At 34.0% G+C, this 143,243-nt stretch overlaps 1 protein-coding gene and 36 non-coding genes across 37 annotated transcripts; all 37 read left to right on the forward strand.

Annotated features, from left to right (window-relative positions):
* The first annotated feature begins 4,074 nt into the window (after window positions 1-4,074).
* Window positions 4,075-8,175, forward strand: LOC132098090 (uncharacterized). The gene is made up of 2 exons (XM_059504217.1): window positions 4,075-4,918; window positions 8,110-8,175. Exon 1 carries the CDS (start codon window positions 4,265-4,267, stop codon window positions 4,913-4,915), a length of 651 nt encoding a protein of 216 aa, XP_059360200.1. The 5' UTR covers window positions 4,075-4,264; the 3' UTR covers window positions 4,916-4,918; window positions 8,110-8,175.
* Window positions 8,176-10,077: 1,902 nt separating this feature from the next.
* On the forward strand, window positions 10,078-10,196 carry LOC132112595 (5S ribosomal RNA). The gene has a single exon (XR_009424995.1). It is a non-coding gene; the product is annotated as a 5S ribosomal RNA (ribosomal RNA).
* Window positions 10,197-12,348: 2,152 nt separating this feature from the next.
* Window positions 12,349-12,467, forward strand: LOC132112602 (5S ribosomal RNA). Its single transcript, XR_009424996.1, has one exon. It is a non-coding gene; the product is annotated as a 5S ribosomal RNA (ribosomal RNA).
* A 2,156-nt stretch (window positions 12,468-14,623) lies between these two features.
* LOC132112607 (5S ribosomal RNA) lies at window positions 14,624-14,742 on the forward strand. Its single transcript, XR_009424997.1, has one exon. It is a non-coding gene; the product is annotated as a 5S ribosomal RNA (ribosomal RNA).
* A 2,161-nt stretch (window positions 14,743-16,903) lies between these two features.
* On the forward strand, window positions 16,904-17,022 carry LOC132112408 (5S ribosomal RNA). The gene has a single exon (XR_009424945.1). It is a non-coding gene; the product is annotated as a 5S ribosomal RNA (ribosomal RNA).
* Window positions 17,023-19,174: 2,152 nt separating this feature from the next.
* LOC132112358 (5S ribosomal RNA) lies at window positions 19,175-19,293 on the forward strand. Its single transcript, XR_009424929.1, has one exon. It is a non-coding gene; the product is annotated as a 5S ribosomal RNA (ribosomal RNA).
* Window positions 19,294-21,449: 2,156 nt separating this feature from the next.
* Window positions 21,450-21,568, forward strand: LOC132112612 (5S ribosomal RNA). The gene has a single exon (XR_009424998.1). It is a non-coding gene; the product is annotated as a 5S ribosomal RNA (ribosomal RNA).
* Window positions 21,569-23,723: 2,155 nt separating this feature from the next.
* Window positions 23,724-23,842, forward strand: LOC132112614 (5S ribosomal RNA). Its single transcript, XR_009425001.1, has one exon. It is a non-coding gene; the product is annotated as a 5S ribosomal RNA (ribosomal RNA).
* A 2,156-nt stretch (window positions 23,843-25,998) lies between these two features.
* LOC132112619 (5S ribosomal RNA) lies at window positions 25,999-26,117 on the forward strand. Its single transcript, XR_009425002.1, has one exon. It is a non-coding gene; the product is annotated as a 5S ribosomal RNA (ribosomal RNA).
* Window positions 26,118-28,278: 2,161 nt separating this feature from the next.
* Window positions 28,279-28,397, forward strand: LOC132112363 (5S ribosomal RNA). The gene has a single exon (XR_009424930.1). It is a non-coding gene; the product is annotated as a 5S ribosomal RNA (ribosomal RNA).
* A 2,156-nt stretch (window positions 28,398-30,553) lies between these two features.
* LOC132112625 (5S ribosomal RNA) lies at window positions 30,554-30,672 on the forward strand. Its single transcript, XR_009425003.1, has one exon. It is a non-coding gene; the product is annotated as a 5S ribosomal RNA (ribosomal RNA).
* A 2,155-nt stretch (window positions 30,673-32,827) lies between these two features.
* On the forward strand, window positions 32,828-32,946 carry LOC132112629 (5S ribosomal RNA). The gene has a single exon (XR_009425004.1). It is a non-coding gene; the product is annotated as a 5S ribosomal RNA (ribosomal RNA).
* A 2,156-nt stretch (window positions 32,947-35,102) lies between these two features.
* LOC132112633 (5S ribosomal RNA) lies at window positions 35,103-35,221 on the forward strand. Its single transcript, XR_009425005.1, has one exon. It is a non-coding gene; the product is annotated as a 5S ribosomal RNA (ribosomal RNA).
* A 2,161-nt stretch (window positions 35,222-37,382) lies between these two features.
* On the forward strand, window positions 37,383-37,501 carry LOC132112390 (5S ribosomal RNA). Its single transcript, XR_009424940.1, has one exon. It is a non-coding gene; the product is annotated as a 5S ribosomal RNA (ribosomal RNA).
* A 2,146-nt stretch (window positions 37,502-39,647) lies between these two features.
* LOC132112640 (5S ribosomal RNA) lies at window positions 39,648-39,766 on the forward strand. Its single transcript, XR_009425006.1, has one exon. It is a non-coding gene; the product is annotated as a 5S ribosomal RNA (ribosomal RNA).
* Window positions 39,767-41,921: 2,155 nt separating this feature from the next.
* LOC132112651 (5S ribosomal RNA) lies at window positions 41,922-42,040 on the forward strand. The gene has a single exon (XR_009425008.1). It is a non-coding gene; the product is annotated as a 5S ribosomal RNA (ribosomal RNA).
* A 2,155-nt stretch (window positions 42,041-44,195) lies between these two features.
* On the forward strand, window positions 44,196-44,314 carry LOC132112655 (5S ribosomal RNA). The gene has a single exon (XR_009425009.1). It is a non-coding gene; the product is annotated as a 5S ribosomal RNA (ribosomal RNA).
* Window positions 44,315-46,476: 2,162 nt separating this feature from the next.
* On the forward strand, window positions 46,477-46,595 carry LOC132112657 (5S ribosomal RNA). Its single transcript, XR_009425010.1, has one exon. It is a non-coding gene; the product is annotated as a 5S ribosomal RNA (ribosomal RNA).
* Window positions 46,596-48,747: 2,152 nt separating this feature from the next.
* LOC132112397 (5S ribosomal RNA) lies at window positions 48,748-48,866 on the forward strand. The gene has a single exon (XR_009424942.1). It is a non-coding gene; the product is annotated as a 5S ribosomal RNA (ribosomal RNA).
* A 2,161-nt stretch (window positions 48,867-51,027) lies between these two features.
* On the forward strand, window positions 51,028-51,146 carry LOC132112664 (5S ribosomal RNA). Its single transcript, XR_009425011.1, has one exon. It is a non-coding gene; the product is annotated as a 5S ribosomal RNA (ribosomal RNA).
* A 2,161-nt stretch (window positions 51,147-53,307) lies between these two features.
* On the forward strand, window positions 53,308-53,426 carry LOC132112670 (5S ribosomal RNA). Its single transcript, XR_009425014.1, has one exon. It is a non-coding gene; the product is annotated as a 5S ribosomal RNA (ribosomal RNA).
* A 2,156-nt stretch (window positions 53,427-55,582) lies between these two features.
* Window positions 55,583-55,701, forward strand: LOC132112677 (5S ribosomal RNA). Its single transcript, XR_009425015.1, has one exon. It is a non-coding gene; the product is annotated as a 5S ribosomal RNA (ribosomal RNA).
* A 2,162-nt stretch (window positions 55,702-57,863) lies between these two features.
* On the forward strand, window positions 57,864-57,982 carry LOC132112682 (5S ribosomal RNA). Its single transcript, XR_009425017.1, has one exon. It is a non-coding gene; the product is annotated as a 5S ribosomal RNA (ribosomal RNA).
* Window positions 57,983-60,145: 2,163 nt separating this feature from the next.
* On the forward strand, window positions 60,146-60,264 carry LOC132112687 (5S ribosomal RNA). Its single transcript, XR_009425018.1, has one exon. It is a non-coding gene; the product is annotated as a 5S ribosomal RNA (ribosomal RNA).
* Window positions 60,265-62,426: 2,162 nt separating this feature from the next.
* LOC132112691 (5S ribosomal RNA) lies at window positions 62,427-62,545 on the forward strand. The gene has a single exon (XR_009425019.1). It is a non-coding gene; the product is annotated as a 5S ribosomal RNA (ribosomal RNA).
* A 2,162-nt stretch (window positions 62,546-64,707) lies between these two features.
* On the forward strand, window positions 64,708-64,826 carry LOC132112696 (5S ribosomal RNA). The gene has a single exon (XR_009425020.1). It is a non-coding gene; the product is annotated as a 5S ribosomal RNA (ribosomal RNA).
* Window positions 64,827-66,989: 2,163 nt separating this feature from the next.
* LOC132112708 (5S ribosomal RNA) lies at window positions 66,990-67,108 on the forward strand. The gene has a single exon (XR_009425022.1). It is a non-coding gene; the product is annotated as a 5S ribosomal RNA (ribosomal RNA).
* Window positions 67,109-69,270: 2,162 nt separating this feature from the next.
* LOC132112372 (5S ribosomal RNA) lies at window positions 69,271-69,389 on the forward strand. Its single transcript, XR_009424935.1, has one exon. It is a non-coding gene; the product is annotated as a 5S ribosomal RNA (ribosomal RNA).
* Window positions 69,390-71,549: 2,160 nt separating this feature from the next.
* On the forward strand, window positions 71,550-71,668 carry LOC132112709 (5S ribosomal RNA). Its single transcript, XR_009425023.1, has one exon. It is a non-coding gene; the product is annotated as a 5S ribosomal RNA (ribosomal RNA).
* A 2,160-nt stretch (window positions 71,669-73,828) lies between these two features.
* LOC132112710 (5S ribosomal RNA) lies at window positions 73,829-73,947 on the forward strand. The gene has a single exon (XR_009425024.1). It is a non-coding gene; the product is annotated as a 5S ribosomal RNA (ribosomal RNA).
* A 2,164-nt stretch (window positions 73,948-76,111) lies between these two features.
* LOC132112711 (5S ribosomal RNA) lies at window positions 76,112-76,230 on the forward strand. The gene has a single exon (XR_009425025.1). It is a non-coding gene; the product is annotated as a 5S ribosomal RNA (ribosomal RNA).
* A 9,469-nt stretch (window positions 76,231-85,699) lies between these two features.
* On the forward strand, window positions 85,700-85,818 carry LOC132112717 (5S ribosomal RNA). The gene has a single exon (XR_009425026.1). It is a non-coding gene; the product is annotated as a 5S ribosomal RNA (ribosomal RNA).
* Window positions 85,819-95,298: 9,480 nt separating this feature from the next.
* Window positions 95,299-95,417, forward strand: LOC132112723 (5S ribosomal RNA). Its single transcript, XR_009425027.1, has one exon. It is a non-coding gene; the product is annotated as a 5S ribosomal RNA (ribosomal RNA).
* A 9,480-nt stretch (window positions 95,418-104,897) lies between these two features.
* On the forward strand, window positions 104,898-105,016 carry LOC132112727 (5S ribosomal RNA). Its single transcript, XR_009425028.1, has one exon. It is a non-coding gene; the product is annotated as a 5S ribosomal RNA (ribosomal RNA).
* A 9,480-nt stretch (window positions 105,017-114,496) lies between these two features.
* On the forward strand, window positions 114,497-114,615 carry LOC132112732 (5S ribosomal RNA). Its single transcript, XR_009425029.1, has one exon. It is a non-coding gene; the product is annotated as a 5S ribosomal RNA (ribosomal RNA).
* A 17,254-nt stretch (window positions 114,616-131,869) lies between these two features.
* Window positions 131,870-131,988, forward strand: LOC132112352 (5S ribosomal RNA). Its single transcript, XR_009424928.1, has one exon. It is a non-coding gene; the product is annotated as a 5S ribosomal RNA (ribosomal RNA).
* A 9,472-nt stretch (window positions 131,989-141,460) lies between these two features.
* On the forward strand, window positions 141,461-141,579 carry LOC132112736 (5S ribosomal RNA). The gene has a single exon (XR_009425030.1). It is a non-coding gene; the product is annotated as a 5S ribosomal RNA (ribosomal RNA).
* Window positions 141,580-143,243: the final 1,664 nt, after the last annotated feature.

The raw sequence follows: 143,243 nt of genomic DNA on the forward strand, positions 1-143,243 counted from the left end.
AGAAGCTAAAAAAATAGAAAATAATCCTGATTATGGTGAAGAGGGCTTTATGAGGTTAAAAACAGAATTAGAAGAGTATGAAAAGGAAAAAAGCAAGGGAATAATAATAAGAAGCAGAGCTAAGTATGCTTTGGAGGGGGAGAGAAGTACAAAGTTTTTCCTCAATTTAGAAAATAAAAAGCAGAGGAGAAATCAGATCTTAGAGCTGGAAAATAAAAAAGGCGACAAAATAAATGATTTTGTGGGGATAATAGAAGAAGTGGAGAATTTTTATAGAGAGTTATTTAAGAGGGAGGGTGTAAAACAAGAGTGTGTGAATGAAGTCTTGAGTACTGTTAATGTGAAGCTAGACGAGGACGAGAAGAATATGTGCGAAAGAGATATAAGTATTGAAGAAATAAAGGATGCAATAAACCAGACAAAAAAGAATAAAAGTCCTGGCTCAGATGGCTTAACCCATGAGTTTTACAAGACGTTTATAGTGACCTTAGCGCCAATACTGTTAAAAGTGTATAAAGGCATGGAGGAGAGAAAGGAAATGCCGGCATCTATGGGCTTAGGTATTATAACCATACTATATAAAAATAAAGGGAATCCATTGAAGTTGGAAAATTATAGGCCTTTGAGTCGGTTAAATTCAGATTATAAAATTTTAACAAAAATTATGGCTTATAGAATTAAACAGGTAGTAGGGAGTATTGTGTCGCCAAGCCAAGCGTACAGCATAGTGGGGAGAGATATTGTGGATACCATCTGTACAATAAGGGACGTTGTTGAAAATATGGGAAAAGACAGGGAGGGGGGATTGGTTTTATCTGTGGATTTGAATAAAGCCTTTGATAGGGTGGAGCACAGTTTTATTGAGCAGACAATGGCAAGATATGGATTTGGAGATAGAATAAGAAAATGGATAAAATTACTATATGACAATGCTAGAAGCTGTGTTAAAATCAATGGGGTATTAACTGATCCCTTCCCATTAGAAAGGTCTGTCAGACGAGGGTGCCCACTATCTGCATTGTTATATTCAATAACAGCGGAACCGCTAGCATCTCTGATAAAACATGATAACGAAATAAGAGGTATTCCAATTCCGTATGGGGGAGTAAGTGTAATCCACCAGTACGCAGACGACACAACTTTTACTATCAGGGATATAGAGAGTGTCAAGAGAATAAGAATGCAGATGGGAATATACGGAAAAGCTTCGGGTGCAAAAATAAATGCTGATAAGTCGGAAATAATGAGTGTAGGTGGAGTAGAGATAGAAGGGTTAGATGTGCCGTTTAAAATAGTGAAAGATCATTTAAAAATATTAGGAGTGAATATAGGAGTAAATATGAAGGAGGCTAGAGATGCCACATGGACTGGAGTTTTAAACAAAATCAAACAAGTATTAAATTTCTGGAGGCAAAGAGAATTAAGATTAAGAGGAAAGGTAGTTGTGGTTAATTCATTAATTCTTACTAAATGCAACTATGTGATGGGAGCAATTAGTTTACCAGACTGGGTATTGAACGAAATAAAAGAGATTATGAATACTTTTGTGTGGGGAGGTAAAGGAATCAAAATTTCAACAAAAACATTGATAGCAGATTATGAGGAAGGGGGTTTGAGGTTGGTAGATTTAGAGGTTAAGAGGAAGGCAATAAGAGTTAAAACAATAAAAAAGTATTTATGTGACAAAGCAGAGTATGGGTGGAAGGGATATATGAAAACGTATTTAAATGAAGGGGGAGGATGTGGTGAGGAAGGATTGTTTATGGCGTTTAAAAAACCTATGACTGGGAAAATGCCAGAGTTTTATCAGGAAGTGTTTAGTGCTTGGGCTGAGTTTTTAGTTAATGTTAATTATGATTGTGATAATATAAATCAAGTGCTTAACCAGCCATTATTTCTGAACCCAAAAATAAAGAGGAGAGAGAAAACTCTTTATAATAAATTGTTTATGAGAGCGGGAGTTAGAAAAGTGAAAGATATGGCATATGAGTATGTTGAAGGTTTTTTGCCAAATAGGGCTATATATGATTGTGTGGTGGGATGGGATGATGAAATTGAAATATCTAAAGTGGACTGTGAATGTGAAAATATCAAAACGAGCCTACCAGAAGGATGGGCACAAAGGATTGAGAGAGAGACTGTGAAAGTAGGAGATTGGGGATTTCCTGAAATGTATGTTTTGGACAAAGAAGGGGGAAAAGTTTTTTTCCATGAATTGAATGTTAAAACAATTTACAAGATGATGGTGAAAAAGGAAATCAAAACACCTGCATCTGAGGAGGTATGGCCAAGAGTATTCCCTGGAATAAATGTAAAGATGATTTGGAAGAACTTAAATGTGAAATACAATGGACTGGACTGTGAAAACCTGGACTTCAAATTAAGGCATAACAGAATATATACGAAGGTGGTGATTCATCAAATGAACAGAAATGTAAATCGAGAGTGTGATGTTTGTGAGACAGAGCCAGAAACATTGATGCACATTTTTTTTGAATGTAAAGGGCTGGAAGCATTTCATGCTGCAGTAAAAGTGTTAGTGGAAAAAGGAATGGGGATAGATGTGGCAGGGGAGGAATGGAAAAAGTTGTTTTTGTTTGGGATAAGCATGAATAGAAAGGATAGTAAAGTGAATTTATGGAACATGGTTTTAAGTAATGCAAGATATGCGATATGGGTAAGGAGGAACATGGCATATTATGATAGGAAAAAAGTGGATGTAATGGCAATGTTCAAAATGATTTTTAGGAAAAATGTGTATTTGATGTGGAAATATTTGCCTAATGAAGAATTCGAAAGAGCGTTTGTGGAAGGGAGTGAGTTGATTAGAATAGAAGGGGAAAAAGGGTTGTGTATAAAATGTTGAAAAAAACAAAAGAGTTATGAGTTGGGTAAGTTTTGTTGTTTTGGCCTGGCTCTGTGGGTAATCTTTGTTTTGTTTTATGTTTATTTTGAATGATGTATTTGTGGACCGATTATATAGCTTAAGTGCTAGATGCCTTGGTTGAAATATGATTCACGTTTGAAGATTTAAGGATGTGAAACTGAATTAGTTTCTCTTGTAAATATAATTATGTTCTTTTTGATAATAAAAAAAAAAAAAAAAAAAAGCACGCCCGATCTCGTCCGATCTCGGAAGCTAAGCAGGGTCGGGCCTGGTTAGTACTTGGATGGGAGACCGCCTGGGAATACCAGGTGCTGTAAGCTTTTGCTTTTCCTTCAGCTAACACGCTTGTCCAAGGCTCAGCTTTCATTCTAGTTCCTTTACACTTTTAAACGGATTTGCTGCTGCTTCTTTTTTCTGTGTTTTCGCCCACTCTGTGCCATCCTTCTGCTTGCGGTGTGACAAAGGACAGCTCAGCCTTGTCATTCTTCATTTCTCCTGCAGGAGGCGATAGACAGGCCTTTTCTCTGTCTCTACTACAAACTCTTGAGCGCCGCGTGCTCTTTTGGAAATGACACTCCTCTCTTCAGCTTGAGACGGAGCTTCCCAAATTTGATTGTCATCCGAGCCCCTTGGTGGTAAACTACACAGGAGATGTACCCTCTTAGATTTAAAGTTAATTTTTCAATAACTTAACAAAAAACACATTCTCATGTTCATTTTTCACTGATGTTGGTGTGTGATCAAATGATTTGCAAGTAAACAAATGAGACATTTCAGCTATTTTGGTACTTTTTCAGTACTTGGAACAGGACAAGAGTTTTTTATCATCTAAAAAAAAAAAATTCATTAAACTCATCAGCAAATATTGTTTCCTTGTAGGAAAATATAGGCATGCCCTTTCTGTTTTAAAATCACTACATTCACCCCAAATTACCTGCACTCAAAGTGCATCACCACAGTGTTTTATTTTGTTTTATTTTATTTTATCTTAATTGGTTTGGTTTTATTTTAACCTTATGACATTTCTGATTTTACATTTCAAAAATAGGCCCCCATTGACTTCAGCAGCTAACTGCGCTAACATTGCTAATACTCTATTCACACACATTACCACTGCTGTACTCACTGTTACTTGCTTTAATGGCGGATGAATGTCTCCACTCTGTGCAGCTCGAGCTCGAGGCCGTGGGAAAGCAGATTCGCGACCTGGAGGTGAGGCAGGCCCAGCTGAGAGAGCGGAGAACCGCGCTGGAATCATCCCGGGCTGACGCTCACAAGTCCGGGGTAAGTATACAGCGATCTGTTAACAGTCCCACCACGTCTACTCCGTGTGTTTCTCTGCACAGGCCTGGTGCACCCAGGACGCGATCTTCCCAGATGTCCTTCACTGCGACGCCGGGACACCACGGACCCTGGGTGCATCCACAGCGGAGGACGCGAGCCGGGTCCCGGGCGACGACTTCTCCCCCTCCTGCCTTCGACATCTCCATCCGGAACCGTTTCGCTCCCCTCCGCGAGACAGGACGCGACGCTGTGATCATCGGAGACTCCATCGTCCGACACGTAAGTGCTACGTTAGCCGAAGGTAAAGTGCACACTCATTGTTTGCCTGGTGCTCGTGTTCTCGATGTTTCTGCGCAGATACCCGCGATCCTGAAGGTCGACGAGAGCCCCAGAGCGGTCGTGCTTCACGCCGGGGTTAACGACACCACGCTGCGGCAGACGGAGACGCTGAAGAGGGACTTCAGCAGCCTGATCGAGACGGTTCGCAGCACGACGCCCGCGGCGACGATCGTCGTGTCAGGACCACTGCCCACGTATCGACGAGGACACGAAAGGTTCAGTAGACTTTTTGCTTTAAATGAATGGTTGTTGTCATGGTGTAAAGAACAGAAACTGCTATTTGTTAATAACTGGAATCTTTTCTGGGAGCGTCCTAGGCTGTTTCGCGCTGATGGATTACACCCCAGCAGAATCGGAGCGGAGCTGCTCTCTGACAACATCTCCAGGACACTTCGCTCCATGTGACTAGTAAGACAATTCTCTAATAACTATTATGATGAGTTTTGTTCCACCCGCTTAAATGATAAAAGTACTTGTGCTGTAAAAACTATTAAGACTGTGTCTGTTCCCCGGATAGTGAGGTCAAAATATAATGTAGGATCTAGAAAAAATCTTATCGTAATTAAACCAGAAAAATGTAAAGTAAATGAACAAAAACAATTTTTAAAGTTTGGGCTCATAAATATTAGATCACTCACACCCAAAGCAGTTATTGTAAATGAAATGATCACAGAAAATAGTTTTGATGTACTCTGCTTGACTGAAACCTGGCTAAAACCAAATGATTATTTTGGTCTAAATGAGTCTACTCCACCAAACTACTGTTATAAGCATGAGCCCCGTCAGACTGGTCGTGGAGGAGGTGTTGCAACAATATATAGTGATATTCTCAATGTTACCCAGAAAACAGGATACAGGTTTAACTCTTTTGAAATACTTCTGCTAAATGTTACACTGTCAGACAAAAGAAATCTAATGTATCTCTTGCTCTGGCTACTGTGTATAGACCACCAGGGCCGTATACAGAATTCCTAAAAGAATTTGCAGATTTCCTCTCAGACCTTCTAGTTACAGTTGATAAGGCGCTAATCATGGGAGATTTTAATATTCACGTTGATAATGCAAATGATACATTAGGACTTGCGTTTACTGACCTAATAAACTCCTTTGGAGTCAAGCAAAATGTCACCGGGCCCACTCATCGTTTTAATCATACACTAGATCTAATTATATCGCATGGAATCGATCTTACTGCTATAGATATTGTACCCCAATGTGATGATATTACAGACCATTTCCTTGTATCGTGCATGCTGCGTATAACTGATATTAACTATATGTCTCAGCGTTACCGTCTGGGCAGAACTATTGTTCCAGCCACCAAAGACAGATTCGCAAATAACCTGCCTGATCTATCTCAACTGCTATTTGTACCCAAAAATACACATGAATTAGACGAAATTACTGACAACATGGGCACTATTTTCTCTAATACATTAGAAGCTGTTGCCCCCATCAAATTGAAAAAGGTTAGAGAAAAACGTACTGTGCCATGGTATAACAGTAATACTCACTCTCTCAAGAAAGTAACTCGTAGTCTTGAACGCAAATGGAGAAAAACTAACTTGGAAGTTTTTAAAATTGCATGGAAAAACAGTATGTCCAGGTATAGACAGGCTCTAAAAACTGCTAGGGCAGAGCATATCCACAAACTCATTGAAAATAACCAAAACAATCCAAGGTTTTTATTTAGCACAGTGGCTAAATTAACAAATTACCAGACGCCACCTGATTCAAATATTCCACCAACGTTAAATAGTAATGACTTTATGAATTTCTTCACTGATAAAATAGATAACATTAGAAAAACAATAGCGAATGTAGATTCTACAGCGTCTAACACTTCAGTTTCATCCATCGCACCCAAAGATAAACTGCAGTGCTTTACAAATATAGGACAGGAAGAGCTAAATAAACTTATCACTGTATCTAAACCAACAACATGTTTATTAGATCCTGTACCCACTAAATTACTAAAAGAGCTGTTACCTGTAGCCGAAGAACCGCTTCTCAATATCATTAACTCGTCGTTATCTTTAGGTCACGTCCCAAAACCATTCAAGCTGGCGGTTATCAAGCCTCTTATTAAGAAACCAAAACTAGATCCTAGTGTACTGGCAAATTATAGGCCTATTTCAAATCTTCCATTTATGTCTAAAATTTTAGAAAAAGTTGTGTCTGCTCAATTGAGCACCTTCCTGCATAAAAATGATCTGTATGAAGAATTTCAGTCAGGTTTTAGGCCCCACCATAGCACAGAAACTGCACTTGTTAAAATTACAAATGACCTGCTTCTTGCGTCAGATCAAGGCTGCATCTCATTTCTAGTCTTACTTGATCTTAGTGCTGCGTTCGACACCATAGATCATGACATACTCATAGATCGATTACAAAACTATACAGGTATTCAAGGGCAGGCTCTAAGATGGTTTAGATCCTACCTGTCCGATCGCTACCATTTTGTTTACTTAAATGGGGTGTCATCTCATTTATCATCAGTAAAATATGGAGTGCCACAAGGATCCGTCCTAGGTCCCCTTCTATTTTCAATATACATGTTGCCCCTTGGTAATATTATTAGAAAATATGGAATAAGCTTCCACTGTTATGCTGATGATACTCAGCTATATATTTCAACGAGACCAGATGAAACTTCCCAATTATCTAAGCTAACAGAGTGTGTTAAAAATGTAAAAGATTGGATGACAAATAATTTTCTCCAATTAAATTCGGATAAGACAGAGATATTAATTATTGGACCAAAAAACACCACACAGAATCTTGTAGATTACAATCTGCAACTAGACGGATGTACTGTTACTTCCTCTACAGTCAGAAATCTGGGTGTTATATTAGACAGCAATTTGTCTTTTGAAAATCATATTTCCAATGTTACAAAAACTGCATTCTTCCATCTTAGAAACATTGCCAAGCTACGAAACATGTTATCTGTTTCTGATGCAGAAAAGCTAGTTCATGCATTCATGACCTCTAGACTGGACTATTGTAATGCACTTCTAGGTGGTTGTCCTGCTTCGTCAATAAACAAGCTACAGGTAGTCCAAAATGCAGCAGCTAGAGTCCTTACCAGGTCAAGAAAATATGATCATATTACCCCAATTTTACAGTCTCTGCACTGGCTACCTATTAAGTTCCGTATCTGTTACAAATTATCATTACTTACCTATAAGGCCCTAAATGGTTTAGCTCCTGCGTACCTAACTAGCCTTCTACCACGCTACAACCCATCACGCACCCTAAGGTCACAAAACGCTGGACTTTTGGTAGTTCCTAGGATAGCAAAGTCCACTAAAGGAGGTAGAGCTTTTTCACATTTGGCTCCCAAACTCTGGAATAGCCTTCCTGATAATGTTCGGGGTTCAGACACACTCTCTCTGTTTAAATCTAGATTAAAAATGCATCTCTATCGCCAAACATCGAATAATGTATCTCTTAAATTGTGAGTGTAGTTGCATCTGCATTTTTATTCTTTAGCTTGGGTTAAATTAATTTTACTTTGTTGGATCAGCAGCTATGCTAATGATGTCTCTATCTTGTTTCTATGTTTTGCCAAGGGATTTACATCCCGTGGTAACTAGGATTTACACAAGCTCCAGTCTGGATCCAGAACACCTGAGAAGAGATGATGCTGACCCTCAGAGGACCCCAGATGATCCTAACCTTGAATCAACAAACAGAACTAACAAATATTGCTACATGTGTGACTGCATCATATAATTACTATTAATTAATAATATTGATAGTTCATCATCTAGCTGACTACGTCTTGTATTATTATTATTATTTTTATTTTTCTAAAATCCTGTCAAACGTGCACAAACTACTAGCTACTACTAAATATTGTAGAAACATAATTTTCTGTAAAGTTGCTTTGTAACGATTTGTATTGTAAAAAGCGCTATACAAATAAACTTGAATTGAATTGAATTGAAAGTTTCATTGTAGGAAAATATAGGCATGCCCTTTCTGTTTTAAAATCACTACATTCACCCCAAATTACCTGCACTCAAAGTGCATCACCACAGTGTTTTATTTTATTTTATTTTATTTTAATTGGTTTGGTTTTATTTTAACCTTATGACATTTCTGATTTTACATTTCGAAAATAGGCCCCCATTGACTTCCACTCAAAGTGACTCAACGCAATATTGATTGTATTTATTGATATTAATTTTATTAATTCATTTAAACATTTTGTTTTAATTTAATTTAAGTTAACCAGGTTTGAAATTTCTGTTTTTAAATCACCAAATTCACCCCAAATTACATTCAATTTGAAGTGCCTAACCGCAGTATTTGTTTACTTTTATTTTTTATTTGGTTCGGTTTGGTTTTATTTGAACCAGATGACATTTCTGATGATAAAGTTAAAATAAAAAAATAAAAAAATTCATTAAACTCGTCAGCAAATATTGTTTCATTGTAGGAAAATATAGGCATGCCCTTTCTGTTTTAAAATCACTAAATTCAACCCAAATTACCTGCACTCAAAGTGCATCACCACAATATTTTATTTTATTTTATTTTATTTTAATTGGTTTGGTTTTACTTTAACCAGATGACATTTCTGATTTTAAATTTCAAAAATAGGCCCCCATTGACTTCCAAGTGACTCAACGCAATATTGATTGTATTTATTGATATTCATTTTATTAATTCATTTCAACATTTTTTTTTTATTTTATTTAAGTTAACCAGGTTTGAAATATCTGTTTTAAAATCACCAAATTCACCCCAAATTACATTCATTTTAAAGTGCCTAACCGCAATATTTGTTTACTTTTAGTTTTTAGTTTTTATTTGGTTCGGTTTGTTTTTATTTGAACCAGATGACATTTCTGATGATAAAGTTAAAATTAAAAAATAAAAATAAAAATCATTAAACTCGTCAGCAAATATTGTTTCATTGTAGGAAAATATAGGCATGCCCTTTCTGTTTTAAAATCACTACATTCACCCCAAATTACCTGCACTCAAAGTGCATCACCCCAATGTTTTATTTTATTTTATTTCATTTTAATTGGTTTGGTTTTATTTTAACCTTATGACATTTCTGATTTTAAATTTAAAAAATAGGCCCCCATTTACTTCCACTCAAAGTGCCTCAACGCAATATTGATTGTATTTATTTATATGAATTTTATTAATTCATTTAAACATTTTGTTTTAATTGAATGTAACCAGGTTAGAAATTTCCCGTTTTTAAATCAACAAAATCACCCCAAATTACATTCAGTTTAAAGTAAGCCAATATTTGTTTACTTTTATTTAATTCAATTTTAACCAGAAGACATTTGTGATTTTAAAGTTGAGAAACAGGCCCCCATTACTTCCACACAAAGTGCGTCACCGCGACATTGATTTTTGTGAATGTATTTATGTATTAAAATGCATATTTTTTATTGTTACTTATTTCTTTCCCTTAATTTAATTCATATCTAAAAAAGAGAGAAGACTTTTCCACTTTTTTAAATGGAAAAGGGTCTGTTTCTCTTTCGCCAGCCTGTGTGTCTTCTTTAAATAGCTCGCTCTTGACTGTTGTACTCGCTTACGGCCATACCACCCTGAGCACGCCCGATCTCGTCCGATCTCGGAAGCTAAGCAGGGTCGGGCCTGGTTAGTACTTGGATGGGAGACCGCCTGGGAATACCAGGTGCTGTAAGCTTTTGCTTTTCCTTCAGCTAACACGCTTGTCCAAGGCTCAGCTTTCATTCTAGTTCCTTTACACTTTTAAACGGATTTGCTGCTGCTTCTTTTTTCTGTGTTTTCGCTTTCTCTGTGCCCTCTTTCTGCTTGCGGTGTGACAAAGGACAGCTCAGCCTCGTCATTCTTCATTTCTCCTGCAGGAGGCGATAGACAGGCCTTTTCTCTGTCTCTACTACAAACTCTTGAGCGCCGCGTGCTCTTTTGGAAATGACACTCCTCTCTTCAGCTTGAGACGGAGCTTCCCAAATTTGATTGTCATCCGAGCCCCTTAGTGGTAAACTACACAGGAGATGTACCCTCTTAGATTTAAAGTTAATTTTTCAATAACTTAACAAAAAACACATTCTCATGTTCATTTTTCACTGATGTTGGTGTGTGATCAAATGATTTGCAAGTAAACAAATGAGACATTTCAGCTATTTTGGTACTTTTTCAGTACTTGGAACAGGACAAGAGTTTTTTATCATCTCAAAAAAAAAAAAAATCATTAAACTCATCAGCAAATATTGTTTCATTGTAGGAAAATATAGGCATGCCCTTTCTGTTTTAAAATCACTACATTCACCCCAAATTACCTGCACTCAAAGTGCATCACCACAGTGTTTTATTTTATTTTAATTGGTTTGGTTTTATTTTAACCTTATGACATTTCTGATTTTACATTTCGAAAATAGGCCCCCATTGACTTCCACTCAAAGTGACTCAACGCAATATTGATTGTATTTATTGATATTAATTTTATTAATTCATTTAAACATTTTGTTTTAATTTAATTTAAGTTAACCAGGTTTGAAATTTCTGTTTTTAAATCACCAAATTCACCCCAAATTACATTCAATTTGAAGTGCCTAACCGCAGTATTTGTTTACTTTTATTTTTTATTTGGTTCGGTTTGGTTTTATTTGAACCAGATGACATTTCTGATGATAAAGTTAAAATAAAAAAATAAAAAAATTCATTAAACTCGTCAGCAAATATTGTTTCATTGTAGGAAAATATAGGCATGCCCTTTCTGTTTTAAAATCACTAAATTCAACCCAAATTACCTGCACTCAAAGTGCATCACCACAATATTTTATTTTATTTTATTTTATTTTAATTGGTTTGGTTTTACTTTAACCAGATGACATTTCTGATTTTAAATTTCAAAAATAGGCCCCCATTGACTTCCAAGTGACTCAACGCAATATTGATTGTATTTATTGATATTCATTTTATTAATTCATTTCAACATTTTTTTTTTATTTTATTTAAGTTAACCAGGTTTGAAATATCTGTTTTAAAATCACCAAATTCACCCCAAATTACATTCATTTTAAAGTGCCTAACCGCAATATTTGTTTACTTTTATTTTTTAGTTTTTATTTGGTTCGGTTTGTTTTTATTTGAACCAGATGACATTTCTGATGATAAAGTTAAAATTAAAAAATAAAAATAAAAATCATTAAACTCGTCAGCAAATATTGTTTCATTGTAGGAAAATATAGGCATGCCCTTTCTGTTTTAAAGTCACTACATTCACCCCAAATTACCTGCACTCAAAGTGCATCACCCCAATGTTTTATTTTATTTTATTTCATTTTAATTGGTTTGGTTTTATTTTAACCTTATGACATTTCTGATTTTAAATTTAAAAAATAGGCCCCCATTTACTTCCACTCAAAGTGCCTCAACGCAATATTGATTGTATTTATTGATATTCATTTTATTAATTCATTTAAACATTTTGTTTTAATTGAATTTAACCAGGTTAGAAATTTCCCGTTTTTAAATCAACAAAATCACCCCAAATTACATTCAGTTTAAAGTAAGCCAATATTTGTTTACTTTTATTTAATTCAATTTTAACCAGAAGACATTTGTGATTTTAAAGTTGAGAAACAGGCCCCCATTACTTCCACACAAAGTGCGTCACCGCGACATTGATTTTTGTGAATGTATTTATGTATTAAAATGCATATTTTTTACTGTTACTTATTTCTTTCCCTTAATTTAATTCATATCTAAAAAAGAGAGAAGACTTTTCCACTTTTTTGAGTGGAAAAGGGTCTGTTTCTCTTTCGCCAGCCTGTGTGTCTTCTTTAAATAGCTCGCTCTTGACTGTTGTACTCGCTTACGGCCATACCACCCTGAGCACGCCCGATCTCGTCCGATCTCGGAAGCTAAGCAGGGTCGGGCCTGGTTAGTACTTGGATGGGAGACCGCCTGGGAATACCAGGTGCTGTAAGCTTTTGCTTTTCCTTCAGCTAACACGCTTGTCCAAGGCTCAGCTTTCATTCTAGTTCCTTTACACTTTTAAACGGATTTGCTGCTGCTTCTTTTTTCTGTGTTTTCGCTTTCTCTGTGCCCTCTTTCTGCTTGCGGTGTGACAAAGGACAGCTCAGCCTCGTCATTCTTCATTTCTCCTGCAGGAGGCGATAGACAGGCCTTTTCTCTGTCTCTACTACAAACTCTTGAGCGCCGCGTGCTCTTTTGGAAATGACACTCCTCTCTTCAGCTTGAGACGGAGCTTCCCAAATTTGATTGTCATCCGAGCCCCTTAGTGGTAAACTACACAGGAGATGTACCCTCTTAGATTTAAAGTTAATTTTTCAATAACTTAACAAAAAACACATTCTCATGTTCATTTTTCACTGATGTTGGTGTGTGATCAAATGATTTGCAAGTAAACAAATGAGACATTTCAGCTATTTTGGTACTTTTTCAGTACTTGGAACAGGACAAGAGTTTTTTATCATCTCAAAAAAAAAAAAAATCATTAAACTCATCAGCAAATATTGTTTCATTGTAGGAAAATATAGGCATGCCCTTTCTGTTTTAAAATCACTACATTCACCCCAAATTACCTGCACTCAAAGTGCATCACCACAGTGTTTTATTTTATTTTATTTTATTTTAATTGGTTTGGTTTTATTTTAACCTTATGACATTTCTGATTTTACATTTCGAAAATAGGCCCCCATTGACTTCCACTCAAAGTGACTCAACGCAATATTGATTGTATTTATTGATATTAATTTTATTAATTCATTTAAACATTTTGTTTTAATTTAATTTAAGTTAACCAGGTTTGAAATTTCTGTTTTTAAATCACCAAATTCACCCCAAATTACATTCAATTTGAAGTGCCTAACCGCAGTATTTGTTTACTTTTATTTTTTATTTGGTTCGGTTTGGTTTTATTTGAACCAGATGACATTTCTGATGATAAAGTTAAAATAAAAAAATAAAAAAATTCATTAAACTCGTCAGCAAATATTGTTTCATTGTAGGAAAATATAGGCATGCCCTTTCTGTTTTAAAATCACTAAATTCAACCCAAATTACCTGCACTCAAAGTGCATCACCACAATATTTTATTTTATTTTATTTTATTTTAATTGGTTTGGTTTTACTTTAACCAGATGACATTTCTGATTTTAAATTTCAAAAATAGGCCCCCATTGACTTCCAAGTGACTCAACGCAATATTGATTGTATTTATTGATATTCATTTTATTAATTCATTTCAACATTTTTTTTTAATTTTATTTAAGTTAACCAGGTTTGAAATATCTGTTTTAAAATCACCAAATTCACCCCAAATTACATTCATTTTAAAGTGCCTAACCGCAATATTTGTTTACTTTTATTTTTTAGTTTTTATTTGGTTCGGTTTGTTTTTATTTGAACCAGATGACATTTCTGATGATAAAGTTAAAATTAAAAAATAAAAATCATTAAACTCGTCAGCAAATATTGTTTCATTGTAGGAAAATATAGGCATGCCCTTTCTGTTTTAAAATCACTACATTCACCCCAAATTACCTGCACTCAAAGTGCATCACCCCAATGTTTTATTTTATTTTATTTCATTTTAATTGGTTTGGTTTTATTTTAACCTTATGACATTTCTGATTTTAAATTTAAAAAATAGGCCCCCATTTACTTCCACTCAAAGTGCCTCAACGCAATATTGATTGTATTTATTGATATGAATTTTATTAATTCATTTAAACATTTTGTTTTAATTGAATTTAACCAGGTTAGAAATTTCCCGTTTTTTAATCAACAAAATCACCCCAAATTACATTCAGTTTAAAGTAAGCCAATATTTGTTTACTTTTATTTAATTCAATTTTAACCAGAAGACATTTGTGATTTTAAAGTTGAGAAACAGGCCCCGATTACTTCCACACAAAGTGCGTCACCGCGACATTGATTTTTGTGAATGTATTTATTTATTAAAATGCATATTTTTTATTGTTACTTATTTCTTTCCCTTAATTTAATTCATATCTAAAAAAGAGAGAAGACTTTTCCACTTTTTTGAGTGGAAAAGGGTCTGTTTCTCTTTCGCCAGCCTGTGTGTCTTCTTTAAATAGCTCGCTCTTGACTGTTGTACTCGCTTACGGCCATACCACCCTGAGCACGCCCGATCTCGTCCGATCTCGGAAGCTAAGCAGGGTCGGGCCTGGTTAGTACTTGGATGGGAGACCGCCTGGGAATACCAGGTGCTGTAAGCTTTTGCTTTTCCTTCAGCTAACACGCCTGTCCAAGGCTCAGCTTTCATTCTAGTTCCTTTACACTTTTAAACGGATTTGCTGCTGCTTCTTTTTTCTGTGTTTTCGCTTTCTCTGTGCCCTCTTTCTGCTTGCGGTGTGACAAAGGACAGCTCAGCCTCGTCATTCTTCATTTCTCCTGCAGGAGGCGATAGACAGGCCTTTTCTCTGTCTCTACTACAAACTCTTGAGCGCCGCGTGCTCTTTTGGAAATGACACTCCTCTCTTCAGCTTGAGACGGAGCTTCCCAAATTTGATTGTCATCCGAGCCCCTTAGTGGTAAACTACACAGGAGATGTACCCTCTTAGATTTAAAGTTAATTTTTCAATAACTTAACAAAAAACACATTCTCATGTTCATTTTTCACTGATGTTGGTGTGTGATCAAATGATTTGCAAGTAAACAAATGAGACATTTCAGCTATTTTGGTACTTTTTCAGTACTTGGAACAGGACAAGAGTTTTTTATCATCTCAAAAAAAAAAAAATCATTAAACTCATCAGCAAATATTGTTTCATTGTAGGAAAATATAGGCATGCCCTTTCTGTTTTAAAATCACTACATTCACCCCAAATTACCTGCACTCAAAGTGCATCACCACAGTGTTTTATTTTATTTTATTTTATTTTAATTGGTTTGGTTTTATTTTAACCTTATGACATTTCTGATTTTACATTTCGAAAATAGGCCCCCATTGACTTCCACTCAAAGTGACTCAACGCAATATTGATTGTATTTATTGATATTAATTTTATTAATTCATTTAAACATTTTGTTTTAATTTAATTTAAGTTAACCAGGTTTGAAATTTCTGTTTTTAAATCACCAAATTCACCCCAAATTACATTCAATTTGAAGTGCCTAACCGCAGTATTTGTTTACTTTTATTTTTTATTTGGTTCGGTTTGGTTTTATTTGAACCAGATGACATTTCTGATGATAAAGTTAAAATAAAAAAATAAAAAAATTCATTAAACTCGTCAGCAAATATTGTTTCATTGTAGGAAAATATAGGCATGCCCTTTCTGTTTTAAAATCACTAAATTCAACCCAAATTACCTGCACTCAAAGTGCATCACCACAATATTTTATTTTATTTTATTTTATTTTAATTGGTTTGGTTTTACTTTAACCAGATGACATTTCTGATTTTAAATTTCAAAAATAGGCCCCCATTGACTTCCAAGTGACTCAACGCAATATTGATTGTATTTATTGATATTCATTTTATTAATTCATTTCAACATTTTTTTTTTATTTTATTTAAGTTAACCAGGTTTGAAATATCTGTTTTAAAATCACCAAATTCACCCCAAATTACATTCATTTTAAAGTGCCTAACCGCAATATTTGTTTACTTTTATTTTTTAGTTTTTATTTGGTTCGGTTTGTTTTTATTTGAACCAGATGACATTTCTGATGATAAAGTTAAAATTAAAAAATAAAAATAAAAATCATTAAACTCGTCAGCAAATATTGTTTCATTGTAGGAAAATATAGGCATGCCCTTTCTGTTTTAAAATCACTACATTCACCCCAAATTACCTGCACTCAAAGTGCATCACCCCAATGTTTTATTTTATTTTATTTCATTTTAATTGGTTTGGTTTTATTTTAACCTTATGACATTTCTGATTTTAAATTTAAAAAATAGGCCCCCATTTACTTCCACTCAAAGTGCCTCAACGCAATATTGATTGTATTTATTTATATGAATTTTATTAATTCATTTAAACATTTTGTTTTAATTGAATGTAACCAGGTTAGAAATTTCCCGTTTTTAAATCAACAAAATCACCCCAAATTACATTCAGTTTAAAGTAAGCCAATATTTGTTTACTTTTATTTAATTCAATTTTAACCAGAAGACATTTGTGATTTTAAAGTTGAGAAACAGGCCCCCATTACTTCCACACAAAGTGCGTCACCGCGACATTGATTTTTGTGAATGTATTTATGTATTAAAATGCATATTTTTTATTGTTACTTATTTCTTTCCCTTAATTTAATTCATATCTAAAAAAGAGAGAAGACTTTTCCACTTTTTTAAATGGAAAAGGGTCTGTTTCTCTTTCGCCAGCCTGTGTGTCTTCTTTAAATAGCTCGCTCTTGACTGTTGTACTCGCTTACGGCCATACCACCCTGAGCACGCCCGATCTCGTCCGATCTCGGAAGCTAAGCAAGGTCGGGCCTGGTTAGTACTTGGATGGGAGACCGCCTGGGAATACCAGGCGCTGTAAGCTTTTGCTTTTCCTTCAGCTAACACGCTTGTCCAAGGCTCAGCTTTCATTCTAGTTCCTTTACACTTTTAAACGGATTTGCTGCTGCTTCTTTTTTCTGTGTTTTCGCTTTCTCTGTGCCCTCTTTCTGCTTGCGTTGTGACAAAGGACAGCTCAGCCTCGTCATTCTTCATTTCTCCTGCAGGAGGCGATAGACAGGCCTTTTCTCTGTCTCTACTACAAACTCTTGAGCGCCGCGTGCTCTTTTGGAAATGACACTCCTCTCTTCAGCTTGAGACGGAGCTTCCCAAATTTGATTGTCATCCGAGCCCCTTAGTGGTAAACTACACAGGAGATGTACCCTCTTAGATTTAAAGTTAATTTTTCAATAACTTAACAAAAAACACATTCTCATGTTCATTTTTCACTGATGTTGGTGTGTGATCAAATGATTTGCAAGTAAACAAATGAGACATTTCAGCTATTTTGGTACTTTTTCAGTACTTGGAACAGGACAAGAGTTTTTTATCATCTCAAAAAAAAAAAAAATCATTAAACTCATCAGCAAATATTGTTTCATTGTAGGAAAATATAGGCATGCCCTTTCTGTTTTAAAATCACTACATTCACCCCAAATTACCTGCACTCAAAGTGCATCACCACAGTGTTTTATTTTATTTTAATTGGTTTGGTTTTATTTTAACCTTATGACATTTCTGATTTTACATTTCGAAAATAGGCCCCCATTGACTTCCACTCAAAGTGACTCAACGCAATATTGATTGTATTTATTGATATTAATTTTATTAATTCATTTAAACATTTTGTTTTAATTTAATTTAAGTTAACCAGGTTTGAAATTTCTGTTTTTAAATCACCAAATTCACCCCAAATTACATTCAATTTGAAGTGCCTAACCGCAGTATTTGTTTACTTTTATTTTTTATTTGGTTCGGTTTGGTTTTATTTGAACCAGATGACATTTCTGATGATAAAGTTAAAATAAAAAAATAAAAAAATTCATTAAACTCGTCAGCAAATATTGTTTCATTGTAGGAAAATATAGGCATGCCCTTTCTGTTTTAAAATCACTAAATTCAACCCAAATTACCTGCACTCAAAGTGCATCACCACAATATTTTATTTTATTTTATTTTATTTTAATTGGTTTGGTTTTACTTTAACCAGATGACATTTCTGATTTTAAATTTCAAAAATAGGCCCCCATTGACTTCCAAGTGACTCAACGCAATATTGATTGTATTTATTGATATTCATTTTATTAATTCATTTCAACATTTTTTTTTTATTTTATTTAAGTTAACCAGGTTTGAAATATCTGTTTTAAAATCACCAAATTCACCCCAAATTACATTCATTTTAAAGTGCCTAACCGCAATATTTGTTTACTTTTATTTTTTAGTTTTTATTTGGTTCGGTTTGTTTTTATTTGAACCAGATGACATTTCTGATGATAAAGTTAAAATTAAAAAATAAAAATAAAAATCATTAAACTCGTCAGCAAATATTGTTTCATTGTAGGAAAATATAGGCATGCCCTTTCTGTTTTAAAGTCACTACATTCACCCCAAATTACCTGCACTCAAAGTGCATCACCCCAATGTTTTATTTTATTTTATTTCATTTTAATTGGTTTGGTTTTATTTTAACCTTATGACATTTCTGATTTTAAATTTAAAAAATAGGCCCCCATTTACTTCCACTCAAAGTGCCTCAACGCAATATTGATTGTATTTATTGATATTCATTTTATTAATTCATTTAAACATTTTGTTTTAATTGAATTTAACCAGGTTAGAAATTTCCCGTTTTTAAATCAACAAAATCACCCCAAATTACATTCAGTTTAAAGTAAGCCAATATTTGTTTACTTTTATTTAATTCAATTTTAACCAGAAGACATTTGTGATTTTAAAGTTGAGAAACAGGCCCCCATTACTTCCACACAAAGTGCGTCACCGCGACATTGATTTTTGTGAATGTATTTATGTATTAAAATGCATATTTTTTACTGTTACTTATTTCTTTCCCTTAATTTAATTCATATCTAAAAAAGAGAGAAGACTTTTCCACTTTTTTGAGTGGAAAAGGGTCTGTTTCTCTTTCGCCAGCCTGTGTGTCTTCTTTAAATAGCTCGCTCTTGACTGTTGTACTCGCTTACGGCTATACCACCCTGAGCACGCCCGATCTCGTCCGATCTCGGAAGCTAAGCAGGGTCGGGCCTGGTTAGTACTTGGATGGGAGACCGCCTGGGAATACCAGGTGCTGTAAGCTTTTGCTTTTCCTTCAGCTAACACGCTTGTCCAAGGCTCAGCTTTCATTCTAGTTCCTTTACACTTTTAAACGGATTTGCTGCTGCTTCTTTTTTCTGTGTTTTCGCTTTCTCTGTGCCCTCTTTCTGCTTGCGGTGTGACAAAGGACAGCTCAGCCTCGTCATTCTTCATTTCTCCTGCAGGAGGCGATAGACAGGCCTTTTCTCTGTCTCTACTACAAACTCTTGAGCGCCGCGTGCTCTTTTGGAAATGACACTCCTCTCTTCAGCTTGAGACGGAGCTTCCCAAATTTGATTGTCATCCGAGCCCCTTAGTGGTAAACTACACAGGAGATGTACCCTCTTAGATTTAAAGTTAATTTTTCAATAACTTAACAAAAAACACATTCTCATGTTCATTTTTCACTGATGTTGGTGTGTGATCAAATGATTTGCAAGTAAACAAATGAGACATTTCAGCTATTTTGGTACTTTTTCAGTACTTGGAACAGGACAAGAGTTTTTTATCATCTCAAAAAAAAAAAAAATCATTAAACTCATCAGCAAATATTGTTTCATTGTAGGAAAATATAGGCATGCCCTTTCTGTTTTAAAATCACTACATTCACCCCAAATTACCTGCACTCAAAGTGCATCACCACAGTGTTTTATTTTATTTTATTTTATTTTAATTGGTTTGGTTTTATTTTAACCTTATGACATTTCTGATTTTACATTTCGAAAATAGGCCCCCATTGACTTCCACTCAAAGTGACTCAACGCAATATTGATTGTATTTATTGATATTAATTTTATTAATTCATTTAAACATTTTGTTTTAATTTAATTTAAGTTAACCAGGTTTGAAATTTCTGTTTTTAAATCACCAAATTCACCCCAAATTACATTCAATTTGAAGTGCCTAACCGCAGTATTTGTTTACTTTTATTTTTTATTTGGTTCGGTTTGGTTTTATTTGAACCAGATGACATTTCTGATGATAAAGTTAAAATAAAAAAATAAAAAAATTCATTAAACTCGTCAGCAAATATTGTTTCATTGTAGGAAAATATAGGCATGCCCTTTCTGTTTTAAAATCACTAAATTCAACCCAAATTACCTGCACTCAAAGTGCATCACCACAATATTTTATTTTATTTTATTTTATTTTAATTGGTTTGGTTTTACTTTAACCAGATGACATTTCTGATTTTAAATTTCAAAAATAGGCCCCCATTGACTTCCAAGTGACTCAACGCAATATTGATTGTATTTATTGATATTCATTTTATTAATTCATTTCAACATTTTTTTTTAATTTTATTTAAGTTAACCAGGTTTGAAATATCTGTTTTAAAATCACCAAATTCACCCCAAATTACATTCATTTTAAAGTGCCTAACCGCAATATTTGTTTACTTTTATTTTTTAGTTTTTATTTGGTTCGGTTTGTTTTTATTTGAACCAGATGACATTTCTGATGATAAAGTTAAAATTAAAAAATAAAAATCATTAAACTCGTCAGCAAATATTGTTTCATTGTAGGAAAATATAGGCATGCCCTTTCTGTTTTAAAATCACTACATTCACCCCAAATTACCTGCACTCAAAGTGCATCACCCCAATGTTTTATTTTATTTTATTTCATTTTAATTGGTTTGGTTTTATTTTAACCTTATGACATTTCTGATTTTAAATTTAAAAAATAGGCCCCCATTTACTTCCACTCAAAGTGCCTCAACGCAATATTGATTGTATTTATTGATATGAATTTTATTAATTCATTTAAACATTTTGTTTTAATTGAATTTAACCAGGTTAGAAATTTCCCGTTTTTTAATCAACAAAATCACCCCAAATTACATTCAGTTTAAAGTAAGCCAATATTTGTTTACTTTTATTTAATTCAATTTTAACCAGAAGACATTTGTGATTTTAAAGTTGAGAAACAGGCCCCGATTACTTCCACACAAAGTGCGTCACCGCGACATTGATTTTTGTGAATGTATTTATTTATTAAAATGCATATTTTTTATTGTTACTTATTTCTTTCCCTTAATTTAATTCATATCTAAAAAAGAGAGAAGACTTTTCCACTTTTTTGAGTGGAAAAGGGTCTGTTTCTCTTTCGCCAGCCTGTGTGTCTTCTTTAAATAGCTCGCTCTTGACTGTTGTACTCGCTTACGGCCATACCACCCTGAGCACGCCCGATCTCGTCCGATCTCGGAAGCTAAGCAGGGTCGGGCCTGGTTAGTACTTGGATGGGAGACCGCCTGGGAATACCAGGTGCTGTAAGCTTTTGCTTTTCCTTCAGCTAACACGCCTGTCCAAGGCTCAGCTTTCATTCTAGTTCCTTTACACTTTTAAACGGATTTGCTGCTGCTTCTTTTTTCTGTGTTTTCGCTTTCTCTGTGCCCTCTTTCTGCTTGCGGTGTGACAAAGGACAGCTCAGCCTCGTCATTCTTCATTTCTCCTGCAGGAGGCGATAGACAGGCCTTTTCTCTGTCTCTACTACAAACTCTTGAGCGCCGCGTGCTCTTTTGGAAATGACACTCCTCTCTTCAGCTTGAGACGGAGCTTCCCAAATTTGATTGTCATCCGAGCCCCTTAGTGGTAAACTACACAGGAGATGTACCCTCTTAGATTTAAAGTTAATTTTTCAATAACTTAACAAAAAACACATTCTCATGTTCATTTTTCACTGATGTTGGTGTGTGATCAAATGATTTGCAAGTAAACAAATGAGACATTTCAGCTATTTTGGTACTTTTTCAGTACTTGGAACAGGACAAGAGTTTTTTATCATCTCAAAAAAAAAAAAATCATTAAACTCATCAGCAAATATTGTTTCATTGTAGGAAAATATAGGCATGCCCTTTCTGTTTTAAAATCACTACATTCACCCCAAATTACCTGCACTCAAAGTGCATCACCACAGTGTTTTATTTTATTTTATTTTATTTTAATTGGTTTGGTTTTATTTTAACCTTATGACATTTCTGATTTTACATTTCGAAAATAGGCCCCCATTGACTTCCACTCAAAGTGACTCAACGCAATATTGATTGTATTTATTGATATTAATTTTATTAATTCATTTAAACATTTTGTTTTAATTTAATTTAAGTTAACCAGGTTTGAAATTTCTGTTTTTAAATCACCAAATTCACCCCAAATTACATTCAATTTGAAGTGCCTAACCGCAGTATTTGTTTACTTTTATTTTTTATTTGGTTCGGTTTGGTTTTATTTGAACCAGATGACATTTCTGATGATAAAGTTAAAATAAAAAAATAAAAAAATTCATTAAACTCGTCAGCAAATATTGTTTCATTGTAGGAAAATATAGGCATGCCCTTTCTGTTTTAAAATCACTAAATTCAACCCAAATTACCTGCACTCAAAGTGCATCACCACAATATTTTATTTTATTTTATTTTATTTTAATTGGTTTGGTTTTACTTTAACCAGATGACATTTCTGATTTTAAATTTCAAAAATAGGCCCCCATTGACTTCCAAGTGACTCAACGCAATATTGATTGTATTTATTGATATTCATTTTATTAATTCATTTCAACATTTTTTTTTTATTTTATTTAAGTTAACCAGGTTTGAAATATCTGTTTTAAAATCACCAAATTCACCCCAAATTACATTCATTTTAAAGTGCCTAACCGCAATATTTGTTTACTTTTATTTTTTAGTTTTTATTTGGTTCGGTTTGTTTTTATTTGAACCAGATGACATTTCTGATGATAAAGTTAAAATTAAAAAATAAAAATCATTAAACTCGTCAGCAAATATTGTTTCATTGTAGGAAAATATAGGCATGCCCTTTCTGTTTTAAAATCACTACATTCACCCCAAATTACCTGCACTCAAAGTGCATCACCCCAATGTTTTATTTTATTTTATTTCATTTTAATTGGTTTGGTTTTATTTTAACCTTATGACATTTCTGATTTTAAATTTAAAAAATAGGCCCCCATTTACTTCCACTCAAAGTGCCTCAACGCAATATTGATTGTATTTATTGATATGAATTTTATTAATTCATTTAAACATTTTGTTTTAATTGAATTTAACCAGGTTAGAAATTTCCCGTTTTTTAATCAACAAAATCACCCCAAATTACATTCAGTTTAAAGTAAGCCAATATTTGTTTACTTTTATTTAATTCAATTTTAACCAGAAGACATTTGTGATTTTAAAGTTGAGAAACAGGCCCCGATTACTTCCACACAAAGTGCGTCACCGCGACATTGATTTTTGTGAATGTATTTATTTATTAAAATGCATATTTTTTATTGTTACTTATTTCTTTCCCTTAATTTAATTCATATCTAAAAAAGAGAGAAGACTTTTCCACTTTTTTGAGTGGAAAAGGGTCTGTTTCTCTTTCGCCAGCCTGTGTGTCTTCTTTAAATAGCTCGCTCTTGACTGTTGTACTCGCTTACGGCCATACCACCCTGAGCACGCCCGATCTCGTCCGATCTCGGAAGCTAAGCAGGGTCGGGCCTGGTTAGTACTTGGATGGGAGACCGCCTGGGAATACCAGGTGCTGTAAGCTTTTGCTTTTCCTTCAGCTAACACGCCTGTCCAAGGCTCAGCTTTCATTCTAGTTCCTTTACACTTTTAAACGGATTTGCTGCTGCTTCTTTTTTCTGTGTTTTCGCTTTCTCTGTGCCCTCTTTCTGCTTGCGGTGTGACAAAGGACAGCTCAGCCTCGTCATTCTTCATTTCTCCTGCAGGAGGCGATAGACAGGCCTTTTCTCTGTCTCTACTACAAACTCTTGAGCGCCGCGTGCTCTTTTGGAAATGACACTCCTCTCTTCAGCTTGAGACGGAGCTTCCCAAATTTGATTGTCATCCGAGCCCCTTAGTGGTAAACTACACAGGAGATGTACCCTCTTAGATTTAAAGTTAATTTTTCAATAACTTAACAAAAAACACATTCTCATGTTCATTTTTCACTGATGTTGGTGTGTGATCAAATGATTTGCAAGTAAACAAATGAGACATTTCAGCTATTTTGGTACTTTTTCAGTACTTGGAACAGGACAAGAGTTTTTTATCATCTCAAAAAAAAAAAAAATCATTAAACTCATCAGCAAATATTGTTTCATTGTAGGAAAATATAGGCATGCCCTTTCTGTTTTAAAATCACTACATTCACCCCAAATTACCTGCACTCAAAGTGCATCACCACAGTGTTTTATTTTATTTTATTTTATTTTAATTGGTTTGGTTTTATTTTAACCTTATGACATTTCTGATTTTACATTTCGAAAATAGGCCCCCATTGACTTCCACTCAAAGTGACTCAACGCAATATTGATTGTATTTATTGATATTAATTTTATTAATTCATTTAAACATTTTGTTTTAATTTAATTTAAGTTAACCAGGTTTGAAATTTCTGTTTTTAAATCACCAAATTCACCCCAAATTACATTCAATTTGAAGTGCCTAACCGCAGTATTTGTTTACTTTTATTTTTTATTTGGTTCGGTTTGGTTTTATTTGAACCAGATGACATTTCTGATGATAAAGTTAAAATAAAAAAATAAAAAAATTCATTAAACTCGTCAGCAAATATTGTTTCATTGTAGGAAAATATAGGCATGCCCTTTCTGTTTTAAAATCACTAAATTCAACCCAAATTACCTGCACTCAAAGTGCATCACCACAATATTTTATTTTATTTTATTTTATTTTAATTGGTTTGGTTTTACTTTAACCAGATGACATTTCTGATTTTAAATTTCAAAAATAGGCCCCCATTGACTTCCAAGTGACTCAACGCAATATTGATTGTATTTATTGATATTCATTTTATTAATTCATTTCAACATTTTTTTTTAATTTTATTTAAGTTAACCAGGTTTGAAATATCTGTTTTAAAATCACCAAATTCACCCCAAATTACATTCATTTTAAAGTGCCTAACCGCAATATTTGTTTACTTTTATTTTTTAGTTTTTATTTGGTTCGGTTTGTTTTTATTTGAACCAGATGACATTTCTGATGATAAAGTTAAAATTAAAAAATAAAAATCATTAAACTCGTCAGCAAATATTGTTTCATTGTAGGAAAATATAGGCATGCCCTTTCTGTTTTAAAATCACTACATTCACCCCAAATTACCTGCACTCAAAGTGCATCACCCCAATGTTTTATTTTATTTTATTTCATTTTAATTGGTTTGGTTTTATTTTAACCTTATGACATTTCTGATTTTAAATTTAAAAAATAGGCCCCCATTTACTTCCACTCAAAGTGCCTCAACGCAATATTGATTGTATTTATTGATATGAATTTTATTAATTCATTTAAACATTTTGTTTTAATTGAATTTAACCAGGTTAGAAATTTCCCGTTTTTTAATCAACAAAATCACCCCAAATTACATTCAGTTTAAAGTAAGCCAATATTTGTTTACTTTTATTTAATTCAATTTTAACCAGAAGACATTTGTGATTTTAAAGTTGAGAAACAGGCCCCGATTACTTCCACACAAAGTGCGTCACCGCGACATTGATTTTTGTGAATGTATTTATTTATTAAAATGCATATTTTTTATTGTTACTTATTTCTTTCCCTTAATTTAATTCATATCTAAAAAAGAGAGAAGACTTTTCCACTTTTTTGAGTGGAAAAGGGTCTGTTTCTCTTTCGCCAGCCTGTGTGTCTTCTTTAAATAGCTCGCTCTTGACTGTTGTACTCGCTTACGGCCATACCACCCTGAGCACGCCCGATCTCGTCCGATCTCGGAAGCTAAGCAGGGTCGGGCCTGGTTAGTACTTGGATGGGAGACCGCCTGGGAATACCAGGTGCTGTAAGCTTTTGCTTTTCCTTCAGCTAACACGCCTGTCCAAGGCTCAGCTTTCATTCTAGTTCCTTTACACTTTTAAACGGATTTGCTGCTGCTTCTTTTTTCTGTGTTTTCGCTTTCTCTGTGCCCTCTTTCTGCTTGCGGTGTGACAAAGGACAGCTCAGCCTCGTCATTCTTCATTTCTCCTGCAGGAGGCGATAGACAGGCCTTTTCTCTGTCTCTACTACAAACTCTTGAGCGCCGCGTGCTCTTTTGGAAATGACACTCCTCTCTTCAGCTTGAGACGGAGCTTCCCAAATTTGATTGTCATCCGAGCCCCTTAGTGGTAAACTACACAGGAGATGTACCCTCTTAGATTTAAAGTTAATTTTTCAATAACTTAACAAAAAACACATTCTCATGTTCATTTTTCACTGATGTTGGTGTGTGATCAAATGATTTGCAAGTAAACAAATGAGACATTTCAGCTATTTTGGTACTTTTTCAGTACTTGGAACAGGACAAGAGTTTTTTATCATCTCAAAAAAAAAAAAATCATTAAACTCATCAGCAAATATTGTTTCATTGTAGGAAAATATAGGCATGCCCTTTCTGTTTTAAAATCACTACATTCACCCCAAATTACCTGCACTCAAAGTGCATCACCACAGTGTTTTATTTTATTTTATTTTATTTTAATTGGTTTGGTTTTATTTTAACCTTATGACATTTCTGATTTTACATTTCGAAAATAGGCCCCCATTGACTTCCACTCAAAGTGACTCAACGCAATATTGATTGTATTTATTGATATTAATTTTATTAATTCATTTAAACATTTTGTTTTAATTTAATTTAAGTTAACCAGGTTTGAAATTTCTGTTTTTAAATCACCAAATTCACCCCAAATTACATTCAATTTGAAGTGCCTAACCGCAGTATTTGTTTACTTTTATTTTTTATTTGGTTCGGTTTGGTTTTATTTGAACCAGATGACATTTCTGATGATAAAGTTAAAATAAAAAAATAAAAAAATTCATTAAACTCGTCAGCAAATATTGTTTCATTGTAGGAAAATATAGGCATGCCCTTTCTGTTTTAAAATCACTAAATTCAACCCAAATTACCTGCACTCAAAGTGCATCACCACAATATTTTATTTTATTTTATTTTATTTTAATTGGTTTGGTTTTACTTTAACCAGATGACATTTCTGATTTTAAATTTCAAAAATAGGCCCCCATTGACTTCCAAGTGACTCAACGCAATATTGATTGTATTTATTGATATTCATTTTATTAATTCATTTCAACATTTTTTTTTTATTTTATTTAAGTTAACCAGGTTTGAAATATCTGTTTTAAAATCACCAAATTCACCCCAAATTACATTCATTTTAAAGTGCCTAACCGCAATATTTGTTTACTTTTATTTTTTAGTTTTTATTTGGTTCGGTTTGTTTTTATTTGAACCAGATGACATTTCTGATGATAAAGTTAAAATTAAAAAATAAAAATAAAAATCATTAAACTCGTCAGCAAATATTGTTTCATTGTAGGAAAATATAGGCATGCCCTTTCTGTTTTAAAGTCACTACATTCACCCCAAATTACCTGCACTCAAAGTGCATCACCCCAATGTTTTATTTTATTTTATTTCATTTTAATTGGTTTGGTTTTATTTTAACCTTATGACATTTCTGATTTTAAATTTAAAAAATAGGCCCCCATTTACTTCCACTCAAAGTGCCTCAACGCAATATTGATTGTATTTATTGATATTCATTTTATTAATTCATTTAAACATTTTGTTTTAATTGAATTTAACCAGGTTAGAAATTTCCCGTTTTTAAATCAACAAAATCACCCCAAATTACATTCAGTTTAAAGTAAGCCAATATTTGTTTACTTTTATTTAATTCAATTTTAACCAGAAGACATTTGTGATTTTAAAGTTGAGAAACAGGCCCCCATTACTTCCACACAAAGTGCGTCACCGCGACATTGATTTTTGTGAATGTATTTATGTATTAAAATGCATATTTTTTACTGTTACTTATTTCTTTCCCTTAATTTAATTCATATCTAAAAAAGAGAGAAGACTTTTCCACTTTTTTGAGTGGAAAAGGGTCTGTTTCTCTTTCGCCAGCCTGTGTGTCTTCTTTAAATAGCTCGCTCTTGACTGTTGTACTCGCTTACGGCTATACCACCCTGAGCACGCCCGATCTCGTCCGATCTCGGAAGCTAAGCAGGGTCGGGCCTGGTTAGTACTTGGATGGGAGACCGCCTGGGAATACCAGGTGCTGTAAGCTTTTGCTTTTCCTTCAGCTAACACGCTTGTCCAAGGCTCAGCTTTCATTCTAGTTCCTTTACACTTTTAAACGGATTTGCTGCTGCTTCTTTTTTCTGTGTTTTCGCTTTCTCTGTGCCCTCTTTCTGCTTGCGGTGTGACAAAGGACAGCTCAGCCTCGTCATTCTTCATTTCTCCTGCAGGAGGCGATAGACAGGCCTTTTCTCTGTCTCTACTACAAACTCTTGAGCGCCGCGTGCTCTTTTGGAAATGACACTCCTCTCTTCAGCTTGAGACGGAGCTTCCCAAATTTGATTGTCATCCGAGCCCCTTAGTGGTAAACTACACAGGAGATGTACCCTCTTAGATTTAAAGTTAATTTTTCAATAACTTAACAAAAAACACATTCTCATGTTCATTTTTCACTGATGTTGGTGTGTGATCAAATGATTTGCAAGTAAACAAATGAGACATTTCAGCTATTTTGGTACTTTTTCAGTACTTGGAACAGGACAAGAGTTTTTTATCATCTCAAAAAAAAAAAAAATCATTAAACTCATCAGCAAATATTGTTTCATTGTAGGAAAATATAGGCATGCCCTTTCTGTTTTAAAATCACTACATTCACCCCAAATTACCTGCACTCAAAGTGCATCACCACAGTGTTTTATTTTATTTTATTTTATTTTAATTGGTTTGGTTTTATTTTAACCTTATGACATTTCTGATTTTACATTTCGAAAATAGGCCCCCATTGACTTCCACTCAAAGTGACTCAACGCAATATTGATTGTATTTATTGATATTAATTTTATTAATTCATTTAAACATTTTGTTTTAATTTAATTTAAGTTAACCAGGTTTGAAATTTCTGTTTTTAAATCACCAAATTCACCCCAAATTACATTCAATTTGAAGTGCCTAACCGCAGTATTTGTTTACTTTTATTTTTTATTTGGTTCGGTTTGGTTTTATTTGAACCAGATGACATTTCTGATGATAAAGTTAAAATAAAAAAATAAAAAAATTCATTAAACTCGTCAGCAAATATTGTTTCATTGTAGGAAAATATAGGCATGCCCTTTCTGTTTTAAAATCACTAAATTCAACCCAAATTACCTGCACTCAAAGTGCATCACCACAATATTTTATTTTATTTTATTTTATTTTAATTGGTTTGGTTTTACTTTAACCAGATGACATTTCTGATTTTAAATTTCAAAAATAGGCCCCCATTGACTTCCAAGTGACTCAACGCAATATTGATTGTATTTATTGATATTCATTTTATTAATTCATTTCAACATTTTTTTTTAATTTTATTTAAGTTAACCAGGTTTGAAATATCTGTTTTAAAATCACCAAATTCACCCCAAATTACATTCATTTTAAAGTGCCTAACCGCAATATTTGTTTACTTTTATTTTTTAGTTTTTATTTGGTTCGGTTTGTTTTTATTTGAACCAGATGACATTTCTGATGATAAAGTTAAAATTAAAAAATAAAAATCATTAAACTCGTCAGCAAATATTGTTTCATTGTAGGAAAATATAGGCATGCCCTTTCTGTTTTAAAATCACTACATTCACCCCAAATTACCTGCACTCAAAGTGCATCACCCCAATGTTTTATTTTATTTTATTTCATTTTAATTGGTTTGGTTTTATTTTAACCTTATGACATTTCTGATTTTAAATTTAAAAAATAGGCCCCCATTTACTTCCACTCAAAGTGCCTCAACGCAATATTGATTGTATTTATTGATATGAATTTTATTAATTCATTTAAACATTTTGTTTTAATTGAATTTAACCAGGTTAGAAATTTCCCGTTTTTTAATCAACAAAATCACCCCAAATTACATTCAGTTTAAAGTAAGCCAATATTTGTTTACTTTTATTTAATTCAATTTTAACCAGAAGACATTTGTGATTTTAAAGTTGAGAAACAGGCCCCGATTACTTCCACACAAAGTGCGTCACCGCGACATTGATTTTTGTGAATGTATTTATTTATTAAAATGCATATTTTTTATTGTTACTTATTTCTTTCCCTTAATTTAATTCATATCTAAAAAAGAGAGAAGACTTTTCCACTTTTTTGAGTGGAAAAGGGTCTGTTTCTCTTTCGCCAGCCTGTGTGTCTTCTTTAAATAGCTCGCTCTTGACTGTTGTACTCGCTTACGGCCATACCACCCTGAGCACGCCCGATCTCGTCCGATCTCGGAAGCTAAGCAGGGTCGGGCCTGGTTAGTACTTGGATGGGAGACCGCCTGGGAATACCAGGTGCTGTAAGCTTTTGCTTTTCCTTCAGCTAACACGCCTGTCCAAGGCTCAGCTTTCATTCTAGTTCCTTTACACTTTTAAACGGATTTGCTGCTGCTTCTTTTTTCTGTGTTTTCGCTTTCTCTGTGCCCTCTTTCTGCTTGCGGTGTGACAAAGGACAGCTCAGCCTCGTCATTCTTCATTTCTCCTGCAGGAGGCGATAGACAGGCCTTTTCTCTGTCTCTACTACAAACTCTTGAGCGCCGCGTGCTCTTTTGGAAATGACACTCCTCTCTTCAGCTTGAGACGGAGCTTCCCAAATTTGATTGTCATCCGAGCCCCTTAGTGGTAAACTACACAGGAGATGTACCCTCTTAGATTTAAAGTTAATTTTTCAATAACTTAACAAAAAACACATTCTCATGTTCATTTTTCACTGATGTTGGTGTGTGATCAAATGATTTGCAAGTAAACAAATGAGACATTTCAGCTATTTTGGTACTTTTTCAGTACTTGGAACAGGACAAGAGTTTTTTATCATCTCAAAAAAAAAAAAATCATTAAACTCATCAGCAAATATTGTTTCATTGTAGGAAAATATAGGCATGCCCTTTCTGTTTTAAAATCACTACATTCACCCCAAATTACCTGCACTCAAAGTGCATCACCACAGTGTTTTATTTTATTTTATTTTATTTTAATTGGTTTGGTTTTATTTTAACCTTATGACATTTCTGATTTTACATTTCGAAAATAGGCCCCCATTGACTTCCACTCAAAGTGACTCAACGCAATATTGATTGTATTTATTGATATTAATTTTATTAATTCATTTAAACATTTTGTTTTAATTTAATTTAAGTTAACCAGGTTTGAAATTTCTGTTTTTAAATCACCAAATTCACCCCAAATTACATTCAATTTGAAGTGCCTAACCGCAGTATTTGTTTACTTTTATTTTTTATTTGGTTCGGTTTGGTTTTATTTGAACCAGATGACATTTCTGATGATAAAGTTAAAATAAAAAAATAAAAAAATTCATTAAACTCGTCAGCAAATATTGTTTCATTGTAGGAAAATATAGGCATGCCCTTTCTGTTTTAAAATCACTAAATTCAACCCAAATTACCTGCACTCAAAGTGCATCACCACAATATTTTATTTTATTTTATTTTATTTTAATTGGTTTGGTTTTACTTTAACCAGATGACATTTCTGATTTTAAATTTCAAAAATAGGCCCCCATTGACTTCCAAGTGACTCAACGCAATATTGATTGTATTTATTGATATTCATTTTATTAATTCATTTCAACATTTTTTTTTTATTTTATTTAAGTTAACCAGGTTTGAAATATCTGTTTTAAAATCACCAAATTCACCCCAAATTACATTCATTTTAAAGTGCCTAACCGCAATATTTGTTTACTTTTATTTTTTAGTTTTTATTTGGTTCGGTTTGTTTTTATTTGAACCAGATGACATTTCTGATGATAAAGTTAAAATTAAAAAATAAAAATCATTAAACTCGTCAGCAAATATTGTTTCATTGTAGGAAAATATAGGCATGCCCTTTCTGTTTTAAAATCACTACATTCACCCCAAATTACCTGCACTCAAAGTGCATCACCCCAATGTTTTATTTTATTTTATTTCATTTTAATTGGTTTGGTTTTATTTTAACCTTATGACATTTCTGATTTTAAATTTAAAAAATAGGCCCCCATTTACTTCCACTCAAAGTGCCTCAACGCAATATTGATTGTATTTATTGATATGAATTTTATTAATTCATTTAAACATTTTGTTTTAATTGAATTTAACCAGGTTAGAAATTTCCCGTTTTTTAATCAACAAAATCACCCCAAATTACATTCAGTTTAAAGTAAGCCAATATTTGTTTACTTTTATTTAATTCAATTTTAACCAGAAGACATTTGTGATTTTAAAGTTGAGAAACAGGCCCCGATTACTTCCACACAAAGTGCGTCACCGCGACATTGATTTTTGTGAATGTATTTATTTATTAAAATGCATATTTTTTATTGTTACTTATTTCTTTCCCTTAATTTAATTCATATCTAAAAAAGAGAGAAGACTTTTCCACTTTTTTGAGTGGAAAAGGGTCTGTTTCTCTTTCGCCAGCCTGTGTGTCTTCTTTAAATAGCTCGCTCTTGACTGTTGTACTCGCTTACGGCCATACCACCCTGAGCACGCCCGATCTCGTCCGATCTCGGAAGCTAAGCAGGGTCGGGCCTGGTTAGTACTTGGATGGGAGACCGCCTGGGAATACCAGGTGCTGTAAGCTTTTGCTTTTCCTTCAGCTAACACGCCTGTCCAAGGCTCAGCTTTCATTCTAGTTCCTTTACACTTTTAAACGGATTTGCTGCTGCTTCTTTTTTCTGTGTTTTCGCTTTCTCTGTGCCCTCTTTCTGCTTGCGGTGTGACAAAGGACAGCTCAGCCTCGTCATTCTTCATTTCTCCTGCAGGAGGCGATAGACAGGCCTTTTCTCTGTCTCTACTACAAACTCTTGAGCGCCGCGTGCTCTTTTGGAAATGACACTCCTCTCTTCAGCTTGAGACGGAGCTTCCCAAATTTGATTGTCATCCGAGCCCCTTAGTGGTAAACTACACAGGAGATGTACCCTCTTAGATTTAAAGTTAATTTTTCAATAACTTAACAAAAAACACATTCTCATGTTCATTTTTCACTGATGTTGGTGTGTGATCAAATGATTTGCAAGTAAACAAATGAGACATTTCAGCTATTTTGGTACTTTTTCAGTACTTGGAACAGGACAAGAGTTTTTTATCATCTCAAAAAAAAAAAAAATCATTAAACTCATCAGCAAATATTGTTTCATTGTAGGAAAATATAGGCATGCCCTTTCTGTTTTAAAATCACTACATTCACCCCAAATTACCTGCACTCAAAGTGCATCACCACAGTGTTTTATTTTATTTTATTTTATTTTAATTGGTTTGGTTTTATTTTAACCTTATGACATTTCTGATTTTACATTTCGAAAATAGGCCCCCATTGACTTCCACTCAAAGTGACTCAACGCAATATTGATTGTATTTATTGATATTAATTTTATTAATTCATTTAAACATTTTGTTTTAATTTAATTTAAGTTAACCAGGTTTGAAATTTCTGTTTTTAAATCACCAAATTCACCCCAAATTACATTCAATTTGAAGTGCCTAACCGCAGTATTTGTTTACTTTTATTTTTTATTTGGTTCGGTTTGGTTTTATTTGAACCAGATGACATTTCTGATGATAAAGTTAAAATAAAAAAATAAAAAAATTCATTAAACTCGTCAGCAAATATTGTTTCATTGTAGGAAAATATAGGCATGCCCTTTCTGTTTTAAAATCACTAAATTCAACCCAAATTACCTGCACTCAAAGTGCATCACCACAATATTTTATTTTATTTTATTTTATTTTAATTGGTTTGGTTTTACTTTAACCAGATGACATTTCTGATTTTAAATTTCAAAAATAGGCCCCCATTGACTTCCAAGTGACTCAACGCAATATTGATTGTATTTATTGATATTCATTTTATTAATTCATTTCAACATTTTTTTTTAATTTTATTTAAGTTAACCAGGTTTGAAATATCTGTTTTAAAATCACCAAATTCACCCCAAATTACATTCATTTTAAAGTGCCTAACCGCAATATTTGTTTACTTTTATTTTTTAGTTTTTATTTGGTTCGGTTTGTTTTTATTTGAACCAGATGACATTTCTGATGATAAAGTTAAAATTAAAAAATAAAAATCATTAAACTCGTCAGCAAATATTGTTTCATTGTAGGAAAATATAGGCATGCCCTTTCTGTTTTAAAATCACTACATTCACCCCAAATTACCTGCACTCAAAGTGCATCACCCCAATGTTTTATTTTATTTTATTTCATTTTAATTGGTTTGGTTTTATTTTAACCTTATGACATTTCTGATTTTAAATTTAAAAAATAGGCCCCCATTTACTTCCACTCAAAGTGCCTCAACGCAATATTGATTGTATTTATTGATATGAATTTTATTAATTCATTTAAACATTTTGTTTTAATTGAATTTAACCAGGTTAGAAATTTCCCGTTTTTTAATCAACAAAATCACCCCAAATTACATTCAGTTTAAAGTAAGCCAATATTTGTTTACTTTTATTTAATTCAATTTTAACCAGAAGACATTTGTGATTTTAAAGTTGAGAAACAGGCCCCGATTACTTCCACACAAAGTGCGTCACCGCGACATTGATTTTTGTGAATGTATTTATTTATTAAAATGCATATTTTTTATTGTTACTTATTTCTTTCCCTTAATTTAATTCATATCTAAAAAAGAGAGAAGACTTTTCCACTTTTTTGAGTGGAAAAGGGTCTGTTTCTCTTTCGCCAGCCTGTGTGTCTTCTTTAAATAGCTCGCTCTTGACTGTTGTACTCGCTTACGGCCATACCACCCTGAGCACGCCCGATCTCGTCCGATCTCGGAAGCTAAGCAGGGTCGGGCCTGGTTAGTACTTGGATGGGAGACCGCCTGGGAATACCAGGTGCTGTAAGCTTTTGCTTTTCCTTCAGCTAACACGCCTGTCCAAGGCTCAGCTTTCATTCTAGTTCCTTTACACTTTTAAACGGATTTGCTGCTGCTTCTTTTTTCTGTGTTTTCGCTTTCTCTGTGCCCTCTTTCTGCTTGCGGTGTGACAAAGGACAGCTCAGCCTCGTCATTCTTCATTTCTCCTGCAGGAGGCGATAGACAGGCCTTTTCTCTGTCTCTACTACAAACTCTTGAGCGCCGCGTGCTCTTTTGGAAATGACACTCCTCTCTTCAGCTTGAGACGGAGCTTCCCAAATTTGATTGTCATCCGAGCCCCTTAGTGGTAAACTACACAGGAGATGTACCCTCTTAGATTTAAAGTTAATTTTTCAATAACTTAACAAAAAACACATTCTCATGTTCATTTTTCACTGATGTTGGTGTGTGATCAAATGATTTGCAAGTAAACAAATGAGACATTTCAGCTATTTTGGTACTTTTTCAGTACTTGGAACAGGACAAGAGTTTTTTATCATCTCAAAAAAAAAAAAATCATTAAACTCATCAGCAAATATTGTTTCATTGTAGGAAAATATAGGCATGCCCTTTCTGTTTTAAAATCACTACATTCACCCCAAATTACCTGCACTCAAAGTGCATCACCACAGTGTTTTATTTTATTTTATTTTATTTTAATTGGTTTGGTTTTATTTTAACCTTATGACATTTCTGATTTTACATTTCGAAAATAGGCCCCCATTGACTTCCACTCAAAGTGACTCAACGCAATATTGATTGTATTTATTGATATTAATTTTATTAATTCATTTAAACATTTTGTTTTAATTTAATTTAAGTTAACCAGGTTTGAAATTTCTGTTTTTAAATCACCAAATTCACCCCAAATTACATTCAATTTGAAGTGCCTAACCGCAGTATTTGTTTACTTTTATTTTTTATTTGGTTCGGTTTGGTTTTATTTGAACCAGATGACATTTCTGATGATAAAGTTAAAATAAAAAAATAAAAAAATTCATTAAACTCGTCAGCAAATATTGTTTCATTGTAGGAAAATATAGGCATGCCCTTTCTGTTTTAAAATCACTAAATTCAACCCAAATTACCTGCACTCAAAGTGCATCACCACAATATTTTATTTTATTTTATTTTATTTTAATTGGTTTGGTTTTACTTTAACCAGATGACATTTCTGATTTTAAATTTCAAAAATAGGCCCCCATTGACTTCCAAGTGACTCAACGCAATATTGATTGTATTTATTGATATTCATTTTATTAATTCATTTCAACATTTTTTTTTTATTTTATTTAAGTTAACCAGGTTTGAAATATCTGTTTTAAAATCACCAAATTCACCCCAAATTACATTCATTTTAAAGTGCCTAACCGCAATATTTGTTTACTTTTATTTTTTAGTTTTTATTTGGTTCGGTTTGTTTTTATTTGAACCAGATGACATTTCTGATGATAAAGTTAAAATTAAAAAATAAAAATAAAAATCATTAAACTCGTCAGCAAATATTGTTTCATTGTAGGAAAATATAGGCATGCCCTTTCTGTTTTAAAATCACTACATTCACCCCAAATTACCTGCACTCAAAGTGCATCACCCCAATGTTTTATTTTATTTTATTTCATTTTAATTGGTTTGGTTTTATTTTAACCTTATGACATTTCTGATTTTAAATTTAAAAAATAGGCCCCCATTTACTTCCACTCAAAGTGCCTCAACGCAATATTGATTGTATTTATTTATATGAATTTTATTAATTCATTTAAACATTTTGTTTTAATTGAATGTAACCAGGTTAGAAATTTCCCGTTTTTAAATCAACAAAATCACCCCAAATTACATTCAGTTTAAAGTAAGCCAATATTTGTTTACTTTTATTTAATTCAATTTTAACCAGAAGACATTTGTGATTTTAAAGTTGAGAAACAGGCCCCCATTACTTCCACACAAAGTGCGTCACCGCGACATTGATTTTTGTGAATGTATTTATGTATTAAAATGCATATTTTTTATTGTTACTTATTTCTTTCCCTTAATTTAATTCATATCTAAAAAAGAGAGAAGACTTTTCCACTTTTTTAAATGGAAAAGGGTCTGTTTCTCTTTCGCCAGCCTGTGTGTCTTCTTTAAATAGCTCGCTCTTGACTGTTGTACTCGCTTACGGCCATACCACCCTGAGCACGCCCGATCTCGTCCGATCTCGGAAGCTAAGCAAGGTCGGGCCTGGTTAGTACTTGGATGGGAGACCGCCTGGGAATACCAGGTGCTGTAAGCTTTTGCTTTTCCTTCAGCTAACACGCTTGTCCAAGGCTCAGCTTTCATTCTAGTTCCTTTACACTTTTAAACGGATTTGCTGCTGCTTCTTTTTTCTGTGTTTTCGCTTTCTCTGTGCCCTCTTTCTGCTTGCGGTGTGACAAAGGACAGCTCAGCCTCGTCATTCTTCATTTCTCCTGCAGGAGGCGATAGACAGGCCTTTTCTCTGTCTCTACTACAAACTCTTGAGCGCCGCGTGCTCTTTTGGAAATGACACTCCTCTCTTCAGCTTGAGACGGAGCTTCCCAAATTTGATTGTCATCCGAGCCCCTTAGTGGTAAACTACACAGGAGATGTACCCTCTTAGATTTAAAGTTAATTTTTCAATAACTTAACAAAAAACACATTCTCATGTTCATTTTTCACTGATGTTGGTGTGTGATCAAATGATTTGCAAGTAAACAAATGAGACATTTCAGCTATTTTGGTACTTTTTCAGTACTTGGAACAGGACAAGAGTTTTTTATCATCTCAAAAAAAAAAAAAATCATTAAACTCATCAGCAAATATTGTTTCATTGTAGGAAAATATAGGCATGCCCTTTCTGTTTTAAAATCACTACATTCACCCCAAATTACCTGCACTCAAAGTGCATCACCACAGTGTTTTATTTTATTTTAATTGGTTTGGTTTTATTTTAACCTTATGACATTTCTGATTTTACATTTCGAAAATAGGCCCCCATTGACTTCCACTCAAAGTGACTCAACGCAATATTGATTGTATTTATTGATATTAATTTTATTAATTCATTTAAACATTTTGTTTTAATTTAATTTAAGTTAACCAGGTTTGAAATTTCTGTTTTTAAATCACCAAATTCACCCCAAATTACATTCAATTTGAAGTGCCTAACCGCAGTATTTGTTTACTTTTATTTTTTATTTGGTTCGGTTTGGTTTTATTTGAACCAGATGACATTTCTGATGATAAAGTTAAAATAAAAAAATAAAAAAATTCATTAAACTCGTCAGCAAATATTGTTTCATTGTAGGAAAATATAGGCATGCCCTTTCTGTTTTAAAATCACTAAATTCAACCCAAATTACCTGCACTCAAAGTGCATCACCACAATATTTTATTTTATTTTATTTTATTTTAATTGGTTTGGTTTTACTTTAACCAGATGACATTTCTGATTTTAAATTTCAAAAATAGGCCCCCATTGACTTCCAAGTGACTCAACGCAATATTGATTGTATTTATTGATATTCATTTTATTAATTCATTTCAACATTTTTTTTTAATTTTATTTAAGTTAACCAGGTTTGAAATATCTGTTTTAAAATCACCAAATTCACCCCAAATTACATTCATTTTAAAGTGCCTAACCGCAATATTTGTTTACTTTTATTTTTTAGTTTTTATTTGGTTCGGTTTGTTTTTATTTGAACCAGATGACATTTCTGATGATAAAGTTAAAATTAAAAAATAAAAATCATTAAACTCGTCAGCAAATATTGTTTCATTGTAGGAAAATATAGGCATGCCCTTTCTGTTTTAAAATCACTACATTCACCCCAAATTACCTGCACTCAAAGTGCATCACCCCAATGTTTTATTTTATTTTATTTCATTTTAATTGGTTTGGTTTTATTTTAACCTTATGACATTTCTGATTTTAAATTTAAAAAATAGGCCCCCATTTACTTCCACTCAAAGTGCCTCAACGCAATATTGATTGTATTTATTGATATGAATTTTATTAATTCATTTAAACATTTTGTTTTAATTGAATTTAACCAGGTTAGAAATTTCCCGTTTTTTAATCAACAAAATCACCCCAAATTACATTCAGTTTAAAGTAAGCCAATATTTGTTTACTTTTATTTAATTCAATTTTAACCAGAAGACATTTGTGATTTTAAAGTTGAGAAACAGGCCCCGATTACTTCCACACAAAGTGCGTCACCGCGACATTGATTTTTGTGAATGTATTTATTTATTAAAATGCATATTTTTTATTGTTACTTATTTCTTTCCCTTAATTTAATTCATATCTAAAAAAGAGAGAAGACTTTTCCACTTTTTTGAGTGGAAAAGGGTCTGTTTCTCTTTCGCCAGCCTGTGTGTCTTCTTTAAATAGCTCGCTCTTGACTGTTGTACTCGCTTACGGCCATACCACCCTGAGCACGCCCGATCTCGTCCGATCTCGGAAGCTAAGCAGGGTCGGGCCTGGTTAGTACTTGGATGGGAGACCGCCTGGGAATACCAGGTGCTGTAAGCTTTTGCTTTTCCTTCAGCTAACACGCCTGTCCAAGGCTCAGCTTTCATTCTAGTTCCTTTACACTTTTAAACGGATTTGCTGCTGCTTCTTTTTTCTGTGTTTTCGCTTTCTCTGTGCCCTCTTTCTGCTTGCGGTGTGACAAAGGACAGCTCAGCCTCGTCATTCTTCATTTCTCCTGCAGGAGGCGATAGACAGGCCTTTTCTCTGTCTCTACTACAAACTCTTGAGCGCCGCGTGCTCTTTTGGAAATGACACTCCTCTCTTCAGCTTGAGACGGAGCTTCCCAAATTTGATTGTCATCCGAGCCCCTTAGTGGTAAACTACACAGGAGATGTACCCTCTTAGATTTAAAGTTAATTTTTCAATAACTTAACAAAAAACACATTCTCATGTTCATTTTTCACTGATGTTGGTGTGTGATCAAATGATTTGCAAGTAAACAAATGAGACATTTCAGCTATTTTGGTACTTTTTCAGTACTTGGAACAGGACAAGAGTTTTTTATCATCTCAAAAAAAAAAAAATCATTAAACTCATCAGCAAATATTGTTTCATTGTAGGAAAATATAGGCATGCCCTTTCTGTTTTAAAATCACTACATTCACCCCAAATTACCTGCACTCAAAGTGCATCACCACAGTGTTTTATTTTATTTTATTTTATTTTAATTGGTTTGGTTTTATTTTAACCTTATGACATTTCTGATTTTACATTTCGAAAATAGGCCCCCATTGACTTCCACTCAAAGTGACTCAACGCAATATTGATTGTATTTATTGATATTAATTTTATTAATTCATTTAAACATTTTGTTTTAATTTAATTTAAGTTAACCAGGTTTGAAATTTCTGTTTTTAAATCACCAAATTCACCCCAAATTACATTCAATTTGAAGTGCCTAACCGCAGTATTTGTTTACTTTTATTTTTTATTTGGTTCGGTTTGGTTTTATTTGAACCAGATGACATTTCTGATGATAAAGTTAAAATAAAAAAATAAAAAAATTCATTAAACTCGTCAGCAAATATTGTTTCATTGTAGGAAAATATAGGCATGCCCTTTCTGTTTTAAAATCACTAAATTCAACCCAAATTACCTGCACTCAAAGTGCATCACCACAATATTTTATTTTATTTTATTTTATTTTAATTGGTTTGGTTTTACTTTAACCAGATGACATTTCTGATTTTAAATTTCAAAAATAGGCCCCCATTGACTTCCAAGTGACTCAACGCAATATTGATTGTATTTATTGATATTCATTTTATTAATTCATTTCAACATTTTTTTTTTATTTTATTTAAGTTAACCAGGTTTGAAATATCTGTTTTAAAATCACCAAATTCACCCCAAATTACATTCATTTTAAAGTGCCTAACCGCAATATTTGTTTACTTTTATTTTTTAGTTTTTATTTGGTTCGGTTTGTTTTTATTTGAACCAGATGACATTTCTGATGATAAAGTTAAAATTAAAAAATAAAAATCATTAAACTCGTCAGCAAATATTGTTTCATTGTAGGAAAATATAGGCATGCCCTTTCTGTTTTAAAATCACTACATTCACCCCAAATTACCTGCACTCAAAGTGCATCACCCCAATGTTTTATTTTATTTTATTTCATTTTAATTGGTTTGGTTTTATTTTAACCTTATGACATTTCTGATTTTAAATTTAAAAAATAGGCCCCCATTTACTTCCACTCAAAGTGCCTCAACGCAATATTGATTGTATTTATTGATATGAATTTTATTAATTCATTTAAACATTTTGTTTTAATTGAATTTAACCAGGTTAGAAATTTCCCGTTTTTTAATCAACAAAATCACCCCAAATTACATTCAGTTTAAAGTAAGCCAATATTTGTTTACTTTTATTTAATTCAATTTTAACCAGAAGACATTTGTGATTTTAAAGTTGAGAAACAGGCCCCGATTACTTCCACACAAAGTGCGTCACCGCGACATTGATTTTTGTGAATGTATTTATTTATTAAAATGCATATTTTTTATTGTTACTTATTTCTTTCCCTTAATTTAATTCATATCTAAAAAAGAGAGAAGACTTTTCCACTTTTTTGAGTGGAAAAGGGTCTGTTTCTCTTTCGCCAGCCTGTGTGTCTTCTTTAAATAGCTCGCTCTTGACTGTTGTACTCGCTTACGGCCATACCACCCTGAGCACGCCCGATCTCGTCCGATCTCGGAAGCTAAGCAGGGTCGGGCCTGGTTAGTACTTGGATGGGAGACCGCCTGGGAATACCAGGTGCTGTAAGCTTTTGCTTTTCCTTCAGCTAACACGCCTGTCCAAGGCTCAGCTTTCATTCTAGTTCCTTTACACTTTTAAACGGATTTGCTGCTGCTTCTTTTTTCTGTGTTTTCGCTTTCTCTGTGCCCTCTTTCTGCTTGCGGTGTGACAAAGGACAGCTCAGCCTCGTCATTCTTCATTTCTCCTGCAGGAGGCGATAGACAGGCCTTTTCTCTGTCTCTACTACAAACTCTTGAGCGCCGCGTGCTCTTTTGGAAATGACACTCCTCTCTTCAGCTTGAGACGGAGCTTCCCAAATTTGATTGTCATCCGAGCCCCTTAGTGGTAAACTACACAGGAGATGTACCCTCTTAGATTTAAAGTTAATTTTTCAATAACTTAACAAAAAACACATTCTCATGTTCATTTTTCACTGATGTTGGTGTGTGATCAAATGATTTGCAAGTAAACAAATGAGACATTTCAGCTATTTTGGTACTTTTTCAGTACTTGGAACAGGACAAGAGTTTTTTATCATCTCAAAAAAAAAAAAATCATTAAACTCATCAGCAAATATTGTTTCATTGTAGGAAAATATAGGCATGCCCTTTCTGTTTTAAAATCACTACATTCACCCCAAATTACCTGCACTCAAAGTGCATCACCACAGTGTTTTATTTTATTTTATTTTATTTTAATTGGTTTGGTTTTATTTTAACCTTATGACATTTCTGATTTTACATTTCGAAAATAGGCCCCCATTGACTTCCACTCAAAGTGACTCAACGCAATATTGATTGTATTTATTGATATTAATTTTATTAATTCATTTAAACATTTTGTTTTAATTTAATTTAAGTTAACCAGGTTTGAAATTTCTGTTTTTAAATCACCAAATTCACCCCAAATTACATTCAATTTGAAGTGCCTAACCGCAGTATTTGTTTACTTTTATTTTTTATTTGGTTCGGTTTGGTTTTATTTGAACCAGATGACATTTCTGATGATAAAGTTAAAATAAAAAAATAAAAAAATTCATTAAACTCGTCAGCAAATATTGTTTCATTGTAGGAAAATATAGGCATGCCCTTTCTGTTTTAAAATCACTAAATTCAACCCAAATTACCTGCACTCAAAGTGCATCACCACAATATTTTATTTTATTTTATTTTATTTTAATTGGTTTGGTTTTACTTTAACCAGATGACATTTCTGATTTTAAATTTCAAAAATAGGCCCCCATTGACTTCCAAGTGACTCAACGCAATATTGATTGTATTTATTGATATTCATTTTATTAATTCATTTCAACATTTTTTTTTTATTTTATTTAAGTTAACCAGGTTTGAAATATCTGTTTTAAAATCACCAAATTCACCCCAAATTACATTCATTTTAAAGTGCCTAACCGCAATATTTGTTTACTTTTATTTTTTAGTTTTTATTTGGTTCGGTTTGTTTTTATTTGAACCAGATGACATTTCTGATGATAAAGTTAAAATTAAAAAATAAAAATCATTAAACTCGTCAGCAAATATTGTTTCATTGTAGGAAAATATAGGCATGCCCTTTCTGTTTTAAAATCACTACATTCACCCCAAATTACCTGCACTCAAAGTGCATCACCCCAATGTTTTATTTTATTTTATTTCATTTTAATTGGTTTGGTTTTATTTTAACCTTATGACATTTCTGATTTTAAATTTAAAAAATAGGCCCCCATTTACTTCCACTCAAAGTGCCTCAACGCAATATTGATTGTATTTATTGATATGAATTTTATTAATTCATTTAAACATTTTGTTTTAATTGAATTTAACCAGGTTAGAAATTTCCCGTTTTTTAATCAACAAAATCACCCCAAATTACATTCAGTTTAAAGTAAGCCAATATTTGTTTACTTTTATTTAATTCAATTTTAACCAGAAGACATTTGTGATTTTAAAGTTGAGAAACAGGCCCCGATTACTTCCACACAAAGTGCGTCACCGCGACATTGATTTTTGTGAATGTATTTATTTATTAAAATGCATATTTTTTATTGTTACTTATTTCTTTCCCTTAATTTAATTCATATCTAAAAAAGAGAGAAGACTTTTCCACTTTTTTGAGTGGAAAAGGGTCTGTTTCTCTTTCGCCAGCCTGTGTGTCTTCTTTAAATAGCTCGCTCTTGACTGTTGTACTCGCTTACGGCCATACCACCCTGAGCACGCCCGATCTCGTCCGATCTCGGAAGCTAAGCAGGGTCGGGCCTGGTTAGTACTTGGATGGGAGACCGCCTGGGAATACCAGGTGCTGTAAGCTTTTGCTTTTCCTTCAGCTAACACGCTTGTCCAAGGCTCAGCTTTCATTCTAGTTCCTTTACACTTTTAAACGGATTTGCTGCTGCTTCTTTTTTCTGTGTTTTCGCTTTCTCTGTGCCCTCTTTCTGCTTGCGGTGTGACAAAGGACAGCTCAGCCTCGTCATTCTTCATTTCTCCTGCAGGAGGCGATAGACAGGCCTTTTCTCTGTCTCTACTACAAACTCTTGAGCGCCGCGTGCTCTTTTGGAAATGACACTCCTCTCTTCAGCTTGAGACGGAGCTTCCCAAATTTGATTGTCATCCGAGCCCCTTAGTGGTAAACTACACAGGAGATGTACCCTCTTAGATTTAAAGTTAATTTTTCAATAACTTAACAAAAAACACATTCTCATGTTCATTTTTCACTGATGTTGGTGTGTGATCAAATGATTTGCAAGTAAACAAATGAGACATTTCAGCTATTTTGGTACTTTTTCAGTACTTGGAACAGGACAAGAGTTTTTTATCATCTCAAAAAAAAAAAAAATCATTAAACTCATCAGCAAATATTGTTTCATTGTAGGAAAATATAGGCATGCCCTTTCTGTTTTAAAATCACTACATTCACCCCAAATTACCTGCACTCAAAGTGCATCACCACAGTGTTTTATTTTATTTTATTTTATTTTAATTGGTTTGGTTTTATTTTAACCTTATGACATTTCTGATTTTACATTTCGAAAATAGGCCCCCATTTACTTCCACTCAAAGTGACTCAACGCAATATTGATTGTATTTATTGATATTAATTTTATTAATTCATTTAAACATTTTGTTTTAATTTAATTTAAGTTAACCAGGTTTGAAATTTCTGTTTTTAAATCACCAAATTCACCCCAAATTACATTCAATTTGAAGTGCCTAACCGCAGTATTTGTTTACTTTTATTTTTTATTTGGTTCGGTTTGGTTTTATTTGAACCAGATGACATTTCTGATGATAAAGTTAAAATAAAAAAATAAAAAAATTCATTAAACTCGTCAGCAAATATTGTTTCATTGTAGGAAAATATAGGCATGCCCTTTCTGTTTTAAAATCACTAAATTCAACCCAAATTACCTGCACTCAAAGTGCATCACCACAATATTTTATTTTATTTTATTTTATTTTAATTGGTTTGGTTTTACTTTAACCAGATGACATTTCTGATTTTAAATTTCAAAAATAGGCCCCCATTGACTTCCAAGTGACTCAACGCAATATTGATTGTATTTATTGATATTCATTTTATTAATTCATTTCAACATTTTTATTTTATTTTATTTAAGTTAACCAGGTTTGAAATATCTGTTTTAAAATCACCAAATTCACCCCAAATTACATTCATTTTAAAGTGCCTAACCGCAATATTTGTTTACTTTTATTTTTTAGTTTTTATTTGGTTCGGTTTGTTTTTATTTGAACCAGATGACATTTCTGATGATAAAGTTAAAATTAAAAAATAAAAATAAAAATCATTAAACTCGTCAGCAAATATTGTTTCATTGTAGGAAAATATAGGCATGCCCTTTCTGTTTTAAAATCACTACATTCACCCCAAATTACCTGCACTCAAAGTGCATCACCCCAATGTTTTATTTTATTTTATTTCATTTTAATTGGTTTGGTTTTATTTTAACCTTATGACATTTCTGATTTTAAATTTAAAAAATAGGCCCCCATTTACTTCCACTCAAAGTGCCTCAACGCAATATTGATTGTATTTATTTATATGAATTTTATTAATTCATTTAAACATTTTGTTTTAATTGAATGTAACCAGGTTAGAAATTTCCCGTTTTTAAATCAACAAAATCACCCCAAATTACATTCAGTTTAAAGTAAGCCAATATTTGTTTACTTTTATTTAATTCAATTTTAACCAGAAGACATTTGTGATTTTAAAGTTGAGAAACAGGCCCCCATTACTTCCACACAAAGTGCGTCACCGCGACATTGATTTTTGTGAATGTATTTATGTATTAAAATGCATATTTTTTATTGTTACTTATTTCTTTCCCTTAATTTAATTCATATCTAAAAAAGAGAGAAGACTTTTCCACTTTTTTAAATGGAAAAGGGTCTGTTTCTCTTTCGCCAGCCTGTGTGTCTTCTTTAAATAGCTCGCTCTTGACTGTTGTACTCGCTTACGGCCATACCACCCTGAGCACGCCCGATCTCGTCCGATCTCGGAAGCTAAGCAGGGTCGGGCCTGGTTAGTACTTGGATGGGAGACCGCCTGGGAATACCAGGTGCTGTAAGCTTTTGCTTTTCCTTCAGCTAACACGCTTGTCCAAGGCTCAGCTTTAATTCTAGTTCCTTTACACTTTTAAACGGATTTGCTGCTGCTTCTTTTTTCTGTGTTTTCGCTTTCTCTGTGCCCTCTTTCTGCTTGCGGTGTGACAAAGGACAGCTCAGCCTCGTCATTCTTCATTTCTCCTGCAGGAGGCGATAGACAGGCCTTTTCTCTGTCTCTACTACAAACTCTTGAGCGCCGCGTGCTCTTTTGGAAATGACACTCCTCTCTTCAGCTTGAGACGGAGCTTCCCAAATTTGATTGTCATCCGAGCCCCTTAGTGGTAAACTACACAGGAGATGTACCCTCTTAGATTTAAAGTTAATTTTTCAATAACTTAACAAAAAACACATTCTCATGTTCATTTTTCACTGATGTTGGTGTGTGATCAAATGATTTGCAAGTAAACAAATGAGACATTTCAGCTATTTTGGTACTTTTTCAGTACTTGGAACAGGACAAGAGTTTTTTATCATCTCAAAAAAAAAAAAAATCATTAAACTCATCAGCAAATATTGTTTCATTGTAGGAAAATATAGGCATGCCCTTTCTGTTTTAAAATCACTACATTCACCCCAAATTACCTGCACTCAAAGTGCATCACCACAGTGTTTTATTTTATTTTAATTGGTTTGGTTTTATTTTAACCTTATGACATTTCTGATTTTACATTTCGAAAATAGGCCCCCATTGACTTCCACTCAAAGTGACTCAACGCAATATTGATTGTATTTATTGATATTAATTTTATTAATTCATTTAAACATTTTGTTTTAATTTAATTTAAGTTAACCAGGTTTGAAATTTCTGTTTTTAAATCACCAAATTCACCCCAAATTACATTCAATTTGAAGTGCCTAACCGCAGTATTTGTTTACTTTTATTTTTTATTTGGTTCGGTTTGGTTTTATTTGAACCAGATGACATTTCTGATGATAAAGTTAAAATAAAAAAATTAAAAAATTCATTAAACTCGTCAGCAAATATTGTTTCATTGTAGGAAAATATAGGCATGCCCTTTCTGTTTTAAAATCACTAAATTCAACCCAAATTACCTGCACTCAAAGTGCATCACCACAATATTTTATTTTATTTTATTTTATTTTAATTGGTTTGGTTTTACTTTAACCAGATGACATTTCTGATTTTAAATTTCAAAAATAGGCCCCCATTGACTTCCAAGTGACTCAACGCAATATTGATTGTATTTATTGATATTCATTTTATTAATTCATTTCAACATTTTTTTTTTATTTTATTTAAGTTAACCAGGTTTGAAATATCTGTTTTAAAATCACCAAATTCACCCCAAATTACATTCATTTTAAAGTGCCTAACCGCAATATTTGTTTACTTTTATTTTTTAGTTTTTATTTGGTTCGGTTTGTTTTTATTTGAACCAGATGACATTTCTGATGATAAAGTTAAAATTAAAAAATAAAAATAAAAATCATTAAACTCGTCAGCAAATATTGTTTCATTGTAGGAAAATATAGGCATGCCCTTTCTGTTTTAAAGTCACTACATTCACCCCAAATTACCTGCACTCAAAGTGCATCACCCCAATGTTTTATTTTATTTTATTTCATTTTAATTGGTTTGGTTTTATTTTAACCTTATGACATTTCTGATTTTAAATTTAAAAAATAGGCCCCCATTTACTTCCACTCAAAGTGCCTCAACGCAATATTGATTGTATTTATTGATATTCATTTTATTAATTCATTTAAACATTTTGTTTTAATTGAATTTAACCAGGTTAGAAATTTCCCGTTTTTAAATCAACAAAATCACCCCAAATTACATTCAGTTTAAAGTAAGCCAATATTTGTTTACTTTTATTTAATTCAATTTTAACCAGAAGACATTTGTGATTTTAAAGTTGAGAAACAGGCCCCCATTACTTCCACACAAAGTGCGTCACCGCGACATTGATTTTTGTGAATGTATTTATGTATTAAAATGCATATTTTTTACTGTTACTTATTTCTTTCCCTTAATTTAATTCATATCTAAAAAAGAGAGAAGACTTTTCCACTTTTTTGAGTGGAAAAGGGTCTGTTTCTCTTTCGCCAGCCTGTGTGTCTTCTTTAAATAGCTCGCTCTTGACTGTTGTACTCGCTTACGGCCATACCACCCTGAGCACGCCCGATCTCGTCCGATCTCGGAAGCTAAGCAGGGTCGGTCCTGGTTAGTACTTGGATGGGAGACCGCCTGGGAATACCAGGTGCTGTAAGCTTTTGCTTTTCCTTCAGCTAACACGCTTGTCCAAGGCTCAGCTTTCATTCTAGTTCCTTTACACTTTTAAACGGATTTGCTGCTGCTTCTTTTTTCTGTGTTTTCGCTTTCTCTGTGCCCTCTTTCTGCTTGCGGTGTGACAAAGGACAGCTCAGCCTCGTCATTCTTCATTTCTCCTGCAGGAGGCGATAGACAGGCCTTTTCTCTGTCTCTACTACAAACTCTTGAGCGCCGCGTGCTCTTTTGGAAATGACACTCCTCTCTTCAGCTTGAGACGGAGCTTCCCAAATTTGATTGTCATCCGAGCCCCTTAGTGGTAAACTACACAGGAGATGTACCCTCTTAGATTTAAAGTTAATTTTTCAATAACTTAACAAAAAACACATTCTCATGTTCATTTTTCACTGATGTTGGTGTGTGATCAAATGATTTGCAAGTAAACAAATGAGACATTTCAGCTATTTTGGTACTTTTTCAGTACTTGGAACAGGACAAGAGTTTTTTATCATCTCAAAAAAAAAAAAAATCATTAAACTCATCAGCAAATATTGTTTCATTGTAGGAAAATATAGGCATGCCCTTTCTGTTTTAAAATCACTACATTCACCCCAAATTACCTGCACTCAAAGTGCATCACCACAGTGTTTTATTTTATTTTATTTTATTTTAATTGGTTTGGTTTTATTTTAACCTTATGACATTTCTGATTTTACATTTCGAAAATAGGCCCCCATTGACTTCCACTCAAAGTGACTCAACGCAATATTGATTGTATTTATTGATATTAATTTTATTAATTCATTTAAACATTTTGTTTTAATTTAATTTAAGTTAACCAGGTTTGAAATTTCTGTTTTTAAATCACCAAATTCACCCCAAATTACATTCAATTTGAAGTGCCTAACCGCAGTATTTGTTTACTTTTATTTTTTATTTGGTTCGGTTTGGTTTTATTTGAACCAGATGACATTTCTGATGATAAAGTTAAAATAAAAAAATAAAAAAATTCATTAAACTCGTCAGCAAATATTGTTTCATTGTAGGAAAATATAGGCATGCCCTTTCTGTTTTAAAATCACTAAATTCAACCCAAATTACCTGCACTCAAAGTGCATCACCACAATATTTTATTTTATTTTATTTTATTTTATTTTAATTGGTTTGGTTTTACTTTAACCAGATGACATTTCTGATTTTAAATTTCAAAAATAGGCCCCCATTGACTTCCAAGTGACTCAACGCAATATTGATTGTATTTATTGATATTCATTTTATTAATTCATTTCAACATTTTTTTTTAATTTTATTTAAGTTAACCAGGTTTGAAATATCTGTTTTAAAATCACCAAATTCACCCCAAATTACATTCATTTTAAAGTGCCTAACCGCAATATTTGTTTACTTTTATTTTTTAGTTTTTATTTGGTTCGGTTTGTTTTTATTTGAACCAGATGACATTTCTGATGATAAAGTTAAAATTAAAAAATAAAAATCATTAAACTCGTCAGCAAATATTGTTTCATTGTAGGAAAATATAGGCATGCCCTTTCTGTTTTAAAATCACTACATTCATCCCAAATTACCTGCACTCAAAGTGCATCACCCCAATGTTTTATTTTATTTTATTTCATTTTAATTGGTTTGGTTTTATTTTAACCTTATGACATTTCTGATTTTAAATTTAAAAAATAGGCCCCCATTTACTTCCACTCAAAGTGCCTCAACGCAATATTGATTGTATTTATTGATATGAATTTTATTAATTCATTTAAACATTTTGTTTTAATTGAATTTAACCAGGTTAGAAATTTCCCGTTTTTTAATCAACAAAATCACCCCAAATTACATTCAGTTTAAAGTAAGCCAATATTTGTTTACTTTTATTTAATTCAATTTTAACCAGAAGACATTTGTGATTTTAAAGTTGAGAAACAGGCCCCGATTACTTCCACACAAAGTGCGTCACCGCGACATTGATTTTTGTGAATGTATTTATTTATTAAAATGCATATTTTTTATTGTTACTTATTTCTTTCCCTTAATTTAATTCATATCTAAAAAAGAGAGAAGACTTTTCCACTTTTTTGAGTGGAAAAGGGTCTGTTTCTCTTTCGCCAGCCTGTGTGTCTTCTTTAAATAGCTCGCTCTTGACTGTTGTACTCGCTTACGGCCATACCACCCTGAGCACGCCCGATCTCGTCCGATCTCGGAAGCTAAGCAGGGTCGGGCCTGGTTAGTACTTGGATGGGAGACCGCCTGGGAATACCAGGTGCTGTAAGCTTTTGCTTTTCCTTCAGCTAACACGCCTGTCCAAGGCTCAGCTTTCATTCTAGTTCCTTTACACTTTTAAACGGATTTGCTGCTGCTTCTTTTTTCTGTGTTTTCGCTTTCTCTGTGCCCTCTTTCTGCTTGCGGTGTGACAAAGGACAGCTCAGCCTCGTCATTCTTCATTTCTCCTGCAGGAGGCGATAGACAGGCCTTTTCTCTGTCTCTACTACAAACTCTTGAGCGCCGCATGCTCTTTTGGAAATGACACTCCTCTCTTCAGCTTGAGACGGAGCTTCCCAAATTTGATTGTCATCCGAGCCCCTTAGTGGTAAACTACACAGGAGATGTACCCTCTTAGATTTAAAGTTAATTTTTCAATAACTTAACAAAAAACACATTCTCATGTTCATTTTTCACTGATGTTGGTGTGTGATCAAATGATTTGCAAGTAAACAAATGAGACATTTCAGCTATTTTGGTACTTTTTCAGTACTTGGAACAGGACAAGAGTTTTTTATCATCTCAAAAAAAAAAAAATCATTAAACTCATCAGCAAATATTGTTTCATTGTAGGAAAATATAGGCATGCCCTTTCTGTTTTAAAATCACTACATTCACCCCAAATTACCTGCACTCAAAGTGCATCACCACAGTGTTTTATTTTATTTTATTTTATTTTAATTGGTTTGGTTTTATTTTAACCTTATGACATTTCTGATTTTACATTTCGAAAATAGGCCCCCATTGACTTCCACTCAAAGTGACTCAACGCAATATTGATTGTATTTATTGATATTAATTTTATTAATTCATTTAAACATTTTGTTTTAATTTAATTTAAGTTAACCAGGTTTGAAATTTCTGTTTTTAAATCACCAAATTCACCCCAAATTACATTCAATTTGAAGTGCCTAACCGCAGTATTTGTTTACTTTTATTTTTTATTTGGTTCGGTTTGGTTTTATTTGAACCAGATGACATTTCTGATGATAAAGTTAAAATAAAAAAATAAAAAAATTCATTAAACTCGTCAGCAAATATTGTTTCATTGTAGGAAAATATAGGCATGCCCTTTCTGTTTTAAAATCACTAAATTCAACCCAAATTACCTGCACTCAAAGTGCATCACCACAATATTTTATTTTATTTTATTTTATTTTAATTGGTTTGGTTTTACTTTAACCAGATGACATTTCTGATTTTAAATTTCAAAAATAGGCCCCCATTGACTTCCAAGTGACTCAACGCAATATTGATTGTATTTATTGATATTCATTTTATTAATTCATTTCAACATTTTTTTTTTATTTTATTTAAGTTAACCAGGTTTGAAATATCTGTTTTAAAATCACCAAATTCACCCCAAATTACATTCATTTTAAAGTGCCTAACCGCAATATTTGTTTACTTTTATTTTTTATTTTTTATTTGGTTCGGTTTGTTTTTATTTGAACCAGATGACATTTCTGATGATAAAGTTAAAATTAAAAAATAAAAATAAAAATCATTAAACTCGTCAGCAAATATTGTTTCATTGTAGGAAAATATAGGCATGCCCTTTCTGTTTTAAAATCACTACATTCACCCCAAATTACCTGCACTCAAAGTGCATCACCCCAATGTTTTATTTTATTTTATTTCATTTTAATTGGTTTGGTTTTATTTTAACCTTATGACATTTCTGATTTTAAATTTAAAAAATAGGCCCCCATTTACTTCCACTCAAAGTGCCTCAACGCAATATTGATTGTATTTATTTATATGAATTTTATTAATTCATTTAAACATTTTGTTTTAATTGAATGTAACCAGGTTAGAAATTTCCCGTTTTTAAATCAACAAAATCACCCCAAATTACATTCAGTTTAAAGTAAGCCAATATTTGTTTACTTTTATTTAATTCAATTTTAACCAGAAGACATTTGTGATTTTAAAGTTGAGAAACAGGCCCCCATTACTTCCACACAAAGTGCGTCACCGCGACATTGATTTTTGTGAATGTATTTATGTATTAAAATGCATATTTTTTATTGTTACTTATTTCTTTCCCTTAATTTAATTCATATCTAAAAAAGAGAGAAGACTTTTCCACTTTTTTAAATGGAAAAGGGTCTGTTTCTCTTTCGCCAGCCTGTGTGTCTTCTTTAAATAGCTCGCTCTTGACTGTTGTACTCGCTTACGGCCATACCACCCTGAGCACGCCCGATCTCGTCCGATCTCGGAAGCTAAGCAGGGTCGGGCCTGGTTAGTACTTGGATGGGAGACCGCCTGGGAATACCAGGTGCTGTAAGCTTTTGCTTTTCCTTCAGCTAACACGCTTGTCCAAGGCTCAGCTTTCATTCTAGTTCCTTTACACTTTTAAACGGATTTGCTGCTGCTTCTTTTTTCTGTGTTTTCGCTTTCTCTGTGCCCTCTTTCTGCTTGCGGTGTGACAAAGGACAGCTCAGCCTCGTCATTCTTCATTTCTCCTGCAGGAGGCGATAGACAGGCCTTTTCTCTGTCTCTACTACAAACTCTTGAGCGCCGCGTGCTCTTTTGGAAATGACACTCCTCTCTTCAGCTTGAGACGGAGCTTCCCAAATTTGATTGTCATCCGAGCCCCTTAGTGGTAAACTACACAGGAGATGTACCCTCTTAGATTTAAAGTTAATTTTTCAATAACTTAACAAAAAACACATTCTCATGTTCATTTTTCACTGATGTTGGTGTGTGATCAAATGATTTGCAAGTAAACAAATGAGACATTTCAGCTATTTTGGTACTTTTTCAGTACTTGGAACAGGACAAGAGTTTTTTATCATCTCAAAAAAAAAAAAAATCATTAAACTCATCAGCAAATATTGTTTCATTGTAGGAAAATATAGGCATGCCCTTTCTGTTTTAAAATCACTACATTCACCCCAAATTACCTGCACTCAAAGTGCATCACCACAGTGTTTTATTTTATTTTATTTTATTTTAATTGGTTTGGTTTTATTTTAACCTTATGACATTTCTGATTTTACATTTCGAAAATAGGCCCCCATTGACTTCCACTCAAAGTGACTCAACGCAATATTGATTGTATTTATTGATATTAATTTTATTAATTCATTTAAACATTTTGTTTTAATTTAATTTAAGTTAACCAGGTTTGAAATTTCTGTTTTTAAATCACCAAATTCACCCCAAATTACATTCAATTTGAAGTGCCTAACCGCAGTATTTGTTTACTTTTATTTTTTATTTGGTTCGGTTTGGTTTTATTTGAACCAGATGACATTTCTGATGATAAAGTTAAAATAAAAAAATAAAAAAATTCATTAAACTCGTCAGCAAATATTGTTTCATTGTAGGAAAATATAGGCATGCCCTTTCTGTTTTAAAATCACTAAATTCAACCCAAATTACCTGCACTCAAAGTGCATCACCACAATATTTTATTTTATTTTATTTTATTTTAATTGGTTTGGTTTTACTTTAACCAGATGACATTTCTGATTTTAAATTTCAAAAATAGGCCCCCATTGACTTCCAAGTGACTCAACGCAATATTGATTGTATTTATTGATATTCATTTTATTAATTCATTTCAACATTTTTTTTTTATTTTATTTAAGTTAACCAGGTTTGAAATATCTGTTTTAAAATCACCAAATTCACCCCAAATTACATTCATTTTAAAGTGCCTAACCGCAATATTTGTTTACTTTTATTTTTTAGTTTTTATTTGGTTCGGTTTGTTTTTATTTGAACCAGATGACATTTCTGATGATAAAGTTAAAATTAAAAAATAAAAATCATTAAACTCGTCAGCAAATATTGTTTCATTGTAGGAAAATATAGGCATGCCCTTTCTGTTTTAAAATCACTACATTCACCCCAAATTACCTGCACTCAAAGTGCATCACCCCAATGTTTTATTTTATTTTATTTCATTTTAATTGGTTTGGTTTTATTTTAACCTTATGACATTTCTGATTTTAAATTTAAAAAATAGGCCCCCATTTACTTCCACTCAAAGTGCCTCAACGCAATATTGATTGTATTTATTTATATGAATTTTATTAATTCATTTAAACATTTTGTTTTAATTGAATGTAACCAGGTTAGAAATTTCCCGTTTTTAAATCAACAAAATCACCCCAAATTACATTCAGTTTAAAGTAAGCCAATATTTGTTTACTTTTATTTAATTCAATTTTAACCAGAAGACATTTGTGATTTTAAAGTTGAGAAACAGGCCCCCATTACTTCCACACAAAGTGCGTCACCGCGACATTGATTTTTGTGAATGTATTTATGTATTAAAATGCATATTTTTTATTGTTACTTATTTCTTTCCCTTAATTTAATTCATATCTAAAAAAGAGAGAAGACTTTTCCACTTTTTTAAATTGAAAAGGGTCTGTTTCTCTTTCGCCAGCCTGTGTGTCTTCTTTAAATAGCTCGCTCTTGACTGTTGTACTCGCTTACGGCCATACCACCCTGAGCACGCCCGATCTCGTCCGATCTCGGAAGCTAAGCAGGGTCGGGCCTGGTTAGTACTTGGATGGGAGACCGCCTGGGAATACCAGGTGCTGTAAGCTTTTGCTTTTCCTTCAGCTAACACGCTTGTCCAAGGCTCAGCTTTCATTCTAGTTCCTTTACACTTTTAAACGGATTTGCTGCTGCTTCTTTTTTCTGTGTTTCGCTTTCTCTGTGCCCTCTTTCTGCTTGCGGTGTGACAAAGGACAGCTCAGCCTCGTCATTCTTCATTTCTCCTGCAGGAGGCGATAGACAGGCCTTTTCTCTGTCTCTACTACAAACTCTTGAGCGCCGCGTGCTCTTTTGGAAATGTCACTCCTCTCTTCAGCTTGAGACGGAGCTTCCCAAATTTGATTGTCATCCGAGCCCCTTAGTGGTAAACTACACAGGAGATGTACCCTCTTAGATTTAAAGTTAATTTTTCAATAACTTAACAAAAAACACATTCTCATGTTCATTTTTCACTGATGTTGGTGTGTGATCAAATGATTTGCAAGTAAACAAATGAGACATTTCAGCTATTTTGGTACTTTTTCAGTACTTGGAACAGGACAAGAGTTTTTTATCATCTCAAAAAAAAAAAAAATCATTAAACTCATCAGCAAATATTGTTTCATTGTAGGAAAATATAGGCATGCCCTTTCTGTTTTAAAATCACTACATTCACCCCAAATTACCTGCACTCAAAGTGCATCACCACAGTGTTTTATTTTATTTTATTTTATTTTAATTGGTTTGGTTTTATTTTAACCTTATGACATTTCTGATTTTACATTTCGAAAATAGGCCCCCATTGACTTCCACTCAAAGTGACTCAACGCAATATTGATTGTATTTATTGATATTAATTTTATTAATTCATTTAAACATTTTGTTTTAATTTAATTTAAGTTAACCAGGTTTGAAATTTCTGTTTTTAAATCACCAAATTCACCCCAAATTAGATTCAATTTGAAGTGCCTAACCGCAGTACTTGTTTACTTTTATTTTTTATTTGGTTCGGTTTGGTTTTATTTGAACCAGATGACATTTCTGATGATAAAGTTAAAATAAAAAAATAAAAAAATTCATTAAACTCGTCAGCAAATATTGTTTCATTGTAGGAAAATATAGGCATGCCCTTTCTGTTTTAAAATCACTAAATTCAACCCAAATTACCTGCACTCAAAGTGCATCACCACAATATTTTATTTTATTTTATTTTATTTTAATTGGTTTGGTTTTACTTTAACCAGATGACATTTCTGATTTTAAATTTCAAAAATAGGCCCCCATTGACTTCCAAGTGACTCAACGCAATATTGATTGTATTTATTGATATTCATTTTATTAATTCATTTCAACATTTTTATTTTATTTTATTTAAGTTAACCAGGTTTGAAATATCTGTTTTAAAATCACCAAATTCACCCCAAATTACATTCATTTTAAAGTGCCTAACCGCAATATTTGTTTACTTTTATTTTTTAGTTTTTATTTGGTTCGGTTTGTTTTTATTTGAACCAGATGACATTTCTGATGATAAAGTTAAAATTAAGAAAATAAAAATAAAAATCATTAAACTCGTCAGCAAATATTGTTTCATTGTAGGAAAATATAGGCATGCCCTTTCTGTTTTAAAATCACTACATTCACCCCAAATTACCTGCACTCAAAGTGCATCACCCCAATGTTTTATTTTATTTTATTTCATTTTAATTGGTTTGGTTTTATTTTAACCTTATGACATTTCTGATTTTAAATTAAAAAAATAGGCCCCCATTTACTTCCACTCAAAGTGCCTCAACGCAATATTGATTGTATTTATTTATATGAATTTTATTAATTCATTTAAACATTTTGTTTTAATTGAATGTAACCAGGTTAGAAATTTCCCGTTTTTAAATCAACAAAATCACCCCAAATTACATTCAGTTTAAAGTAAGCCAATATTTGTTTACTTTTATTTAATTCAATTTTAACCAGAAGACATTTGTGATTTTAAAGTTGAGAAACAGGCCCCCATTACTTCCACACAAAGTGCGTCACCGCGACATTGATTTTTGTGAATGTATTTATGTATTAAAATGCATATTTTTTATTGTTACTTATTTCTTTCCCTTAATTTAATTCATATCTAAAAAAGAGAGAAGACTTTTCCACTTTTTTAAATGGAAAAGGGTCTGTTTCTCTTTCGCCAGCCTGTGTGTCTTCTTTAAATAGCTCGCTCTTGACTGTTGTACTCGCTTACGGCCATACCACCCTGAGCACGCCCGATCTCGTCCGATCTCGGAAGCTAAGCAGGGTCGGGCCTGGTTAGTACTTGGATGGGAGACCGCCTGGGAATACCAGGTGCTGTAAGCTTTTGCTTTTCCTTCAGCTAACACGCTTGTCCAAGGCTCAGCTTTCATTCTAGTTCCTTTACACTTTTAAACGGATTTGCTGCTGCTTCTTTTTTCTGTGTTTTCGCTTTCTCTGTGCCCTCTTTCTGCTTGCGGTGTGACAAAGGACAGCTCAGCCTCGTCATTCTTCATTTCTCCTGCAGGAGGCGATAGACAGGCCTTTTCTCTGTCTCTACTACAAACTCTTGAGCGCCGCGTGCTCTTTTGGAAATGGCACTCCTCTCTTCAGCTTGAGACGGAGCTTCCCAAATTTGATTGTCATCCGAGCCCCTTAGTGGTAAACTACACAGGAGATGTACCCTCTTAGATTTAAAGTTAATTTTTCAATAACTTAACAAAAAACACATTCTCATGTTCATTTTTCACTGATGTTGGTGTGTGATCAAATGATTTGCAAGTAAACAAATGAGACATTTCAGCTATTTTGGTACTTTTTCAGTACTTGGAACAGGACAAGAGTTTTTTATCATCTCAAAAAAAAAAAAAATCATTAAACTCATCAGCAAATATTGTTTCATTGTAGGAAAATATAGGCATGCCCTTTCTGTTTTAAAATCACTACATTCACCCCAAATTACCTGCACTCAAAGTGCATCACCACAGTGTTTTATTTTATTTTATTTTATTTTAATTGGTTTGGTTTTATTTTAACCTTATGACATTTCTGATTTTACATTTCGAAAATAGGCCCCCATTGACTTCCACTCAAAGTGACTCAACGCAATATTGATTGTATTTATTGATATTAATTTTATTAATTCATTTAAACATTTTGTTTTAATTTAATTTAAGTTAACCAGGTTTGAAATTTCTGTTTTTAAATCACCAAATTCACCCCAAATTAGATTCAATTTGAAGTGCCTAACCGCAGTACTTGTTTACTTTTATTTTTTATTTGGTTCGGTTTGGTTTTATTTGAACCAGATGACATTTCTGATGATAAAGTTAAAATAAAAAAATAAAAAAATTCATTAAACTCGTCAGCAAATATTGTTTCATTGTAGGAAAATATAGGCATGCCCTTTCTGTTTTAAAATCACTAAATTCAACCCAAATTACCTGCACTCAAAGTGCATCACCACAATATTTTATTTTATTTTATTTTATTTTAATTGGTTTGGTTTTACTTTAACCAGATGACATTTCTGATTTTAAATTTCAAAAATAGGCCCCCATTGACTTCCAAGTGACTCAACGCAATATTGATTGTATTTATTGATATTCATTTTATTAATTCATTTCAACATTTTTATTTTATTTTATTTAAGTTAACCAGGTTTGAAATATCTGTTTTAAAATCACCAAATTCACCCCAAATTACATTCATTTTAAAGTGCCTAACCGCAATATTTGTTTACTTTTATTTTTTAGTTTTTATTTGGTTCGGTTTGTTTTTATTTGAACCAGATGACATTTCTGATGATAAAGTTAAAATTAAGAAAATAAAAATAAAAATCATTAAACTCGTCAGCAAATATTGTTTCATTGTAGGAAAATATAGGCATGCCCTTTCTGTTTTAAAATCACTACATTCACCCCAAATTACCTGCACTCAAAGTGCATCACCCCAATGTTTTATTTTATTTTATTTCATTTTAATTGGTTTGGTTTTATTTTAACCTTATGACATTTCTGATTTTAAATTAAAAAAATAGGCCCCCATTTACTTCCACTCAAAGTGCCTCAACGCAATATTGATTGTATTTATTTATATGAATTTTATTAATTCATTTAAACATTTTGTTTTAATTGAATGTAACCAGGTTAGAAATTTCCCGTTTTTAAATCAACAAAATCACCCCAAATTACATTCAGTTTAAAGTAAGCCAATATTTGTTTACTTTTATTTAATTCAATTTTAACCAGAAGACATTTGTGATTTTAAAGTTGAGAAACAGGCCCCCATTACTTCCACACAAAGTGCGTCACCGCGACATTGATTTTTGTGAATGTATTTATGTATTAAAATGCATATTTTTTATTGTTACTTATTTCTTTCCCTTAATTTAATTCATATCTAAAAAAGAGAGAAGACTTTTCCACTTTTTTAAATGGAAAAGGGTCTGTTTCTCTTTCGCCAGCCTGTGTGTCTTCTTTAAATAGCTCGCTCTTGACTGTTGTACTCGCTTACGGCCATACCACCCTGAGCACGCCCGATCTCGTCCGATCTCGGAAGCTAAGCAGGGTCGGGCCTGGTTAGTACTTGGATGGGAGACCGCCTGGGAATACCAGGTGCTGTAAGCTTTTGCTTTTCCTTCAGCTAACACGCTTGTCCAAGGCTCAGCTTTCATTCTAGTTCCTTTACACTTTTAAACGGATTTGCTGCTGCTTCTTTTTTCTGTGTTTTCGCTTTCTCTGTGCCCTCTTTCTGCTTGCGGTGTGACAAAGGACAGCTCAGCCTCGTCATTCTTCATTTCTCCTGCAGGAGGCGATAGACAGGCCTTTTCTCTGTCTCTACTACAAACTCTTGAGCGCCGCGTGCTCTTTTGGAAATGACACTCCTCTCTTCAGCTTGAGACGGAGCTTCCCAAATTTGATTGTCATCCGAGCCCCTTAGTGGTAAACTACACAGGAGATGTACCCTCTTAGATTTAAAGTTAATTTTTCAATAACTTAACAAAAAACACATTCTCATGTTCATTTTTCACTGATGTTGGTGTGTGATCAAATGATTTGCAAGTAAACAAATGAGACATTTCAGCTATTTTGGTACTTTTTCAGTACTTGGAACAGGACAAGAGTTTTTTATCATCTCAAAAAAAAAAAAAATCATTAAACTCATCAGCAAATATTGTTTCATTGTAGGAAAATATAGGCATGCCCTTTCTGTTTTAAAATCACTACATTCACCCCAAATTACCTGCACTCAAAGTGCATCACCACAGTGTTTTATTTTATTTTATTTTATTTTAATTGGTTTGGTTTTATTTTAACCTTATGACATTTCTGATTTTACATTTCGAAAATAGGCCCCCATTGACTTCCACTCAAAGTGACTCAACGCAATATTGATTGTATTTATTGATATTAATTTTATTAATTCATTTAAACATTTTGTTTTAATTTAATTTAAGTTAACCAGGTTTGAAATTTCTGTTTTTAAATCACCAAATTCACCCCAAATTACATTCAATTTGAAGTGCCTAACCGCAGTATTTGTTTACTTTTATTTTTTATTTGGTTCGGTTTGGTTTTATTTGAACCAGATGACATTTCTGATGATAAAGTTAAAATAAAAAAATAAAAAAATTCATTAAACTCGTCAGCAAATATTGTTTCATTGTAGGAAAATATAGGCATGCCCTTTCTGTTTTAAAATCACTAAATTCAACCCAAATTACCTGCACTCAAAGTGCATCACCACAATATTTTATTTTATTTTATTTTATTTTAATTGGTTTGGTTTTACTTTAACCAGATGACATTTCTGATTTTAAATTTCAAAAATAGGCCCCCATTGACTTCCAAGTGACTCAACGCAATATTGATTGTATTTATTGATATTCATTTTATTAATTCATTTCAACATTTTTTTTTAATTTTATTTAAGTTAACCAGGTTTGAAATATCTGTTTTAAAATCACCAAATTCACCCCAAATTACATTCATTTTAAAGTGCCTAACCGCAATATTTGTTTACTTTTATTTTTTAGTTTTTATTTGGTTCGGTTTGTTTTTATTTGAACCAGATGACATTTCTGATGATAAAGTTAAAATTAAAAAATAAAAATAAAAATCATTAAACTCGTCAGCAAATATTGTTTCATTGTAGGAAAATATAGGCATGCCCTTTCTGTTTTAAAATCACTACATTCACCCCAAATTACCTGCACTCAAAGTGCATCACCCCAATGTTTTATTTTATTTTATTTCATTTTAATTGGTTTGGTTTTATTTTAACCTTATGACATTTCTGATTTTAAATTTAAAAAATAGGCCCCCATTTACTTCCACTCAAAGTGCCTCAACGCAATATTGATTGTATTTATTGATATGAATTTTATTAATTCATTTAAACATTTTGTTTTAATTGAATTTAACCAGGTTAGAAATTTCCCGTTTTTAAATCAACAAAATCACCCCAAATTACATTCAGTTTAAAGTAAGCCAATATTTGTTTACTTTTATTTAATTCAATTTTAACCAGAAGACATTTGTGATTTTAAAGTTGAGAAACAGGCCCCCATTACTTCCACACAAAGTGCGTCACCGCGACATTGATTTTTGTGAATGTATTTATGTATTAAAATGCATATTTTTTATTGTTACTTATTTCTTTCCCTTAATTTAATTCATATCTAAAAAAGAGAGAAGACTTTTCCACTTTTTTAAATGGAAAAGGGTCTGTTTCTCTTTCGCCAGCCTGTGTGTCTTCTTTAAATAGCTCGCTCTTGACTGTTGTACTCGCTTACGGCCATACCACCCTGAGCACGCCCGATCTCGTCCGATCTCGGAAGCTAAGCAGGGTCGGGCCTGGTTAGTACTTGGATGGGAGACCGCCTGGGAATACCAGGTGCTGTAAGCTTTTGCTTTTCCTTCAGCTAACACGCTTGTCCAAGGCTCAGCTTTCATTCTAGTTCCTTTACACTTTTAAACGGATTTGCTGCTGCTTCTTTTTTCTGTGTTTTCGCTTTCTCTGTGCCCTCTTTCTGCTTGCGGTGTGACAAAGGACAGCTCAGCCTCATCATTCTTCATTTCTCCTGCAGGAGGCGATAGACAGGCCTTTTCTCTGTCTCTACTACAAACTCTTGAGCGCCGCGTGCTCTTTTGGAAATGACACTCCTCTCTTCAGCTTGAGACGGAGCTTCCCAAATTTGATTGTCATCCGAGCCCCTTAGTGGTAAACTACACAGGAGATGTACCCTCTTAGATTTAAAGTTAATTTTTCAATAACTTAACAAAAAACACATTCTCATGTTCATTTTTCACTGATGTTGGTGTGTGATAAAATGATTTGCAAGTAAACAAATGAGACATTTCAGCTATTTTGGTACTTTTTCAGTACTTGGAACAGGACAAGAGTTTTTTATCATCTCAAAAAAAAAAAAAATCATTAAACTCATCAGCAAATATTGTTTCATTGTAGGAAAATATAGGCATGCCCTTTCTGTTTTAAAATCACTACATTCACCCCAAATTACCTGCACTCAAAGTGCATCACCACAGTGTTTTATTTTATTTTATTTTATTTTAATTGGTTTGGTTTTATTTTAACCTTATGACATTTCTGATTTTACATTTCGAAAATAGGCCCCCATTGACTTCCACTCAAAGTGACTCAACGCAATATTGATTGTATTTATTGATATTAATTTTATTAATTCATTTAAACATTTTGTTTTAATTTAATTTAAGTTAACCAGGTTTGAAATTTCTGTTTTTAAATCACCAAATTCACCCCAAATTACATTCAATTTGAAGTGCCTAACCGCAGTATTTGTTTACTTTTATTTTTTATTTGGTTCGGTTTGGTTTTATTTGAACCAGATGACATTTCTGATGATAAAGTTAAAATAAAAAAATAAAAAAATTCATTAAACTCGTCAGCAAATATTGTTTCATTGTAGGAAAATATAGGCATGCCCTTTCTGTTTTAAAATCACTAAATTCAACCCAAATTACCTGCACTCAAAGTGCATCACCACAATATTTTATTTTATTTTATTTTATTTTAATTGGTTTGGTTTTACTTTAACCAGATGACATTTCTGATTTTAAATTTCAAAAATAGGCCCCCATTGACTTCCAAGTGACTCAACGCAATATTGATTGTATTTATTGATATTCATTTTATTAATTCATTTCAACATTTTTTTTTTATTTTATTTAAGTTAACCAGGTTTGAAATATCTGTTTTAAAATCACCAAATTCACCCCAAATTACATTCATTTTAAAGTGCCTAACCGCAATATTTGTTTACTTTTATTTTTTAGTTTTTATTTGGTTCGGTTTGTTTTTATTTGAACCAGATGACATTTCTGATGATAAAGTTAAAATTAAAAAATAAAAATAAAAATCATTAAACTCGTCAGCAAATATTGTTTCATTGTAGGAAAATATAGGCATGCCCTTTCTGTTTTAAAATCACTACATTCACCCCAAATTACCTGCACTCAAAGTGCATCACCCCAATGTTTTATTTTATTTTATTTCATTTTAATTGGTTTGGTTTTATTTTAACCTTATGACATTTCTGATTTTAAATTTAAAAAATAGGCCCCCATTTACTTCCACTCAAAGTGCCTCAACGCAATATTGATTGTATTTATTTATATGAATTTTATTAATTCATTTAAACATTTTGTTTTAATTGAATGTAACCAGGTTAGAAATTTCCCGTTTTTAAATCAACAAAATCACCCCAAATTACATTCAGTTTAAAGTAAGCCAATATTTGTTTACTTTTATTTAATTCAATTTTAACCAGAAGACATTTGTGATTTTAAAGTTGAGAAACAGGCCCCCATTACTTCCACACAAAGTGCGTCACCGCGACATTGATTTTTGTGAATGTATTTATGTATTAAAATGCATATTTTTTATTGTTACTTATTTCTTTCCCTTAATTTAATTCATATCTAAAAAAGAGAGAAGACTTTTCCACTTTTTTAAATGAAAAAGGGTCTGTTTCTCTTTCGCCAGCCTGTGTGTCTTCTTTAAATAGCTCGCTCTTGACTGTTGTACTCGCTTACGGCCATACCACCCTGAGCACGCCCGATCTCGTCCGATCTCGGAAGCTAAGCAGGGTCGGGCCTGGTTAGTACTTGGATGGGAGACCGCCTGGGAATACCAGGTGCTGTAAGCTTTTGCTTTTCCTTCAGCTAACACGCTTGTCCAAGGCTCAGCTTTCATTCTAGTTCCTTTACACTTTTAAACGGATTTGCTGCTGCTTCTTTTTTCTGTGTTTTCGCTTTCTCTGTGCCCTCTTTCTGCTTGCGGTGTGACAAAGGACAGCTCAGCCTCGTCATTCTTCATTTCTCCTGCAGGAGGCGATAGACAGGCCTTTTCTCTGTCTCTACTACAAACTCTTGAGCGCCGCGTGCTCTTTTGGAAATGGCACTCCTCTCTTCAGCTTGAGACGGAGCTTCCCAAATTTGATTGTCATCCGAGCCCCTTAGTGGTAAACTACACAGGAGATGTACCCTCTTAGATTTAAAGTTAATTTTTCAATAACTTAACAAAAAACACATTCTCATGTTCATTTTTCACTGATGTTGGTGTGTGATCAAATGATTTGCAAGTAAACAAATGAGACATTTCAGCTATTTTGGTACTTTTTCAGTACTTGGAACAGGACAAGAGTTTTTTATCATCTCAAAAAAAAAAAAAATCATTAAACTCATCAGCAAATATTGTTTCATTGTAGGAAAATATAGGCATGCCCTTTCTGTTTTAAAATCACTACATTCACCCCAAATTACCTGCACTCAAAGTGCATCACCACAGTGTTTTATTTTATTTTATTTTATTTTAATTGGTTTGGTTTTATTTTAACCTTATGACATTTCTGATTTTACATTTCGAAAATAGGCCCCCATTGACTTCCACTCAAAGTGACTCAACGCAATATTGATTGTATTTATTGATATTAATTTTATTAATTCATTTAAACATTTTGTTTTAATTTAATTTAAGTTAACCAGGTTTGAAATTTCTGTTTTTAAATCACCAAATTCACCCCAAATTAGATTCAATTTGAAGTGCCTAACCGCAGTACTTGTTTACTTTTATTTTTTATTTGGTTCGATTTGGTTTTATTTGAACCAGATGACATTTCTGATGATAAAGTTAAAATAAAAAAATAAAAAAATTCATTAAACTCGTCAGCAAATATTGTTTCATTGTAGGAAAATATAGGCATGCCCTTTCTGTTTTAAAATCACTAAATTCAACCCAAATTACCTGCACTCAAAGTGCATCACCACAATATTTTATTTTATTTTATTTTATTTTAATTGGTTTGGTTTTACTTTAACCAGATGACATTTCTGATTTTAAATTTCAAAAATAGGCCCCCATTGACTTCCAAGTGACTCAACGCAATATTGATTGTATTTATTGATATTCATTTTATTAATTCATTTCAACATTTTTATTTTATTTTATTTAAGTTAACCAGGTTTGAAATATCTGTTTTAAAATCACCAAATTCACCCCAAATTACATTCATTTTAAAGTGCCTAACCGCAATATTTGTTTACTTTTATTTTTTAGTTTTTATTTGGTTCGGTTTGTTTTTATTTGAACCAGATGACATTTCTGATGATAAAGTTAAAATTAAGAAAATAAAAATAAAAATCATTAAACTCGTCAGCAAATATTGTTTCATTGTAGGAAAATATAGGCATGCCCTTTCTGTTTTAAAATCACTACATTCACCCCAAATTACCTGCACTCAAAGTGCATCACCCCAATGTTTTATTTTATTTTATTTCATTTTAATTGGTTTGGTTTTATTTTAACCTTATGACATTTCTGATTTTAAATTTAAAAAATAGGCCCCCATTTACTTCCACTCAAAGTGCCTCAACGCAATATTGATTGTATTTATTTATATGAATTTTATTAATTCATTTAAACATTTTGTTTTAATTGAATGTAACCAGGTTAGAAATTTCCCGTTTTTAAATCAACAAAATCACCCCAAATTACATTCAGTTTAAAGTAAGCCAATATTTGTTTACTTTTATTTAATTCAATTTTAACCAGAAGACATTTGTGATTTTAAAGTTGAGAAACAGGCCCCCATTACTTCCACACAAAGTGCGTCACCGCGACATTGATTTTTGTGAATGTATTTATGTATTAAAATGCATATTTTTTATTGTTACTTATTTCTTTCCCTTAATTTAATTCATATCTAAAAAAGAGAGAAGACTTTTCCACTTTTTTAAATGGAAAAGGGTCTGTTTCTCTTTCGCCAGCCTGTGTGTCTTCTTTAAATAGCTCGCTCTTGACTGTTGTACTCGCTTACGGCCATACCACCCTGAGCACGCCCGATCTCGTCCGATCTCGGAAGCTAAGCAGGGTCGGGCCTGGTTAGTACTTGGATGGGAGACCGCCTGGGAATACCAGGTGCTGTAAGCTTTTGCTTTTCCTTCAGCTAACACGCTTGTCCAAGGCTCAGCTTTCATTCTAGTTCCTTTACACTTTTAAACGGATTTGCTGCTGCTTCTTTTTTCTGTGTTTTCGCTTTCTCTGTGCCCTCTTTCTGCTTGCGGTGTGACAAAGGACAGCTCAGCCTCGTCATTCTTCATTTCTCCTGCAGGAGGCGATAGACAGGCCTTTTCTCTGTCTCTACTACAAACTCTTGAGCGCCGCGTGCTCTTTTGGAAATGACACTCCTCTCTTCAGCTTGAGACGGAGCTTCCCAAATTTGATTGTCATCCGAGCCCCTTAGTGGTAAACTACACAGGAGATGTACCCTCTTAGATTTAAAGTTAATTTTTCAATAACTTAACAAAAAACACATTCTCATGTTCATTTTTCACTGATGTTGGTGTGTGATCAAATGATTTGCAAGTAAACAAATGAGACATTTCAGCTATTTTGGTACTTTTTCAGTACTTGGAACAGGACAAGAGTTTTTTATCATCTCAAAAAAAAAAAAAATCATTAAACTCATCAGCAAATATTGTTTCATTGTAGGAAAATATAGGCATGCCCTTTCTGTTTTAAAATCACTACATTCACCCCAAATTACCTGCACTCAAAGTGCATCACCACAGTGTTTTATTTTATTTTATTTTATTTTAATTGGTTTGGTTTTATTTTAACCTTATGACATTTCTGATTTTACATTTCGAAAATAGGCCCCCATTGACTTCCACTCAAAGTGACTCAACGCAATATTGATTGTATTTATTGATATTAATTTTATTAATTCATTTAAACATTTTGTTTTAATTTAATTTAAGTTAACCAGGTTTGAAATTTCTGTTTTTAAATCACCAAATTCACCCCAAATTACATTCAATTTGAAGTGCCTAACCGCAGTATTTGTTTACTTTTATTTTTTATTTGGTTCGGTTTGGTTTTATTTGAACCAGATGACATTTCTGATGATAAAGTTAAAATAAAAAAATAAAAAAATTCATTAAACTCGTCAGCAAATATTGTTTCATTGTAGGAAAATATAGGCATGCCCTTTCTGTTTTAAAATCACTAAATTCAACCCAAATTACCTGCACTCAAAGTGCATCACCACAATATTTTATTTTATTTTATTTTATTTTAATTGGTTTGGTTTTACTTTAACCAGATGACATTTCTGATTTTAAATTTCAAAAATAGGCCCCCATTGACTTCCAAGTGACTCAACGCAATATTGATTGTATTTATTGATATTCATTTTATTAATTCATTTCAACATTTTTTTTTAATTTTATTTAAGTTAACCAGGTTTGAAATATCTGTTTTAAAATCACCAAATTCACCCCAAATTACATTCATTTTAAAGTGCCTAACCGCAATATTTGTTTACTTTTATTTTTTAGTTTTTATTTGGTTCGGTTTGTTTTTATTTGAACCAGATGACATTTCTGATGATAAAGTTAAAATTAAAAAATAAAAATAAAAATCATTAAACTCGTCAGCAAATATTGTTTCATTGTAGGAAAATATAGGCATGCCCTTTCTGTTTTAAAATCACTACATTCACCCCAAATTACCTGCACTCAAAGTGCATCACCCCAATGTTTTATTTTATTTTATTTCATTTTAATTGGTTTGGTTTTATTTTAACCTTATGACATTTCTGATTTTAAATTTAAAAAATAGGCCCCCATTTACTTCCACTCAAAGTGCCTCAACGCAATATTGATTGTATTTATTGATATGAATTTTATTAATTCATTTAAACATTTTGTTTTAATTGAATTTAACCAGGTTAGAAATTTCCAGTTTTTTAATCAACAAAATCACCCCAAATTACATTCAGTTTAAAGTAAGCCAATATTTGTTTACTTTTATTTAATTCAATTTTAACCAGAAGACATTTGTGATTTTAAAGTTGAGAAACAGGCCCCGATTACTTCCACACAAAGTGCGTCACCGCGACATTGATTTTTGTGAATGTATTTATTTATTAAAATGCATATTTTTTATTGTTACTTATTTCTTTCCCTTAATTTATTTCATATCTAAAAAAGAGAGAAGACTTTTCCACTTTTTTGAGTGGAAAAGGGTCTGTTTCTCTTTCGCCAGCCTGTGTGTCTTCTTTAAATAGCTCGCTCTTGACTATTGTACTCACTTACGGCCATACCACCCTGAGCACGCCCGATCTCGTCCGATCTCGGAAGCTAAGCAGGGTCGGGCCTGGTTAGTACTTGGATGGGAGACCGCCTGGGAATACCAGGTGCTGTAAGCTTTTGATTTTCCTTCAGCTAACACGCTTGTCCAAGGCTCAGCTTTCATTCTAGTTCCTTTACACTTTTAAACGGATTTGCTGCTGCTTCTTTTTTCTGTGTTTTCGCTTTCTCTGTGCCCTCTTTCTGCTTGCGGTGTGACAAAGGACAGCTCAGCCTCGTCATTCTTCATTTCTCCTGCAGGAGGCGATAGACAGGCCTTTTCTCTGTCTCTACTACAAACTCTTGAGCGCCGCGTGCTCTTTTGGAAATGACACTCCTCTCTTCAGCTTGAGACGGAGCTCCCCAAATTTGATTGTCATCCGAGCCCCTTAGTGGTAAACTACACAGGAGATGTACCCTCTTAGATTTAAAGTTAATTTTTCAATAACTTAACAAAAAACACATTCTCATGTTCATTTTTCACTGATGTTGGTGTGTGATCAAATGATTTGCAAGTAAACAAATGAGACATTTCAGCTATTTTGGTACTTTTTCAGTACTTGGAACAGGACAAGAGTTTTTTATCATCTCAAAAAAAAAAAATCATTAAACTCATCAGCAAATATTGTTTCATTGTAGGAAAATATAGGCATGCCCTTTCTGTTTTAAAATCACTACATTCACCCCAAATTACCTGCACTCAAAGTGCATCACCACAGTGTTTTATTTTATTTTATTTTATTTTAATTGGTTTGGTTTTATTTTAACCTTATGACATTTCTGATTTTACATTTCGAAAATAGGCCCCCATTGACTTCCACTCAAAGTGACTCAACGCAATATTGATTGTATTTATTGATATTAATTTTATTAATTCATTTAAACATTTTGTTTTAATTTAATTTAAGTTAACCAGGTTTGAAATTTCTGTTTTTAAATCACCAAATTCACCCCAAATTACATTCAATTTGAAGTGCCTAACCGCAGTATTTGTTTACTTTTATTTTTTATTTGGTTCGGTTTGGTTTTATTTGAACCAGATGACATTTCTGATGATAAAGTTAAAATAAAAAAATAAAAAAATTCATTAAACTCGTCAGCAAATATTGTTTCATTGTAGGAAAATATAGGCATGCCCTTTCTGTTTTAAAATCACTAAATTCAACCCAAATTACCTGCACTCAAAGTGCATCACCACAATATTTTATTTTATTTTATTTTATTTTAATTGGTTTGGTTTTACTTTAACCAGATGACATTTCTGATTTTAAATTTCAAATATAGGCCCCCATTGACTTCCAAGTGACTCAACGCAATATTGATTGTATTTATTGATATTCATTTTATTAATTCATTTCAACATTTTTATTTTATTTTATTTAAGTTAACCAGGTTTGAAATATCTGTTTTAAAATCACCAAATTCACCCCAAATTACATTAATTTTAAAGTGCCTAACCGCAATATTTGTTTACTTTTATTTTTTAGTTTTTATTTGGTTCGGTTTGTTTTTATTTGAACCAGATGACATTTCTGATGATAAAGTTAAAATTAAAAAATAAAAATAAAAATCATTAAACTCGTCAGCAAATATTGTTTCATTGTAGGAAAATATAGGCATGCCCTTTCTGTTTTAAAATCACGACATTCACCCCAAATTACCTGCACTCAAAGTGCATCACCCCAATGTTTTATTTTATTTTATTTCATTTTAATTGGTTTGGTTTTATTTTAACCTTATGACATTTCTGATTTTAAATTTAAAAAATAGGCCCCCATTTACTTCCACTCAAAGTGCCTCAACGCAATATTGATTGTATTTATTGATATGAATTTTATTAATTCATTTAAACATTTTGTTTTAATTGAATTTAACCAGGTTAGAAATTTCCAGTTTTTTAATCAACAAAATCACCCCAAATTACATTCAGTTTAAAGTAAGCCAATATTTGTTTACTTTTATTTAATTCAATTTTAACCAGAAGACATTTGTGATTTTAAAGTTGAGAAACAGGCCCCGATTACTTCCACACAAAGTGCGTCACCGCGACATTGATTTTTGTGAATGTATTTATTTATTAAAATGCATATTTTTTATTGTTACTTATTTCTTTCCCTTAATTTAATTCATATCTAAAAAAGAGAGAAGACTTTTCCACTTTTTTGAGTGGAAAAGGGTCTGTTTCTCTTTCGCCAGCCTGTGTGTCTTCTTTAAATAGCTCGCTCTTGACTGTTGTACTCGCTTACGGCCATACCACCCTGAGCACGCCCGATCTCGTCCGATCTCGGAAGCTAAGCAGGGTCGGGCCTGGTTAGTACTTGGATGGGAGACCGCCTGGGAATACCAGGTGCTGTAAGCTTTTGCTTTTCCTTCAGCTAACACGCTTGTCCAAGGCTCAGCTTTCATTCTAGTTCCTTTACACTTTTAAACGGATTTGCTGCTGCTTCTTTTTTCTGTGTTTTCGCTTTCTCTGTGCCCTCTTTCTGCTTGCGGTGTGACAAAGGACAGCTCAGCCTCGTCATTCTTCATTTCTCCTGCAGGAGGCGATAGACAGGCCTTTTCTCTGTCTCTACTACAAACTCTTGAGCGCCGCGTGCTCTTTTGGAAATAACACTCCTCTCTTCAGCTTGAGACGGAGCTTCCCAAATTTGATTGTCATCCGAGCCCCTTAGTGGTAAACTACACAGGAGATGTACCCTCTTAGATTTAAAGTTAATTTTTCAATAACTTAACAAAAAACACATTCTCATGTTCATTTTTCACTGATGTTGGTGTGTGATCAAATGATTTGCAAGTAAACAAACGAGACATTTCAGCTATTTTGGTACTTTTTCAGTACTTGGAACAGGACAAGAGTTTTTTATCATCTCAAAAAAAAAAAATCATTAAACTCGTCAGCAAATATTGTTTCATTGTAGGAAAATATAGGCATGCCCTTTCTGTTTTAAAATCACTACATTCACCCCAAATTACCTGCACTCAAAGTGCATCACCACAGTGTTTTATTTTATTTTATTTTATTTTATTTTAATTGGTTTGGTTTTATTTTAACCTTATGACATTTCTGATTTTACATTTCAAAAATAGGCCCCCATTGACTTCCACTCAAAGTGACTCAACGCAATATTGATTGTATTTATTGATATTAATTTTATTAATTCATTTAAACATTTTGTTTTAATTTAATTTAAGTTAACCAGGTTTGAAATTTCTGTTTTTAAATCACCAAATTCACCCCAAATTACATTCAATTTGAAGTGCCTAACCGCAGTATTTGTTTACTTTTATTTTTTATTTGGTTCGGTTTGGTTTTATTTGAACCAGATGACATTTCTGATGATAAAGTTAAAATAAAAAAATAAAAAAATTCATTAAACTCGTCAGCAAATATTGTTTCATTGTAGGAAAATATAGGCATGCCCTTTCTGTTTTAAAATCACTAAATTCAACCCAAATTACCTGCACTCAAAGTGCATCACCACAATATTTTATTTTATTTTATTTTAATTGGTTTGGGTTTTACTTTAACCAGATGACATTTCTGATTTTAAATTTCAAAAATAGGCCCCCATTGACTTCCAAGTGACTCAACGCAATATTGATTGTATTTATTGATATTCGTTTTATTAATTCATTTCAACATTTTTTTTAATTTTATTTAAGTTAACCAGGTTTGAAATTTCTGTTTTAAAATCACCAAATTCACCCCAAATTACATTCATTTTAAAGTGCCTAACCGCAATATTTGTTTACTTTTATTTTTTAGTTTTTATTTGGTTCGGTTTGTTTTTATTTGAACCAGATGACATTTCTGATGATAAAGTTAAAATTAAAAAATAAAAATAAAAATCATTAAACTCGTCAGCAAATATTGTTTCATTGTAGGAAAATATAGGCATGCCCTTTCTGTTTTAAAATCACTACATTCACCCCAAATTACCTGCACTCAAAGTGCATCACCACAATGTTTTATTTTATTTTATTTCATTTTAATTGGTTTGGTTTTATTTTAACCTTATGACATTTCTGATTTTAAATTTAAAAAATAGGCCCCCATTTACTTCCACTCAAAGTGCCTCAACGCAATATTGATTGTATTTATTGATATGAATTTTATTAATTCATTTAAACATTTTGTTTTAATTGAATTTAACCAGGTTAGAAATTTCCCGTTTTTAAATCAACAAAATCACCCCAAATTACATTCAGTTTAAAGTAAGCCAATATTTGTTTACTTTTATTTAATTCAATTTTAACCAGAAGACATTTGTGATTTTAAAGTTGAGAAACAGGCCCCCATTACTTCCACACAAAGTGCGTCACCGCGACATTGATTTTTGTGAATGTATTTATTTATTAAAATGCATATTTTTTATTGTTACTTATTTCCTTCCCTTAATTTAATTCATATCTAAAAAAGAGAGAAGACTTTTCCACTTTTTTGAGTGGAAAAGGGTCTGTTACTCTTTCGCCAGCCTGTGTGTCTTCTTTAAATAGCTCGCTCTTGACTGTTGTACTCGCTTACGGCCATACCACCCTGAGCACGCCCGATCTCGTCCGATCTCGGAAGCTAAGCAGGGTCGGGCCTGGTTAGTACTTGGATGGGAGACCGCCTGGGAATACCAGGTGCTGTAAGCTTTTGCTTTTCCTTCAGCTAACACGCTTGTCCAAGGCTCAGCTTTCATTCTAGTTCCTTTACACTTTTAAACGGATTTGCTGCTGCTTCTTTTTTCTGTGTTTTCGCCCACTCTGTGCCATCCTTCTGCTTGCGGTGTGACAAAGGACAGCTCAGCCTCGTCATTCTTCATTTCTCCTGCAGGAGGCGATAGACAGGCCTTTTCTCTGTCTCTACTACAAACTCTTGAGCGCCGCGTGCTCTTTTGGAAATGACACTCCTCTCTTCAGCTTGAGACGGAGCTTCCCAAATTTGATTGTCATCCGAGCCCCTTGGTGGTAAACTACACAGGAGATGTACCCTCTTAGATTTAAAGTTAATTTTTCAATAACTTAACAAAAAACACATTCTCATGTTCATTTTTCACTGATGTTGGTGTGTGATCAAATGATTTGCAAGTAAACAAATGAGACATTTCAGCTATTTTGGTACTTTTTCAGTACTTGGAACAGGACAAGAGTTTTTTATCATCTCAAAAAAAAAAAATTCATTAAACTCATCAGCAAATATTGTTTCCTTGTAGGAAAATATAGGCATGCCCTTTCTGTTTTAAAATCACTACATTCACCCCAAATTACCTGCACTCAAAGTGCATCACCACAGTGTTTTATTTTGTTTTATTTTATTTTATTTTAATTGGTTTGGTTTTATTTTAACCTTATGACATTTCTGATTTTACATTTCAAAAATAGGCCCCCATTGACTTCCACTCAAAGTGACTCAACGCAATATTGATTGTATTTATTGATATTAATTTTATTAATTCATTTAAACATTTTGTTTTAATTTAATTTAAGCTAACCAGGTTTGAAATTTCTGTTTTTAAATCACCAAATTCACCCCAAATTACATTCAATTTGAAGTGCCTAACCGCAGTATTTGTTTACTTTTATTTTTTATTTGGTTCGGTTTGGTTTTATTTGAACCAGATGACATTTCTGATGATAAAGTTAAAATAAAAAAATAAAAAAATTCATTAAACTCGTCAGCAAATATTGTTTCATTGTAGGAAAATATAGGCATGCCCTTTCTGTTTTAAAATCACTAAATTCAACCCAAATTACCTGCACTCAAAGTGCATCACCACAATATTTTATTTTATTTTATTTTATTTTAATTGGTTTGGTTTTACTTTAACCAGATGACATTTCTGATTTTAAATTTCAAAAATAGGCCCCCATTGACTTCCAAGTGACTCAACGCAATATTGATTGTATTTATTGATATTCATTTTATTAATTCATTTCAACATTTTTTTAATTTTATTTAAGTTAACCAGGTTTGAAATATCTGTTTTAAAATCACCAAATTCAACCCAAATTACATTAATTTTAAAGTGCCTAACCGCAATATTTGTTTACTTTTATTTTTTAGTTTTTATTTGGTTCGGTTTGTTTTTATTTGAACCAGATGACATTTCTGATGATAAAGTTAAAATTAAAAAATAAAAATAAAAATCATTAAACTCGTCAGCAAATATTGTTTCATTGTAGGAAAATATAGGCATGCCCTTTCTGTTTTAAAATCACTACATTCACCCCAAATTACCTGCACTCAAAGTGCATCACCACAATGTTTTATTTTATTTTATTTCATTTTAATTGGTTCGGTTTTATTTTAACCTTATGACATTTCTGATTTTACATTTCAAAAATAGGCCCCCATTTACTTCCACTCAAAGTGCCTCAACGCAATATTGATTGTATTTATTGATATGAATTTTATTAATTCATTTAAACATTTTGTTTTAATTGAATTTAACCAGGTTAGAAATTTCCCGTTTTTAAATCAACAAAATCACCCCAAATTACATTCAGTTTAAAGTAAGCCAATATTTGTTTACTTTTATTTAATTCAATTTTAACCAGAAGACATTTGTGATTTTAAAGTTGAGTAACAGGCCCCGATTACTTCCACACAAAGTGCGTCACCGCGACATTGATTTTTGTGAATGTATTTATTTATTAAAATGCATATTTTTTATTGTTACTTATTTCTTTCCCTTAATTTAATTCATATCTAAAAAAGAGAGAAGACTTTTCCACTTTTTTGAGTGGAAAAGGGTCTGTTTCTCTTTCGCCAGCCTGTGTGTCTTCTTTAAATAGCTCGCTCTTGAATGTTGTACTCGCTTACGGCCATACCACCCTGAGCACGCCCGATCTCGTCCGATCTCGGAAGCTAAGCAGGGTCGGGCCTGGTTAGTACTTGGATGGGAGACCGCCTGGGAATACCAGGTGCTGTAAGCTTTTGCTTTTCCTTCAGCTAACACGCTTGTCCAAGGCTCAGCTTTCATTCTAGTTCCTTTACACTTTTAAACGGATTTGCTGCTGCTTCTTTTTTCTGTGTTTTCTCTTTCTCTGTGCCATCTTTCTGCTTGCGGTGTGACAAAGGACAGCTCAGCCTCGTCATTCTTCATTTCTCCTGCAGAAGGCGATAGACAGGCCTTTTCTCTGTCTCTACTACAAACTCTTGAGCGCCGCGTGCTCTTTTGGAAATGACACTCCTCTCTTCAGCTTGAGACGGAGCTTCCCAAATTTGATTGTCATCCGAGCCCCTTAGTGGTAAACTACACAGGAGATGTACCCTCTTAGATTTAAAGTTAATTTTTCAATAACTTAACAAAAAACACATTCTCATGTTCATTTTTCACTGATGTTGGTGTGTGATCAAATGATTTGCAAGTAAACAAATGAGACATTTCAGCTATTTTGGTACTTTTTCAGTACTTGGAACAGGACAAGAGTTTTTTATCATCTCAAAAAAAAAAAAATCATTAAACTCATCAGCAAATATTGTTTCATTGTAGGAAAATATAGGCATGCCCTTTCTGTTTTAAAATCACTACATTCACCCCAAATTACCTGCACTCAAAGTGCATCACCACAGTGTTTTATTTTATTTTATTTTAATTGGTTTGGTTTTATTTTAACCTTATGACATTTCTGATTTTACATTTCAAAAATAGGCCCCCATTGACTTCCACTCAAAGTGCCTCAACGCAATATTGATTGTATTTATTGATATTAATTTTATTAATTCATTTAAACATTTTTTTTTAATTTAATTTAAGCTAACCAGGTTTGAAATTTCTGTTTTTAAATCACCAAATTCACCCCAAATTACATTCAATTTGAAGTGCCTAACCGCAGTATTTGTTTACTTTTATTTTTTATTTGGTTCGGTTTGGTTTTATTTGAACCAGATGACATTTCTGATGATAAAGTTAAAATAAAAAAATAAAAAAAATCATTAAACTCGTCAGCAAATATTGTTTCATTGTAGGAAAATATAGGCATGCCCTTTCTGTTTTAAAATCACTAAATTCAACCCAAATTACCTGCACTCAAAGTGCATCACCACAATATTTTATTTTATTTTATTTTATTTTAATTGGTTTGGTTTTACTTTAACCAGATGACATTTCTGATTTTAAATTTCAAAAATAGGCCCCCATTGACTTCCAAGTGACTCAACGCAATATTGATTGTATTTATTGATATTCATTTTATTAATTCATTTCAACATTTTTTTTAATTTTATTTAAGTTAACCAGGTTTGAAATTTCTGTTTTAAAATCACCAAATTCACCCCAAATTACATTCATTTTAAAGTGCCTAACCGCAATATTTGTTTACTTTTATTTTTTAGTTTTTATTTGGTTCGGTTTGTTTTTATTTGAACCAGATTACATTTCTGATGATAAAGTTAAAATTAAAAAATAAAAATAAAAATCATTAAACTCGTCAGCAAATATTGTTTCATTGTAGGAAAATATAGGCATGCCCTTTCTGTTTTAAAATCACTACATTCACCCCAAATTACCTGCACTCAAAGTGCATCACCACAATGTTTTATTTTATTTTATTTCATTTTAATTGGTTTGGTTTTATTTTAACCTTATGACATTTCTGATTTTAAATTTAAAAAATAGGCCCCCATTTACTTCCACTCAAAGTGCCTCAACGCAATATTGATTGTATTTATTTATATGAATTTTATTAATTCATTTAAACATTTTGTTTTAATTGAATTTAACCAGGTTAGAAATTTCCCGTTTTTAAATCAACAAAATCACCCCAAATTACATTCAGTTTAAAGTAAGCCAATATTTGTTTACTTTTATTTAATTCAATTTTAACCAGAAGACATTTGTGATTTTAAAGTTGAGAAACAGGCCCCCATTACTTCCACACAAAGTGCGTCACCGCGACATTGATTTTTGTGAATGTATTTATGTATTAAAATGCATATTTTTTATTGTTACTTATATCTTTCCCTTAATTTAATTCATATCTAAAAAAGAGAGAAGACTTTTCCACTTTTTTGAGTGGAAAAGGGTCTGTTTCTCTTTCCCCAGCCTGTGTGTCTTCTTTAAATAGCTCGCTCTTGACTGTTGTACTCGCTTACGGCCATACCACCCTGAGCTCGTAGTGGTGACAGGAAGTGGTACAGCAAGAAAAGCAAGAAGGGAGAAGGAGTGTGTTTGCTTGTGTGGAGTTGGAGTTTTTTTTTCTTTCGAATTGGTTGAGATAATTGTTGCAAAACAGTGCGTGCAGTTTGCGGCCGTCTAATCCTCAAGCAGCTCTTGCTGTTTGAGGATAAACACTTCTAGTAACAAAGGAGGAGACATGGCTGGACAATTGGATAAGGGAAGAGACCGAAACATGTGGGACGCAAGAGGTGAGGAGCGCAGTTATGATAAAGAACTGACGGTGTTGGTGGAGATGGAAGGGGAGGACAGAATCACAATGATGGAACTGTTGAAGACTGTGAAAGAAGAGTGCGGAGGAGTTATTGGTTGTAGATATAAGTCTCCAAAAGAGTATGAATTAACAATGGAGGATGTGAGAGCAAAAGAGAAAATTTTGGATGGTTTGATGATAAAAAAAAGTCGTGTTATGGTAAAAGAAGTGGATTGCATGGAGATGGTTGTTTCTTTTCTAGGACTGCCCATGTACATTCAAGACGAAGAAATATTGGGAAAACTAAAGGATTGGGGAGTAATGGCAGCGTCTAAAATAAAGAGGAGAATGTGGCCAGGAACTGACATTGCGGATGGGACAAGGTTTTTAAAAGTCAAGTTCAACAGTGTCGTCAAATCTTTGCCTTACTCAACGAAGTTTGAAACGCTCAGTGGGACTGAACACTTCAGGGTTATACACGATCGACAAGTCAAGGTTTGCCGTCTGTGTATACAACCGGGGCATGTTGTGAGGGAATGCCCGAGTTTTAGATGTTTTAGATGCGACAAACAAGGACATTATTCAAGAGAGTGCAAGGAGGAGAAGTGTGGCGTGTGCGGAATGCGACCAGGACGCTGTGTGTGTGAAACGCCGGCAGTGATGGAAGAGGAGAACAGCGAGGAGGAAACGTCGGATCTATACGAGGTGGAGGAGAGCGAAGAGGAAGAGAGTTTAAATGTAGAAGGAGAGGAGAGCCAAATTTCCAGGGGAAGGGAAGAGACAGCGACGACATGGGAAGACATTGGAAGTGAGAACAGCCGGCAGCGGATGAGAGAGAGAAAAAAGAAAGAGTGTACGCCTGGTAAAGAGATGGATCCTAAAGATTTGGAGTGTGAGGATGGAGACCGGAATAAGGTTAAAAGTAAAGATGAAGGTGATGATGCCAAAAAGAAGGAAGAAGAACATTTGAGGGGGAAACGAATGAAGAAAGACGAGGGGGGAGGAAAGGAGGGAGAAGTGCTAGAGAATCGTGTGACAAACGCGGAGGAAGATATGGACACGAGTGAGGGGAAAAGTATGATGAATAAAAGAAAGAAGAAAAGAGCGGAGGAGCACAAGGCAGAAAGTAAGAGTTTGAGTTAATTTGAATGGGTATATGTATATATTTATTTTTTTTTTTTTTTCATAATGTGGGGTGTTTTGCACATTGTGAGTTTAAACAGTAATGGGTTAAGAGACCTGAATAAGTTTGAGAGGGTGAAGAGATTGTTAAAAGCTGATGTGCTATGTTTACAAGAGACGCACTGGACAGGGGACATAATGGATAATATAAAAAATAAATGGGAGGGAGAAATTTATGTAAGTCACGGGAATGTAAATGCCTGTGGAGTGGCCATTTTGACGAAAAGAGAAAGAGTGCAAAATGTGCAACAGATTTATAAAGATGGAAGCGGGAGATTGTTAGGGATTGAATTTATGTTTTGCAATGAATTGTTTAGGCTTATAAATATTTATGCACCGAATGTAGAGGTTGACAGAAAAGAAGTCTTTAATGAAATAAAGACACTATGTAAAGGAAAGTGTATAGTGGTTGGGGACTTTAATGTATGGTGCTCCAGACTGGACGCTTCAAGTAGTGCCAATTTTAAAACTGATGGGTCAAGAAAGATCTTATTAGAGTGGATGCGGAGTGATGATATAGTTGATGTGTGGAGGGAAGAGAATCCATATAAGAGAGAATTTTCGAGAAGACAAATGGTGATGGGTAACTTGAAACAGAGTCGTATAGATCTATGTTTGATGAAAAGAGAAATTCTAAAATATGTCAAGAATGTGAAATATAGTTTTGTTGGTTTAAGTGATCATGCAGTGATGACAGTTAAGATATGTGTTACAGGGGAGAAGAGGGGAGGGGGAGTGTGGTGTTTAAATTCAAATCTGTTAAATGAAATGGCATATAAGGAAAGCATTGTAAAATGTATAAAGTATGAAATGCAGAACCCAGTATATGAAGAAAATATATGTGAGTGGTGGGAGGAAATGAAAAGGAAAATAAAAAAAAGAAGTATTAGATACTCAAAACAGAGGGATTTTATGAAGAGGAGTAAAGTAGAAGTATTGGAAAATGCTTTAAAAGAAGAAGCTAAAAAAATAGAAAATAATCCTGATTATGGTGAAGAGGGCTTTATGAGGTTAAAAACAGAATTAGAAGAGTATGAAAAGGAAAAAAGCAAGGGAATAATAATAAGAAGCAGAGCTAAGTATGCTTTGGAGGGGGAGAGAAGTACAAAGTTTTTCCTCAATTTAGAAAATAAAAAGCAGAGGAGAAATCAGATCTTAGAGCTGGAAAATAAAAAAGGCGACAAAATAAATGATTTTGTGGGGATAATAGAAGAAGTGGAGAATTTTTATAGAGAGTTATTTAAGAGGGAGGGTGTAAAACAAGAGTGTGTGAATGAAGTCTTGAGTACTGTTAATGTGAAGCTAGACGAGGACGAGAAGAATATGTGCGAAAGAGATATAAGTATTGAAGAAATAAAGGATGCAATAAACCAGACAAAAAAGAATAAAAGTCCTGGCTCAGATGGCTTAACCCATGAGTTTTACAAGACGTTTATAGTGACCTTAGCGCCAATACTGTTAAAAGTGTATAAAGGCATGGAGGAGAGAAAGGAAATGCCGGCATCTATGGGCTTAGGTATTATAACCATACTATATAAAAATAAAGGGAATCCATTGAAGTTGGAAAATTATAGGCCTTTGAGTCGGTTAAATTCAGATTATAAAATTTTAACAAAAATTATGGCTAATAGAATTAAACAGGTAGTAGGGAGTATTGTGTCGCCAAGCCAAGCGTACAGCATAGTGGGGAGAGATATTGTGGATACCATCTGTACAATAAGGGACGTTGTTGAAAATATGGGAAAAGACAGGGAGGGGGGATTGGTTTTATCTGTGGATTTGAATAAAGCCTTTGATAGGGTGGAGCACAGTTTTATTGAGCAGACAATGGCAAGATATGGATTTGGAGATAGAATAAGAAAATGGATAAAATTACTATATGACAATGCTAGAAGCTGTGTTAAAATCAATGGGGTATTAACTGATCCCTTCCCATTAGAAAGGTCTGTCAGACGAGGGTGCCCACTATCTGCATTGTTATATTCAATAACAGCGGAACCGCTAGCATCTCTGATAAAACATGATAACGAAATAAGAGGTATTCCAATTCCGTATGGGGGAGTAAGTGTAATCCACCAGTACGCAGACGACACAACTTTTACTATCAGGGATATAGAGAGTGTCAAGAGAATAAGAATGCAGATGGGAATATAGGGAAAGCTTCGGGTGCAAAAATAAATGCTGATAAGTCGGAAATAATGAGTGTAGGTGGAGTAGAGATAGAAGGGTTAGATGTGCCGTTTAAAATAGTGAAAGATCATTTAAAAATATTAGGAGTGAATATAGGAGTAAATATGAAGGAGGCTAGAGATGCAACGTGGACTGGAGTTTTAAACAAAATCAAACAAGTATTAAATTTCTGGAGGCAAAGAGAATTAAGATTAAGAGGAAAGGTAGTTGTGGTTAATTCATTAATTCTTACTAAATGCAACTATGTGATGGGAGCAATTAGTTTACCAGACTGGGTATTGAACGAAATAAAAGAGATTATGAATACTTTTGTGTGGGGAGGTAAAGGAATCAAAATTTCAACAAAAACATTGATAGCAGATTATGAGGAAGGGGGTTTGAGGTTGGTAGATTTAGAGGTTAAGAGGAAGGCAATAAGAGTTAAAACAATAAAAAAGTATTTATGTGACAAAGCAGAGTATGGGTGGAAGGGATATATGAAAACGTATTTAAATGAAGGGGGAGGATGTGGTGAGGAAGGATTGTTTATGGCGTTTAAAAAACCTATGACTGGGAAAATGCCAGAGTTTTATCAGGAAGTGTTTAGTGCTTGGGCTGAGTTTTTAGTTAATGTTAATTATGATTGTGATAATATAAATCAAGTGCTTAACCAGCCATTATTTCTGAACCCAAAAATAAAGAGGAGAGAGAAAACTCTTTATAATAAATTGTTTATGAGAGCGGGAGTTAGAAAAGTGAAAGATATGGCATATGAGTATGTTGAAGGTTTTTTGCCAAATAGGGCTATATATGATTGTGTGGTGGGATGGGATGATGAAATTGAAATATCTAAAGTGGACTGTGAATGTGAAAATATCAAAACGAGCCTACCAGAAGGATGGGCACAAAGGATTGAGAGAGAGACTGTGAAAGTAGGAGATTGGGGATTTCCTGAAATGTATGTTTTGGACAAAGAAGGGGGAAAAGTTTTTTTCCATGAATTGAATGTTAAAACAATTTACAAGATGATGGTGAAAAAGGAAATCAAAACACCTGCATCTGAGGAGGTATGGCCAAGAGTATTCCCTGGAATAAATGTAAAGATGATTTGGAAGAACTTAAATGTGAAATACAATGGACTGGACTGTGAAAACCTGGACTTCAAATTAAGGCATAACAGAATATATACGAAGGTGGTGATTCATCAAATGAACAGAAATGTAAATCGAGAGTGTGATGTTTGTGAGACAGAGCCAGAAACATTGATGCACATTTTTTTTGAATGTAAAGGGCTGGAAGCATTTCATGCTGCAGTAAAAGTGTTAGTGGAAAAAGGAATGGGGATAGATGTGGCAGGGGAGGAATGGAAAAAGTTGTTTTTGTTTGGGATAAGCATGAATAGAAAGGATAGTAAAGTGAATTTATGGAACATGGTTTTAAGTAATGCAAGATATGCGATATGGGTAAGGAGGAACATGGCATATTATGATAGGAAAAAAGTGGATGTAATGGCAATGTTCAAAATGATTTTTAGGAAAAATGTGTATTTGATGTGGAAATATTTGCCTAATGAAGAATTCGAAAGAGCGTTTGTGGAAGGGAGTGAGTTGATTAGAATAGAAGGGGAAAAAGGGTTGTGTATAAAATGTTGAAAAAAACAAAAGAGTTATGAGTTGGGTAAGTTTTGTTGTTTTGGCCTGGCTCTGTGGGTAATCTTTGTTTTGTTTTATGTTTATTTTGAATGATGTATTTGTGGACCGATTATATAGCTTAAGTGCTAGATGCCTTGGTTGAAATATGATTCACGTTTGAAGATTTAAGGATGTGAAACTGAATTAGTTTCTCTTGTAAATATAATTATGTTCTTTTTGATAATAAAAAAAAAAAAAAAAAAAAAGCACGCCCGATCTCGTCCGATCTCGGAAGCTAAGCAGGGTCGGGCCTGGTTAGTACTTGGATGGGAGACCGCCTGGGAATACCAGGTGCTGTAAGCTTTTGCTTTTCCTTCAGCTAACACGCTTGTCCAAGGCTCAGCTTTCATTCTAGTTCCTTTACACTTTTAAACGGATTTGCTGCTGCTTCTTTTTTCTGTGTTTTCGCTTTCTCTGTGCCCTCTTTCTGCTTGCGGTGTGACAAAGGACAGCTCAGCCTCGTCATTCTTCATTTCTCCTGCAGGAGGCGATAGACAGGCCTTTTCTCTGTCTCTACTACAAACTCTTGAGCGCCGCGTGCTCTTTTGGAAATAACACTCCTCTCTTCAGCTTGAGACGGAGCTTCCCAAATTTGATTGTCATCCGAGCCCCTTAGTGGTAAACTACACAGGAGATGTACCCTCTTAGATTTAAAGTTAATTTTTCAATAACTTAACAAAAAACACATTCTCATGTTCATTTTTCACTGATGTTGGTGTGTGATCAAATGATTTGCAAGTAAACAAACGAGACATTTCAGCTATTTTGGTACTTTTTCAGTACTTGGAACAGGACAAGAGTTTTTTATCATCTCAAAAAAAAAAAATCATTAAACTCGTCAGCAAATATTGTTTCATTGTAGGAAAATATAGGCATGCCCTTTCTGTTTTAAAATCACTACATTCACCCCAAATTACCTGCACTCAAAGTGCATCACCACAGTGTTTTATTTTATTTTATTTTATTTTATTTTAATTGGTTTGGTTTTATTTTAACCTTATGACATTTCTGATTTTACATTTCAAAAATAGGCCCCCATTGACTTCCACTCAAAGTGACTCAACGCAATATTGATTGTATTTATTGATATTAATTTTATTAATTCATTTCAACATTTTTTTTAATTTTATTTAAGTTAACCAGGTTTGAAATTTCTGTTTTAAAATCACCAAATTCAACCCAAATTACATTCATTTTAAAGTGCCTAACCGCAATATTTGTTTACTTTTATTTTTTAGTTTTTATTTGGTTCGGTTTGTTTTTATTTGAACCAGATGACATTTCTGATGATAAAGTTAAAATTAAAAAATAAAAATAAAAATCATTAAACTCGTCAGAAAATATTGTTTCATTGTAGGAAAATATAGGCATGCCCTTTCTGTTTTAAAATCACTACATTCACCCCAAATTACCTGCACTCAAAGTGCATCACCACAATGTTTTATTTTATTTTATTTCATTTTAATTGGTTCGGTTTTATTTTAACCTTATGACATTTCTGATTTTACATTTCAAAAATAGGCCCCCATTTACTTCCACTCAAAGTGCCTCAACGCAATATTGATTGTATTTATTGATATGAATTTTATTAATTCATTTAAACATTTTGTTTTAATTGAATTTAACCAGGTTAGAAATTTCCCGTTTTTAAATCAACAAAATCACCCCAAATTACATTCAGTTTAAAGTAAGCCAATATTTGTTTACTTTTATTTAATTCAATTTTAACCAGAAGACATTTGTGATTTTAAAGTTGAGAAACAGGCCCCGATTACTTCCACACAAAGTGCGTCACCGCGACATTGATTTTTGTGAATGTATTTATGTATTAAAATGCATATTTTTTATTGTTACTTATTTCTTTCCCTTAATTTAATTCATATCTAAAAAAGAGAGAAGACTTTTCCACTTTTTTGAGTGGAAAAGGGTCTGTTTCTCTTTCGCCAGCCTGTGTGTCTTCTTTAAATAGCTCGCTCTTGAATGTTGTACTCGCTTACGGCCATACCACCCTGAGCACGCCCGATCTCGTCCGATCTCGGAAGCTAAGCAGGGTCGGGCCTGGTTAGTACTTGGATGGGAGACCGCCTGGGAATACCAGGTGCTGTAAGCTTTTGCTTTTCCTTCAGCTAACACGCTTGTCCAAGGCTCAGCTTTCATTCTAGTTCCTTTACACTTTTAAACGGATTTGCTGCTGCTTCTTTTTTCTGTGTTTTCGCTTTCTCTGTGCCCTCTTTCTGCTTGCGGTGTGACAAAGGACAGCTCAGCCTCGTCATTCTTCATTTCTCCTGCAGGAGGCGATAGACAGGCCTTTTCTCTGTCTCTACTACAAACTCTTGAGCGCCGCGTGCTCTTTTGGAAATGACACTCCTCTCTTCAGCTTGAGACGGAGCTTCCCAAATTTGATTGTCATCCGAGCCCCTTAGTGGTAAACTACACAGGAGATGTACCCTCTTAGATTTAAAGTTAATTTTTCAATAACTTAACAAAAAACACATTCTCATGTTCATTTTTCACTGATGTTGGTGTGTGATCAAATGATTTGCAAGTAAACAAATGAGACATTTCAGCTATTTTGGTACTTTTTCAGTACTTGGAACAGGACAAGAGTTTTTTATCATCTCAAAAAAAAAAAAATCATTAAACTCATCAGCAAATATTGTTTCATTGTAGGAAAATATAGGCATGCCCTTTCTGTTTTAAAATCACTACATTCACCCCAAATTACCTGCACTCAAAGTGCATCACCACAGTGTTTTATTTTATTTTATTTTATTTTATTTTAATTGGTTTGGTTTTATTTTAACCTTATGACATTTCTGATTTTACATTTCAAAAATAGGCCCCCATTGACTTCCACTCAAAGTGCCTCAACGCAATATTGATTGTATTTATTGATATTAATTTTATTAATTCATTTAAACATTTTTTTTTAATTTAATTTAAGCTAACCAGGTTTGAAATTTCTGTTTTTAAATCACCAAATTCACCCCAAATTACATTCAATTTGAAGTGCCTAACCGCAGTATTTGTTTACTTTTATTTTTTATTTGGTTCGGTTTGGTTTTATTTGAACCAGATGACATTTCTGATGATAAAGTTAAAATAAAAAAATAAAAAAAATCATTAAACTCGTCAGCAAATATTGTTTCATTGTAGGAAAATATAGGCATGCCCTTTCTGTTTTAAAATCACTAAATTCAACCCAAATTACCTGCACTCAAAGTGCATCACCACAATATTTTATTTTATTTTATTTTATTTTAATTGGTTTGGTTTTACTTTAACCAGATGACATTTCTGATTTTAAATTTCAAAAATAGGCCCCCATTGACTTCCAAGTGACTCAACGCAATATTGATTGTATTTATTGATATTCATTTTATTAATTCATTTCAACATTTTTTTTAATTTTATTTAAGTTAACCAGGTTTGAAATTTCTGTTTTAAAATCACCAAATTCACCCCAAATTACATTCATTTTAAAGTGCCTAACCGCAATATTTGTTTACTTTTATTTTTTAGTTTTTATTTGGTTCGGTTTGTTTTTATTTGAACCAGATTACATTTCTGATGATAAAGTTAAAATTAAAAAATAAAAATAAAAATCATTAAACTCGTCAGCAAATATTGTTTCATTGTAGGAAAATATAGGCATGCCCTTTCTGTTTTAAAATCACTACATTCACCCCAAATTACCTGCACTCAAAGTGCATCACCACAATGTTTTATTTTATTTTATTTCATTTTAATTGGTTTGGTTTTATTTTAACCTTATGACATTTCTGATTTTAAATTTAAAAAATAGGCCCCCATTTACTTCCACTCAAAGTGCCTCAACGCAATATTGATTGTATTTATTTATATGAATTTTATTAATTCATTTAAACATTTTGTTTTAATTGAATTTAACCAGGTTAGAAATTTCCCGTTTTTAAATCAACAAAATCACCCCAAATTACATTCAGTTTAAAGTAAGCCAATATTTGTTTACTTTTATTTAATTCAATTTTAACCAGAAGACATTTGTGATTTTAAAGTTGAGAAACAGGCCCCCATTACTTCCACACAAAGTGCGTCACCGCGACATTGATTTTTGTGAATGTATTTATGTATTAAAATGCATATTTTTTATTGTTACTTATATCTTTCCCTTAATTTAATTCATATCTAAAAAAGAGAGAAGACTTTTCCACTTTTTTGAGTGGAAAAGGGTCTGTTTCTCTTTCCCCAGCCTGTGTGTCTTCTTTAAATAGCTCGCTCTTGACTGTTGTACTCGCTTACGGCCATACCACCCTGAGCTCGTAGTGGTGACAGGAAGTGGTACAGCAAGAAAAGCAAGAAGGGAGAAGGAGTGTGTTTGCTTGTGTGGAGTTGGAGTTTTTTTTTCTTTCGAATTGGTTGAGATAATTGTTGCAAAACAGTGCGTGCAGTTTGCGGCCGTCTAATCCTCAAGCAGCTCTTGCTGTTTGAGGATAAACACTTCTAGTAACAAAGGAGGAGACATGGCTGGACAATTGGATAAGGGAAGAGACCGAATTATGTGGGACGCAAGAGGTGAGGAGCGCAGTTATGATAAAGAACTGACGGTGTTGGTGGAGATGGAAGGGGAGGACAGAATCACAATGATGGAACTGTTGAAGACTGTGAAAGAAGAGTGCGGAGGAGTTATTGGTTGTAGATATAAGTCTCCAAAAGAGTATGAATTAACAATGGAGGATGTGAGAGCAAAAGAGAAAATTTTGGATGGTTTGATGATAAAAAAAAGTCGTGTTATGGTAAAAGAAGTGGATTGCATGGAGATGGTTGTTTCTTTTCTAGGACTGCCCATGTACATTCAAGACGAAGAAATATTGGGAAAACTAAAGGATTGGGGAGTAATGGCAGCGTCTAAAATAAAGAGGAGAATGTGGCCAGGAACTGACATTGCGGATGGGACAAGGTTTTTAAAAGTCAAGTTCAACAGTGTCGTCAAATCTTTGCCTTACTCAACGAAGTTTGAAACGCTCAGTGGGACTGAACACTTCAGGGTTATACACGATCGACAAGTCAAGGTTTGCCGTCTGTGTATACAACCGGGGCATGTTGTGAGGGAATGCCCGAGTTTTAGATGTTTTAGATGCGACAAACAAGGACATTATTCAAGAGAGTGCAAGGAGGAGAAGTGTGGCGTGTGCGGAATGCGACCAGGACGCTGTGTGTGTGAAACGCCGGCAGTGATGGAAGAGGAGAACAGCGAGGAGGAAACGTCGGATCTATACGAGGTGGAGGAGAGCGAAGAGGAAGAGAGTTTAAATGTAGAAGGAGAGGAGAGCCAAATTTCCAGGGGAAGGGAAGAGACAGCGACGACATGGGAAGACATTGGAAGTGAGAACAGCCGGCAGCGGATGAGAGAGAGAAAAAAGAAAGAGTGTACGCCTGGTAAAGAGATGGATCCTAAAGATTTGGAGTGTGAGGATGGAGACCGGAATAAGGTTAAAAGTAAAGATGAAGGTGATGATGCCAAAAAGAAGGAAGAAGAACATTTGAGGGGGAAACGAATGAAGAAAGACGAGGGGGGAGGAAAGGAGGGAGAAGTGCTAGAGAATCGTGTGACAAACGCGGAGGAAGATATGGACACGAGTGAGGGGAAAAGTATGATGAATAAAAGAAAGAAGAAAAGAGCGGAGGAGCACAAGGCAGAAAGTAAGAGTTTGAGTTAATTTGAATGGGTATATGTATATATTTATTTTTTTTTTTTTTTCATAATGTGGGGTGTTTTGCACATTGTGAGTTTAAACAGTAATGGGTTAAGAGACCTGAATAAGTTTGAGAGGGTGAAGAGATTGTTAAAAGCTGATGTGCTATGTTTACAAGAGACGCACTGGACAGGGGACATAATGGATAATATAAAAAATAAATGGGAGGGAGAAATTTATGTAAGTCACGGGAATGTAAATGCCTGTGGAGTGGCCATTTTGACGAAAAGAGAAAGAGTGCAAAATGTGCAACAGATTTATAAAGATGGAAGCGGGAGATTGTTAGGGATTGAATTTATGTTTTGCAATGAATTGTTTAGGCTTATAAATATTTATGCACCGAATGTAGAGGTTGACAGAAAAGAAGTCTTTAATGAAATAAAGACACTATGTAAAGGAAAGTGTATAGTGGTTGGGGACTTTAATGTATGGTGCTCCAGACTGGACGCTTCAAGTAGTGCCAATTTTAAAACTGATGGGTCAAGAAAGATCTTATTAGAGTGGATGCGGAGTGATGATATAGTTGATGTGTGGAGGGAAGAGAATCCATATAAGAGAGAATTTTCGAGAAGACAAATGGTGATGGGTAACTTGAAACAGAGTCGTATAGATCTATGTTTGATGAAAAGAGAAATTCTAAAATATGTCAAGAATGTGAAATATAGTTTTGTTGGTTTAAGTGATCATGCAGTGATGACAGTTAAGATATGTGTTACAGGGGAGAAGAGGGGAGGGGGAGTGTGGTGTTTAAATTCAAATCTGTTAAATGAAATGGCATATAAGGAAAGCATTGTAAAATGTATAAAGTATGAAATGCAGAACCCAGTATATGAAGAAAATATATGTGAGTGGTGGGAGGAAATGAAAAGGAAAATAAAAAAAAGAAGTATTAGATACTCAAAACAGAGGGATTTTATGAAGAGGAGTAAAGTAGAAGTATTGGAAAATGCTTTAAAAGAAGAAGCTAAAAAAATAGAAAATAATCCTGATTATGGTGAAGAGGGCTTTATGAGGTTAAAAACAGAATTAGAAGAGTATGAAAAGGAAAAAAGCAAGGGAATAATAATAAGAAGCAGAGCTAAGTATGCTTTGGAGGGGGAGAGAAGTACAAAGTTTTTCCTCAATTTAGAAAATAAAAAGCAGAGGAGAAATCAGATCTTAGAGCTGGAAAATAAAAAAGGCGACAAAATAAATGATTTTGTGGGGATAATAGAAGAAGTGGAGAATTTTTATAGAGAGTTATTTAAGAGGGAGGGTGTAAAACAAGAGTGTGTGAATGAAGTCTTGAGTACTGTTAATGTGAAGCTAGACGAGGACGAGAAGAATATGTGCGAAAGAGATATAAGTATTGAAGAAATAAAGGATGCAATAAACCAGACAAAAAAGAATAAAAGTCCTGGCTCAGATGGCTTAACCCATGAGTTTTACAAGACGTTTATAGTGACCTTAGCGCCAATACTGTTAAAAGTGTATAAAGGCATGGAGGAGAGAAAGGAAATGCCGGCATCTATGGGCTTAGGTATTATAACCATACTATATAAAAATAAAGGGAATCCATTGAAGTTGGAAAATTATAGGCCTTTGAGTCGGTTAAATTCAGATTATAAAATTTTAACAAAAATTATGGCTAATAGAATTAAACAGGTAGTAGGGAGTATTGTGTCGCCAAGCCAAGCGTACAGCATAGTGGGGAGAGATATTGTGGATACCATCTGTACAATAAGGGACGTTGTTGAAAATATGGGAAAAGACAGGGAGGGGGGATTGGTTTTATCTGTGGATTTGAATAAAGCCTTTGATAGGGTGGAGCACAGTTTTATTGAGCAGACAATGGCAAGATATGGATTTGGAGATAGAATAAGAAAATGGATAAAATTACTATATGACAATGCTAGAAGCTGTGTTAAAATCAATGGGGTATTAACTGATCCCTTCCCATTAGAAAGGTCTGTCAGACGAGGGTGCCCACTATCTGCATTGTTATATTCAATAACAGCGGAACCGCTAGCATCTCTGATAAAACATGATAACGAAATAAGAGGTATTCCAATTCCGTATGGGGGAGTAAGTGTAATCCACCAGTACGCAGACGACACAACTTTTACTATCAGGGATATAGAGAGTGTCAAGAGAATAAGAATGCAGATGGGAATATACGGAAAAGCTTCGGGTGCAAAAATAAATGCTGATAAGTCGGAAATAATGAGTGTAGGTGGAGTAGAGATAGAAGGGTTAGATGTGCCGTTTAAAATAGTGAAAGATCATTTAAAAATATTAGGAGTGAATATAGGAGTAAATATGAAGGAGGCTAGAGATGCAACGTGGACTGGAGTTTTAAACAAAATCAAACAAGTATTAAATTTCTGGAGGCAAAGAGAATTAAGATTAAGAGGAAAGGTAGTTGTGGTTAATTCATTAATTCTTACTAAATGCAACTATGTGATGGGAGCAATTAGTTTACCAGACTGGGTATTGAACGAAATAAAAGAGATTATGAATACTTTTGTGTGGGGAGGTAAAGGAATCAAAATTTCAACAAAAACATTGATAGCAGATTATGAGGAAGGGGGTTTGAGGTTGGTAGATTTAGAGGTTAAGAGGAAGGCAATAAGAGTTAAAACAATAAAAAAGTATTTATGTGACAAAGCAGAGTATGGGTGGAAGGGATATATGAAAACGTATTTAAATGAAGGGGGAGGATGTGGTGAGGAAGGATTGTTTATGGCGTTTAAAAAACCTATGACTGGGAAAATGCCAGAGTTTTATCAGGAAGTGTTTAGTGCTTGGGCTGAGTTTTTAGTTAATGTTAATTATGATTGTGATAATATAAATCAAGTGCTTAACCAGCCATTATTTCTGAACCCAAAAATAAAGAGGAGAGAGAAAACTCTTTATAATAAATTGTTTATGAGAGCGGGAGTTAGAAAAGTGAAAGATATGGCATATGAGTATGTTGAAGGTTTTTTGCCAAATAGGGCTATATATGATTGTGTGGTGGGATGGGATGATGAAATTGAAATATCTAAAGTGGACTGTGAATGTGAAAATATCAAAACGAGCCTACCAGAAGGATGGGCACAAAGGATTGAGAGAGAGACTGTGAAAGTAGGAGATTGGGGATTTCCTGAAATGTATGTTTTGGACAAAGAAGGGGGAAAAGTTTTTTTCCATGAATTGAATGTTAAAACAATTTACAAGATGATGGTGAAAAAGGAAATCAAAACACCTGCATCTGAGGAGGTATGGCCAAGAGTATTCCCTGGAATAAATGTAAAGATGATTTGGAAGAACTTAAATGTGAAATACAATGGACTGGACTGTGAAAACCTGGACTTCAAATTAAGGCATAACAGAATATATACGAAGGTGGTGATTCATCAAATGAACAGAAATGTAAATCGAGAGTGTGATGTTTGTGAGACAGAGCCAGAAACATTGATGCACATTTTTTTTGAATGTAAAGGGCTGGAAGCATTTCATGCTGCAGTAAAAGTGTTAGTGGAAAAAGGAATGGGGATAGATGTGGCAGGGGAGGAATGGAAAAAGTTGTTTTTGTTTGGGATAAGCATGAATAGAAAGGATAGTAAAGTGAATTTATGGAACATGGTTTTAAGTAATGCAAGATATGCGATATGGGTAAGGAGGAACATGGCATATTATGATAGGAAAAAAGTGGATGTAATGGCAATGTTCAAAATGATTTTTAGGAAAAATGTGTATTTGATGTGGAAATATTTGCCTAATGAAGAATTCGAAAGAGCGTTTGTGGAAGGGAGTGAGTTGATTAGAATAGAAGGGGAAAAAGGGTTGTGTATAAAATGTTGAAAAAAACAAAAGAGTTATGAGTTGGGTAAGTTTTGTTGTTTTGGCCTGGCTCTGTGGGTAATCTTTGTTTTGTTTTATGTTTATTTTGAATGATGTATTTGTGGACCGATTATATAGCTTAAGTGCTAGATGCCTTGGTTGAAATATGATTCACGTTTGAAGATTTAAGGATGTGAAACTGAATTAGTTTCTCTTGTAAATATAATTATGTTCTTTTTGATAATAAAAAAAAAAAAAAAAAAAAAGCACGCCCGATCTCGTCCGATCTCGGAAGCTAAGCAGGGTCGGGCCTGGTTAGTACTTGGATGGGAGACCGCCTGGGAATACCAGGTGCTGTAAGCTTTTGCTTTTCCTTCAGCTAACACGCTTGTCCAAGGCTCAGCTTTCATTCTAGTTCCTTTACACTTTTAAACGGATTTGCTGCTGCTTCTTTTTTCTGTGTTTTCGCTTTCTCTGTGCCCTCTTTCTGCTTGCGGTGTGACAAAGGACAGCTCAGCCTCGTCATTCTTCATTTCTCCTGCAGGAGGCGATAGACAGGCCTTTTCTCTGTCTCTACTACAAACTCTTGAGCGCCGCGTGCTCTTTTGGAAATAACACTCCTCTCTTCAGCTTGAGACGGAGCTTCCCAAATTTGATTGTCATCCGAGCCCCTTAGTGGTAAACTACACAGGAGATGTACCCTCTTAGATTTAAAGTTAATTTTTCAATAACTTAACAAAAAACACATTCTCATGTTCATTTTTCACTGATGTTGGTGTGTGATCAAATGATTTGCAAGTAAACAAACGAGACATTTCAGCTATTTTGGTACTTTTTCAGTACTTGGAACAGGACAAGAGTTTTTTATCATCTCAAAAAAAAAAAATCATTAAACTCGTCAGCAAATATTGTTTCATTGTAGGAAAATATAGGCATGCCCTTTCTGTTTTAAAATCACTACATTCACCCCAAATTACCTGCACTCAAAGTGCATCACCACAGTGTTTTATTTTATTTTATTTTATTTTATTTTAATTGGTTTGGTTTTATTTTAACCTTATGACATTTCTGATTTTACATTTCAAAAATAGGCCCCCATTGACTTCCACTCAAAGTGACTCAACGCAATATTGATTGTATTTATTGATATTAATTTTATTAATTCATTTCAACATTTTTTTTAATTTTATTTAAGTTAACCAGGTTTGAAATTTCTGTTTTAAAATCACCAAATTCAACCCAAATTACATTCATTTTAAAGTGCCTAACCGCAATATTTGTTTACTTTTATTTTTTAGTTTTTATTTGGTTCGGTTTGTTTTTATTTGAACCAGATGACATTTCTGATGATAAAGTTAAAATTAAAAAATAAAAATAAAAATCATTAAACTCGTCAGAAAATATTGTTTCATTGTAGGAAAATATAGGCATGCCCTTTCTGTTTTAAAATCACTACATTCACCCCAAATTACCTGCACTCAAAGTGCATCACCACAATGTTTTATTTTATTTTATTTCATTTTAATTGGTTCGGTTTTATTTTAACCTTATGACATTTCTGATTTTACATTTCAAAAATAGGCCCCCATTTACTTCCACTCAAAGTGCCTCAACGCAATATTGATTGTATTTATTGATATGAATTTTATTAATTCATTTAAACATTTTGTTTTAATTGAATTTAACCAGGTTAGAAATTTCCCGTTTTTAAATCAACAAAATCACCCCAAATTACATTCAGTTTAAAGTAAGCCAATATTTGTTTACTTTTATTTAATTCAATTTTAACCAGAAGACATTTGTGATTTTAAAGTTGAGAAACAGGCCCCGATTACTTCCACACAAAGTGCGTCACCGCGACATTGATTTTTGTGAATGTATTTATGTATTAAAATGCATATTTTTTATTGTTACTTATTTCTTTCCCTTAATTTAATTCATATCTAAAAAAGAGAGAAGACTTTTCCACTTTTTTGAGTGGAAAAGGGTCTGTTTCTCTTTCGCCAGCCTGTGTGTCTTCTTTAAATAGCTCGCTCTTGAATGTTGTACTCGCTTACGGCCATACCACCCTGAGCACGCCCGATCTCGTCCGATCTCGGAAGCTAAGCAGGGTCGGGCCTGGTTAGTACTTGGATGGGAGACCGCCTGGGAATACCAGGTGCTGTAAGCTTTTGCTTTTCCTTCAGCTAACACGCTTGTCCAAGGCTCAGCTTTCATTCTAGTTCCTTTACACTTTTAAACGGATTTGCTGCTGCTTCTTTTTTCTGTGTTTTCGCTTTCTCTGTGCCCTCTTTCTGCTTGCGGTGTGACAAAGGACAGCTCAGCCTCGTCATTCTTCATTTCTCCTGCAGGAGGCGATAGACAGGCCTTTTCTCTGTCTCTACTACAAACTCTTGAGCGCCGCGTGCTCTTTTGGAAATGACACTCCTCTCTTCAGCTTGAGACGGAGCTTCCCAAATTTGATTGTCATCCGAGCCCCTTAGTGGTAAACTACACAGGAGATGTACCCTCTTAGATTTAAAGTTAATTTTTCAATAACTTAACAAAAAACACATTCTCATGTTCATTTTTCACTGATGTTGGTGTGTGATCAAATGATTTGCAAGTAAACAAATGAGACATTTCAGCTATTTTGGTACTTTTTCAGTACTTGGAACAGGACAAGAGTTTTTTATCATCTCAAAAAAAAAAAAATCATTAAACTCATCAGCAAATATTGTTTCATTGTAGGAAAATATAGGCATGCCCTTTCTGTTTTAAAATCACTACATTCACCCCAAATTACCTGCACTCAAAGTGCATCACCACAGTGTTTTATTTTATTTTATTTTATTTTATTTTAATTGGTTTGGTTTTATTTTAACCTTATGACATTTCTGATTTTACATTTCAAAAATAGGCCCCCATTGACTTCCACTCAAAGTGCCTCAACGCAATATTGATTGTATTTATTGATATTAATTTTATTAATTCATTTAAACATTTTTTTTTAATTTAATTTAAGCTAACCAGGTTTGAAATTTCTGTTTTTAAATCACCAAATTCACCCCAAATTACATTCAATTTGAAGTGCCTAACCGCAGTATTTGTTTACTTTTATTTTTTATTTGGTTCGGTTTGGTTTTATTTGAACCAGATGACATTTCTGATGATAAAGTTAAAATAAAAAAATAAAAAAAATCATTAAACTCGTCAGCAAATATTGTTTCATTGTAGGAAAATATAGGCATGCCCTTTCTGTTTTAAAATCACTAAATTCAACCCAAATTACCTGCACTCAAAGTGCATCACCACAATATTTTATTTTATTTTATTTTATTTTAATTGGTTTGGTTTTACTTTAACCAGATGACATTTCTGATTTTAAATTTCAAAAATAGGCCCCCATTGACTTCCAAGTGACTCAACGCAATATTGATTGTATTTATTGATATTCATTTTATTAATTCATTTCAACATTTTTTTTAATTTTATTTAAGTTAACCAGGTTTGAAATTTCTGTTTTAAAATCACCAAATTCACCCCAAATTACATTCATTTTAAAGTGCCTAACCGCAATATTTGTTTACTTTTATTTTTTAGTTTTTATTTGGTTCGGTTTGTTTTTATTTGAACCAGATTACATTTCTGATGATAAAGTTAAAATTAAAAAATAAAAATAAAAATCATTAAACTCGTCAGCAAATATTGTTTCATTGTAGGAAAATATAGGCATGCCCTTTCTGTTTTAAAATCACTACATTCACCCCAAATTACCTGCACTCAAAGTGCATCACCACAATGTTTTATTTTATTTTATTTCATTTTAATTGGTTTGGTTTTATTTTAACCTTATGACATTTCTGATTTTAAATTTAAAAAATAGGCCCCCATTTACTTCCACTCAAAGTGCCTCAACGCAATATTGATTGTATTTATTTATATGAATTTTATTAATTCATTTAAACATTTTGTTTTAATTGAATTTAACCAGGTTAGAAATTTCCCGTTTTTAAATCAACAAAATCACCCCAAATTACATTCAGTTTAAAGTAAGCCAATATTTGTTTACTTTTATTTAATTCAATTTTAACCAGAAGACATTTGTGATTTTAAAGTTGAGAAACAGGCCCCCATTACTTCCACACAAAGTGCGTCACCGCGACATTGATTTTTGTGAATGTATTTATGTATTAAAATGCATTTTTTTTATTGTTACTTATATCTTTCCCTTAATTTAATTCATATCTAAAAAAGAGAGAAGACTTTTCCACTTTTTTGAGTGGAAAAGGGTCTGTTTCTCTTTCCCCAGCCTGTGTGTCTTCTTTAAATAGCTCGCTCTTGACTGTTGTACTCGCTTACGGCCATACCACCCTGAGCTCGTAGTGGTGACAGGAAGTGGTACAGCAAGAAAAGCAAGAAGGGAGAAGGAGTGTGTTTGCTTGTGTGGAGTTGGAGTTTTTTTTTCTTTCGAATTGGTTGAGATAATTGTTGCAAAACAGTGCGTGCAGTTTGCGGCCGTCTAATCCTCAAGCAGCTCTTGCTGTTTGAGGATAAACACTTCTAGTAACAAAGGAGGAGACATGGCTGGACAATTGGATAAGGGAAGAGACCGAATTATGTGGGACGCAAGAGGTGAGGAGCGCAGTTATGATAAAGAACTGACGGTGTTGGTGGAGATGGAAGGGGAGGACAGAATCACAATGATGGAACTGTTGAAGACTGTGAAAGAAGAGTGCGGAGGAGTTATTGGTTGTAGATATAAGTCTCCAAAAGAGTATGAATTAACAATGGAGGATGTGAGAGCAAAAGAGAAAATTTTGGATGGTTTGATGATAAAAAAAAGTCGTGTTATGGTAAAAGAAGTGGATTGCATGGAGATGGTTGTTTCTTTTCTAGGACTGCCCATGTACATTCAAGACGAAGAAATATTGGGAAAACTAAAGGATTGGGGAGTAATGGCAGCGTCTAAAATAAAGAGGAGAATGTGGCCAGGAACTGACATTGCGGATGGGACAAGGTTTTTAAAAGTCAAGTTCAACAGTGTCGTCAAATCTTTGCCTTACTCAACGAAGTTTGAAACGCTCAGTGGGACTGAACACTTCAGGGTTATACACGATCGACAAGTCAAGGTTTGCCGTCTGTGTATACAACCGGGGCATGTTGTGAGGGAATGCCCGAGTTTTAGATGTTTTAGATGCGACAAACAAGGACATTATTCAAGAGAGTGCAAGGAGGAGAAGTGTGGCGTGTGCGGAATGCGACCAGGACGCTGTGTGTGTGAAACGCCGGCAGTGATGGAAGAGGAGAACAGCGAGGAGGAAACGTCGGATCTATACGAGGTGGAGGAGAGCGAAGAGGAAGAGAGTTTAAATGTAGAAGGAGAGGAGAGCCAAATTTCCAGGGGAAGGGAAGAGACAGCGACGACATGGGAAGACATTGGAAGTGAGAACAGCCGGCAGCGGATGAGAGAGAGAAAAAAGAAAGAGTGTACGCCTGGTAAAGAGATGGATCCTAAAGATTTGGAGTGTGAGGATGGAGACCGGAATAAGGTTAAAAGTAAAGATGAAGGTGATGATGCCAAAAAGAAGGAAGAAGAACATTTGAGGGGGAAACGAATGAAGAAAGACGAGGGGGGAGGAAAGGAGGGAGAAGTGCTAGAGAATCGTGTGACAAACGCGGAGGAAGATATGGACACGAGTGAGGGGAAAAGTATGATGAATAAAAGAAAGAAGAAAAGAGCGGAGGAGCACAAGGCAGAAAGTAAGAGTTTGAGTTAATTTGAATGGGTATATGTATATATTTATTTTTTTTTTTTTTTCATAATGTGGGGTGTTTTGCACATTGTGAGTTTAAACAGTAATGGGTTAAGAGACCTGAATAAGTTTGAGAGGGTGAAGAGATTGTTAAAAGCTGATGTGCTATGTTTACAAGAGACGCACTGGACAGGGGACATAATGGATAATATAAAAAATAAATGGGAGGGAGAAATTTATGTAAGTCACGGGAATGTAAATGCCTGTGGAGTGGCCATTTTGACGAAAAGAGAAAGAGTGCAAAATGTGCAACAGATTTATAAAGATGGAAGCGGGAGATTGTTAGGGATTGAATTTATGTTTTGCAATGAATTGTTTAGGCTTATAAATATTTATGCACCGAATGTAGAGGTTGACAGAAAAGAAGTCTTTAATGAAATAAAGACACTATGTAAAGGAAAGTGTATAGTGGTTGGGGACTTTAATGTATGGTGCTCCAGACTGGACGCTTCAAGTAGTGCCAATTTTAAAACTGATGGGTCAAGAAAGATCTTATTAGAGTGGATGCGGAGTGATGATATAGTTGATGTGTGGAGGGAAGAGAATCCATATAAGAGAGAATTTTCGAGAAGACAAATGGTGATGGGTAACTTGAAACAGAGTCGTATAGATCTATGTTTGATGAAAAGAGAAATTCTAAAATATGTCAAGAATGTGAAATATAGTTTTGTTGGTTTAAGTGATCATGCAGTGATGACAGTTAAGATATGTGTTACAGGGGAGAAGAGGGGAGGGGGAGTGTGGTGTTTAAATTCAAATCTGTTAAATGAAATGGCATATAAGGAAAGCATTGTAAAATGTATAAAGTATGAAATGCAGAACCCAGTATATGAAGAAAATATATGTGAGTGGTGGGAGGAAATGAAAAGGAAAATAAAAAAAAGAAGTATTAGATACTCAAAACAGAGGGATTTTATGAAGAGGAGTAAAGTAGAAGTATTGGAAAATGCTTTAAAAGAAGAAGCTAAAAAAATAGAAAATAATCCTGATTATGGTGAAGAGGGCTTTATGAGGTTAAAAACAGAATTAGAAGAGTATGAAAAGGAAAAAAGCAAGGGAATAATAATAAGAAGCAGAGCTAAGTATGCTTTGGAGGGGGAGAGAAGTACAAAGTTTTTCCTCAATTTAGAAAATAAAAAGCAGAGGAGAAATCAGATCTTAGAGCTGGAAAATAAAAAAGGCGACAAAATAAATGATTTTGTGGGGATAATAGAAGAAGTGGAGAATTTTTATAGAGAGTTATTTAAGAGGGAGGGTGTAAAACAAGAGTGTGTGAATGAAGTCTTGAGTACTGTTAATGTGAAGCTAGACGAGGACGAGAAGAATATGTGCGAAAGAGATATAAGTATTGAAGAAATAAAGGATGCAATAAACCAGACAAAAAAGAATAAAAGTCCTGGCTCAGATGGCTTAACCCATGAGTTTTACAAGACGTTTATAGTGACCTTAGCGCCAATACTGTTAAAAGTGTATAAAGGCATGGAGGAGAGAAAGGAAATGCCGGCATCTATGGGCTTAGGTATTATAACCATACTATATAAAAATAAAGGGAATCCATTGAAGTTGGAAAATTATAGGCCTTTGAGTCGGTTAAATTCAGATTATAAAATTTTAACAAAAATTATGGCTAATAGAATTAAACAGGTAGTAGGGAGTATTGTGTCGCCAAGCCAAGCGTACAGCATAGTGGGGAGAGATATTGTGGATACCATCTGTACAATAAGGGACGTTGTTGAAAATATGGGAAAAGACAGGGAGGGGGGATTGGTTTTATCTGTGGATTTGAATAAAGCCTTTGATAGGGTGGAGCACAGTTTTATTGAGCAGACAATGGCAAGATATGGATTTGGAGATAGAATAAGAAAATGGATAAAATTACTATATGACAATGCTAGAAGCTGTGTTAAAATCAATGGGGTATTAACTGATCCCTTCCCATTAGAAAGGTCTGTCAGACGAGGGTGCCCACTATCTGCATTGTTATATTCAATAACAGCGGAACCGCTAGCATCTCTGATAAAACATGATAACGAAATAAGAGGTATTCCAATTCCGTATGGGGGAGTAAGTGTAATCCACCAGTACGCAGACGACACAACTTTTACTATCAGGGATATAGAGAGTGTCAAGAGAATAAGAATGCAGATGGGAATATACGGAAAAGCTTCGGGTGCAAAAATAAATGCTGATAAGTCGGAAATAATGAGTGTAGGTGGAGTAGAGATAGAAGGGTTAGATGTGCCGTTTAAAATAGTGAAAGATCATTTAAAAATATTAGGAGTGAATATAGGAGTAAATATGAAGGAGGCTAGAGATGCAACGTGGACTGGAGTTTTAAACAAAATCAAACAAGTATTAAATTTCTGGAGGCAAAGAGAATTAAGATTAAGAGGAAAGGTAGTTGTGGTTAATTCATTAATTCTTACTAAATGCAACTATGTGATGGGAGCAATTAGTTTACCAGACTGGGTATTGAACGAAATAAAAGAGATTATGAATACTTTTGTGTGGGGAGGTAAAGGAATCAAAATTTCAACAAAAACATTGATAGCAGATTATGAGGAAGGGGGTTTGAGGTTGGTAGATTTAGAGGTTAAGAGGAAGGCAATAAGAGTTAAAACAATAAAAAAGTATTTATGTGACAAAGCAGAGTATGGGTGGAAGGGATATATGAAAACGTATTTAAATGAAGGGGGAGGATGTGGTGAGGAAGGATTGTTTATGGCGTTTAAAAAACCTATGACTGGGAAAATGCCAGAGTTTTATCAGGAAGTGTTTAGTGCTTGGGCTGAGTTTTTAGTTAATGTTAATTATGATTGTGATAATATAAATCAAGTGCTTAACCAGCCATTATTTCTGAACCCAAAAATAAAGAGGAGAGAGAAAACTCTTTATAATAAATTGTTTATGAGAGCGGGAGTTAGAAAAGTGAAAGATATGGCATATGAGTATGTTGAAGGTTTTTTGCCAAATAGGGCTATATATGATTGTGTGGTGGGATGGGATGATGAAATTGAAATATCTAAAGTGGACTGTGAATGTGAAAATATCAAAACGAGCCTACCAGAAGGATGGGCACAAAGGATTGAGAGAGAGACTGTGAAAGTAGGAGATTGGGGATTTCCTGAAATGTATGTTTTGGACAAAGAAGGGGGAAAAGTTTTTTTCCATGAATTGAATGTTAAAACAATTTACAAGATGATGGTGAAAAAGGAAATCAAAACACCTGCATCTGAGGAGGTATGGCCAAGAGTATTCCCTGGAATAAATGTAAAGATGATTTGGAAGAACTTAAATGTGAAATACAATGGACTGGACTGTGAAAACCTGGACTTCAAATTAAGGCATAACAGAATATATACGAAGGTGGTGATTCATCAAATGAACAGAAATGTAAATCGAGAGTGTGATGTTTGTGAGACAGAGCCAGAAACATTGATGCACATTTTTTTTGAATGTAAAGGGCTGGAAGCATTTCATGCTGCAGTAAAAGTGTTAGTGGAAAAAGGAATGGGGATAGATGTGGCAGGGGAGGAATGGAAAAAGTTGTTTTTGTTTGGGATAAGCATGAATAGAAAGGATAGTAAAGTGAATTTATGGAACATGGTTTTAAGTAATGCAAGATATGCGATATGGGTAAGGAGGAACATGGCATATTATGATAGGAAAAAAGTGGATGTAATGGCAATGTTCAAAATGATTTTTAGGAAAAATGTGTATTTGATGTGGAAATATTTGCCTAATGAAGAATTCGAAAGAGCGTTTGTGGAAGGGAGTGAGTTGATTAGAATAGAAGGGGAAAAAGGGTTGTGTATAAAATGTTGAAAAAAACAAAAGAGTTATGAGTTGGGTAAGTTTTGTTGTTTTGGCCTGGCTCTGTGGGTAATCTTTGTTTTGTTTTATGTTTATTTTGAATGATGTATTTGTGGACCGATTATATAGCTTAAGTGCTAGATGCCTTGGTTGAAATATGATTCACGTTTGAAGATTTAAGGATGTGAAACTGAATTAGTTTCTCTTGTAAATATAATTATGTTCTTTTTGATAATAAAAAAAAAAAAAAAAAAAAAGCACGCCCGATCTCGTCCGATCTCGGAAGCTAAGCAGGGTCGGGCCTGGTTAGTACTTGGATGGGAGACCGCCTGGGAATACCAGGTGCTGTAAGCTTTTGCTTTTCCTTCAGCTAACACGCTTGTCCAAGGCTCAGCTTTCATTCTAGTTCCTTTACACTTTTAAACGGATTTGCTGCTGCTTCTTTTTTCTGTGTTTTCGCTTTCTCTGTGCCCTCTTTCTGCTTGCGGTGTGACAAAGGACAGCTCAGCCTCGTCATTCTTCATTTCTCCTGCAGGAGGCGATAGACAGGCCTTTTCTCTGTCTCTACTACAAACTCTTGAGCGCCGCGTGCTCTTTTGGAAATAACACTCCTCTCTTCAGCTTGAGACGGAGCTTCCCAAATTTGATTGTCATCCGAGCCCCTTAGTGGTAAACTACACAGGAGATGTACCCTCTTAGATTTAAAGTTAATTTTTCAATAACTTAACAAAAAACACATTCTCATGTTCATTTTTCACTGATGTTGGTGTGTGATCAAATGATTTGCAAGTAAACAAACGAGACATTTCAGCTATTTTGGTACTTTTTCAGTACTTGGAACAGGACAAGAGTTTTTTATCATCTCAAAAAAAAAAAATCATTAAACTCGTCAGCAAATATTGTTTCATTGTAGGAAAATATAGGCATGCCCTTTCTGTTTTAAAATCACTACATTCACCCCAAATTACCTGCACTCAAAGTGCATCACCACAGTGTTTTATTTTATTTTATTTTATTTTATTTTAATTGGTTTGGTTTTATTTTAACCTTATGACATTTCTGATTTTACATTTCAAAAATAGGCCCCCATTGACTTCCACTCAAAGTGACTCAACGCAATATTGATTGTATTTATTGATATTAATTTTATTAATTCATTTCAACATTTTTTTTAATTTTATTTAAGTTAACCAGGTTTGAAATTTCTGTTTTAAAATCACCAAATTCAACCCAAATTACATTCATTTTAAAGTGCCTAACCGCAATATTTGTTTACTTTTATTTTTTAGTTTTTATTTGGTTCGGTTTGTTTTTATTTGAACCAGATGACATTTCTGATGATAAAGTTAAAATTAAAAAATAAAAATAAAAATCATTAAACTCGTCAGAAAATATTGTTTCATTGTAGGAAAATATAGGCATGCCCTTTCTGTTTTAAAATCACTACATTCACCCCAAATTACCTGCACTCAAAGTGCATCACCACAATGTTTTATTTTATTTTATTTCATTTTAATTGGTTCGGTTTTATTTTAACCTTATGACATTTCTGATTTTACATTTCAAAAATAGGCCCCCATTTACTTCCACTCAAAGTGCCTCAACGCAATATTGATTGTATTTATTGATATGAATTTTATTAATTCATTTAAACATTTTGTTTTAATTGAATTTAACCAGGTTAGAAATTTCCCGTTTTTAAATCAACAAAATCACCCCAAATTACATTCAGTTTAAAGTAAGCCAATATTTGTTTACTTTTATTTAATTCAATTTTAACCAGAAGACATTTGTGATTTTAAAGTTGAGAAACAGGCCCCGATTACTTCCACACAAAGTGCGTCACCGCGACATTGATTTTTGTGAATGTATTTATGTATTAAAATGCATATTTTTTATTGTTACTTATTTCTTTCCCTTAATTTAATTCATATCTAAAAAAGAGAGAAGACTTTTCCACTTTTTTGAGTGGAAAAGGGTCTGTTTCTCTTTCGCCAGCCTGTGTGTCTTCTTTAAATAGCTCGCTCTTGAATGTTGTACTCGCTTACGGCCATACCACCCTGAGCACGCCCGATCTCGTCCGATCTCGGAAGCTAAGCAGGGTCGGGCCTGGTTAGTACTTGGATGGGAGACCGCCTGGGAATACCAGGTGCTGTAAGCTTTTGCTTTTCCTTCAGCTAACACGCTTGTCCAAGGCTCAGCTTTCATTCTAGTTCCTTTACACTTTTAAACGGATTTGCTGCTGCTTCTTTTTTCTGTGTTTTCGCTTTCTCTGTGCCCTCTTTCTGCTTGCGGTGTGACAAAGGACAGCTCAGCCTCGTCATTCTTCATTTCTCCTGCAGGAGGCGATAGACAGGCCTTTTCTCTGTCTCTACTACAAACTCTTGAGCGCCGCGTGCTCTTTTGGAAATGACACTCCTCTCTTCAGCTTGAGACGGAGCTTCCCAAATTTGATTGTCATCCGAGCCCCTTAGTGGTAAACTACACAGGAGATGTACCCTCTTAGATTTAAAGTTAATTTTTCAATAACTTAACAAAAAACACATTCTCATGTTCATTTTTCACTGATGTTGGTGTGTGATCAAATGATTTGCAAGTAAACAAATGAGACATTTCAGCTATTTTGGTACTTTTTCAGTACTTGGAACAGGACAAGAGTTTTTTATCATCTCAAAAAAAAAAAAATCATTAAACTCATCAGCAAATATTGTTTCATTGTAGGAAAATATAGGCATGCCCTTTCTGTTTTAAAATCACTACATTCACCCCAAATTACCTGCACTCAAAGTGCATCACCACAGTGTTTTATTTTATTTTATTTTATTTTATTTTAATTGGTTTGGTTTTATTTTAACCTTATGACATTTCTGATTTTACATTTCAAAAATAGGCCCCCATTGACTTCCACTCAAAGTGCCTCAACGCAATATTGATTGTATTTATTGATATTAATTTTATTAATTCATTTAAACATTTTTTTTTAATTTAATTTAAGCTAACCAGGTTTGAAATTTCTGTTTTTAAATCACCAAATTCACCCCAAATTACATTCAATTTGAAGTGCCTAACCGCAGTATTTGTTTACTTTTATTTTTTATTTGGTTCGGTTTGGTTTTATTTGAACCAGATGACATTTCTGATGATAAAGTTAAAATAAAAAAATAAAAAAAATCATTAAACTCGTCAGCAAATATTGTTTCATTGTAGGAAAATATAGGCATGCCCTTTCTGTTTTAAAATCACTAAATTCAACCCAAATTACCTGCACTCAAAGTGCATCACCACAATATTTTATTTTATTTTATTTTATTTTAATTGGTTTGGTTTTACTTTAACCAGATGACATTTCTGATTTTAAATTTCAAAAATAGGCCCCCATTGACTTCCAAGTGACTCAACGCAATATTGATTGTATTTATTGATATTCATTTTATTAATTCATTTCAACATTTTTTTTAATTTTATTTAAGTTAACCAGGTTTGAAATTTCTGTTTTAAAATCACCAAATTCACCCCAAATTACATTCATTTTAAAGTGCCTAACCGCAATATTTGTTTACTTTTATTTTTTAGTTTTTATTTGGTTCGGTTTGTTTTTATTTGAACCAGATTACATTTCTGATGATAAAGTTAAAATTAAAAAATAAAAATAAAAATCATTAAACTCGTCAGCAAATATTGTTTCATTGTAGGAAAATATAGGCATGCCCTTTCTGTTTTAAAATCACTACATTCACCCCAAATTACCTGCACTCAAAGTGCATCACCACAATGTTTTATTTTATTTTATTTCATTTTAATTGGTTTGGTTTTATTTTAACCTTATGACATTTCTGATTTTAAATTTAAAAAATAGGCCCCCATTTACTTCCACTCAAAGTGCCTCAACGCAATATTGATTGTATTTATTTATATGAATTTTATTAATTCATTTAAACATTTTGTTTTAATTGAATTTAACCAGGTTAGAAATTTCCCGTTTTTAAATCAACAAAATCACCCCAAATTACATTCAGTTTAAAGTAAGCCAATATTTGTTTACTTTTATTTAATTCAATTTTAACCAGAAGACATTTGTGATTTTAAAGTTGAGAAACAGGCCCCCATTACTTCCACACAAAGTGCGTCACCGCGACATTGATTTTTGTGAATGTATTTATGTATTAAAATGCATATTTTTTATTGTTACTTATATCTTTCCCTTAATTTAATTCATATCTAAAAAAGAGAGAAGACTTTTCCACTTTTTTGAGTGGAAAAGGGTCTGTTTCTCTTTCCCCAGCCTGTGTGTCTTCTTTAAATAGCTCGCTCTTGACTGTTGTACTCGCTTACGGCCATACCACCCTGAGCTCGTAGTGGTGACAGGAAGTGGTACAGCAAGAAAAGCAAGAAGGGAGAAGGAGTGTGTTTGCTTGTGTGGAGTTGGAGTTTTTTTTTCTTTCGAATTGGTTGAGATAATTGTTGCAAAACAGTGCGTGCAGTTTGCGGCCGTCTAATCCTCAAGCAGCTCTTGCTGTTTGAGGATAAACACTTCTAGTAACAAAGGAGGAGACATGGCTGGACAATTGGATAAGGGAAGAGACCGAATTATGTGGGACGCAAGAGGTGAGGAGCGCAGTTATGATAAAGAACTGACGGTGTTGGTGGAGATGGAAGGGGAGGACAGAATCACAATGATGGAACTGTTGAAGACTGTGAAAGAAGAGTGCGGAGGAGTTATTGGTTGTAGATATAAGTCTCCAAAAGAGTATGAATTAACAATGGAGGATGTGAGAGCAAAAGAGAAAATTTTGGATGGTTTGATGATAAAAAAAAGTCGTGTTATGGTAAAAGAAGTGGATTGCATGGAGATGGTTGTTTCTTTTCTAGGACTGCCCATGTACATTCAAGACGAAGAAATATTGGGAAAACTAAAGGATTGGGGAGTAATGGCAGCGTCTAAAATAAAGAGGAGAATGTGGCCAGGAACTGACATTGCGGATGGGACAAGGTTTTTAAAAGTCAAGTTCAACAGTGTCGTCAAATCTTTGCCTTACTCAACGAAGTTTGAAACGCTCAGTGGGACTGAACACTTCAGGGTTATACACGATCGACAAGTCAAGGTTTGCCGTCTGTGTATACAACCGGGGCATGTTGTGAGGGAATGCCCGAGTTTTAGATGTTTTAGATGCGACAAACAAGGACATTATTCAAGAGAGTGCAAGGAGGAGAAGTGTGGCGTGTGCGGAATGCGACCAGGACGCTGTGTGTGTGAAACGCCGGCAGTGATGGAAGAGGAGAACAGCGAGGAGGAAACGTCGGATCTATACGAGGTGGAGGAGAGCGAAGAGGAAGAGAGTTTAAATGTAGAAGGAGAGGAGAGCCAAATTTCCAGGGGAAGGGAAGAGACAGCGACGACATGGGAAGACATTGGAAGTGAGAACAGCCGGCAGCGGATGAGAGAGAGAAAAAAGAAAGAGTGTACGCCTGGTAAAGAGATGGATCCTAAAGATTTGGAGTGTGAGGATGGAGACCGGAATAAGGTTAAAAGTAAAGATGAAGGTGATGATGCCAAAAAGAAGGAAGAAGAACATTTGAGGGGGAAACGAATGAAGAAAGACGAGGGGGGAGGAAAGGAGGGAGAAGTGCTAGAGAATCGTGTGACAAACGCGGAGGAAGATATGGACACGAGTGAGGGGAAAAGTATGATGAATAAAAGAAAGAAGAAAAGAGCGGAGGAGCACAAGGCAGAAAGTAAGAGTTTGAGTTAATTTGAATGGGTATATGTATATATTTATTTTTTTTTTTTTTTCATAATGTGGGGTGTTTTGCACATTGTGAGTTTAAACAGTAATGGGTTAAGAGACCTGAATAAGTTTGAGAGGGTGAAGAGATTGTTAAAAGCTGATGTGCTATGTTTACAAGAGACGCACTGGACAGGGGACATAATGGATAATATAAAAAATAAATGGGAGGGAGAAATTTATGTAAGTCACGGGAATGTAAATGCCTGTGGAGTGGCCATTTTGACGAAAAGAGAAAGAGTGCAAAATGTGCAACAGATTTATAAAGATGGAAGCGGGAGATTGTTAGGGATTGAATTTATGTTTTGCAATGAATTGTTTAGGCTTATAAATATTTATGCACCGAATGTAGAGGTTGACAGAAAAGAAGTCTTTAATGAAATAAAGACACTATGTAAAGGAAAGTGTATAGTGGTTGGGGACTTTAATGTATGGTGCTCCAGACTGGACGCTTCAAGTAGTGCCAATTTTAAAACTGATGGGTCAAGAAAGATCTTATTAGAGTGGATGCGGAGTGATGATATAGTTGATGTGTGGAGGGAAGAGAATCCATATAAGAGAGAATTTTCGAGAAGACAAATGGTGATGGGTAACTTGAAACAGAGTCGTATAGATCTATGTTTGATGAAAAGAGAAATTCTAAAATATGTCAAGAATGTGAAATATAGTTTTGTTGGTTTAAGTGATCATGCAGTGATGACAGTTAAGATATGTGTTACAGGGGAGAAGAGGGGAGGGGGAGTGTGGTGTTTAAATTCAAATCTGTTAAATGAAATGGCATATAAGGAAAGCATTGTAAAATGTATAAAGTATGAAATGCAGAACCCAGTATATGAAGAAAATATATGTGAGTGGTGGGAGGAAATGAAAAGGAAAATAAAAAAAAGAAGTATTAGATACTCAAAACAGAGGGATTTTATGAAGAGGAGTAAAGTAGAAGTATTGGAAAATGCTTTAAAAGAAGAAGCTAAAAAAATAGAAAATAATCCTGATTATGGTGAAGAGGGCTTTATGAGGTTAAAAACAGAATTAGAAGAGTATGAAAAGGAAAAAAGCAAGGGAATAATAATAAGAAGCAGAGCTAAGTATGCTTTGGAGGGGGAGAGAAGTACAAAGTTTTTCCTCAATTTAGAAAATAAAAAGCAGAGGAGAAATCAGATCTTAGAGCTGGAAAATAAAAAAGGCGACAAAATAAATGATTTTGTGGGGATAATAGAAGAAGTGGAGAATTTTTATAGAGAGTTATTTAAGAGGGAGGGTGTAAAACAAGAGTGTGTGAATGAAGTCTTGAGTACTGTTAATGTGAAGCTAGACGAGGACGAGAAGAATATGTGCGAAAGAGATATAAGTATTGAAGAAATAAAGGATGCAATAAACCAGACAAAAAAGAATAAAAGTCCTGGCTCAGATGGCTTAACCCATGAGTTTTACAAGACGTTTATAGTGACCTTAGCGCCAATACTGTTAAAAGTGTATAAAGGCATGGAGGAGAGAAAGGAAATGCCGGCATCTATGGGCTTAGGTATTATAACCATACTATATAAAAATAAAGGGAATCCATTGAAGTTGGAAAATTATAGGCCTTTGAGTCGGTTAAATTCAGATTATAAAATTTTAACAAAAATTATGGCTAATAGAATTAAACAGGTAGTAGGGAGTATTGTGTCGCCAAGCCAAGCGTACAGCATAGTGGGGAGAGATATTGTGGATACCATCTGTACAATAAGGGACGTTGTTGAAAATATGGGAAAAGACAGGGAGGGGGGATTGGTTTTATCTGTGGATTTGAATAAAGCCTTTGATAGGGTGGAGCACAGTTTTATTGAGCAGACAATGGCAAGATATGGATTTGGAGATAGAATAAGAAAATGGATAAAATTACTATATGACAATGCTAGAAGCTGTGTTAAAATCAATGGGGTATTAACTGATCCCTTCCCATTAGAAAGGTCTGTCAGACGAGGGTGCCCACTATCTGCATTGTTATATTCAATAACAGCGGAACCGCTAGCATCTCTGATAAAACATGATAACGAAATAAGAGGTATTCCAATTCCGTATGGGGGAGTAAGTGTAATCCACCAGTACGCAGACGACACAACTTTTACTATCAGGGATATAGAGAGTGTCAAGAGAATAAGAATGCAGATGGGAATATACGGAAAAGCTTCGGGTGCAAAAATAAATGCTGATAAGTCGGAAATAATGAGTGTAGGTGGAGTAGAGATAGAAGGGTTAGATGTGCCGTTTAAAATAGTGAAAGATCATTTAAAAATATTAGGAGTGAATATAGGAGTAAATATGAAGGAGGCTAGAGATGCAACGTGGACTGGAGTTTTAAACAAAATCAAACAAGTATTAAATTTCTGGAGGCAAAGAGAATTAAGATTAAGAGGAAAGGTAGTTGTGGTTAATTCATTAATTCTTACTAAATGCAACTATGTGATGGGAGCAATTAGTTTACCAGACTGGGTATTGAACGAAATAAAAGAGATTATGAATACTTTTGTGTGGGGAGGTAAAGGAATCAAAATTTCAACAAAAACATTGATAGCAGATTATGAGGAAGGGGGTTTGAGGTTGGTAGATTTAGAGGTTAAGAGGAAGGCAATAAGAGTTAAAACAATAAAAAAGTATTTATGTGACAAAGCAGAGTATGGGTGGAAGGGATATATGAAAACGTATTTAAATGAAGGGGGAGGATGTGGTGAGGAAGGATTGTTTATGGCGTTTAAAAAACCTATGACTGGGAAAATGCCAGAGTTTTATCAGGAAGTGTTTAGTGCTTGGGCTGAGTTTTTAGTTAATGTTAATTATGATTGTGATAATATAAATCAAGTGCTTAACCAGCCATTATTTCTGAACCCAAAAATAAAGAGGAGAGAGAAAACTCTTTATAATAAATTGTTTATGAGAGCGGGAGTTAGAAAAGTGAAAGATATGGCATATGAGTATGTTGAAGGTTTTTTGCCAAATAGGGCTATATATGATTGTGTGGTGGGATGGGATGATGAAATTGAAATATCTAAAGTGGACTGTGAATGTGAAAATATCAAAACGAGCCTACCAGAAGGATGGGCACAAAGGATTGAGAGAGAGACTGTGAAAGTAGGAGATTGGGGATTTCCTGAAATGTATGTTTTGGACAAAGAAGGGGGAAAAGTTTTTTTCCATGAATTGAATGTTAAAACAATTTACAAGATGATGGTGAAAAAGGAAATCAAAACACCTGCATCTGAGGAGGTATGGCCAAGAGTATTCCCTGGAATAAATGTAAAGATGATTTGGAAGAACTTAAATGTGAAATACAATGGACTGGACTGTGAAAACCTGGACTTCAAATTAAGGCATAACAGAATATATACGAAGGTGGTGATTCATCAAATGAACAGAAATGTAAATCGAGAGTGTGATGTTTGTGAGACAGAGCCAGAAACATTGATGCACATTTTTTTTGAATGTAAAGGGCTGGAAGCATTTCATGCTGCAGTAAAAGTGTTAGTGGAAAAAGGAATGGGGATAGATGTGGCAGGGGAGGAATGGAAAAAGTTGTTTTTGTTTGGGATAAGCATGAATAGAAAGGATAGTAAAGTGAATTTATGGAACATGGTTTTAAGTAATGCAAGATATGCGATATGGGTAAGGAGGAACATGGCATATTATGATAGGAAAAAAGTGGATGTAATGGCAATGTTCAAAATGATTTTTAGGAAAAATGTGTATTTGATGTGGAAATATTTGCCTAATGAAGAATTCGAAAGAGCGTTTGTGGAAGGGAGTGAGTTGATTAGAATAGAAGGGGAAAAAGGGTTGTGTATAAAATGTTGAAAAAAACAAAAGAGTTATGAGTTGGGTAAGTTTTGTTGTTTTGGCCTGGCTCTGTGGGTAATCTTTGTTTTGTTTTATGTTTATTTTGAATGATGTATTTGTGGACCGATTATATAGCTTAAGTGCTAGATGCCTTGGTTGAAATATGATTCACGTTTGAAGATTTAAGGATGTGAAACTGAATTAGTTTCTCTTGTAAATATAATTATGTTCTTTTTGATAATAAAAAAAAAAAAAAAAAAAAAGCACGCCCGATCTCGTCCGATCTCGGAAGCTAAGCAGGGTCGGGCCTGGTTAGTACTTGGATGGGAGACCGCCTGGGAATACCAGGTGCTGTAAGCTTTTGCTTTTCCTTCAGCTAACACGCTTGTCCAAGGCTCAGCTTTCATTCTAGTTCCTTTACACTTTTAAACGGATTTGCTGCTGCTTCTTTTTTCTGTGTTTTCGCTTTCTCTGTGCCCTCTTTCTGCTTGCGGTGTGACAAAGGACAGCTCAGCCTCGTCATTCTTCATTTCTCCTGCAGGAGGCGATAGACAGGCCTTTTCTCTGTCTCTACTACAAACTCTTGAGCGCCGCGTGCTCTTTTGGAAATAACACTCCTCTCTTCAGCTTGAGACGGAGCTTCCCAAATTTGATTGTCATCCGAGCCCCTTAGTGGTAAACTACACAGGAGATGTACCCTCTTAGATTTAAAGTTAATTTTTCAATAACTTAACAAAAAACACATTCTCATGTTCATTTTTCACTGATGTTGGTGTGTGATCAAATGATTTGCAAGTAAACAAACGAGACATTTCAGCTATTTTGGTACTTTTTCAGTACTTGGAACAGGACAAGAGTTTTTTATCATCTCAAAAAAAAAAAATCATTAAACTCGTCAGCAAATATTGTTTCATTGTAGGAAAATATAGGCATGCCCTTTCTGTTTTAAAATCACTACATTCACCCCAAATTACCTGCACTCAAAGTGCATCACCACAGTGTTTTATTTTATTTTATTTTATTTTATTTTAATTGGTTTGGTTTTATTTTAACCTTATGACATTTCTGATTTTACATTTCAAAAATAGGCCCCCATTGACTTCCACTCAAAGTGACTCAACGCAATATTGATTGTATTTATTGATATTAATTTTATTAATTCATTTCAACATTTTTTTTAATTTTATTTAAGTTAACCAGGTTTGAAATTTCTGTTTTAAAATCACCAAATTCAACCCAAATTACATTCATTTTAAAGTGCCTAACCGCAATATTTGTTTACTTTTATTTTTTAGTTTTTATTTGGTTCGGTTTGTTTTTATTTGAACCAGATGACATTTCTGATGATAAAGTTAAAATTAAAAAATAAAAATAAAAATCATTAAACTCGTCAGAAAATATTGTTTCATTGTAGGAAAATATAGGCATGCCCTTTCTGTTTTAAAATCACTACATTCACCCCAAATTACCTGCACTCAAAGTGCATCACCACAATGTTTTATTTTATTTTATTTCATTTTAATTGGTTCGGTTTTATTTTAACCTTATGACATTTCTGATTTTACATTTCAAAAATAGGCCCCCATTTACTTCCACTCAAAGTGCCTCAACGCAATATTGATTGTATTTATTGATATGAATTTTATTAATTCATTTAAACATTTTGTTTTAATTGAATTTAACCAGGTTAGAAATTTCCCGTTTTTAAATCAACAAAATCACCCCAAATTACATTCAGTTTAAAGTAAGCCAATATTTGTTTACTTTTATTTAATTCAATTTTAACCAGAAGACATTTGTGATTTTAAAGTTGAGAAACAGGCCCCGATTACTTCCACACAAAGTGCGTCACCGCGACATTGATTTTTGTGAATGTATTTATGTATTAAAATGCATATTTTTTATTGTTACTTATTTCTTTCCCTTAATTTAATTCATATCTAAAAAAGAGAGAAGACTTTTCCACTTTTTTGAGTGGAAAAGGGTCTGTTTCTCTTTCGCCAGCCTGTGTGTCTTCTTTAAATAGCTCGCTCTTGAATGTTGTACTCGCTTACGGCCATACCACCCTGAGCACGCCCGATCTCGTCCGATCTCGGAAGCTAAGCAGGGTCGGGCCTGGTTAGTACTTGGATGGGAGACCGCCTGGGAATACCAGGTGCTGTAAGCTTTTGCTTTTCCTTCAGCTAACACGCTTGTCCAAGGCTCAGCTTTCATTCTAGTTCCTTTACACTTTTAAACGGATTTGCTGCTGCTTCTTTTTTCTGTGTTTTCGCTTTCTCTGTGCCCTCTTTCTGCTTGCGGTGTGACAAAGGACAGCTCAGCCTCGTCATTCTTCATTTCTCCTGCAGGAGGCGATAGACAGGCCTTTTCTCTGTCTCTACTACAAACTCTTGAGCGCCGCGTGCTCTTTTGGAAATGACACTCCTCTCTTCAGCTTGAGACGGAGCTTCCCAAATTTGATTGTCATCCGAGCCCCTTAGTGGTAAACTACACAGGAGATGTACCCTCTTAGATTTAAAGTTAATTTTTCAATAACTTAACAAAAAACACATTCTCATGTTCATTTTTCACTGATGTTGGTGTGTGATCAAATGATTTGCAAGTAAACAAATGAGACATTTCAGCTATTTTGGTACTTTTTCAGTACTTGGAACAGGACAAGAGTTTTTTATCATCTCAAAAAAAAAAAAATCATTAAACTCATCAGCAAATATTGTTTCATTGTAGGAAAATATAGGCATGCCCTTTCTGTTTTAAAATCACTACATTCACCCCAAATTACCTGCACTCAAAGTGCATCACCACAGTGTTTTATTTTATTTTATTTTAATTGGTTTGGTTTTATTTTAACCTTATGACATTTCTGATTTTACATTTCAAAAATAGGCCCCCATTGACTTCCACTCAAAGTGCCTCAACGCAATATTGATTGTATTTATTGATATTAATTTTATTAATTCATTTAAACATTTTTTTTTAATTTAATTTAAGCTAACCAGGTTTGAAATTTCTGTTTTTAAATCACCAAATTCACCCCAAATTACATTCAATTTGAAGTGCCTAACCGCAGTATTTGTTTACTTTTATTTTTTATTTGGTTCGGTTTGGTTTTATTTGAACCAGATGACATTTCTGATGATAAAGTTAAAATAAAAAAATAAAAAAAATCATTAAACTCGTCAGCAAATATTGTTTCATTGTAGGAAAATATAGGCATGCCCTTTCTGTTTTAAAATCACTAAATTCAACCCAAATTACCTGCACTCAAAGTGCATCACCACAATATTTTATTTTATTTTATTTTATTTTAATTGGTTTGGTTTTACTTTAACCAGATGACATTTCTGATTTTAAATTTCAAAAATAGGCCCCCATTGACTTCCAAGTGACTCAACGCAATATTGATTGTATTTATTGATATTCATTTTATTAATTCATTTCAACATTTTTTTTAATTTTATTTAAGTTAACCAGGTTTGAAATTTCTGTTTTAAAATCACCAAATTCACCCCAAATTACATTCATTTTAAAGTGCCTAACCGCAATATTTGTTTACTTTTATTTTTTAGTTTTTATTTGGTTCGGTTTGTTTTTATTTGAACCAGATTACATTTCTGATGATAAAGTTAAAATTAAAAAATAAAAATAAAAATCATTAAACTCGTCAGCAAATATTGTTTCATTGTAGGAAAATATAGGCATGCCCTTTCTGTTTTAAAATCACTACATTCACCCCAAATTACCTGCACTCAAAGTGCATCACCACAATGTTTTATTTTATTTTATTTCATTTTAATTGGTTTGGTTTTATTTTAACCTTATGACATTTCTGATTTTAAATTTAAAAAATAGGCCCCCATTTACTTCCACTCAAAGTGCCTCAACGCAATATTGATTGTATTTATTTATATGAATTTTATTAATTCATTTAAACATTTTGTTTTAATTGAATTTAACCAGGTTAGAAATTTCCCGTTTTTAAATCAACAAAATCACCCCAAATTACATTCAGTTTAAAGTAAGCCAATATTTGTTTACTTTTATTTAATTCAATTTTAACCAGAAGACATTTGTGATTTTAAAGTTGAGAAACAGGCCCCCATTACTTCCACACAAAGTGCGTCACCGCGACATTGATTTTTGTGAATGTATTTATGTATTAAAATGCATATTTTTTATTGTTACTTATATCTTTCCCTTAATTTAATTCATATCTAAAAAAGAGAGAAGACTTTTCCACTTTTTTGAGTGGAAAAGGGTCTGTTTCTCTTTCCCCAGCCTGTGTGTCTTCTTTAAATAGCTCGCTCTTGACTGTTGTACTCGCTTACGGCCATACCACCCTGAGCTCGTAGTGGTGACAGGAAGTGGTACAGCAAGAAAAGCAAGAAGGGAGAAGGAGTGTGTTTGCTTGTGTGGAGTTGGAGTTTTTTTTTCTTTCGAATTGGTTGAGATAATTGTTGCAAAACAGTGCGTGCAGTTTGCGGCCGTCTAATCCTCAAGCAGCTCTTGCTGTTTGAGGATAAACACTTCTAGTAACAAAGGAGGAGACATGGCTGGACAATTGGATAAGGGAAGAGACCGAAACATGTGGGACGCAAGAGGTGAGGAGCGCAGTTATGATAAAGAACTGACGGTGTTGGTGGAGATGGAAGGGGAGGACAGAATCACAATGATGGAACTGTTGAAGACTGTGAAAGAAGAGTGCGGAGGAGTTATTGGTTGTAGATATAAGTCTCCAAAAGAGTATGAATTAACAATGGAGGATGTGAGAGCAAAAGAGAAAATTTTGGATGGTTTGATGATAAAAAAAAGTCGTGTTATGGTAAAAGAAGTGGATTGCATGGAGATGGTTGTTTCTTTTCTAGGACTGCCCATGTACATTCAAGACGAAGAAATATTGGGAAAACTAAAGGATTGGGGAGTAATGGCAGCGTCTAAAATAAAGAGGAGAATGTGGCCAGGAACTGACATTGCGGATGGGACAAGGTTTTTAAAAGTCAAGTTCAACAGTGTCGTCAAATCTTTGCCTTACTCAACGAAGTTTGAAACGCTCAGTGGGACTGAACACTTCAGGGTTATACACGATCGACAAGTCAAGGTTTGCCGTCTGTGTATACAACCGGGGCATGTTGTGAGGGAATGCCCGAGTTTTAGATGTTTTAGATGCGACAAACAAGGACATTATTCAAGAGAGTGCAAGGAGGAGAAGTGTGGCGTGTGCGGAATGCGACCAGGACGCTGTGTGTGTGAAACGCCGGCAGTGATGGAAGAGGAGAACAGCGAGGAGGAAACGTCGGATCTATACGAGGTGGAGGAGAGCGAAGAGGAAGAGAGTTTAAATGTAGAAGGAGAGGAGAGCCAAATTTCCAGGGGAAGGGAAGAGACAGCGACGACATGGGAAGACATTGGAAGTGAGAACAGCCGGCAGCGGATGAGAGAGAGAAAAAAGAAAGAGTGTACGCCTGGTAAAGAGATGGATCCTAAAGATTTGGAGTGTGAGGATGGAGACCGGAATAAGGTTAAAAGTAAAGATGAAGGTGATGATGCCAAAAAGAAGGAAGAAGAACATTTGAGGGGGAAACGAATGAAGAAAGACGAGGGGGGAGGAAAGGAGGGAGAAGTGCTAGAGAATCGTGTGACAAACGCGGAGGAAGATATGGACACGAGTGAGGGGAAAAGTATGATGAATAAAAGAAAGAAGAAAAGAGCGGAGGAGCACAAGGCAGAAAGTAAGAGTTTGAGTTAATTTGAATGGGTATATGTATATATTTTTTTTTTTTTTTTTTTTCATAATGTGGGGTGTTTTGCACATTGTGAGTTTAAACAGTAATGGGTTAAGAGACCTGAATAAGTTTGAGAGGGTGAAGAGATTGTTAAAAGCTGATGTGCTATGTTTACAAGAGACGCACTGGACAGGGGACATAATGGATAATATAAAAAATAAATGGGAGGGAGAAATTTATGTAAGTCACGGGAATGTAAATGCCTGTGGAGTGGCCATTTTGACGAAAAGAGAAAGAGTGCAAAATGTGCAACAGATTTATAAAGATGGAAGCGGGAGATTGTTAGGGATTGAATTTATGTTTTGCAATGAATTGTTTAGGCTTATAAATATTTATGCACCGAATGTAGAGGTTGACAGAAAAGAAGTCTTTAATGAAATAAAGACACTATGTAAAGGAAAGTGTATAGTGGTTGGGGACTTTAATGTATGGTGCTCCAGACTGGACGCTTCAAGTAGTGCCAATTTTAAAACTGATGGGTCAAGAAAGATCTTATTAGAGTGGATGCGGAGTGATGATATAGTTGATGTGTGGAGGGAAGAGAATCCATATAAGAGAGAATTTTCGAGAAGACAAATGGTGATGGGTAACTTGAAACAGAGTCGTATAGATCTATGTTTGATGAAAAGAGAAATTCTAAAATATGTCAAGAATGTGAAATATAGTTTTGTTGGTTTAAGTGATCATGCAGTGATGACAGTTAAGATATGTGTTACAGGGGAGAAGAGGGGAGGGGGAGTGTGGTGTTTAAATTCAAATCTGTTAAATGAAATGGCATATAAGGAAAGCATTGTAAAATGTATAAAGTATGAAATGCAGAACCCAGTATATGAAGAAAATATATGTGAGTGGTGGGAGGAAATGAAAAGGAAAATAAAAAAAAGAAGTATTAGATACTCAAAACAGAGGGATTTTATGAAGAGGAGTAAAGTAGAAGTATTGGAAAATGCTTTAAAAGAAGAAGCTAAAAAAATAGAAAATAATCCTGATTATGGTGAAGAGGGCTTTATGAGGTTAAAAACAGAATTAGAAGAGTATGAAAAGGAAAAAAGCAAGGGAATAATAATAAGAAGCAGAGCTAAGTATGCTTTGGAGGGGGAGAGAAGTACAAAGTTTTTCCTCAATTTAGAAAATAAAAAGCAGAGGAGAAATCAGATCTTAGAGCTGGAAAATAAAAAAGGCGACAAAATAAATGATTTTGTGGGGATAATAGAAGAAGTGGAGAATTTTTATAGAGAGTTATTTAAGAGGGAGGGTGTAAAACAAGAGTGTGTGAATGAAGTCTTGAGTACTGTTAATGTGAAGCTAGACGAGGACGAGAAGAATATGTGCGAAAGAGATATAAGTATTGAAGAAATAAAGGATGCAATAAACCAGACAAAAAAGAATAAAAGTCCTGGCTCAGATGGCTTAACCCATGAGTTTTACAAGACGTTTATAGTGACCTTAGCGCCAATACTGTTAAAAGTGTATAAAGGCATGGAGGAGAGAAAGGAAATGCCGGCATCTATGGGCTTAGGTATTATAACCATACTATATAAAAATAAAGGGAATCCATTGAAGTTGGAAAATTATAGGCCTTTGAGTCGGTTAAATTCAGATTATAAAATTTTAACAAAAATTATGGCTAATAGAATTAAACAGGTAGTAGGGAGTATTGTGTCGCCAAGCCAAGCGTACAGCATAGTGGGGAGAGATATTGTGGATACCATCTGTACAATAAGGGACGTTGTTGAAAATATGGGAAAAGACAGGGAGGGGGGATTGGTTTTATCTGTGGATTTGAATAAAGCCTTTGATAGGGTGGAGCACAGTTTTATTGAGCAGACAATGGCAAGATATGGATTTGGAGATAGAATAAGAAAATGGATAAAATTACTATATGACAATGCTAGAAGCTGTGTTAAAATCAATGGGGTATTAACTGATCCCTTCCCATTAGAAAGGTCTGTCAGACGAGGGTGCCCACTATCTGCATTGTTATATTCAATAACAGCGGAACCGCTAGCATCTCTGATAAAACATGATAACGAAATAAGAGGTATTCCAATTCCGTATGGGGGAGTAAGTGTAATCCACCAGTACGCAGACGACACAACTTTTACTATCAGGGATATAGAGAGTGTCAAGAGAATAAGAATGCAGATGGGAATATACGGAAAAGCTTCGGGTGCAAAAATAAATGCTGATAAGTCGGAAATAATGAGTGTAGGTGGAGTAGAGATAGAAGGGTTAGATGTGCCGTTTAAAATAGTGAAAGATCATTTAAAAATATTAGGAGTGAATATAGGAGTAAATATGAAGGAGGCTAGAGATGCAACGTGGACTGGAGTTTTAAACAAAATCAAACAAGTATTAAATTTCTGGAGGCAAAGAGAATTAAGATTAAGAGGAAAGGTAGTTGTGGTTAATTCATTAATTCTTACTAAATGCAACTATGTGATGGGAGCAATTAGTTTACCAGACTGGGTATTGAACGAAATAAAAGAGATTATGAATACTTTTGTGTGGGGAGGTAAAGGAATCAAAATTTCAACAAAAACATTGATAGCAGATTATGAGGAAGGGGGTTTGAGGTTGGTAGATTTAGAGGTTAAGAGGAAGGCAATAAGAGTTAAAACAATAAAAAAGTATTTATGTGACAAAGCAGAGTATGGGTGGAAGGGATATATGAAAACGTATTTAAATGAAGGGGGAGGATGTGGTGAGGAAGGATTGTTTATGGCGTTTAAAAAACCTATGACTGGGAAAATGCCAGAGTTTTATCAGGAAGTGTTTAGTGCTTGGGCTGAGTTTTTAGTTAATGTTAATTATGATTGTGATAATATAAATCAAGTGCTTAACCAGCCATTATTTCTGAACCCAAAAATAAAGAGGAGAGAGAAAACTCTTTATAATAAATTGTTTATGAGAGCGGGAGTTAGAAAAGTGAAAGATATGGCATATGAGTATGTTGAAGGTTTTTTGCCAAATAGGGCTATATATGATTGTGTGGTGGGATGGGATGATGAAATTGAAATATCTAAAGTGGACTGTGAATGTGAAAATATCAAAACGAGCCTACCAGAAGGATGGGCACAAAGGATTGAGAGAGAGACTGTGAAAGTAGGAGATTGGGGATTTCCTGAAATGTATGTTTTGGACAAAGAAGGGGGAAAAGTTTTTTTCCATGAATTGAATGTTAAAACAATTTACAAGATGATGGTGAAAAAGGAAATCAAAACACCTGCATCTGAGGAGGTATGGCCAAGAGTATTCCCTGGAATAAATGTAAAGATGATTTGGAAGAACTTAAATGTGAAATACAATGGACTGGACTGTGAAAACCTGGACTTCAAATTAAGGCATAACAGAATATATACGAAGGTGGTGATTCATCAAATGAACAGAAATGTAAATCGAGAGTGTGATGTTTGTGAGACAGAGCCAGAAACATTGATGCACATTTTTTTTGAATGTAAAGGGCTGGAAGCATTTCATGCTGCAGTAAAAGTGTTAGTGGAAAAAGGAATGGGGATAGATGTGGCAGGGGAGGAATGGAAAAAGTTGTTTTTGTTTGGGATAAGCATGAATAGAAAGGATAGTAAAGTGAATTTATGGAACATGGTTTTAAGTAATGCAAGATATGCGATATGGGTAAGGAGGAACATGGCATATTATGATAGGAAAAAAGTGGATGTAATGGCAATGTTCAAAATGATTTTTAGGAAAAATGTGTATTTGATGTGGAAATATTTGCCTAATGAAGAATTCGAAAGAGCGTTTGTGGAAGGGAGTGAGTTGATTAGAATAGAAGGGGAAAAAGGGTTGTGTATAAAATGTTGAAAAAAACAAAAGAGTTATGAGTTGGGTAAGTTTTGTTGTTTTGGCCTGGCTCTGTGGGTAATCTTTGTTTTGTTTTATGTTTATTTTGAATGATGTATTTGTGGACCGATTATATAGCTTAAGTGCTAGATGCCTTGGTTGAAATATGATTCACGTTTGAAGATTTAAGGATGTGAAACTGAATTAGTTTCTCTTGTAAATATAATTATGTTCTTTTTGATAATAAAAAAAAAAAAAAAAAAAAAGCACGCCCGATCTCGTCCGATCTCGGAAGCTAAGCAGGGTCGGGCCTGGTTAGTACTTGGATGGGAGACCGCCTGGGAATACCAGGTGCTGTAAGCTTTTGCTTTTCCTTCAGCTAACACGCTTGTCCAAGGCTCAGCTTTCATTCTAGTTCCTTTACACTTTTAAACGGATTTGCTGCTGCTTCTTTTTTCTGTGTTTTCGCTTTCTCTGTGCCCTCTTTCTGCTTGCGGTGTGACAAAGGACAGCTCAGCCTCGTCATTCTTCATTTCTCCTGCAGGAGGCGATAGACAGGCCTTTTCTCTGTCTCTACTACAAACTCTTGAGCGCCGCGTGCTCTTTTGGAAATGACACTCCTCTCTTCAGCTTGAGACGGAGCTTCCCAAATTTGATTGTCATCCGAGCCCCTTAGTGGTAAACTACACAGGAGATGTACCCTCTTAGATTTAAAGTTAATTTTTCAATAACTTAACAAAAAACACATTCTCATGTTCATTTTTCACTGATGTTGGTGTGTGATCAAATGATTTGCAAGTAAACAAATGAGACATTTCAGCTATTTTGGTACTTTTTCAGTACTTGGAACAGGACAAGAGTTTTTTATCATCTCAAAAAAAAAAAAATCATTAAACTCATCAGCAAATATTGTTTCATTGTAGGAAAATATAGGCATGCCCTTTCTGTTTTAAAATCACTACATTCACCCCAAATTACCTGCACTCAAAGTGCATCACCACAGTGTTTTATTTTATTTTATTTTAATTGGTTTGGTTTTATTTTAACCTTATGACATTTCTGATTTTACATTTCAAAAATAGGCCCCCATTGACTTCCACTCAAAGTGCCTCAACGCAATATTGATTGTATTTATTGATATTAATTTTATTAATTCATTTAAACATTTTTTTTTAATTTAATTTAAGCTAACCAGGTTTGAAATTTCTGTTTTTAAATCACCAAATTCACCCCAAATTACATTCAATTTGAAGTGCCTAACCGCAGTATTTGTTTACTTTTATTTTTTATTTGGTTCGGTTTGGTTTTATTTGAACCAGATGACATTTCTGATGATAAAGTTAAAATAAAAAAATAAAAAAAATCATTAAACTCGTCAGCAAATATTGTTTCATTGTAGGAAAATATAGGCATGCCCTTTCTGTTTTAAAATCACTAAATTCAACCCAAATTACCTGCACTCAAAGTGCATCACCACAATATTTTATTTTATTTTATTTTATTTTAATTGGTTTGGTTTTACTTTAACCAGATGACATTTCTGATTTTAAATTTCAAAAATAGGCCCCCATTGACTTCCAAGTGACTCAACGCAATATTGATTGTATTTATTGATATTCATTTTATTAATTCATTTCAACATTTTTTTTAATTTTATTTAAGTTAACCAGGTTTGAAATTTCTGTTTTAAAATCACCAAATTCACCCCAAATTACATTCATTTTAAAGTGCCTAACCGCAATATTTGTTTACTTTTATTTTTTAGTTTTTATTTGGTTCGGTTTGTTTTTATTTGAACCAGATTACATTTCTGATGATAAAGTTAAAATTAAAAAATAAAAATAAAAATCATTAAACTCGTCAGCAAATATTGTTTCATTGTAGGAAAATATAGGCATGCCCTTTCTGTTTTAAAATCACTACATTCACCCCAAATTACCTGCACTCAAAGTGCATCACCACAATGTTTTATTTTATTTTATTTCATTTTAATTGGTTTGGTTTTATTTTAACCTTATGACATTTCTGATTTTAAATTTAAAAAATAGGCCCCCATTTACTTCCACTCAAAGTGCCTCAACGCAATATTGATTGTATTTATTTATATGAATTTTATTAATTCATTTAAACATTTTGTTTTAATTGAATTTAACCAGGTTAGAAATTTCCCGTTTTTAAATCAACAAAATCACCCCAAATTACATTCAGTTTAAAGTAAGCCAATATTTGTTTACTTTTATTTAATTCAATTTTAACCAGAAGACATTTGTGATTTTAAAGTTGAGAAACAGGCCCCCATTACTTCCACACAAAGTGCGTCACCGCGACATTGATTTTTGTGAATGTATTTATGTATTAAAATGCATATTTTTTATTGTTACTTATATCTTTCCCTTAATTTAATTCATATCTAAAAAAGAGAGAAGACTTTTCCACTTTTTTGAGTGGAAAAGGGTCTGTTTCTCTTTCCCCAGCCTGTGTGTCTTCTTTAAATAGCTCGCTCTTGACTGTTGTACTCGCTTACGGCCATACCACCCTGAGCTCGTAGTGGTGACAGGAAGTGGTACAGCAAGAAAAGCAAGAAGGGAGAAGGAGTGTGTTTGCTTGTGTGGAGTTGGAGTTTTTTTTTCTTTCGAATTGGTTGAGATAATTGTTGCAAAACAGTGCGTGCAGTTTGCGGCCGTCTAATCCTCAAGCAGCTCTTGCTGTTTGAGGATAAACACTTCTAGTAACAAAGGAGGAGACATGGCTGGACAATTGGATAAGGGAAGAGACCGAAACATGTGGGACGCAAGAGGTGAGGAGCGCAGTTATGATAAAGAACTGACGGTGTTGGTGGAGATGGAAGGGGAGGACAGAATCACAATGATGGAACTGTTGAAGACTGTGAAAGAAGAGTGCGGAGGAGTTATTGGTTGTAGATATAAGTCTCCAAAAGAGTATGAATTAACAATGGAGGATGTGAGAGCAAAAGAGAAAATTTTGGATGGTTTGATGATAAAAAAAAGTCGTGTTATGGTAAAAGAAGTGGATTGCATGGAGATGGTTGTTTCTTTTCTAGGACTGCCCATGTACATTCAAGACGAAGAAATATTGGGAAAACTAAAGGATTGGGGAGTAATGGCAGCGTCTAAAATAAAGAGGAGAATGTGGCCAGGAACTGACATTGCGGATGGGACAAGGTTTTTAAAAGTCAAGTTCAACAGTGTCGTCAAATCTTTGCCTTACTCAACGAAGTTTGAAACGCTCAGTGGGACTGAACACTTCAGGGTTATACACGATCGACAAGTCAAGGTTTGCCGTCTGTGTATACAACCGGGGCATGTTGTGAGGGAATGCCCGAGTTTTAGATGTTTTAGATGCGACAAACAAGGACATTATTCAAGAGAGTGCAAGGAGGAGAAGTGTGGCGTGTGCGGAATGCGACCAGGACGCTGTGTGTGTGAAACGCCGGCAGTGATGGAAGAGGAGAACAGCGAGGAGGAAACGTCGGATCTATACGAGGTGGAGGAGAGCGAAGAGGAAGAGAGTTTAAATGTAGAAGGAGAGGAGAGCCAAATTTCCAGGGGAAGGGAAGAGACAGCGACGACATGGGAAGACATTGGAAGTGAGAACAGCCGGCAGCGGATGAGAGAGAGAAAAAAGAAAGAGTGTACGCCTGGTAAAGAGATGGATCCTAAAGATTTGGAGTGTGAGGATGGAGACCGGAATAAGGTTAAAAGTAAAGATGAAGGTGATGATGCCAAAAAGAAGGAAGAAGAACATTTGAGGGGGAAACGAATGAAGAAAGACGAGGGGGGAGGAAAGGAGGGAGAAGTGCTAGAGAATCGTGTGACAAACGCGGAGGAAGATATGGACACGAGTGAGGGGAAAAGTATGATGAATAAAAGAAAGAAGAAAAGAGCGGAGGAGCACAAGGCAGAAAGTAAGAGTTTGAGTTAATTTGAATGGGTATATGTATATATTTTTTTTTTTTTTTTTTTTCATAATGTGGGGTGTTTTGCACATTGTGAGTTTAAACAGTAATGGGTTAAGAGACCTGAATAAGTTTGAGAGGGTGAAGAGATTGTTAAAAGCTGATGTGCTATGTTTACAAGAGACGCACTGGACAGGGGACATAATGGATAATATAAAAAATAAATGGGAGGGAGAAATTTATGTAAGTCACGGGAATGTAAATGCCTGTGGAGTGGCCATTTTGACGAAAAGAGAAAGAGTGCAAAATGTGCAACAGATTTATAAAGATGGAAGCGGGAGATTGTTAGGGATTGAATTTATGTTTTGCAATGAATTGTTTAGGCTTATAAATATTTATGCACCGAATGTAGAGGTTGACAGAAAAGAAGTCTTTAATGAAATAAAGACACTATGTAAAGGAAAGTGTATAGTGGTTGGGGACTTTAATGTATGGTGCTCCAGACTGGACGCTTCAAGTAGTGCCAATTTTAAAACTGATGGGTCAAGAAAGATCTTATTAGAGTGGATGCGGAGTGATGATATAGTTGATGTGTGGAGGGAAGAGAATCCATATAAGAGAGAATTTTCGAGAAGACAAATGGTGATGGGTAACTTGAAACAGAGTCGTATAGATCTATGTTTGATGAAAAGAGAAATTCTAAAATATGTCAAGAATGTGAAATATAGTTTTGTTGGTTTAAGTGATCATGCAGTGATGACAGTTAAGATATGTGTTACAGGGGAGAAGAGGGGAGGGGGAGTGTGGTGTTTAAATTCAAATCTGTTAAATGAAATGGCATATAAGGAAAGCATTGTAAAATGTATAAAGTATGAAATGCAGAACCCAGTATATGAAGAAAATATATGTGAGTGGTGGGAGGAAATGAAAAGGAAAATAAAAAAAAGAAGTATTAGATACTCAAAACAGAGGGATTTTATGAAGAGGAGTAAAGTAGAAGTATTGGAAAATGCTTTAAAAGAAGAAGCTAAAAAAATAGAAAATAATCCTGATTATGGTGAAGAGGGCTTTATGAGGTTAAAAACAGAATTAGAAGAGTATGAAAAGGAAAAAAGCAAGGGAATAATAATAAGAAGCAGAGCTAAGTATGCTTTGGAGGGGGAGAGAAGTACAAAGTTTTTCCTCAATTTAGAAAATAAAAAGCAGAGGAGAAATCAGATCTTAGAGCTGGAAAATAAAAAAGGCGACAAAATAAATGATTTTGTGGGGATAATAGAAGAAGTGGAGAATTTTTATAGAGAGTTATTTAAGAGGGAGGGTGTAAAACAAGAGTGTGTGAATGAAGTCTTGAGTACTGTTAATGTGAAGCTAGACGAGGACGAGAAGAATATGTGCGAAAGAGATATAAGTATTGAAGAAATAAAGGATGCAATAAACCAGACAAAAAAGAATAAAAGTCCTGGCTCAGATGGCTTAACCCATGAGTTTTACAAGACGTTTATAGTGACCTTAGCGCCAATACTGTTAAAAGTGTATAAAGGCATGGAGGAGAGAAAGGAAATGCCGGCATCTATGGGCTTAGGTATTATAACCATACTATATAAAAATAAAGGGAATCCATTGAAGTTGGAAAATTATAGGCCTTTGAGTCGGTTAAATTCAGATTATAAAATTTTAACAAAAATTATGGCTAATAGAATTAAACAGGTAGTAGGGAGTATTGTGTCGCCAAGCCAAGCGTACAGCATAGTGGGGAGAGATATTGTGGATACCATCTGTACAATAAGGGACGTTGTTGAAAATATGGGAAAAGACAGGGAGGGGGGATTGGTTTTATCTGTGGATTTGAATAAAGCCTTTGATAGGGTGGAGCACAGTTTTATTGAGCAGACAATGGCAAGATATGGATTTGGAGATAGAATAAGAAAATGGATAAAATTACTATATGACAATGCTAGAAGCTGTGTTAAAATCAATGGGGTATTAACTGATCCCTTCCCATTAGAAAGGTCTGTCAGACGAGGGTGCCCACTATCTGCATTGTTATATTCAATAACAGCGGAACCGCTAGCATCTCTGATAAAACATGATAACGAAATAAGAGGTATTCCAATTCCGTATGGGGGAGTAAGTGTAATCCACCAGTACGCAGACGACACAACTTTTACTATCAGGGATATAGAGAGTGTCAAGAGAATAAGAATGCAGATGGGAATATACGGAAAAGCTTCGGGTGCAAAAATAAATGCTGATAAGTCGGAAATAATGAGTGTAGGTGGAGTAGAGATAGAAGGGTTAGATGTGCCGTTTAAAATAGTGAAAGATCATTTAAAAATATTAGGAGTGAATATAGGAGTAAATATGAAGGAGGCTAGAGATGCAACGTGGACTGGAGTTTTAAACAAAATCAAACAAGTATTAAATTTCTGGAGGCAAAGAGAATTAAGATTAAGAGGAAAGGTAGTTGTGGTTAATTCATTAATTCTTACTAAATGCAACTATGTGATGGGAGCAATTAGTTTACCAGACTGGGTATTGAACGAAATAAAAGAGATTATGAATACTTTTGTGTGGGGAGGTAAAGGAATCAAAATTTCAACAAAAACATTGATAGCAGATTATGAGGAAGGGGGTTTGAGGTTGGTAGATTTAGAGGTTAAGAGGAAGGCAATAAGAGTTAAAACAATAAAAAAGTATTTATGTGACAAAGCAGAGTATGGGTGGAAGGGATATATGAAAACGTATTTAAATGAAGGGGGAGGATGTGGTGAGGAAGGATTGTTTATGGCGTTTAAAAAACCTATGACTGGGAAAATGCCAGAGTTTTATCAGGAAGTGTTTAGTGCTTGGGCTGAGTTTTTAGTTAATGTTAATTATGATTGTGATAATATAAATCAAGTGCTTAACCAGCCATTATTTCTGAACCCAAAAATAAAGAGGAGAGAGAAAACTCTTTATAATAAATTGTTTATGAGAGCGGGAGTTAGAAAAGTGAAAGATATGGCATATGAGTATGTTGAAGGTTTTTTGCCAAATAGGGCTATATATGATTGTGTGGTGGGATGGGATGATGAAATTGAAATATCTAAAGTGGACTGTGAATGTGAAAATATCAAAACGAGCCTACCAGAAGGATGGGCACAAAGGATTGAGAGAGAGACTGTGAAAGTAGGAGATTGGGGATTTCCTGAAATGTATGTTTTGGACAAAGAAGGGGGAAAAGTTTTTTTCCATGAATTGAATGTTAAAACAATTTACAAGATGATGGTGAAAAAGGAAATCAAAACACCTGCATCTGAGGAGGTATGGCCAAGAGTATTCCCTGGAATAAATGTAAAGATGATTTGGAAGAACTTAAATGTGAAATACAATGGACTGGACTGTGAAAACCTGGACTTCAAATTAAGGCATAACAGAATATATACGAAGGTGGTGATTCATCAAATGAACAGAAATGTAAATCGAGAGTGTGATGTTTGTGAGACAGAGCCAGAAACATTGATGCACATTTTTTTTGAATGTAAAGGGCTGGAAGCATTTCATGCTGCAGTAAAAGTGTTAGTGGAAAAAGGAATGGGGATAGATGTGGCAGGGGAGGAATGGAAAAAGTTGTTTTTGTTTGGGATAAGCATGAATAGAAAGGATAGTAAAGTGAATTTATGGAACATGGTTTTAAGTAATGCAAGATATGCGATATGGGTAAGGAGGAACATGGCATATTATGATAGGAAAAAAGTGGATGTAATGGCAATGTTCAAAATGATTTTTAGGAAAAATGTGTATTTGATGTGGAAATATTTGCCTAATGAAGAATTCGAAAGAGCGTTTGTGGAAGGGAGTGAGTTGATTAGAATAGAAGGGGAAAAAGGGTTGTGTATAAAATGTTGAAAAAAACAAAAGAGTTATGAGTTGGGTAAGTTTTGTTGTTTTGGCCTGGCTCTGTGGGTAATCTTTGTTTTGTTTTATGTTTATTTTGAATGATGTATTTGTGGACCGATTATATAGCTTAAGTGCTAGATGCCTTGGTTGAAATATGATTCACGTTTGAAGATTTAAGGATGTGAAACTGAATTAGTTTCTCTTGTAAATATAATTATGTTCTTTTTGATAATAAAAAAAAAAAAAAAAAAAAAGCACGCCCGATCTCGTCCGATCTCGGAAGCTAAGCAGGGTCGGGCCTGGTTAGTACTTGGATGGGAGACCGCCTGGGAATACCAGGTGCTGTAAGCTTTTGCTTTTCCTTCAGCTAACACGCTTGTCCAAGGCTCAGCTTTCATTCTAGTTCCTTTACACTTTTAAACGGATTTGCTGCTGCTTCTTTTTTCTGTGTTTTCGCTTTCTCTGTGCCCTCTTTCTGCTTGCGGTGTGACAAAGGACAGCTCAGCCTCGTCATTCTTCATTTCTCCTGCAGGAGGCGATAGACAGGCCTTTTCTCTGTCTCTACTACAAACTCTTGAGCGCCGCGTGCTCTTTTGGAAATAACACTCCTCTCTTCAGCTTGAGACGGAGCTTCCCAAATTTGATTGTCATCCGAGCCCCTTAGTGGTAAACTACACAGGAGATGTACCCTCTTAGATTTAAAGTTAATTTTTCAATAACTTAACAAAAAACACATTCTCATGTTCATTTTTCACTGATGTTGGTGTGTGATCAAATGATTTGCAAGTAAACAAACGAGACATTTCAGCTATTTTGGTACTTTTTCAGTACTTGGAACAGGACAAGAGTTTTTTATCATCTCAAAAAAAAAAAATCATTAAACTCGTCAGCAAATATTGTTTCATTGTAGGAAAATATAGGCATGCCCTTTCTGTTTTAAAATCACTACATTCACCCCAAATTACCTGCACTCAAAGTGCATCACCACAGTGTTTTATTTTATTTTATTTTATTTTATTTTAATTGGTTTGGTTTTATTTTAACCTTATGACATTTCTGATTTTACATTTCAAAAATAGGCCCCCATTGACTTCCACTCAAAGTGACTCAACGCAATATTGATTGTATTTATTGATATTAATTTTATTAATTCATTTCAACATTTTTTTTAATTTTATTTAAGTTAACCAGGTTTGAAATTTCTGTTTTAAAATCACCAAATTCAACCCAAATTACATTCATTTTAAAGTGCCTAACCGCAATATTTGTTTACTTTTATTTTTTAGTTTTTATTTGGTTCGGTTTGTTTTTATTTGAACCAGATGACATTTCTGATGATAAAGTTAAAATTAAAAAATAAAAATAAAAATCATTAAACTCGTCAGAAAATATTGTTTCATTGTAGGAAAATATAGGCATGCCCTTTCTGTTTTAAAATCACTACATTCACCCCAAATTACCTGCACTCAAAGTGCATCACCACAATGTTTTATTTTATTTTATTTCATTTTAATTGGTTCGGTTTTATTTTAACCTTATGACATTTCTGATTTTACATTTCAAAAATAGGCCCCCATTTACTTCCACTCAAAGTGCCTCAACGCAATATTGATTGTATTTATTGATATGAATTTTATTAATTCATTTAAACATTTTGTTTTAATTGAATTTAACCAGGTTAGAAATTTCCCGTTTTTAAATCAACAAAATCACCCCAAATTACATTCAGTTTAAAGTAAGCCAATATTTGTTTACTTTTATTTAATTCAATTTTAACCAGAAGACATTTGTGATTTTAAAGTTGAGAAACAGGCCCCGATTACTTCCACACAAAGTGCGTCACCGCGACATTGATTTTTGTGAATGTATTTATGTATTAAAATGCATATTTTTTATTGTTACTTATTTCTTTCCCTTAATTTAATTCATATCTAAAAAAGAGAGAAGACTTTTCCACTTTTTTGAGTGGAAAAGGGTCTGTTTCTCTTTCGCCAGCCTGTGTGTCTTCTTTAAATAGCTCGCTCTTGAATGTTGTACTCGCTTACGGCCATACCACCCTGAGCACGCCCGATCTCGTCCGATCTCGGAAGCTAAGCAGGGTCGGGCCTGGTTAGTACTTGGATGGGAGACCGTCTGGGAATACCAGGTGCTGTAAGCTTTTGCTTTTCCTTCAGCTAACACGCTTGTCCAAGGCTCAGCTTTCATTCTAGTTCCTTTACACTTTTAAACGGATTTGCTGCTGCTTCTTTTTTCTGTGTTTTCGCTTTCTCTGTGCCCTCTTTCTGCTTGCGGTGTGACAAAGGACAGCTCAGCCTCGTCATTCTTCATTTCTCCTGCAGGAGGCGATAGACAGGCCTTTTCTCTGTCTCTACTACAAACTCTTGAGCGCCGCGTGCTCTTTTGGAAATGACACTCCTCTCTTCAGCTTGAGACGGAGCTTCCCAAATTTGATTGTCATCCGAGCCCCTTAGTGGTAAACTACACAGGAGATGTACCCTCTTAGATTTAAAGTTAATTTTTCAATAACTTAACAAAAAACACATTCTCATGTTCATTTTTCACTGATGTTGGTGTGTGATCAAATGATTTGCAAGTAAACAAATGAGACATTTCAGCTATTTTGGTACTTTTTCAGTACTTGGAACAGGTCAAGAGTTTTTTATCATCTCAAAAAAAAAAAAATCATTAAACTCATCAGCAAATATTGTTTCATTGTAGGAAAATATAGGCATGCCCTTTCTGTTTTAAAATCACTACATTCACCCCAAATTACCTGCACTCAAAGTGCATCACCACAGTGTTTTATTTTATTTTATTTTATTTTATTTTAATTGGTTTGGTTTTATTTTAACCTTATGACATTTCTGATTTTACATTTCAAAAATAGGCCCCCATTGACTTCCACTCAAAGTGCCTCAACGCAATATTGATTGTATTTATTGATATTAATTTTATTAATTCATTTAAACATTTTTTTTTAATTTAATTTAAGCTAACCAGGTTTGAAATTTCTGTTTTTAAATCACCAAATTCACCCCAAATTACATTCAATTTGAAGTGCCTAACCGCAGTATTTGTTTACTTTTATTTTTTATTTGGTTCGGTTTGGTTTTATTTGAACCAGATGACATTTCTGATGATAAAGTTAAAATAAAAAAATAAAAAAAATCATTAAACTCGTCAGCAAATATTGTTTCATTGTAGGAAAATATAGGCATGCCCTTTCTGTTTTAAAATCACTAAATTCAACCCAAATTACCTGCACTCAAAGTGCATCACCACAATATTTTATTTTATTTTATTTTATTTTAATTGGTTTGGTTTTACTTTAACCAGATGACATTTCTGATTTTAAATTTCAAAAATAGGCCCCCATTGACTTCCAAGTGACTCAACGCAATATTGATTGTATTTATTGATATTCATTTTATTAATTCATTTCAACATTTTTTTTAATTTTATTTAAGTTAACCAGGTTTGAAATTTCTGTTTTAAAATCACCAAATTCACCCCAAATTACATTCATTTTAAAGTGCCTAACCGCAATATTTGTTTACTTTTATTTTTTAGTTTTTATTTGGTTCGGTTTGTTTTTATTTGAACCAGATTACATTTCTGATGATAAAGTTAAAATTAAAAAATAAAAATAAAAATCATTAAACTCGTCAGCAAATATTGTTTCATTGTAGGAAAATATAGGCATGCCCTTTCTGTTTTAAAATCACTACATTCACCCCAAATTACCTGCACTCAAAGTGCATCACCACAATGTTTTATTTTATTTTATTTCATTTTAATTGGTTTGGTTTTATTTTAACCTTATGACATTTCTGATTTTAAATTTAAAAAATAGGCCCCCATTTACTTCCACTCAAAGTGCCTCAACGCAATATTGATTGTATTTATTTATATGAATTTTATTAATTCATTTAAACATTTTGTTTTAATTGAATTTAACCAGGTTAGAAATTTCCCGTTTTTAAATCAACAAAATCACCCCAAATTACATTCAGTTTAAAGTAAGCCAATATTTGTTTACTTTTATTTAATTCAATTTTAACCAGAAGACATTTGTGATTTTAAAGTTGAGAAACAGGCCCCCATTACTTCCACACAAAGTGCGTCACCGCGACATTGATTTTTGTGAATGTATTTATGTATTAAAATGCATATTTTTTATTGTTACTTATATCTTTCCCTTAATTTAATTCATATCTAAAAAAGAGAGAAGACTTTTCCACTTTTTTGAGTGGAAAAGGGTCTGTTTCTCTTTCCCCAGCCTGTGTGTCTTCTTTAAATAGCTCGCTCTTGACTGTTGTACTCGCTTACGGCCATACCACCCTGAGCTCGTAGTGGTGACAGGAAGTGGTACAGCAAGAAAAGCAAGAAGGGAGAAGGAGTGTGTTTGCTTGTGTGGAGTTGGAGTTTTTTTTTCTTTCGAATTGGTTGAGATAATTGTTGCAAAACAGTGCGTGCAGTTTGCGGCCGTCTAATCCTCAAGCAGCTCTTGCTGTTTGAGGATAAACACTTCTAGTAACAAAGGAGGAGACATGGCTGGACAATTGGATAAGGGAAGAGACCGAATTATGTGGGACGCAAGAGGTGAGGAGCGCAGTTATGATAAAGAACTGACGGTGTTGGTGGAGATGGAAGGGGAGGACAGAATCACAATGATGGAACTGTTGAAGACTGTGAAAGAAGAGTGCGGAGGAGTTATTGGTTGTAGATATAAGTCTCCAAAAGAGTATGAATTAACAATGGAGGATGTGAGAGCAAAAGAGAAAATTTTGGATGGTTTGATGATAAAAAAAAGTCGTGTTATGGTAAAAGAAGTGGATTGCATGGAGATGGTTGTTTCTTTTCTAGGACTGCCCATGTACATTCAAGACGAAGAAATATTGGGAAAACTAAAGGATTGGGGAGTAATGGCAGCGTCTAAAATAAAGAGGAGAATGTGGCCAGGAACTGACATTGCGGATGGGACAAGGTTTTTAAAAGTCAAGTTCAACAGTGTCGTCAAATCTTTGCCTTACTCAACGAAGTTTGAAACGCTCAGTGGGACTGAACACTTCAGGGTTATACACGATCGACAAGTCAAGGTTTGCCGTCTGTGTATACAACCGGGGCATGTTGTGAGGGAATGCCCGAGTTTTAGATGTTTTAGATGCGACAAACAAGGACATTATTCAAGAGAGTGCAAGGAGGAGAAGTGTGGCGTGTGCGGAATGCGACCAGGACGCTGTGTGTGTGAAACGCCGGCAGTGATGGAAGAGGAGAACAGCGAGGAGGAAACGTCGGATCTATACGAGGTGGAGGAGAGCGAAGAGGAAGAGAGTTTAAATGTAGAAGGAGAGGAGAGCCAAATTTCCAGGGGAAGGGAAGAGACAGCGACGACATGGGAAGACATTGGAAGTGAGAACAGCCGGCAGCGGATGAGAGAGAGAAAAAAGAAAGAGTGTACGCCTGGTAAAGAGATGGATCCTAAAGATTTGGAGTGTGAGGATGGAGACCGGAATAAGGTTAAAAGTAAAGATGAAGGTGATGATGCCAAAAAGAAGGAAGAAGAACATTTGAGGGGGAAACGAATGAAGAAAGACGAGGGGGGAGGAAAGGAGGGAGAAGTGCTAGAGAATCGTGTGACAAACGCGGAGGAAGATATGGACACGAGTGAGGGGAAAAGTATGATGAATAAAAGAAAGAAGAAAAGAGCGGAGGAGCACAAGGCAGAAAGTAAGAGTTTGAGTTAATTTGAATGGGTATATGTATATATTTATTTTATTTTTTTTTTCATAATGTGGGGTGTTTTGCACATTGTGAGTTTAAACAGTAATGGGTTAAGAGACCTGAATAAGTTTGAGAGGGTGAAGAGATTGTTAAAAGCTGATGTGCTATGTTTACAAGAGACGCACTGGACAGGGGACATAATGGATAATATAAAAAATAAATGGGAGGGAGAAATTTATGTAAGTCACGGGAATGTAAATGCCTGTGGAGTGGCCATTTTGACGAAAAGAGAAAGAGTGCAAAATGTGCAACAGATTTATAAAGATGGAAGCGGGAGATTGTTAGGGATTGAATTTATGTTTTGCAATGAATTGTTTAGGCTTATAAATATTTATGCACCGAATGTAGAGGTTGACAGAAAAGAAGTCTTTAATGAAATAAAGACACTATGTAAAGGAAAGTGTATAGTGGTTGGGGACTTTAATGTATGGTGCTCCAGACTGGACGCTTCAAGTAGTGCCAATTTTAAAACTGATGGGTCAAGAAAGATCTTATTAGAGTGGATGCGGAGTGATGATATAGTTGATGTGTGGAGGGAAGAGAATCCATATAAGAGAGAATTTTCGAGAAGACAAATGGTGATGGGTAACTTGAAACAGAGTCGTATAGATCTATGTTTGATGAAAAGAGAAATTCTAAAATATGTCAAGAATGTGAAATATAGTTTTGTTGGTTTAAGTGATCATGCAGTGATGACAGTTAAGATATGTGTTACAGGGGAGAAGAGGGGAGGGGGAGTGTGGTGTTTAAATTCAAATCTGTTAAATGAAATGGCATATAAGGAAAGCATTGTAAAATGTATAAAGTATGAAATGCAGAACCCAGTATATGAAGAAAATATATGTGAGTGGTGGGAGGAAATGAAAAGGAAAATAAAAAAAAGAAGTATTAGATACTCAAAACAGAGGGATTTTATGAAGAGGAGTAAAGTAGAAGTATTGGAAAATGCTTTAAAAGAAGAAGCTAAAAAAATAGAAAATAATCCTGATTATGGTGAAGAGGGCTTTATGAGGTTAAAAACAGAATTAGAAGAGTATGAAAAGGAAAAAAGCAAGGGAATAATAATAAGAAGCAGAGCTAAGTATGCTTTGGAGGGGGAGAGAAGTACAAAGTTTTTCCTCAATTTAGAAAATAAAAAGCAGAGGAGAAATCAGATCTTAGAGCTGGAAAATAAAAAAGGCGACAAAATAAATGATTTTGTGGGGATAATAGAAGTGGAGAATTTTTATAGAGAGTTATTTAAGAGGGAGGGTGTAAAACAAGAGTGTGTGAATGAAGTCTTGAGTACTGTTAATGTGAAGCTAGACGAGGACGAGAAGAATATGTGCGAAAGAGATATAAGTATTGAAGAAATAAAGGATGCAATAAACCAGACAAAAAAGAATAAAAGTCCTGGCTCAGATGGCTTAACCCATGAGTTTTACAAGACGTTTATAGTGACCTTAGCGCCAATACTGTTAAAAGTGTATAAAGGCATGGAGGAGAGAAAGGAAATGCCGGCATCTATGGGCTTAGGTATTATAACCATACTATATAAAAATAAAGGGAATCCATTGAAGTTGGAAAATTATAGGCCTTTGAGTCGGTTAAATTCAGATTATAAAATTTTAACAAAAATTATGGCTAATAGAATTAAACAGGTAGTAGGGAGTATTGTGTCGCCAAGCCAAGCGTACAGCATAGTGGGGAGAGATATTGTGGATACCATCTGTACAATAAGGGACGTTGTTGAAAATATGGGAAAAGACAGGGAGGGGGGATTGGTTTTATCTGTGGATTTGAATAAAGCCTTTGATAGGGTGGAGCACAGTTTTATTGAGCAGACAATGGCAAGATATGGATTTGGAGATAGAATAAGAAAATGGATAAAATTACTATATGACAATGCTAGAAGCTGTGTTAAAATCAATGGGGTATTAACTGATCCCTTCCCATTAGAAAGGTCTGTCAGACGAGGGTGCCCACTATCTGCATTGTTATATTCAATAACAGCGGAACCGCTAGCATCTCTGATAAAACATGATAACGAAATAAGAGGTATTCCAATTCCGTATGGGGGAGTAAGTGTAATCCACCAGTACGCAGACGACACAACTTTTACTATCAGGGATATAGAGAGTGTCAAGAGAATAAGAATGCAGATGGGAATATACGGAAAAGCTTCGGGTGCAAAAATAAATGCTGATAAGTCGGAAATAATGAGTGTAGGTGGAGTAGAGATAGAAGGGTTAGATGTGCCGTTTAAAATAGTGAAAGATCATTTAAAAATATTAGGAGTGAATATAGGAGTAAATATGAAGGAGGCTAGAGATGCAACGTGGACTGGAGTTTTAAACAAAATCAAACAAGTATTAAATTTCTGGAGGCAAAGAGAATTAAGATTAAGAGGAAAGGTAGTTGTGGTTAATTCATTAATTCTTACTAAATGCAACTATGTGATGGGAGCAATTAGTTTACCAGACTGGGTATTGAACGAAATAAAAGAGATTATGAATACTTTTGTGTGGGGAGGTAAAGGAATCAAAATTTCAACAAAAACATTGATAGCAGATTATGAGGAAGGGGGTTTGAGGTTGGTAGATTTAGAGGTTAAGAGGAAGGCAATAAGAGTTAAAACAATAAAAAAGTATTTATGTGACAAAGCAGAGTATGGGTGGAAGGGATATATGAAAACGTATTTAAATGAAGGGGGAGGATGTGGTGAGGAAGGATTGTTTATGGCGTTTAAAAAACCTATGACTGGGAAAATGCCAGAGTTTTATCAGGAAGTGTTTAGTGCTTGGGCTGAGTTTTTAGTTAATGTTAATTATGATTGTGATAATATAAATCAAGTGCTTAACCAGCCATTATTTCTGAACCCAAAAATAAAGAGGAGAGAGAAAACTCTTTATAATAAATTGTTTATGAGAGCGGGAGTTAGAAAAGTGAAAGATATGGCATATGAGTATGTTGAAGGTTTTTTGCCAAATAGGGCTATATATGATTGTGTGGTGGGATGGGATGATGAAATTGAAATATCTAAAGTGGACTGTGAATGTGAAAATATCAAAACGAGCCTACCAGAAGGATGGGCACAAAGGATTGAGAGAGAGACTGTGAAAGTAGGAGATTGGGGATTTCCTGAAATGTATGTTTTGGACAAAGAAGGGGGAAAAGTTTTTTTCCATGAATTGAATGTTAAAACAATTTACAAGATGATGGTGAAAAAGGAAATCAAAACACCTGCATCTGAGGAGGTATGGCCAAGAGTATTCCCTGGAATAAATGTAAAGATGATTTGGAAGAACTTAAATGTGAAATACAATGGACTGGACTGTGAAAACCTGGACTTCAAATTAAGGCATAACAGAATATATACGAAGGTGGTGATTCATCAAATGAACAGAAATGTAAATCGAGAGTGTGATGTTTGTGAGACAGAGCCAGAAACATTGATGCACATTTTTTTTGAATGTAAAGGGCTGGAAGCATTTCATGCTGCAGTAAAAGTGTTAGTGGAAAAAGGAATGGGGATAGATGTGGCAGGGGAGGAATGGAAAAAGTTGTTTTTGTTTGGGATAAGCATGAATAGAAAGGATAGTAAAGTGAATTTATGGAACATGGTTTTAAGTAATGCAAGATATGCGATATGGGTAAGGAGGAACATGGCATATTATGATAGGAAAAAAGTGGATGTAATGGCAATGTTCAAAATGATTTTTAGGAAAAATGTGTATTTGATGTGGAAATATTTGCCTAATGAAGAATTCGAAAGAGCGTTTGTGGAAGGGAGTGAGTTGATTAGAATAGAAGGGGAAAAAGGGTTGTGTATAAAATGTTGAAAAAAACAAAAGAGTTATGAGTTGGGTAAGTTTTGTTGTTTTGGCCTGGCTCTGTGGGTAATCTTTGTTTTGTTTTATGTTTATTTTGAATGATGTATTTGTGGACCGATTATATAGCTTAAGTGCTAGATGCCTTGGTTGAAATATGATTCACGTTTGAAGATTTAAGGATGTGAAACTGAATTAGTTTCTCTTGTAAATATAATTATGTTCTTTTTGATAATAAAAAAAAAAAAAAAAAAAAAGCACGCCCGATCTCGTCCGATCTCGGAAGCTAAGCAGGGTCGGGCCTGGTTAGTACTTGGATGGGAGACCGCCTGGGAATACCAGGTGCTGTAAGCTTTTGCTTTTCCTTCAGCTAACACGCTTGTCCAAGGCTCAGCTTTCATTCTAGTTCCTTTACACTTTTAAACGGATTTGCTGCTGCTTCTTTTTTCTGTGTTTTCGCTTTCTCTGTGCCCTCTTTCTGCTTGCGGTGTGACAAAGGACAGCTCAGCCTCGTCATTCTTCATTTCTCCTGCAGGAGGCGATAGACAGGCCTTTTCTCTGTCTCTACTACAAACTCTTGAGCGCCGCGTGCTCTTTTGGAAATAACACTCCTCTCTTCAGCTTGAGACGGAGCTTCCCAAATTTGATTGTCATCCGAGCCCCTTAGTGGTAAACTACACAGGAGATGTACCCTCTTAGATTTAAAGTTAATTTTTCAATAACTTAACAAAAAACACATTCTCATGTTCATTTTTCACTGATGTTGGTGTGTGATCAAATGATTTGCAAGTAAACAAACGAGACATTTCAGCTATTTTGGTACTTTTTCAGTACTTGGAACAGGACAAGAGTTTTTTATCATCTCAAAAAAAAAAAATCATTAAACTCGTCAGCAAATATTGTTTCATTGTAGGAAAATATAGGCATGCCCTTTCTGTTTTAAAATCACTACATTCACCCCAAATTACCTGCACTCAAAGTGCATCACCACAGTGTTTTATTTTATTTTATTTTATTTTAATTGGTTTGGTTTTATTTTAACCTTATGACATTTCTGATTTTACATTTCAAAAATAGGCCCCCATTGACTTCCACTCAAAGTGACTCAACGCAATATTGATTGTATTTATTGATATTAATTTTATTAATTCATTTCAACATTTTTTTTAATTTTATTTAAGTTAACCAGGTTTGAAATTTCTGTTTTAAAATCACCAAATTCAACCCAAATTACATTCATTTTAAAGTGCCTAACCGCAATATTTGTTTACTTTTATTTTTTAGTTTTTATTTGGTTCGGTTTGTTTTTATTTGAACCAGATGACATTTCTGATGATAAAGTTAAAATTAAAAAATAAAAATAAAAATCATTAAACTCGTCAGCAAATATTGTTTCATTGTAGGAAAATATAGGCATGCCCTTTCTGTTTTAAAATCACTACATTCACCCCAAATTACCTGCACTCAAAGTGCATCACCACAATGTTTTATTTTATTTTATTTCATTTTAATTGGTTCGGTTTTATTTTAACCTTATGACATTTCTGATTTTACATTTCAAAAATAGGCCCCCATTTACTTCCACTCAAAGTGCCTCAACGCAATATTGATTGTATTTATTGATATGAATTTTATTAATTCATTTAAACATTTTGTTTTAATTGAATTTAACCAGGTTAGAAATTTCCCGTTTTTAAATCAACAAAATCACCCCAAATTACATTCAGTTTAAAGTAAGCCAATATTTGTTTACTTTTATTTAATTCAATTTTAACCAGAAGACATTTGTGATTTTAAAGTTGAGAAACAGGCCCCGATTACTTCCACACAAAGTGCGTCACCGCGACATTGATTTTTGTGAATGTATTTATGTATTAAAATGCATATTTTTTATTGTTACTTATTTCTTTCCCTTAATTTAATTCATATCTAAAAAAGAGAGAAGACTTTTCCACTTTTTTGAGTGGAAAAGGGTCTGTTTCTCTTTCGCCAGCCTGTGTGTCTTCTTTAAATAGCTCGCTCTTGACTGTTGTACTCGCTTACGGCCATACCACCCTGAGCACGCCCGATCTCGTCCGATCTCGGAAGCTAAGCAGGGTCGGGCCTGGTTAGTACTTGGATGGGAGACCGCCTGGGAATACCAGGTGCTGTAAGCTTTTGCTTTTCCTTCAGCTAACACGCCTGTCCAAGGCTCAGCTTTCATTCTAGTTCCTTTACACTTTTAAACGGATTTGCTGCTGCTTCTTTTTTCTGTGTTTTCGCTTTCTCTGTGCCCTCTTTCTGCTTGCGGTGTGACAAAGGACAGCTCAGCCTCGTCATTCTTCATTTCTCCTGCAGGAGGCGATAGACAGGCCTTTTCTCTGTCTCTACTACAAACTCTTGAGCGCCGCGTGCTCTTTTGGAAATGACACTCCTCTCTTCAGCTTGAGACGGAGCTTCCCAAATTTGATTGTCATCCGAGCCCCTTAGTGGTAAACTACACAGGAGATGTACCCTCTTAGATTTAAAGTTAATTTTTCAATAACTTAACAAAAAACACATTCTCATGTTCATTTTTCACTGATGTTGGTGTGTGATCAAATGATTTGCAAGTAAACAAATGAGACATTTCAGCTATTTTGGTACTTTTTCAGTACTTGGAACAGGACAAGAGTTTTTTATCATCTCAAAAAAAAAAAAATCATTAAACTCATCAGCAAATATTGTTTCATTGTAGGAAAATATAGGCATGCCCTTTCTGTTTTAAAATCACTACATTCACCCCAAATTACCTGCACTCAAAGTGCATCACCACAGTGTTTTATTTTATTTTATTTTATTTTAATTGGTTTGGTTTTATTTTAACCTTATGACATTTCTGATTTTACATTTCGAAAATAGGCCCCCATTGACTTCCACTCAAAGTGACTCAACGCAATATTGATTGTATTTATTGATATTAATTTTATTAATTCATTTAAACATTTTGTTTTAATTTAATTTAAGTTAACCAGGTTTGAAATTTCTGTTTTTAAATCACCAAATTCACCCCAAATTACATTCAATTTGAAGTGCCTAACCGCAGTATTTGTTTACTTTTATTTTTTATTTGGTTCGGTTTGGTTTTATTTGAACCAGATGACATTTCTGATGATAAAGTTAAAATAAAAAAATAAAAAAATTCATTAAACTCGTCAGCAAATATTGTTTCATTGTAGGAAAATATAGGCATGCCCTTTCTGTTTTAAAATCACTAAATTCAACCCAAATTACCTGCACTCAAAGTGCATCACCACAATATTTTATTTTATTTTATTTTATTTTAATTGGTTTGGTTTTACTTTAACCAGATGACATTTCTAATTTTAAATTTCAAAAATAGGCCCCCATTGACTTCCAAGTGACTCAACGCAATATTGATTGTATTTATTGATATTCATTTTATTAATTCATTTCAACATTTTTTTTTAATTTTATTTAAGTTAACCAGGTTTGAAATATCTGTTTTAAAATCACCAAATTCACCCCAAATTACATTCATTTTAAAGTGCCTAACCGCAATATTTGTTTACTTTTATTTTTTAGTTTTTATTTGGTTCGGTTTGTTTTTATTTGAACCAGATGACATTTCTGATGATAAAGTTAAAATTAAAAAATAAAAATAAAAATCATTAAACTCGTCAGCAAATATTGTTTCATTGTAGGAAAATATAGGCATGCCCTTTCTGTTTTAAAATCACTACATTCACCCCAAATTACCTGCACTCAAAGTGCATCACCCCAATGTTTTATTTTATTTTATTTCATTTTAATTGGTTTGGTTTTATTTTAACCTTATGAC

This window comes from Carassius carassius, chromosome 2, assembly GCF_963082965.1.
Source record: "Carassius carassius chromosome 2, fCarCar2.1, whole genome shotgun sequence".
Classification (NCBI taxonomy): domain Eukaryota; kingdom Metazoa; phylum Chordata; class Actinopteri; order Cypriniformes; family Cyprinidae; genus Carassius; species Carassius carassius.

Bases quoted from the DNA above. Each gene is read 5' to 3' on its own strand.
- LOC132098090 (XM_059504217.1), top strand. From the start codon at position 4,265: ATGTCCTTCACTGCGACGCCGGGACACCACGGACCCTGGGTGCATCCA.